The 144,179-nt window shown below is 31.6% G+C and overlaps 8 protein-coding genes and 1 long non-coding RNA gene across 12 annotated transcripts; all 9 read right to left on the bottom strand.

Moving 5' to 3' along the window:
* Positions 1-27,676: 27,676 nt before the first annotated feature.
* On the bottom strand, positions 27,677-37,114 carry LOC139492741 (uncharacterized). Its single transcript, XM_071280894.1, has 9 exons — positions 35,943-37,114; positions 35,303-35,384; positions 34,286-34,349; positions 31,489-31,649; positions 30,706-30,747; positions 30,283-30,324; positions 29,151-29,222; positions 28,181-28,252; positions 27,677-27,753 (listed from the first exon to the last, which is right to left on the bottom strand). The coding sequence occupies exons 1-9, from the start codon at positions 36,081-36,083 to the stop codon at positions 27,677-27,679; spliced, it is 753 nt and encodes a 250-aa protein (XP_071136995.1). The 5' UTR covers positions 36,084-37,114.
* A 25,587-nt stretch (positions 37,115-62,701) lies between these two features.
* Positions 62,702-77,752, bottom strand: LOC139491054 (proteoglycan 4-like). 4 transcript variants are annotated; one of them, XM_071278327.1, is made up of 7 exons: positions 76,009-77,752; positions 74,697-74,771; positions 72,345-72,500; positions 69,969-70,019; positions 66,258-67,058; positions 65,163-65,201; positions 62,702-63,861 (listed from the first exon to the last, which is right to left on the bottom strand). In XM_071278327.1, exons 1-7 carry the CDS (start codon positions 77,167-77,169, stop codon positions 63,652-63,654), a joined length of 2,493 nt encoding a protein of 830 aa, XP_071134428.1. In that variant the 5' UTR covers positions 77,170-77,752; the 3' UTR covers positions 62,702-63,651. The 4 variants fall into 4 exon arrangements, with proteins under 4 accessions (XP_071134428.1, XP_071134429.1, XP_071134430.1 ...); XM_071278328.1 differs by lacking the exon at positions 65,163-65,201; XM_071278329.1 differs by lacking the exon at positions 72,345-72,500 and having other exon boundaries at positions 76,009-77,725.
* Positions 77,753-89,314: 11,562 nt separating this feature from the next.
* On the bottom strand, positions 89,315-92,585 carry LOC139491048 (myb-like protein D). The gene is made up of 2 exons (XM_071278319.1): positions 90,135-92,585; positions 89,315-89,610 (listed from the first exon to the last, which is right to left on the bottom strand). The coding sequence occupies exons 1-2, from the start codon at positions 92,583-92,585 to the stop codon at positions 89,392-89,394; spliced, it is 2,670 nt and encodes an 889-aa protein (XP_071134420.1). The 3' UTR covers positions 89,315-89,391.
* A 2,968-nt stretch (positions 92,586-95,553) lies between these two features.
* On the bottom strand, positions 95,554-96,606 carry LOC139492740 (probable WRKY transcription factor protein 1). The gene has a single exon (XM_071280893.1). It carries the CDS (start codon positions 96,604-96,606, stop codon positions 95,554-95,556), a length of 1,053 nt encoding a protein of 350 aa, XP_071136994.1.
* Positions 96,607-98,253: 1,647 nt separating this feature from the next.
* On the bottom strand, positions 98,254-102,576 carry LOC139491047 (uncharacterized). Its single transcript, XM_071278317.1, has 2 exons — positions 100,591-102,576; positions 98,254-98,662 (listed from the first exon to the last, which is right to left on the bottom strand). Exons 1-2 carry the CDS (start codon positions 102,223-102,225, stop codon positions 98,456-98,458), a joined length of 1,842 nt encoding a protein of 613 aa, XP_071134418.1. The 5' UTR covers positions 102,226-102,576; the 3' UTR covers positions 98,254-98,455.
* Positions 102,577-104,852: 2,276 nt separating this feature from the next.
* On the bottom strand, positions 104,853-115,691 carry LOC139491046 (uncharacterized). Its single transcript, XR_011656453.1, has 3 exons — positions 115,588-115,691; positions 115,155-115,308; positions 104,853-106,180 (listed from the first exon to the last, which is right to left on the bottom strand). It is a non-coding gene; the product is annotated as an uncharacterized lncRNA (long non-coding RNA).
* Positions 115,692-123,677: 7,986 nt separating this feature from the next.
* LOC139492739 (peptidyl-prolyl cis-trans isomerase G-like) lies at positions 123,678-124,892 on the bottom strand. Its single transcript, XM_071280892.1, has one exon. The coding sequence runs from the start codon at positions 124,890-124,892 to the stop codon at positions 123,678-123,680; it is 1,215 nt and encodes a 404-aa protein (XP_071136993.1).
* A 4,781-nt stretch (positions 124,893-129,673) lies between these two features.
* On the bottom strand, positions 129,674-133,480 carry LOC139492738 (uncharacterized). Its single transcript, XM_071280891.1, has 3 exons — positions 133,369-133,480; positions 132,724-132,795; positions 129,674-130,146 (listed from the first exon to the last, which is right to left on the bottom strand). The coding sequence occupies exons 1-3, from the start codon at positions 133,478-133,480 to the stop codon at positions 129,674-129,676; spliced, it is 657 nt and encodes a 218-aa protein (XP_071136992.1).
* A 9,335-nt stretch (positions 133,481-142,815) lies between these two features.
* On the bottom strand, positions 142,816-143,832 carry LOC139492415 (uncharacterized). The gene is made up of 2 exons (XM_071280615.1): positions 143,766-143,832; positions 142,816-143,298 (listed from the first exon to the last, which is right to left on the bottom strand). Exons 1-2 carry the CDS (start codon positions 143,776-143,778, stop codon positions 142,829-142,831), a joined length of 483 nt encoding a protein of 160 aa, XP_071136716.1. The 5' UTR covers positions 143,779-143,832; the 3' UTR covers positions 142,816-142,828.
* Between the last annotated feature and the right edge of the window lie 347 nt (positions 143,833-144,179).

Below are 144,179 nucleotides of genomic sequence, written 5' to 3'. Positions count from 1 at the left end.
AGTGATTTTCGTTGGTTCAAGTCTGTCATATTTATTTGTCGTTAATTATTTCGTTGTAAAATAGGCCGTTAGTTTTTTCATATCTTTCTTGTCGGGGCCTTTTATAGCTGACTATACGGTATGGTTTCTCATTGTTGAAGGCCATACTGTTACCTTTAATTGCTTACATCCACATCATTTTAACTTGAGAGAATAGTTGTCTTATTTGAAATCATACTTCATCTTAATTTTATAAAGACAATCCATATAACGAAATAAAACAGTGAGTAACACATACAATTATCCGCACCGACAAAAAAGTGCATAATGCACAGCCGATTTGAATTTGCATATTTTCACTGACCGTCTTTTTATTATTACTGAATATTGATATTTTAGCTGTATATAAACCAGGACCGGAAGATGTGGTTTGATTTCCGCTGAGACTACTATACACCAGAATATGTGAATAAAAGCTAATAAAGGTAATCGTATGTGAAACAATTTAAACGAGAAACTAACGGACTAATTTATTACAATTAATTTCACACACGTATGAACCAGTGACAACCACTGAATTACAGGTTCTTGGGACAGGCACATACATAATGTGACGGAATTCAACATGTTTGTAATGGCTCACACCTCTCATAATCTGAAACAGTGGTCTAACAGCTCAACACAAGAAAAAAAAGAATACAATTAGTTTCAACGGCTTATTTCAACAGATCAGCATGAAGCACTAACAAAAAACCAATTAACATTAAAACAGTAGACACAAAACACCGATGTATGAGTAGTCGTAGTTACTAAAAGCTAGTTCAAAACCAATTACAACTAATAAATAAACTGTTCTCCTAACCAAAGTAATCCGGAAAATTATTAAAAATACATTCAAATTAACATGCGGATTAATAAGTCTTTATAGTTCGCAGCACAAGTCATGTGTTAATTCTCTCCCTAGCAACGATATGCGGGGCATAGACAATCGGGCTTTTGTTTGTTTGTTTGTTTAACCTTCCATACTTCCAGCCAGTTTTGAAAGTGCTTTTACGCGTATAACGTTCTAAGTAGATTTTTATGAAATTTGTATCATAACTGTAATATATCAACATATTTTCAGTTGAATTCGAAAGGCAGTGTCAAACAACTTTATTTAAAGCAGTTATGCCCTTAAAAATATTTGGAAATATCTTGTAGGATTGTAATAAAATTTTCCAGGAGTAACATATAATACAATGTATGTCAGATTGAAATGTAAATTCTATATAAAGTTGCACACTTAACACCATGAAGTGCACAATTCTTGCAAAGTTGTTTTGAAATGTAAGCAAAATGTTGAAGTCAGCAATGTCTCGGAAAAGTTCGAAAATCATCACGGATGAATCTATATATACAAACACATATATTGTGCGCACTCTTACATCTTCAATTATCGTCGGATTTAAATGAAATTTATAACTTAGGTTCAGTATGTACATAGGGTCAAACAAATCCTTTCTAAGAGTTGGGCACCTTTGAAATTTACATTGTTAGATAAATCAAAGAGTAGAATACCGCTGTTCGAAACTCATCAATCGATAGAAAATAACAAGTCCGGGCTTCAAACTAAAACTGAGGGAAACGCATTAGATATAAGAGGAGAGCAACGACACAACATTAAAATGTAACACACACAAAAACGAACTAAGCGTTAGACAAAATCCAATGAAAATAACAAATATAACATCAAAACTAAATACATGAATTTGGTATTGAAAAATACTGTTACACGTCTTATAGTAATGTGAATTCACACTCAAATATAAGAGGAAACAAAGGACACAACAGAAAAACAACGTTAAAATGTAACACACACATAAACGAACAATAATATAACAATGGCCATATTCCTGACTTGATACATGACATTTTCTAAAGAAAAAATAGTAGCACTATGCTAGTATAGATTAAAAAAAGAAATGAACACTACGTTATAAGCAGTCAACACAATACACTCCTTTTAATTGTTTAAAATTTCATAGAGGCCTAATTCGTCAACAATGATCTGTAACAGGGTTTGTAATACCAAGTACCGTTGTCCCGCATTATGAAGATTATATAGTGTTTCTGTTTCTACAAGAAATGTTTTGATTAACATTTCGAGAGGGAACTGCAATCTTATTTCAATTCTTATCTACTTAAAGTTTTAAGTATGCTACAATTGTTTTTAGCCATCATCAAGTGAGGATGGATTTCTATAATATTAATATTTTTTTGTACATAAACTTTAGATCATATTATAGTTAAAAGTGGCTTAAATAATGTGAGCAACTTTGTTTGTATGTTATGTACAACTATCAAGTTTGTCTGTTGGTTCGTTATCAACATTTGCAACTCATACAAATAAAAAAAAACATACCATTTGCGTTACTTAATTTCAAAACAAATTAACAAATCCTTTATTTATAACCAACAGAACGATTTGATATATATATATATAGATTGTACTACTGCATGGAGTGTAATACAATATTTATCCACTCGAGACAGTTAAATTTTCAAATTTAAAACACGAGGTTTGCCGAGCCTTTTGAATAATTAAAATTTAACTTTTTAGAGTGGATAAATATCGTATTGACCCAGATTTGTGTGTTTTGAATCAAAATGCAATATCGTCTTGAATTACTCACATAATATTTAATCCAGTCTGCAGAGTCTAAACCAGACCTATCATTGTACAACAGACAGTCAGCTTCTTCAAGATATTCATATGTACAGGCACTGATTACCTCTAGAATACATGATAATGCAATTTTTACAAACAACAATATATATCATGAAAAACAAAATTCATGAATGGAGTATAATCTATATCATGTTGAGGTGTCGGAAACAGTTTTTATCATTGACCTAAGTCGATAACTCTGAACTCAGAAAATCAAATTGGAAAGTCCCTAATCACATGGCAAATTCAAAGACAAAACACATCAAAAACAAATAGACAAGAACTATCATATTCCTAACTTGGTACAGGCTTTTGCAAATGTAGAAAATGGTGGATTAAACCTCGTTTTATAGCGCCAAACCTCTCACTTTGTACAACAGTCTCGTAAAATTCCATTATATTTACAATGATGCGTGAAAACAGAAATAATAAATGAAATAGTCTAAATATGGTAAATATGAATATGCGTTACGGAAAACTAGCAATTTGTTTAAATTTAAAAAGATTTCGAATGAAAGTTTTTGAGTTAAATGAATGATTATGTTGAAAATATTCAATTATGAGTTGTGATGAAAAGCCTTTATCATTTTATAACTGTGCAGACCAAGCAAATTAAAACGTAATAAGTCTTTCTTAAAATGCATGTCCCTCATTGTTGCGTTATACACTCAAGGATATTCATTTAATTCAAAAATCTAATAGTAAATGTGGCTTAAACATTGGCATAATTTTTTTTTTAATTTCCTGTTTTCAATGCTTTAAATCTTTGTTATTCATTTGGTCTTTCTTTTTATTCGTGGCAGCTAATGAATCATGCATTGAGGAAGTACCAAATTATAAGCTTTTATCTTTGAAGCATTTTCACAGGAAATTTTCAGAAATAGATCATTGATATTATTTTATTTTAGGATTGTTGTATTTAAGACTGATAATTAACTTGATTCTAGTTCTCGGATATTAACAGTGAATTATTTTTAACAAATAAGGTGTAAATATTTTCCATAGTTTTCACTTGTCGTTATAGTTGTTTAGACAAAAAGAATACTATAAACAAGGTATTCTATATTCTATTCAATATGTAACAGCTTACCTGTCGAATTAGTGGAATCCGTGGACTTGATACCAATCTCTGTTTCTGCCAAAACGCCTAAAACAATGTTTGTTTACAGGTAAAAAGTAAAATCACAATTATACTGAATTCCAAGGATGATTCAAAACGGAAATTCCCTAATTTAAAAATGGCAAAATCAAATGATAAACCACATGAAACGAATGTACAACAACTGTCATATTCCTGACTTGGAAAAATAAACAAACAATGTTTAAATATTTATAACGACGGTGTCTTCCAATTGATCCTTACAACAATCCATCAACAGATAAATATAAGTTGGAAATTATTTACTCATTTGGTACGAAACAAACAAAAATTAAATAAAAAAAAGACACAAAGTACTGATCTAAGAATACTTGCACCTACTAAAAATTAGTTGAAAGCTAATGACGACTAATTAATAAATGTTGTTCTCCAAAGTTAAAAAATGATGCAGTACTTCTTCAATGAATTTAGTGGAAAGACATAAGAACAGTCTGAGAAAAGCATATTAACTTCATGCAATGCTAAATATTTATACATTATATCAAATAGGTGAAGAACCATACGTTTTCATTAAATTAGAGCAGTTCATATTTATTTATGTGTCAATCTATCAAAAACAAAATCAATGCTACAGTAGTACTAACTAAAGAGTATTTGAATATAATTCTAATGTGTATAATCAGTAAAGGAATAATGAAATTACATGTATCGTATCAAAATGTACATAATATCATAATCAACATTAGCGTGAAAATTAGGCAATGGCATTCCGTTTTGATAGACGTTCTACGGAAAAATCCAAGCTTTAAAACCAAGTCTTTTTATTTATGAAAACAAAGTAAAAGGTTTACGTAAGTTGTAGTTGCTAAATTCCTGGCCTTATAATTTACCAGCTTTACATAGATTACAATCATTGAACTCTAAGACGCCACAGCCCCTCTCATATGGCATCATACGTGCAGTCAATGTGAATACAATTATAAATAAATATTGAAAAACTAGATATGATGTTGTTAACTTTGCTGCGCTTCATAAACTTTCTAATTATGACTATGTGAGTTAGATAGTTAAGAAGTCATGAAGACTTGACTTGAACAAAGACACGTGTCTTTTTATAACCGAATACAAAATGATAGCTTTACCAAAACTTGTCAGCCATATTTTCTGCACACTTGACATGTTAATAGATGAAACAGTTACAACTATTTATGTCATTTATTTCCAAATATATAATATATAACAGATATGCTCTTCTTGCAACAGACATGACATGCATGAAAATAATGCAGTTGAAATTTGATAGATAGTTTGAAAAGATATTCGATGACAGTTTTGCAATATTTTCCAAAGCAAACATAAAGTATAAAATTCTTTTATAAATTACAAAGGAAATAAAACAAAACAAGTTGATAATATCAGTTCAATATCATTTACAATAAGGTGTGTTTTCTTTCTTTTTAAAGTGATTTGATTGTAAAAAGTACTGGATTTTATTCTAAAACAGTCCAATTGAATACTTATTCCGTTTTGATTGACAGAGTAAGATTATTTGATCACTTTAAATGAATGATCGTTATTGTGTCAGACAGTCTATAACATTCACTGGAATGTAATCAGTGGATCTTAAAAATGTGCAAGGTTGTGGAATTTTCATACATATTTCATATATTACACGTCTTATAATTGGCAACGAATCTATGCACAGTAACTTTAAAAAAAAATAGGAGATCAGGACAATTGACCGTTTGAGGTATTGCGTCTTTAATGCCAATGTAAAAAATATGCACATGTACGTCAAAGGTATTTTGTTTCTTTTTATATACAGTATAACCTGCCTTATCTCACTCCTGAGTATTCCAACATCCTGCTTTAACCGACACATTTGCCTTGACCAAAAGTAAGCCTATCCTTGCAGAAAACTCCTGAGTATTCCGACAACCTGCTTAATCCGACCTTTTTTTTTCTGTTCCCCAGTGTTTGTAAATTAAAAGTTAAATTCAATTTGTTTAATTCGGACATGTTTTACAGCAGTACATATTTAAACGTTTTTGATTCGAGCTTCACTGATGACTGATGAGTCTAATGTGGACGAAACGCAAGAGCATCATACACAGCTATATAAAGTCTGGTATCTTTTTCTTAGTAAACGATTGATGCTTATTGATTTCACTTTGATTCTTTTCGATAGTTTAACGGACACTTTCATGACTTAATTACTTTCCCTAGAAAAAAAGGCCCACTTTGACTTTAGATAAGTTTCATGTCTTGTAGCCAACCTTCCATCCCCTATATCCGAAAACGGATGTTTGCTCATCATAATTAACAGGACGAATTCAACTTGTGAAGCAACAACTGTTTACTGGCCCAAGACGATAATTGATGACCCCTCCACGAATATAGTTTCTTTTGATAAGAGTGTACTTTTTTTGTATTTGTTTCTTTCCATTCCTCCTTCATTTGTTAGTTTTATTTGGGTGAAAATGAAAGAAGAGAGGGAAAATAAACTTTTGAATGCTGTATTTTAATTGATTTTGATATGGAAATAGTGATTAGTCAAAGTGCAAAAAAGGTGATATCTACAGTTTTCAGAACATCTCTTGACTTGTTAATAGGGATATAGGTGTGTATTGGCTAAATTTGTAAAAGTGAAAACTTCAATCTTTCTGATTTATATATTTTTGGACTAGTACTATACATTACACACAAAAAAGATTTGACAAAAGTGTATGTTGCAATTTTTTTAATGAGACAAAACGTTTAAAAGAACTAATAGAGGAATTTAATTGTGGTCTGTTTTGCAGAGTTCGTTATGTCCAATCTTTAGTTTCTTATGTAGTATTTAAACTTAAGATGAATGGGACAAATTATTGATAAATTCTTTAATGAGACAAAATTATTAAATATATTGATACTTCAAGAGGTTTTGGAGTTTGAATAACTGATCATATCTTGTATGGCCGTTGGTAAATGTTTATGTTTGTGATTGGCTTGAAAGGACATTTACTGTAACCTTTATCTCTATAAAGTATTTACAAGTTATTGTTTTACTGCATGTCGTTTTTCAATTATTATCCATTTCTTAAGATTTCTTTTTATACACTTTGAGATCATTCGGCAGAGACGTAATGAAAATGGACAAAATCATAGTTCTTAAGTTTAATAAATAAACAAACAGATTGCAAACAAATTTCCTTGTATCTAAAATTATGAAGAATTTACATTGAAATAGCTTCGATTATTATTTCTTTTAAATACATTTAAAAAAATATTGTAAGGGAATTCAACATTATAGATCTGACATTTTAACCTTGTCTAGATTCTATATTTATGCATATTTTGGCTGACCATGACCTTTTAGAAGTATACTTTATTTTTCTGTTAGTATGATTCGGTTACAACAGTGAAATCATACACAAAAATATTAAGTTACCCTGGGAATAGTACTTTATGTCCCAAGGTAGCAACAGAGTTGTATATCCTGGAACGGTTTTTAAAAGATAGAATCTAATTACCGCAATGTTTTACATATATATTTGTTATACAGAAAACTATAATCAAGTAGTAATTTATGTATATTTTCCATTTGTTGATTCTTCAAACGCATTTGTATTTATTATCATTTTAGCACTATATGCTCTTATTTACAAGTGAACATAATTGAAACAATTAATTATATTTTTACTGAATTGATTATATTTTTACACTACAGATATATGTAAGATATATGTAAAACATTTAGGTACCACCATTTTATCCTTTTCGAAACAATCCTAGTAGAATAGGGCTATGCAGTTACACTGGGGATTCCAAATGGATAAGCTGTATAGAAAATATTTTAATTATTGATTGATTAATTGATTGATTGGTATTAATGCATCACTATTGTGCTATTTCGTTGCGGTAATTTTTGTGTGTAAGGGAAGTCGGAGTGACCAGAGAGAACCACCGAACCTCAGTAAGAAAGCTGACAATCCTAGTCAATAAAAATTGGGGTCGAGCTCACTACTACGTGCGAAATTAAAACTCACAACTTCAGTGTTGACAGGCCAGTGATTCAGACGATCGACTACTTAGACCAATTAGCCTCTGAGTCTTCCCCTTGTAAAATGTTTAAACAATATTGGTTATTCTGAACATTGAATTATAGTTATTTTCTATCATAAAATGTACCTATTAAAATTGTGAATGGATTTTGGGATTGTGTCAAAGAGAAAACAACTCGACCAAAGAACAGAAAAAAGACAAAGGCCACCATTTAGTCTTCAACACAGCGAGAAAATCCCGCACCCGGAGATTTGCTTCTGCTGGCGCCTAAACAAACATGTGTGCTATGTCAGTGATAATGGAAGTCATACAAAACTCCTGACTAAGAACAGGCGCATAAATGTGCGGGGCTAAACATGTTTTGTGAGATTTCAACCCTTCTCATACCTCTAGCTAATGTAGAAATAACAAACACACAGTAATACGTACAGTAAAACTCAGTCTAAAAAGGCCGAATCCGATGTTAGAATACTAGGTTAGCAAAATGACAATGATACATAAATAAACAAAGGACTACTAGCAGTTTCTGCCATTCTAGCTCCAGACCTTAATTAAACTGATTGAAATATGTCTTCATCATATGAATATCAAGCACAACCCCTCCCTTTGGGGGTTTAGTATCAAACTAGTGTAAGCACTTTTATTCGTGGGTACCAAATTTCGTGGTTTGAGCAAATACAATATGTTCGTTTTTCCTTAAAGACATGGATTTAAGTATCTAAAGAAAAAATCGAGCGAAAATTTGAAGCCATCAGAGACGAAAACATAAATAATTACCTGTTGTTATCATATTGAGTTTTGAGACATTGCAAAATAGGATGTACATTTTTACTTATTCGTCTTTTCTTAATGGCAACATGCATTACATATTTAATAGAAAATTGATTTCTGATATAAGCTATGAATACACTTTGTCTTGATTGAATGATATTGCAAAGTAAACATTTTAAATGTTGCATACGCGAAATCATAAATTATGACACTTATTAACCTGAGATCAACCGATAAAAGAGGGGCGAAAGATACCAGAGGGACAGTCAAACTCAAAGATCATAACCTGAACACGCAATGGCTAAAAAGGAAAAAGACAAACAGACAAATAATAGTACACATGACACAACAAAGATAACTAAAGACACACGATCATCAAAGGTATTAACTGGGCCATTAACCTTTCATTTAAAGAAAATGTGTTCTTGAAAATAATTAACTGTTGTTTTATATTGATTTTTTGGGACATTGCAAAATAAGGAGTTCATTTTCACTTACTTGTTCGTCTATCATTAATGACAACATTCATTAAAAATTTAATAAAATAATCCCTTTCGGATAGTATTAGTTATCAAAGGTAAACTATGCTTACAAATTGTATCGATTGAATGATATTGAAAAGTAAACATTTTAAATGTTGCATACGTGAAATCAGAAGTGATGACACTAATTAACCTTAGATCAACAGATAAGCGATCATCAAATGTGTTTGTTGGACCATAAACATGTCACTTAAAGCAAACGGTTGCATAAAAAGTTCTACAAATTTATTTTGAATTCTTTTGAAATAGAAATGCAAGCACAACATGCATAGTTATCGCATGCGAGTTGTGAGCACTTAGATATATTATCTGGCATATCAAGACCTGAAATCTGACTCTCAACGATCAAAACTATAGTTTTGGTTAATACTTAATAGTTCAAAGTCTGATGTTTAGGTTTCCTTAAGGATTGAATGGGAAAAAGCCTCATAGTGTTTATGCTTAAATTCGATGTATTTTCTAGGTTAAATCAACAGTTTTTGTATCCATATAGTCGATCCTTCATTGGGATCTTTCCATTTATGTATTGATTTAGACAACATTTGTTATATTTCATTAGACCCTTAAGTTCGTGAATACAATAATCCACAAAAACTACGAATATTGGTATTCAACGAATAAAAGTACTATCACAGTAAATGTGTTTATTTCCGATGCAAAGACCCTGTAAGTGAATCAATATTAAAGCCAAAATATGTCGTCTTTATTGACCTGACAACAATATCGTAACTATATCCCTTCTTAATAAATCTGTTTGAAGGTTTCATTAGATTTAGAGGTGAATGTCGACATTTTTGTACTTTGTAAGAACATTACCATATTCAAGAATGATGTCCTTGTATTGAATATAAAATTTAGTAAATGTTTTGATAAGTTTGTGATAACGAAAACCCTGAGGTAATATTTTTTTCAGTAATACATAGATTTCTTTCGTCAAAAGCATAATACGTTGTTACATACATGAGCAAATCGAACAAGTTGAGATATATAAACACTATAAGATGATGACAAGGGATCGTCATCATCTAAAAATGGATAATAAACAATAGAAAATGAAAAATCATCTCTTTTATCATAAACTTTGGTACTAAGCATCCCATTGTCGAGAAGACCGCGGGAACGACAACGTCTCGGAAGAAACATTGTAACCAAGGTCGACGCCACAACGGTGACGTCACCTTATCTTTTTCTTGGTAACTAGTAAACGTAAAACAAAAGCTGTTGTTTATTTTGTTAGAGTAAGTTTATCAGAAATCGTCCCCACATTTTTTTTTTTTTTTTTTTTTTTTTTTTTTATCTTTTATTTGTTTTTCAATAGTCAGGATTTAACATACATGTACCCCTACACTACCACCTGACAAGGGTATCAAGGGGTTACATATTATAGAAAATAATTCAGTAAACAATTTTTATCACTGACAAATTGATTTTTACAATTATAATATTTAAGGTTACATATAAGTTTTATTTGGTAATATCTCGCTCTCTAACTTTCTCATACATTACAAATACTCTTCACTCATTTGTTATGCTACAATATGTATCTTGACTTACATTTAAAAAAATATATATATATTTTAAAGCCAAAAAAAAAAAAAAAATCAAAAAAAAAATCAAAAGCTCAAGGATAAATTTTTGCTCATAATATATATAAAAATAAAAATAGAATTTCTCATTTTATATGTAACAATAATTAGTTGAATATTACATGTAAAGGAGACCAAAATTTTTCACACACTTGGACTCTGTTATTTTTCTCTGCAATATAATGTTCAAGAAATTGGTATTTCTTTATTCTATTCTTTAACCCAACCATATTTGGTTTTGTTTCATTTAATTTACATTTGTATATATAATTCTTTGTAATTATGACTAACAGATTCAGTAATAAACTTTCATGTTTGCAACCAAGAAACACATTCTCTTTGTTAAGAACAAAGTTTACAAAAAAAAAGATTTACTGCATTTGAAAAAGATTGCCACAATTGAAAAGTTATTGGGCATTCAAAAAAAAGGTGTTCAATGGTTTCTTCACCAAGTTTACAAAAAGTACACATCTTGGTGTCTTAATTTAATTTTGTATAAAAAGGTATTAGTTGCTATGATTCTATGCAGAAATTTGTATTGAAAGGTTCTTAAATAAACATCTCTACAAGATTGTTTGGTTATCCTGAAATATTCTGACCATTCTGTTAAATCAATAATCAACAGTTCTTCCCATTTCAAAAATTTGACTGTTGGTAGTTCTATAACTTTATTTACTAAATTTTTATATACAAACTTTGCTTTCACATTACCTATAATTCTCTTTAAAAAAATATCACCATTATCAGGCTTATCCAAATCTTGCTTTAAACAGTTCTCTTTAAGGCATTTTTTCATAGTCTGAGGGATTCTTGAAATCAGACCATGATATTTGATAAAATTGTTGATTTTTACTCTTTCTTGAAATTGTTCAAATTTATAAAAAATCATATTTTCTTTATTATATAGGTCACTTACTGACTGCACACCTCCTTGTTTCCATTGAATATAATATGGGAAATCATCCAGAGAAGAAAAGTTCAAAATATCTAATGATAAAATGTCACTGACAGAATTCTCAGTAATAGGTTTTGCTATAGAAAAGCATAGTAAAACATCCTTCCAGAAGGGATTTTTACATCTTTTAGAAATCTCAATTAGCTTTTCTTTCTGTAGATGTAAAACCCTTTCACCCCCATACTTTGTGAGGTCTGCCAGTAACAACTGCTGCCAGCCACCAAGTGGGTTTGACATCAGTCTTTTTATCCAACTAATTTTTAAATAGATATTAAAGGAATGAAGATGTACCATATTAAGTCCACCTTGTGAAATATCACCAATAAGTGTGTTACGCTTAATTCTGTCTGGTTTTCCATTCCAAATAAAATGATAAAATAGTGAAGTGAGCTCTGTTAACATGGATTGTGATAGGTTTGGCAATGCAGTCATTAAGTGTACCAATTTTGAAAGAGCAAGAGATTTAACTACTGTAATTTTCCCCAATAATGTTACTTTACGATGTTGCCAGCTTTTCAGGATTGCAGAGACTTCTTTAATCTTCTTGGCAAAATTAATTTCTGTGATACAGTTTAAATCTAATGAAAATTCAATCCCCAAAAGTTTAAAATTTGAATGTGACCAATAAAGTTTTAAATCGGGACAAAGAATCATATCTGAATACTTTTTGTTTCCAACCCATAGTGCTTTTGTCTTTGAAGCATTTATTTTTAAACCTGAAATTTTATAAAAAGATTCAAAACATGAAAGTGTTTCCCTCAACGATATTTCCTTTCCATCTAACATAAGAAATGTGTCATCTGCATACTGGCTTAAAAGTGATTCATTATTATCTACAGTTATTCCCCTTATTTAAGGATTATCTTTTAATTTTAAAGATAGTAATTCAACACCAATAATAAATAAATAGGGTGATAGAGGATCCCCTTGTCTGCAGCCTCTTTCCAATTGAAAAAAATTAGAAGTATGTCCATTATTTATAACACAACTTGATGCCCCTGAATATAAAGTTTCAAGCCATTTACAAACTGAAGGCCCAAAATTAAAGCTTTTTAAAGAATTTTAAAAAAATAACCATTCTAAGGAATCAAAGGCCTTTTCAAAATCAACAAGTAATAAAAGACCTGTCTTATTATTTTCCTCAAGATAGTGCATTAAATCATATAAAAGGCGTGTGTTTTCACCCATAAATCTATCTTTGATGAAACCTTTTTGTGTATCACTTTTGACAAATGGTAAAACTGGTTTAAGTCTATTAGCTATAACAGCAGAAGCTATTTTCATATCAGTATTCAAAAGACTAATAGGGCGCCAGTTACTTATATACTGTCTGTCTTTCTCCTCCTTAGGAATGCATGTAATTACACTTTGATACTGAAAATCAGAAAATTTTCCAACCTCATATCCAAAATGTAGAGACCGAAAGATGAAAGGACCAATATCTTTCCAAAATTTTTTATAAAAGTCTACTGTGTACCCATCAGAACCTGGACTTTTACCATTTGTCATAAATTTTAACGAATCAGCACACTCTTTAAAAGTTAAATTTCCCTCTCTTTGTTCTTCTGTGAGCTTAATGTTATGATTAAAAAATGATGAATCATCACAATCTAATTTTTTGCTTGAGTATAAATTTCTATAAAAATTTTGTTGTTCCGTTAGAATTTTTGATTGCTCTGATATATGTTGACCTTTATCATCTATTAGTTCTGTTATTGTTTTCTTTATAAAATTTTTCTTTTCTAATTTACAAAAATAATTTGAACATTTTCCACCATTCTCATGCCAGTTAGAGCGGGATCTAAGCAGCAAACCTTCAACCTTCTTTTGTCGACAATTTTCTAGTTCAAGCTTTTTATCAAGTAAAGATTTTTGAACCTCATCATTTGGAGAATGGTTCATAATAGTTTCTAAATGTAAAATATTATTTTCAAGTTTCAGGGTGAAATTTTTTTCCTCCTTTGATTTATTTATGCTGTAATTTATAGACAAAGATCTAATCTTCATTTTCAATATTTCAAAAAATGTTTGATCATTACATGACAAATCAACAGAAAGAAGATCTTCCATATCACCTGACAGATAGTATTCCAAAATAGTATCCTTAATGCATGATTTAACCTTTTGTATATAATCTACATCTCTGAGTAACTGAGAGTTAAATTTCCAGTAACCTTTGCCCCGTTTCTCTAAACAAGCTGAGAAGGTGAAAATAATTGCTGAGTGGTCAGTTCTATAACCTGGTATAATTTTAGTATTTTTCATTAGTGAAAAAAGGTCTTCTGAAATTAAAAAATAATCTAAACGACTTTGTTTTATAGGCGAGGACTGACGCCAAGTATATTTCCTATCTTCTGGATAGCATGTACGCCAAGGGTCAAGTAGTTCAAATACATCAATGATTTCATCAATTTTTTTACGGGAGTTAGGATTTCTATTATGTTTGATATTATATGTATCCATAAATTTATCTAAAACAACATTCCAGTCACCACATAATAAAACACTTGTGTTTTTAAAGGATAAAATGTTCTGCATAAGTATATCAAAGAATGAAGGTTCATCAGTATTATAACCATACAAACAGGCAAAACTCAATCTTTGTGAAAAAATTGTTAAATCTAAAACAATGTAACGACCATTATCATCAGTAACAGAATTATGCACAACAAAATCCAGACCCTTTTTAAACATAACAGAGACACCTGCACTCTTACTGTCTTTATGACTGAAAAAACATGTGCTTCCCCATTCATCCTCCCAATTTTTTTCAATGTCTTTAATACTTGGAAACACACTATTGAAGTATTTTTACTCTTAGCCCAATCAAATACATCTGCCCTCTTTTTGGAATTTGAGAAAAGACCCCTCACATTCATTGATAATATCGTTACATTATTATCCATGATTATAGATGAAGTGATGTTTTAAAAACCATATAAGTAAGTTCATAAGTACAAATATACAATTGTAACAAATCTGACATACACAAACATACAAACATACAAACATAAGATGTTGCTTATTATTTTCTTCATTCAGCATTGAATGTATTAATTAATTTACAGTATGGCAAGTAATAATTATACATAATTCTATCAAAGGAATAGATGTTAAAAAGGGAGATAAAATTGAATATTTATATCATTATAAATGTTAGAGTTATTTCCCCTTTACTGTATAGTGACAGTATAATTTATTTGAAACAAATTTTTCAAGATGTATATCTCTTATATTCTTTACTACAAATGTATTTATATAGGAATATGTAATTCACGACTGATATAAAACCCTTTTTACTTCAGCAATTATCTTTTACATTTATATCTATCTATTGAAAATAATAAAAGGCTGGACATTATTCAAAAATTATATTAAATGATGTAACTGACTAAACAAGATTGATTAAGTTCCCTCTTTCAATTTCTTTTTCATTTTTTCATCTACATTGTCAAACAGGTCAAATCTTATTCTACTACTAGTTTCAGTTTTAGCATACACATTACAGTTGTAAAACCATACATTTTCAAATTTTTCAGTGTTTTTAAGTCTTGCCATAAGTCCAATATTGCGTTGTGTTATATCATCATGAAATTTAAGTTCATTTTTCAAGGATCTTTTTTGTCGCATTATCCGTATTTTAGTGTCAGTGTTTCTAACCTTCACGATAACAGGCTTCTGGTAACCTTCTTTTCCAGGTATTCTGTGGATGGCTATCACATCACTGGGCTCAATATTTACATTTAGGTCACTATTTACTAGTTCAACAAAGGCTTTTTTCAAGTTCTCACCCCTTTTTTCAGGAAAGTTGAGCATTCTTATGTTATGTTTCCGACTGTATTGCTCATTGTAATTGGCTAACTTCAATGCATCAATAGATCTGTTATTATTGTCACACATTTATGGTGCCGTGACTAATGGAGTTACCAAAGATGAAATCATTAAGAACGGGCAATCGAAGTGCCGCTACCAGACTTTTACGAACATTTGCCGACCTAAAAGAAAGTTCTGAATTCGACAGAGAGGAGCTGTTAGCTACATACGAAAATTTACAACCGAAGAAGGATTGAAATTGGAGACTTAGTACAAATTCACGATGAAAAACCTAGAATTGGATGGAAAACCGCAATTGTTGAGGATTTAGTTAAAGGAAATTACGGACACGTTCGTTTAGCAGTTGTGAAAACTAAGAAATGAATTACAAATAGACCCATTGTAAAGTTATATCCGCTCGAAATCCGTATAGAGAGTGAAAACACGGACACGGAACAAAAAACAACGCATCTGACGAAGAAAGACGATGTTACAGAACGACAGTTATCCACCAAAGAAGCGTCTAAGAGTGCAAAAGAGAAAATTAAAACATTTTATGGACTTTCGAAGTAAAGGGATCGAGCATATTTGTTTAAAAAATGAGTTGCGCCATGATTATGACTGTTAATATGCGATTTTGTTTCATGAACTACGTTAGTTCAACTGTGAAAAAACTGTGAATGTTTTATTTTGAGAGACTTAAATCTTAATTAAATGTAATTTATATATTGTATTCCAATTTTCCTATGTATGAAAAGTAATTGTTTTTTAGGCCCCGAAAATGTCGAGAACACCGCAGGACCGGCAACGTCTCGGAAAAACATTGTAATCAAGGTCGACGTTACAACGGCGACGTCACCTTATCTTTTTCTTGGTTACTAGTAAACGCAAAACAAAAGCTGTTGTTTATTTATTTAGAATGAGTTTATCAGAAACCGTCCCCACACCCATTAATGATAACAATATTAAGATTAAAAAAAGAGCAGTGTTCATTGATAGTATTAATGTTAAATGTTAAGGATAAATGTTGGCATGAATATCAATTATGTGGTCATTTTATATAAATTTCCTGTTTACCAAACTTTGAATTTTTCGAAAAACTAAGGATTTTCTTATCCCAAGAATAGATAACCTTAGCCGTATTTGGCACACCCTTTTGGAATTTTGGATCCTCGCTGCTCTTCAACTTTGTACTTGTTTGGTTTTATAACTATTTTGATATGAGCGTCACTGATGAGTCTTATGTAGACGAAACGCGCGTCTGGCGTACAAAATTATAATCCTGGTACCTTTGATAACTATTTACACCACTGAGTCGATGCCACTGCTGGTGGACGTTTCGTCCCCGAGGGTATCTACAGTAGTCAGCACTTCGGTGTGGGTATGAATATCAATTATGTGGTCATTTTTGTAAATTTCCTGTTTACAAAACTTTGAATTTTTCGAAAAACTAAGGATTTTCTTATCCAAGAAATAGATAACCTTAGCCGTATTTGGCACAACCTTTTTGAATTTTGGATCCTCAATGCTCTTCAACTTTGCACTTGTTTGGTTTTATAACTATTTTGATATGAGCGTCAGTGATGAGGCTAATGTAGACGAAACGCGCGTCTGGCGTACAAAATTATAATCCTGGTACCTTTGATAACTATTTCTTTAGTGTACATATTGAAGTCGTCATTTTTGAGAGCCAATAAATCATCTAAATATCTAAAAGTATTTTAAAATGTTTTGTATCTGATGTTGTTACGATGGATCTTTGCTGATTTAAGTCATAAACAGGTCCACAATAAGTGGTGCAAAGTTAGTTTCCATTGGAATTCCGATAAATTGATGACATATGGAATGTCCGAAGCGAACAAAAAATGTTATCTTGTACTACAATATTATCGAAAATAAAACAACAGCTAACACGTCTAACTCAAAAACACCGTTTAGATTCGATTTTATCCAAATTTGAATCGCAGAAGTAACGTAACAATTTTCAGTTTGCAAGTTCTCTTTATATGACGTAAATTTTACCTGTGATGTAAGTATGCCCAAAATCATTTCTGCTGTTTCTCAGTATCTATTTTTATTTGACGGTTGACAGTATCCGTTTTATTGTGTACTGTACGCATCTCGAACAAAACTGCATTTAACAACATTCAAAACGCAAATTAACAGTGGAAACGTTTCAGCTATATATAGTTATCAAAAGTACCAGGATTATAATTTTATACGCCAGACGCACGTTTCGTCTACATAAGACTCATCAGTGACGCTCAGATCAAAATAGTTAAAAAGCCAAACAAATACAAAGTTGAAGAGCATTGAGGACCCAAAATTCCCAAAAGTTGTGCCAAATACGGCTAAGGTAATCTACTCCTGGGGTAAGAAAATCCCTAGTTTTTCGAAAAATTCAAAAGTTTTGTAATCAGAAAATTTATAAAAATGACCATATAATTGATATTCATGTCAACACCGAAGTGCTGACTACTGGGCTGGTGATACCCTCGGGGACGAAACGTCCACCAGCAGTGACATCGACCCAGTGGTGTAAATAGTTATCAAAAGTACCAGGATTATAATTTTATACGCCAGACGCTCGTTTCGTCTACATAAGACTCATCAGTGACGCTCAGATCAAAATAGTTAAAAATCAAACAAATACAAAGTTGAAGAGCATTGAGGACCCACAATTCCCAAAAGTTGTGCAAAATACGGCTAAGGTAAAAAGTAAAATCACAAAAATACTGAACTTAGAGGAAGATCAATTGGGAAAGTCCATAATCACATGGCAAAATCAAATAACAAAACGCATCAAAAACGAATGGACAAGAACTGTCATATTCCTGACTTGGTACAGGCATTTTCAAATGTAGAAAATGGTGGATTAAACCTGGTTCTATAGCGCTAACCCTCTCACTTTTGTAATGACAGTCTCATCAATTTCCGATATTTTTACATTGATGCGTCAAATAAACAGACACAATAAATATAATAGTCAAAATATGGGTACATCAGTCATCATCGTTTAACAATTTTAAAAGGAACAATTTAACAGAACACAACAACATCTACTATCTACGAACACATTTATTGAGTGTCTGACGTCAGAAAATTTTATACGTCACATAATCTACTCCTTGGGTAAGAAAATCCTTAGTTTTTCGAAAAATTCAAATATATATATATACACAGTTCTGTTATTCCTTAAAATTTTAAGCTACACATTATAAATTTCATGCGTCTGAAGTGCTTTTTCTGGATGAAAGTCTCAATATCTAATGTCGGTTTTCCCCAAAAAGCCAACATTATACATTGCATTGCCCTTTTAATTCCCCGAGAGTATCACCAGCCCAGTAGTCAGCACTTCTGTGTTGACTTGAGTTATTATTGATATGTTCATAATTATAAATCAACTGTTAACAACACCTTGAATTTTTGAAATGCTAAGGCTTTTCTACCTCAGGAACAGATTACCTTAGCTTTATTTGGAAAAACTTTTAGGAATGTTTGGTCCTCAATTCTCTCCAACCTCGTACTTTATTTCGCCTTTTTAACATCTTTTAATTCGAGCGTCACTGATGAGTATTTTGCAGACAAAACGCGCGTCTGGCGTAAAAATAAAATTTTAATCCTGGTATCTATGATAAGTTTATTTAGCTTGTTTTTTTGAATACTAATTAAAGAAACTAGTGGCTAACTTTTGAAAGAAAGCAAGAATCACTTGGCACATTGTTAACAAAGCGCAGCTATATTTAATGGAACTCTTAAGAAAATAAACATTGCTTAAATTAAAGAAAGTATAATTTGAAAACTTACCGCACAAAGTCTTTGCAAATAGAACAGTTAAAACGGTAATTTTCATTTTGCTGTAAATTTTTGTTGTGCTAAAGACAAGCAAACACACTAAATGAATTTTTGCCATTGAACATAATACTTTATTGTTCTTGTTAAATGTCAGTCAAACAAAAATTACAATTGTCTCGATCTTAGAAGAGTCCATGTGTTCTTGTGAATTCAAAACATTCTTTAACTTTTTTTATGGTTGAAGGTTTGTATATCTTAAGTCTGAAGGTTTGTATATTTAAAGTCATATGATACTTCTAATTTAAAACAAAAGTTGGTATTATATGGGACGATACACAAAGATTTTAAATCGTGTAATGAAATATAGCAACATCCAATAGATAAACGTAATTGTATTTCCGAATACTTACGAATCAAAAGTTCCATATAACGAACATGCGTGCAGATTAAAAAAAATCAACAATGTTCAACGCACTTTAAAACGCCACAAAATTCAAATTTTCTGAAAATTTGGATTTTCGAAACCAGATAATAAAATCATTAGAATTAAAGATTTGACATCAAAATATCCACAATTAAACCCAAACTTAACTAAAACACTGCAGTGCAAAACAAAATGGGAAAATTTATATAGCGAGTATATAAATTGGGGAACAAAGGCTAAATCTCAGTAAAACAAATATTGATAGAAACGTAAAAGAACCTTTAATGGAAATGTATACACAAGATTATATATACTGAAAAAGTACCGTAAATAATGAAAATGTCTATGGAATATTTCACAAATGTGATGAAAATAATCATATTGAAACTCTTAAGCATATATTCTGGCAATGTAACAATATGTAACGATTAATATAAATATTTGTTAGACATTTACAATGTTGTAACTTAATAAATAACGAGGAACTCGTTGACAAAGATATTCGATTAGGAATCTGTACAGATAATTTGAATCATAAAATTGTCAACTCATTAATACTTAACTTTAAATGGGCTATTTTCAAAATACGTAATCAATGCAAATTCGATAATATTAAACTGAATATGCAGTCTATACGGGTTTTGTTCAAATTGCATATGAGAAACGAATTAAAACACCTCTTGCTTCGCTCGAATATAAAGTAAACATGCAGTTCTAAAGTTGAACTCGTTATCGAAAAAATATAGGAAGATATATAGACAATAATAGTGCATTGACTTGACATATCAACGATATAAGGATGAGGCTTAGAAACGGGGAAATGCGAGGCTGTGCCGAGCTATTTACCTGTTTAGGGCCGAATCCTTATATCGTTGATATGTCAAGTCAATGCACTATTATTGTCTTTATACTGCAATCTTAAACAACATTTTCAATGGTTGTTTAATGCGTTGACGTTATTTATTTGATTTGAATATTAGGGAAAATCCCCTTTAAAAAGGCCTCATATCATGCTCGCGGAGAAATATACAACACAATGAGATGTACATATTTACCTGTTGAAAAACTCACACTCGATTGTGAACGAAATCGTTTGAGTATGGACTTAAATATCAACCATAAGCATGAAACATAATGATTTATAGGTTGCAAACAAAAAAAAATTAACAGATGAAATACGTTTTTCCAATAATTGAAAAAGAAACAAGGTTGAGTCGATCCACGCATCGTGTATGCATTGGTAACAAGAACAGGTTGAAGAGGTCTTATGCATAACTAAATATTATTTCCACATTTTCTATTTAATTATTTATGAGGTAAAGCGATATCGGGTCAGTGACTGAATATGACATAGAAATATACAGTCAACGCATTGTGACTGCTCAAATAGAACGAGTGCAGTATAAACTTATTTCTACTGCTCTAAACTAAAGATAAACAATCTTTTAGTATCTCAGGAAGAACGTTTAATCATAGTTATTTTTACACAAATATAACTAATATTTGTATTGTATTCGATATTTGAATCTATGTCGGTGCATATTATGTATATATTAGTAAATTACATTATATATCATGCTTCTAACAACATTAGTACTTACCACATATGAATTATATTTTAATCCATACGTATATTACAGAATAATTTCAATTTATGTTCACTCAAATAAAAAAAATTAAATTCAAATTATAACACATTTTTCTCAATCTAATATAAAGTCATCAAGATTAAATCAACACATGTTTATCCGATAAAGATTCTGTACTACAGTGATTCGTATCAGGTAAAATCAATTATATTGGTTAAATAAAAATATGTATGTTAAGTATGGGAGTTTTAATTCATTTGAGATATGCCCTGGTGAAGTGAGGCTGCTTGGTAAAAGACATTGGTCACTAAGAATGCGTCCTGGGCTACTTCGGTCTTTATATATCGTGAAATGTTTGAAAAAAATATTTGTTTTTGTTAAAAAAAACAACCAAAAACGGTATGTCTTGCATACCTGACTGGCAAAGTTTGACCATACAAAAAGCGAAGATTTTACTTAAACAATCTTGACGGGAGTCGGGTACTCTCCCTTCGGTTTTGATAGGGTTCTAGGTTCTCAGTCTTTAGTTTTCGAGATTGCATCATTAAACGCATCATTTATTGCTGAATTATAGACTGTGGTGCAATAGCCCTTCATTTTTACCGTACCTTCACCTGAACCTTGGTGCAATAGAACCTCAGGTGTAACTATACCTCACCAGATATATATCAAGTAAACTATGAGATAGATAAATCTTTTACCTTTGTAAGAGCTTTATATCTTCTTTGGGCTCCTTTTGTGTATTATATAAGTAAGTAAGTATATTATTTATTATAGTGACTTGTGTAATTACAGTAATGTGTCAATTGACATAGTTTAACATTATATATACATATACACCCGACCCAATGGGTCTATAAGTCACCTAAATATTAATATTCATATCTGATTTGTGTCACGAATTTGATAATAAGTCTCAATATTCGATTTATCTAACCAAAAAATATAATAATTACAACATTTTTTGTACAATAGGATATAGTATTATCAATAAATTAAAGTTTTTGATAATAAATCAAACTTGTCCAAATTCAACTTGACGTCGTTTCTTAATTGCGTCCATCATATATTTAGCAGTTTTTTTGTGAAAAATTGATTTAGACATGGTAAATGTTTTCTTCATTGCTCATTTGCAAGTAGTTGATATCTAATATAATGTCTTTGAAGTGTTTAATTCTAAGTTCAGTGTAAAACGAACAGTGTAGAACAAAATGTGAATCGTCTTCAATGATGGTTTCGATACAAATGTAAGTCCTGTCGATCACCATATGTTTATTTCAATTAAATGCTACCAATGGTACAAACACATTTAAGAAATCAAACATATGTGTTTACTGTGGGAACGTGAAACATTCAAATTAGGGCATACTTTAACTTTCCCTAATTGTTTTAAATAACTGCAAACCATTTGTATTAAAAATTGGTTAAGTTCAATATTAACCTTTGATATTTCTTATACAACAACAAAGACTTGTATTTTTGTCCATCTGATGAGTTAAGCCTTTTTCAACTGATTTTTATAGTTCGTTCTTATGATGTACTGTTATACCACTGTGCCAGATTAGGGGGGTTTGGGATCCCACTAACATCTTTAACCCCGCCACATTATGTATGTATGTGCCTGTCCCAAGTCCGGAGCCTGTAATTCAGTGGTTGTCGTTTGTTTATGTGTTACATATTTGTTTTTCGTTCATTTGTTTTAATATAAATAAGGCCGTTTGTTTTCTCGTTTGAATTGTTTTACATTGTCATTTTGGGGCCTTGTATAGCTGACTATATGGTATGGGCTTTGTTCATTGTTGAAGGCCGTGCGGTGACCTATAGTTGTTAATGTCTGTGTCATTTTAGTCTCTTGTTAACGGTTGTCTCATTGGCAATCATACCACATCTTCTTTTTTTTTTATACCTTCACTTTTATCCTCATTTACAGCTTCTAAAATGAAATGGCAGACATACCTTAAAAAAGGTAATCCAGAAAAAACACTGTGTGCAATGTGAACCTGTGATTTTAGGTTTTATTTGTTTATACAACGACCACTTGATAAGTTTTGCGACGGTTTGATTTCTGGTGACTTTTGTTATCATTCATTAGTAGTCAGTTTTAATAAATTGGCTTCAATTAAATGATATATGACCTTACAACCACACCATTTTCATTTACCTGTGAATATTATTGTATATTTCGGCTTTTTGTTCAAAGATATTGTTTTTTTTTTAAATTATTTAACGTCTCACAGCGGTATATAAGTACTACTTGGCTTTAATTATTAACCCATTATTTTATGCATTTTGTATTTACATCGTACATGTATCATAGATCAAATTTTTCTTTTCAGTGTATGTTCTCTAGTTTCAAAATGTCTTTTGATTGAGTTAAGCCATTTCAATTGATATTTTATTGGGTGTCTTTCTAACAATACACTAAGGGTGAAGGTTGGTACATATTAAAAAAATTGAACCCGCTGCATGTGTTTGCACCTGTCCTAAATCATAAATCTGATGTTAAGTAGTTGTCGTTTGTTCATGTGGTTTATAAATGTTTCGCGTTTCTCATTTTTCATAAAAAATATATCGTAAGTTTCCAGTTTGAATGGTTTTACACATTTATAGCTTGCAGTTCGGTGTGAGACAAGGCTCCGTGTTGAAGACCGTAGTTTGACCTATAATGGTTTACTTTAACAAATTGTAACTTGGATCGAGAGTTGTCTCATTGGCACTCATACCACATTTTCTTATATCTATGCGGTTAAAGATTCTTTTCGTTGAGAGTGTCTTCATTGCTGTATTTAAAACCATAGTTGCTGTTATTTTCTATCATTTACATTTTAGATCACCATCAGATATTTTACAGTTTGTCCCAATTTCTTCTACCTTTTATAGGAATGGCTTCTTATCATCTACTGAGTCAACTTCATTTTTATACATGTAGTCTCTTGAGATTAATTTTTGATATTATAAATCATGTAATTCTTCTGCAATTCCCTCAATCAATATTGACTGGTATCTATGATGAGTTATTTTTTTTTTATAATTCATGCTATTTAGGTCTCTATGTAGATCAAGTACAATCCACGAGGTTTATGGGCTTGTTATCCAAAATTATTAAAACAATGCAACGTATCATAAACGTTGAGTCTTGCTATAGCTAGTTGAAAATATTCATGGAAATATTCATATTAAGTATTGGAGTAAAAGAAAAACTAAATTGTTATCCTGTGAGGAATAATGAAAGAAATGATCCAAATAAAAGTTTAAACGGACTGAATGTCCGAAATGATTGGGGCTACACAGAGAATGATACATGATAAAAATCCGTATCACATGATACATCAACCATAATAACCAGAATGTTCATTTTTTCTCCCTTTAACGCAGTCCTCTTACTGCGACTTAATTATACCGCAGTAATTAGGGGCACACAATACAATTTAGATCCAAGGCTGAATTTTCCACGACAATTTGTATACAAATTTATATCACCTCGACAGATCAATTACGTAAATAAATCAAACCTTCTAACGCTACTTTTAGAGATAAAGGTGTAGAAATGTAAGACGCATTCTCAAAATTTCGATATCCTGCTTCACGCCATAGATACCAAAGGAAAATTCAAACTAATAATACAAAAACTGATTAATAATCTCATGACAAAAAAATGAAAATTATGAAACAGTATTTCTTAACCTAAGAAATACGACGTGTTGCCCATGTAAGAATACACTGCGAGTCAAATGCTGTTTGTTACATGCGAAAAGAGCACAGTACTACATTGTAACGACAACCGGGGTATATCCGTCTTCATCTGTGAAAAAAGATATTCCATAACGGCCAACCAACTGGTGATGGTAAAATCCAAAATTTTTTATATCGAAAAATGTCTGTAAGAAAACGACAGAAACACATAACGCCAAGGTGTGGGAGAAATGCTAATGTCTATTGGAATCTTTTGCTGCTAATCATAGCTTCTGGGTAGGTTTTTTTCTTTCACAATATAAATATTCAAATCCACATCGATCTTGTTTTTGTGGTTTTTCTTTGTTTTTCTTTTCTGCTTTGGAACTACAAATAATAAATAAATACAAAAATGAAAAAAATAAAATGTTGATAAATCCGAAATTTAAACATTAATTATTATAACAAAAAGTCAGACATAAGTGAATTCAAAAGGGAATTATAATAATTATGAAAAAAATCTACAAAAAAAAAATTAAACAAGACTGGAGCGTTGTCGTGCTTAGAATAAACTCACTGTCTCGTAATCCAAAAGATAGGAAATGAGGACCTATGTCAGACAGATCCGAAAAAAGTTATCCTCACCACTGCAAAACATCTAAACTGTAGTTCTTTAAGCAAAAGATACTTTTGAAAATTCCTAGCTACAGATTATTAAGTATAGCCAAACCTGCTCAAGAGACCACATGTATTAAGCAAAAACATGTGTTATAAGACCATTAATTTTAGTATTCCATCTGTAGTTCATTTCATATAAATTGAACATGTATTAAAAGACCACCTGTTTTAAGAGACAACTTTTTCCTCTCCCTAAAGTGGTCTCTTAAAACAGGTTTCACTGCATTTAGGTTACTTATTTCACAAACTCCGAATTATATAATCTATCTAATGACTAGTTCAAGTTTTGTCCTGTTTGTGTGCATGCCATTGTCTATTCTGTTTAAAGTATAAAAGTATGAACAAAAATACATAACTGCAAGGCAACTTAAAATAAATCAGCAAATAGAACGAATAGGAAACAACTGTCATATTCGCCTGTTTTATTCAGATAACTAGCTCAACCCATTACTTGTTATATACTTGTTTATAGGTCCTTTATTTTGACAAAACTGTGTTTTGCATATTTTATAATGTACTTGATACAATTGTTAATTTATTTTAATGTTCGGCTAAAATCAAATTATGTTTTTGAGCTATGATCGCGGACTCTACGCTAGCGACGAGGAGAATTAATTAAAAAAGGACATTGTTTCTCAAAAACGTTAATGCAGTTTTAAGGCGAACTGATAGGATTGTCATTGATCTCTGATTCCTATGCAACTAAAATCTTACATCTTACATCTTAGTATTATTTGAAATTAACACCTGAGATCAGACAGGCCTTTATGGTGGGGTTCGTGTTGCTCAGTCTTTAGTTGTCTACGCTATGTCTTGTGTATTATTAATTGTCTGTTTCTTGTCTCTTTTTCTTTTATAGCCATGGCGTTGCCAGTTTGTTTTCGTTCTATGAGTTTGAATGTCCCTATGTTATATTTTGCACCACTTTTAAATTGATGATACATTGATAATAAATTCAATTTAGTATATTTCAGGCTATGTTCTTTCGGATAATGATTTGATGAATGTGACCTTGACAAACGGTAACTAAATGTGACGTTGTGCAAATCGAGGGTAGTTTTGCTCTGATTTATTTTCAGAAAAATTGGTTGCAACAATATGTTTTCGGAATTCCTAAAAATAAAACAAAACACACATCACATAATTAAATTAGCAGCAGAAAACTTCAAAACAGAATTGTTAAGATTAACTTAATAAAATTCATCTGCCATTGTTTTTATCTGCATTGAAAAGGATAATTTTTATACATTTGTGAAGTATGTATTATGAATTAAAAAACATTTTGAACAAATAATATAAATATTTGATTTTTTTTTGATAATCAGTGTACGGAATTCCATCTCTCGAAACCAGTAGTGCGGTTTTCCTGTTTTTTTTTATTTACAGTTGAATAAGATTATTCTCTGAACAATTGAATGTTTAATTTCAATTAACATTTGTTCTCTAATACAAATCTTCATTAAAGTATGTTACTTTTGTTAATATATGTTCTTATATGGTTATAAAGTATTGAACAATAGTATACTTATTTCCTAGTTATTGTCGGAAAAACTAGTGAATAAGTATTTTAAACAAAGGGGAGCTGGTATATAATTTGAGAAAATGTAAACTTATTCTTTTAAACTGCAACTCTTACTAATCTCAATTAAATATTTGAAGCAAACCCTCATAAATTTGAAACAAAGGACACACAAGTCCACGCACCCATAATCTTTATTGACGATTATTAATAAAGATTTACGTCATAACGAAGGCAAGGTACGGGTAGTGGGTGTGGGCAGCGAACTGGTTGCTCTGGATGTATAAATACGCAGCCACGACCAATCTTTATGTCGATGCTACAATCAAAATGTCTATCGTTCTCCAAAACGCTATCGCATTCAATTGGCAGTTCAAATTTTCAAACCTTTATCCCAGTCAACCTACTCTACATAACCTACATATGGTATCAAAGGTTTAGTTGTTCTCGTCCTGAATATTTGTCACTTGACTGTAAAGAAGCGACAATTATCCAATTTGTCGTTAAAGTATGATAAGAAGGTATTCATCTGTTAGTATGAATTCTGCACGTTTTAATGGGACCAAACCTTCACCCTTTTCTGAAACAATAGTGTAAAACAACAACATAAAAATACCAATTGAAATGGCTTAACTTAATCAAAAGACATATTAACATAAGTGAACATACACTGAACGAATAATTAGTTATCAAAGGTACCAAGATTATCATTTAGTACGCCAGACGCGCGTTCCGTCTACATAAGACTCATCAGTGACGCTCATATCAAAATGTGATCTATGATACAATGTAAATAAAAAATCTATAAAGTTAGGAGTGAATAATAAAAGTGACAGTATTATACCGCTGTGAAATATGAACAAAAATCCGCTATTTACAATAACATTATACACAGGTAAATGAAAATAATTTTGTTCTTATATATTACAGAGATACCAAAAGGCATTTCCCCCTAGGCAAATTATTCCCGATTTGTGAAGAATTATATGACAAATTTCAAATCATACCTGTTATTGTTGAACCTCCCTTTGGCTTCTTCCCACTAGGAACTACAATATTGGTTTGAATTTTAATATTATCTAAAATATGGAAAAATGGAAACTTGTTTTTAGTTTCCTTAAATATTATAGTATCAATAGATTTTGTTGAGTTTTTAGACAGTTATTCCGAATCTTTCAATGAATTTTCATAAAAACTATCTTTGATGAATCGATGACCGTTTTCTTGCATTTCCCCTCATGCGCTGGATGTATAAATACGCAGCGACGACCAATCTTTATTTCAATACTACCATCAAAATGTCTATCGTTCTCCAAAACGCTATCGCATTCAATTGGCAGTTCAAATTTTCAAACTTTTATCCCAGTCAAGCTACTCTACAGAACCTACATATATAAGTATCAAATGTTTAGTTGTTCTCGCCCTGAATATTTGTCACTTGACTGTAAAGAAGCGACAATTATCCAATTTGTCGTTAAAGTATGATAAGAAGGTATTCATCTGTTAGTATGAATTCTGCACGTTTTAATGGGACCAAACCTTCACCCTTTTCTGAAACAATAGTGTAAAACAACAACATAAAAATATCAATTGAAATGGCTTAACTTAATCAAAAGACATATTAACATAAGTGAACATACACTGAACGAATAATTAGTTATCAAAGGTACCAAGATTATCATTTAGTACGCCAGACGCGCGTTCCGTCTACATAAGACTCATCAGTGACGCTCATATCAAAATATGATCTATGATACAATGTAAATAAAAAATCTATAAAGTTAGGAGTGAATAATAAAAGTGACAGTATTATACCGCTGTGAAATATGAACAAAAATCCGCTATTTACAATAACATTATACACAGGTAAATGAAAATAATTTTGTTCTTATATATTACAGAGATACCAAAAGGCATTTCCCCATGGCAAATTATTCCCGATTTGTGAAGAATTATATGACAAATTTCAAATCATACCTGTTATTGTTGAACCTCCCTTTGGCTTCTTCCCACTAGGAACTACAATATTGGTTTGAATTTTAATATTATCTAAAATATGGAAAAATGGAAACTTGTTTTTAGTTTCCTTAAATATTATAGTATCAATAGATTTTGTTGAGTTTTTAGACAGTTATTCAGAATCTTTCAATGAATTTTCATAAAAACTATCTTTGATGAATCGATGACCGTTTTCTTGCATTTCCCCTCATGCGCTGGATGTATAAATACGCAGCGACGACCAATCTTTATTTCAATACTACCATCAAAATGACATCGTTCTCCAAAACGCTATCGCATTCAATTGGCAATTCAAATTTTCAAACCTTTATTCCAGTCAACCTACTCTACAGAACCTACATATATTAGTATCAAATGTTTAGTTGTTTTCCACCCGAATATGTGTTACTTGACTGTAAAGAAGCGACAATTATTCAATTGGTCGTTGAAGTATGATAAAAAGGTATTCATCAATAAGAATGAATTCTGCAGGTAAAATATTGTACAAGTACTTTTTATTAAGCCAAATAAGAATTATTGCAGCAAAACAAAACTCACAACAAACAACAACATTAGACACATACTTTAAATCAGATATAGAAGCGAGCAACACTCGTGAACCACATCAACAAGCAACAACTCCTGAAAATCAGATTCCTGACTTAGGACACGTGCAAACAATCGCAGCCGGTTTAAACGGTTAAATGGTCATAAAACATTCACCCTTTTCTGAACCAATGGTGTAAAACCACAACATAACATGACACACTATAAGAAATGAATTGAAATGGCTTAACTCAATCAAAAGACATATTAACATAAGTGAACACACACTGAACGAATAAATGTGATCTATGATACAATGTAAATACAAAATCTATAAAATAAGGGATTAGTAATTAAAGTGACAGTATTATACTCCTGTGAAATGTTAAACAATTTCAGAACAAAAATCCGCCATTTACAATAATTTTATACACAGATAAATGAAAATAATTTTGTTGTTAGGTATACATGCAGGAATTGTAAAAACGATCATTAATGAGCCAAAGGTTGGTGATATAACTCCAGATTTGTGACGAACTAATATAAAAAAAATATCAACTCATACCAAATTCGCCTGACTCTTTGTTTGGCTGTTGTATTTTGTCATCTACAAATATAATTCTGAATTTAGATAAGGCGATAATAACTAAAGATACCATGAAATATATACATAAATTATTTTCAAATGTTTTAAAAGGATCGTTGTCTTCTTAGTTTTATAAAATAAATTTTGATTTTACAAGTTAATAAATATAAGTACTTCGATATGTTACATATAAAATCATTTCTATAACAGCGTAGACAACCGACCTATTTATGTTGGTTACCTTTAACTTGTTTGTCATCAGCTATCGATAACATATATATCGTGTACATTCTTCACAAACCAACATTTACGTTAATGTATATATTTCATATATTACAGAGATACCAAAAGGTAACTTATTCCCTATTTGTGAAGAATTATAAGACAAATTTCAAATCATACCTGATATTGTTGAACCTCCCGTTTGCTTCTGCCAACAAGAAACTACAAAATTGGTTTGAATTTTAATATTATCTAATATATGGGGAAAATGGAAACTATTTATTAGTTGTCTTAAATATTATAGTATCAGTAGATTTAGTTTAGTTTTTAGACAGTTATTCAGAATCCTTCAATGAATTTTCATAAAAAAACTGTCTTTGATGAATATAAGACCGTTAACTTGCATTTCCCCTCATGTTAAAAGTATTATTCTAATCTTAAATAGTGCCAAGTTACAAATTAATAATTAAATTTTGAAAGAATCAGCGTGTTAAAAGTTTTCAATTTACCTACACAAAATTGAAAAACGTTGATTTACCATGTATTATAAACCATCTGTACTATCCATTTATGTATTCCACCTTCCCTTTTAAATGATTAAACTATCATTATGCTGGCAACTTTTGTCCCCCCTGCCCCACTGATATATGACTTTTCAAGTCTAAAGTCTCAATTTATAGTTATGCTGAAATACAAAACCGTTATTCTAATAGGATTAAAATTGGTCGTTCGAGTTTCTTTTGAACACTATGAGGCGCTGATTAAACAATCTTTTTTCACATTTTTATTGAAAATTTATCGATGTTTCAATGTTTGAAAAAAATAGAAAAATTTGTATTAAAAAAATCCATCACAATAGGGATAAACTTCAATGCAAGGATCGTTTTACATAAAGTTATATTCCACTTCTGACTGTGCTTCCTCCGAAAAAAAAGAACAGAAAACAAAATCTATAGTTCATACCTTTCTCTGGTTTTTTACATTTACAATGCCACATACAACAATAATCAGATTTCTTATTACCACGTTCACATCCCCAACATTCGCAAATCCCAACGACAGCAGATGTAACAACACCAGACCCAAGTATACCAGCTATAACACTAATTAACTGCGCAAGTGTTCTATAATAAAATTAAAAGAGTATGATGAATCGACATTTTTGAATGATTACATTTTTTTTAATCTCTCATAAATAAAAAGTGGAGGGGACAAGTTGAACTTAATTATCATTGATATGATGAGTTTATAACATATCAAAAATATGGACATTGTTTCTTGACTCTATGCGTTTTTGAGAAGAAAGGTCAATAGAAGTCGACCACTGGAATTGTGTGACTGAAACAAATATGCTATTATAAAAAACTCACATTTTTTAAATATAAAAACAGCACAACCTCAGTAAACTTTATAATCGTCTTAAAATAAAAAGTTGCTACATGTAATATAGCGACAATGTCGATACGACCTATTTGTACGATTCTTAAAACTGAAATAGAACGATGTGCTACATGTAACAATATGCATGTAGTTTATTAGATAACCATTTGCTGTATGTCCTTTACCTCATGGTTCATTGACTTAGTAGTCAACGTTACTATCTCTTGATTGCTAGAGTGGACAAATGTTTTATTAACTTCGAATATTATATTCCCATTATATCGTAGCATCGGAGAAACTGTTCTCGATTACGGCATTCGGACTATAGAATTACAATGTAATGTAAGATGTCCGTTTGTATAAAGTCACATTACTTCAACTATCCAGTAAACAAAGCTAGATGTTTTTCCTATTACTTTTAGTAAATGATGTACTTTTGTGAAATAAAAAAAACCCCATAGAATCTAAATTGATACATTAAGTCAAAAGATTTTTAATTAAAGGAAAATAGCTAAAAATATTGAAAGGTTAGAGAGCTCCTTTTCCAGAAAAAGGCAGGAAAAGGGTGACTTCGACTTTTGTTTGCATTTGTATTATTTGGGTCTTTAATTGCAAGAAAAGGATACTAGAATCTGGTTCAATTTTGGTAATTGACCTTTAATGAGCTGTAAAGGTCTTTGTGAAAAGAAAAAAATGGTTGTAATTGGACACTTTATTTTACCCTGTATCGTATGAAAAAAAAAAGGATTCTGACAAAAATATCCTTAACCGGACCTTAGTATATCATTAACACAAATATCGTTTAAATGTGTACATTAAACATTTTGCTGTTTATCATATTTTTTCATTTTCATTCGTCTATAGTAAACATTCACAAGAAGATTGGGTATGAGTGCAAATGAGACAATCTCCATCCAAGTCACAGTGTGTAAAAAGCAAACAATTGTACGTCCTTTAACACGACACAACAAAACAGCAAGTTTTAAAGGGCACTAAAATGACTAGTATTAAACAATTCAAGCAGGCAAACCAACGTTCTAATCCATATTAAAAAAAATAACCGACAAATATTTATGATTAAACTCGTCATAGATACCAGGACTAAATTTTATATACACGCCAGACGCGCGTTTCGTCTACAAAAGACTCATCAGTGACGCTCGAATCCAAAAAAGTTCTAGAAAAAGCCAAATAAAGTACGAAGTTGAAGAGCATTGAGATTCAAAATTCCTAAAAGTGTTGCCAAATACAGCTAAGGTAATCTATGGCTGAGGTAGAAAAGCCTTAGTATTTAAAAAAATCTAAATTTTGTAAACAGTTAATTTATAAATATAACAATATCAATGATAATTCATGTCAGCCCAAAACACCACACCAATACACGACAACAACTGCATAACAGCCTCTTGATCTCGGACAGGTACATACACATGCAGCGTGTTTAAACGTTTTAACAACAAGCCTTTACCCTATTTCGAAACAGAAGTTTAACTTGAAACATAAAAAAAAAATACTCTGTAAAATATCAATTGAAATGACTTATATTGATCGAAGAGACATATTAACAACAACAAGTAATCATACACTGAACGAATAAATCTCATCTATGACACAAAAAATCTGCAAGAAAGATGTAAAACAACTCTAATATAGAACAAAATGACGTTTAAAAAATTAACGGACACAAGTATAATTTAATAAAATACTTTTGTTGTTAGGAGTACATATTTGTTTTACAAAGTATATAATTTTTTTGTTCACAGTACGAGAAAGCATGTGAACACTTATCATAATAAAAAGGTGGTACATATTAAAAAAGTGAAATGGGATATAACACAAAATAACATTGAATACCTAAAAGGCATTACAAATTGTGTCAACAGGTCAAATTAACTTGTTAAAACGATTTAGATTCACTGTAACCGCAGTTACTATCATCCCAAACACATACATTTAGGTAAAAGGCCGATTTCTTCTCTTTAACAGCTTGTTTTATGTCAAGAAACAACTTTCTGAGCATTTTCATTGAATTTGTTTCCCTAAATGATGGAAAAGCAACTAGAATACCGAACATTGGGATATGCATAAAAATGCTTCGTTGGAATAGACAGCTACAATAATCTTAATGAAATTTACGATCATCTTTGATAATAATAATAAAAAGAAAAATACGATAATCTTCGTGGTTTTTTGTTTCTCGATTTTCGTTTTTATTTCGTTATGAAATTTTTAAAAAATAAACCCAAAGTCTTAGACATGTACGGACATCTAAATAAGCCATTCTATACGATTCAAACAAAAGCGATTCTGTGAATTTTTTTTAAAAAGTGAGCGTTGAAAAAGACTAAACTGTCCGTTTTATAAATAAATGGATACTCACAAAGCCTCTTCAACAGTAACTGCTCCAGCTACCGGGGGTTCATCTAAGCTAATGGTGTAATTGTCTGAACAAAATAAATGATAGGTTACTGAACAGAACAAATCTTCTTATATAAAAACCTGAATGGATATTTCGAAATATTTGTTTCTCTTATTTTGAAAATTAAGTTACATTTCTTGAAAACCCACAAAAATACCATGTTGTCAGGTACGACAAAGCGATAATTAAAAAAGGGTATTATTTCTTACGGTAAACATAGACAGTACAGATCAATGATAAGGATAATCTGCCATCTATTGATATGTTAAAGAAACATTTGGTCAATATTTTTTCGAAACGAGAATGCGAAATATGGGTTACATATGGGTTATGGAGAAATACGCGATTAAACAGAGTTAATGCAAAGCTTAAACGTTTGGAAATTTTTCAGAAATAGTAGTTTCACAATCTAAAATATTTTTGAAGTCCAAGGAAAACTAAAAAAGGAGGAGGTCCATAAAAACTAAGAAATTCGAACATTATCAACCAACGGAACTATTGAAAAACAACTAACATATGCCTGACCTGGCCTTGAAGGCATAAAACTTTGCTCAGTGCTCGGAGCATAAAAAACGTGCTCGAAACATGAAATCCAGCAATTTGATTGGTTGATTTTCGAGTCTGAGTACAAAAACCATGCTCGAAAGTTTTATGACCGTGAGGCCTGGTTCATGCAAAATCGAATTGTCTGTTGAGCCGTTTTACATTTAATAGAATTTATCTGTGTGTAACTCATAAATGATTACATCAGGCATTTCTTAGCCACTAATTACTTTAAAAAAACTTGCAGTAAATTTTATCAAAGAAACAAAAACTCGGATAAGAAGTTTGGCTGTTAACATCTTTGTGTATACAGTTTTTTTTTGTAGATTTCGAAGATATAGATCCGATCCATGTAGACTTCTATATGTCTCTATTGAGTAAAGTGTTATATATATCAACTTTCACTAAACATTATATAGCAATAACTCTACTTACTACAGTTACCAGAAAACAGTAAAATATGGTCCAAAGCAATATCTCCCTTGTAACCAATTCCATCAATACCATTAAAAATAATCTAAAATATTTTCTACCATATTAGTAATTTCAACCATCAAATGGACCTCAGTTTATTGTGTGTTTTTTTTAATTTGCATAGGTTGCTGTGAGTGTTCAGTTTTTACAAAGATATACAACCCCGCATATATTCATGCGTCTGTCTCAAGCAAGAAACCAATAATACATTGTTTATCATAATTGTTTTTCGTTAATCTTGTTGCAAAAAAATGGCCGCTAGATTTCAATGTAGAATAGTTTCTTATTATGTTATTTCAAGGCTTTCCATTAACGTTACCCGTAGGTATGTGGTTTGCTTATTGTGAGAGGATTTGTATTTTTTCTGCTTTATCGTCCTTTGGTCTAGTATGATTTTGAGTCTTAATGGCTAAAAGACCACATCTCCTTATCTTTTATGCTAAATGACCAGTTACTTTCCAGTTATTCTAGTGACGATTGCATTTTCGTAAAGAATCACATTATGACTGAGAATGTTACGTTTGTACAATTCAATACCAATATATTATTGTCAAAGAAAAGAAAAAAGTAGAGAAGAAACATTATACTGGCAAAAACAAACCTGAAAATTATTTGCTGGTAGAAAATACAGCTCCTTGTAATGCCAGTAGTTTCCCTGGCTATTTGACTTTTTAAAGATGATCTGATTTGATCCTACAATACTGATTATCACCTGTAATTCGCCGATGCTGTCCCCAAACATGTGGTAATAGAAAGACAAACATAGCTGTTTGTCTGTAAGTATAATTTGTATAATAAAACTACTTTATTCCTAAGCAATACAGTTAAATGGATACATAATTGTATAAGTATCATATGCATAACAGTAATTATATTATGAACAAAAAATGATACCAATATTGTAATCCAATGCTAACAGACTAGGACTGTGGGTTTTTCTGACAAAGGTCAATCTTTCTTCCTGCGAACTCCGGCTTCCTAAAGAGATCCACTGACAACAACAAAATAGCTAATTGGACCATAAGTGTCGTTAAACAAATCAATCAATCATCTTTGATATTGTATTGCTTGCAACAGTTAAGTTTTTTCTGATTTCTATAAAATAAAATTGGGAAAGGAAATGGGGAATGGTAATGTGTCAAAGCGACAACGACCCGACCATAGAGCAGACAACAGCCGAAGGCCACCAATGTAGCGAGAAACTCTCGCACCCGGAGGCGTCCTTCAGCTGGCCCCTTAAAAATATGTATACTAGTTTAGTGATAATGGCCTACATACTAAACTCCGATTTATACACAAAAAACTAAATTTAAAAAAAAAAAATCATACAAGACTCATACAGTGCCAGAGGTTCCTGACTTGGGACAGGCGCAAAATTGCAGCGGGGTTAAACATGTTTATGAGATCTCAACCCTCCCCCTTTACCTCTAGCCAATGTAGAAAAGTAAACGCATAACAATACGCACATTAAAATTCAGTGCAAGAGAAGTCCGAGTCTGATGTCAGATGATGTAACAATATAAAATCAACAAAATGACAATAAAACATAAATAGCAACAGACTACTAGGAGTTAACTAACATGCCAGCTCCAAACCCCAATTAAACTAATTGAAAGATTATATCTTCATCATATGAATATCAGGCACAATCCCTTCCGTTAGGGCTTTAGTATCATACTATCATAAAATATTCTGTATACTTTATTTAAAAAGAATTCAATAAAATACAATGAAAAACAGGAATAGTGGTTATCAGTAACACTAGTAGCATACGCTCAGAAGACAGTGATTTGGTACATGTATGACTTAAGTACAAACTACCTGTAGTTAACAAACTGGACATGAGACGTGCATTTCCCTCTGATTTCATAGTAGACGTCTCAATATACATATAGTATTTGCCACCTTTTGCTCTTTCAGGTCCTGTGTCTTCTGTTGGTGTTTTGTCCTGAAGTTGAAACAATTTTATAGACTCGGCTATAATAATAAATCTATTCATGACAACTTTTGATATAAAAAAGAACATGTTCGTGACAAAATTGTTGTTCCATTTTGACACTCAACCCTTTTCTATCTTGACGCTTTAGATTTTTTTGTGGATACTAAAACATATTCTTTGGGACTAAAACCCATTTTCTTTCGGACACAACAATTATTTTTCTTTTTTAACACTTACATGTACTTCCTTTTGGTTACTGAAATTAACTACCTTTTGAACACGTAACTCAATCATTTTTTTTATTTGGACAATTAAAGATTTTTAATTAGGATGTTTGAATATTTTTCATTAAGCTTTAAAATATTTTTTCCTCGAAATCTAATAAATTTGACTTGAGAACACTAAAATCATTTTCCCTTTTGACAAATATATAAATTATCTTTTGATCATATACATATTTTTACTTTCTGAAACAAACATATTTCCCCCTTTTGACACTTAAAGCAGTTGCTTGTTGGATGTATAAAGTGTTTTTTCTTATGACCAATACGTATTTTCACTTTTGAAAATTAGATAATATTCCCTAAACGCTAAGAGATTCGTTAACCTGTCTAATGCAATATCGAACTACGTTTGATCCGTGACAATGGGTATCACATAAAAACATCATACATTTTGAATAACACGTTCACCTTACATTTACAAATTTATCATGATTTTTTTCGCTATTAATTGGAATGTGATAAAGTATTATCTTTTGGTATGACCTATATTTGAATCAAACTAGTAAGTTAATTATATCAACATGTTACAGTAAATGATATAGTTATTAAAGTGTTGCTGAAGTTCTAATAGTCTCTATGATAATCGAAAGCGTCCCAACGGTGAACATTTGAAAGGTAAATTTAAAATAAAAAGATTTCCACCAGTTTTTCCATTGTATGCTTAACCATTAAAGTCATATGAAACAAGTTCCAAGTAATTATAATATTATCGAAATTATTGAACTACTACATTTACTGTACTATGTCCTACATGCAGTTTATTTACACTTAATACGAATTTATAACGTTTTATCGACAAATAATATATGTTTAAGTGACTGTTGATCGAATGTGTTACCGATGTAAACATTCAACACATAGCACATAGAGTACTGGAAAAACAAGTGAACTGATGGAACCATGACATTTTTGTATATATTTTGTTTGCGTTCCTATTTGATAATTTAACCTTTAAAACAAGCGTTTACCTGATACCCCCAGTTTTTGATGGGGTTCGTGTTGCTTCATGTCTTTAGTTTCTTCTATGTTATTATATTTTGTGTGCTGTTATATTATTTGTTGATATTGTTTTGTTTTAGCCATGGCGTTTTTGGTTTGTCTTCGACTAATGAGTTTGAATGTCACACTGGTATCTTTCGACCCCCTTTTAATTAGTTATTGTATTTAATTTTCTTTATAAATCAGTTGCTACTATTTTTTCTAGTGCATGTTTATTTAATTTTTTTAATTACAACTTTCCGCTCGCGCTTGCGCTGTGTGGTGATCGAAAAAGAAACGAGAATTCACGTAGTTTAGGTCACTGATAAACAGTTAGGAAAAAATATTAAAATTTGCATTTATAAATGTTACCATCCCCTTTTCATTGCAATATTAGGCTTACTGTTTTTGTAATATATGTGCATATGTATGTAATCAGAATCTTCGACTGAATTTATATCCAGTATTTTAAATGGTAAAATAAAATTTCTTTCGGGTGTATTCATGGCAACAAATTGCATCTATTTGTTATAAAATATTACAAAAATAGGAGGAAGACGCCATCACGAGTTGGTTGACCGTTACGGAATAACCGTTTCACAGATGATATCGGATATGTTCCTTACGTCTTAACTACAACGCCCTTCCTTTTTCGTGAATGTGACATACCGAATTAGACTATTTACCGGGTTTGTAATAACATGAGCAACACGACGGGTGCCACATGTGGAGCAGGATCTGCTTACCCTTCTGGAGCACCTGAGGCCACCCCCCAATTTTTGGCGGGTTCGTGTTGCTTAGTCTTTAGTTTTCTATGTTGTGTCATTTGAATTTTTATTTGTCTGTTTGTCTGTTTGTCTTTCTCGTTTTTAGCCATGGTGTTGTCAGCTTATTTTCGATCGATGAGTTTGACAGTCCCTCTGGTATCTTTTGCCCCTCTTTCAATAAATCCAATGAAAATCATATGTCTTTCATCTTATCTTTTTGTAAAATTGTGTCCAACTTCGTGTAGAAAGAAATGTTTGAAAACATTACATTAATTTCTGAACCGATGAACGGTATAGCTATGAAAATACGGAGAGTCAAACAGAAAATAGCCTATAAAACATGTAAAAGAAATATTGATGTTCTTATAAAATCTTTGAAGGCTGAATTTGTACTCAGCTGTCTAAAAATGAATTTTATTACATAATAACTTTCATATTTGAAAAATCAACCGGGCCCAAAATGCGAAACCAAACTCCTAACTGTATATTGCTACCTCAGTGTTTTTGTTGTTTCGTTATGGTTCTCTGGGTTTGAGTCAGTAATCCAGATTTGTTTTCTCTCCATCTATTTTTGAACAGCGGTTTACTACTGTTGCCCTTTTTTATGTTTATTGCCATCAATGAATTATATCATGCCAACATCGGTCGATTGTTAAGCCCCATTACTAAAATCATCAAGATGCGCGTATCAAGTTCCTTCAAGGCAAAGGAGTAGGTTCAGTAAGAGCCTTTTTTTGGCCCCAAAATATAGCAGTTTTAGAAAATTGTGAAAATGTAATCTTTCAGCTATATTTTGGAAAGTAAAATGCTTCTGCTACATAAATATGAGCTGTGTTTGACAATACAATGCACAAATATCGCGTTCTAGCATCATTAAGTCATGCTAAATTACTGAAATCTTCAAAATTTTAGCATTTTGGTTAATTTTTAGACGGTTTTCGTCTAAAATGAAACTGGCCACATTCGTGTTCATTCATAATATTGAAATGTAAGTTGTATTTAATAATAATACAAAACATATATAAAGGTTGAGGATGAACACGGATGCGACCACTTTCATTTTTGACAAAAACTATCTGAAAAGTGACTTTTTTTGGCCTTTTTTGTAGATTTTTCATATTTAAGCTTGAATCAGAGCGTTTTTAATGACTAAATCAGTTAAAATCTTTCGCATAAACAAATCGAATCAATTGAAATAGACACTTTAGTGTTTAAAAAGTGTCCAAAAAATTTCATTAGATGAACCTGAAATTTGAGGCCAAAATCGGCCCTTACCAGACCTACTCCTTTGAAAACAACATACATATTGTCATGAATTACTCACATAATATTTAATCCAGTCTGCAGAGTCTAACCCAGACCTATCATTGTAGAACTGACAGTTTTGTTGTTCAGGATACTCAAATGTACAGGCACTGATAATATCTACTAGTATTAGAACAGAAAAAGGCTACTTTACCATCATTGATATCATGATTATATTTTCTTCTAAAATTTATACATACATTCGTTGTGGAGGGAACAAATGGATCTATATACCATTCATTATTAAAAAAAACTTAATGTACGTTTTATGGACTTAAACAAAATTGAGTTTCGTATGTAAAAGATTTAATTGATGACTTTTGTGTTCTTGTAAATTTTTGTTTACTTTCAGCACTTCAATGTGCCAGCTCATCCTTTGTTTTCCTCCTACAGTTGAGTTGTTTCCCTCGGTCTTAGTTTGTTTTTCTCGGCATTTTAGACTTCCTGTTGTTCATTTGTTTTCCGCTTATAGTTGATTTGTTTCTCTTGGTTTGGGTTTGTAAACCGAATTTTTCTCTCTCAATGGAGTTTTGACCTTTGAACACCGGCATACTACTGTTGCCTTAAAAATATTTATTTATGGAGATATTTTATTTCTATTATAATTATATCTTTAAACTAACAGTTAGGGATAAGAGTAGAGAGCAAGGTTTGCAGATGTCCTTGGGTTTTCAAAATATTTTACAACTTACCTGTTGATCTTATGGCTTTTAACCAAACACCTAAAAAAAGAGTTTTACAAATAAAATGTATATACCGGAAACTTCCTAAATTATCTAGTTTGAATGGTATTGATTTTACGACTTTGCAATTATGTCAAAAGGACAGATATTAGGTTAACCACCACCACGTTTTCTTAAAACCTCCAGTACTAAGTCAAGAATATGGGAGTTGTTGCCAAATAGTATGTGTTATACAAAATCGACAAGATCCGATGGATTAGATATTAATCAATTTTGGTCGAAGGATGTGATAGATATTGTTTTTTTCAGAATTATATCTCAGGTATGCATGAAAATAGGCAATTTGGTTAAAATGAACTAAAGAGCAAAATGGTCTAGTTTATCTAACAATCAAATATCATATAATATAGTCTTATGCATTCGCGAATACAAAGAATATTGTAGTAGGGCAAACTTAAAACTCTATTACTATGAGGAAAAAAAATTGATCTTTGACTGTTCATCGCTTTAAATTGATGGATTGTAAAACCGTGTTTGAGATACTTCGAATGATACATTCCAAAATCTGCATAATTGTTTGTTTAGAATGATTTATCACACTCAGTGTACTTAAAATGTTTACAGAATGATCATTTGGGATCAGACTTGAGTGTGTATTGAATGATAAGTTATCAACCAATTAAATATGTTTACAAGGTAAAGACCTGAGTATGCATTGAATGAAAAGTTACCAACTAATTAAAAAAATGTTTGCAAGGTAAAGAAAAATGTGGAGGTTGTAATTACGTAACTATTATATGAACGATTTGTATACATAAATGCTAGTTTATCGTATATGAATCTCTGTTAAGATGTTATTTGATCGAAATTAAACATTAAGTATTATACTCGTGAAAGTAATATTGAATACGTTCAAGTTAAAACTTGTTTCACGATGAAGGCGTCTTCTGTAAATCTGTTTAACGTCATGTTTACTTAAAAACATATTATCGTATTACCCTTGTACTAATGTTCTCCTCCGTGTGTATGCTGTCTCCTAATCTTTAATATGAATTGAATTTTGACAGTTAACGATATGCTTGACGTATAGTTGTTAATATCTGTGTAATTTTGGTCATTTGTGGAGAGTTGTCCTATTGGCAATCATACCACATCTTCCTTTTTTTATATTGATACAATAATATGATTGTTTTTTTAGAAATGTTAACGCTTGTATGACAGTTGTTTGTTAAATAGGAAGTTGATTTATGAAATAAACATGACAAACGCTCTTCCAACAGATATGACCTTAATAAAAATTATTATTTTTTAAATCAAATTTAAAACAGATCTGAAAGTTATCCAAGAACTGATTTATATGGACAGTATACAAAATAAAAGTTATCAAGTTTTTTATTTTCTTAGAACTGATGATATACGACAACTAATTATTTTTTCCATTCTTTTCTGCAAGAATACAATGCTACTCAATCCAAGCATGAATGCACAACTGAAAGCTAGTTATAAAAATTGTAGGCAGTTGTCAATAAGAAAATCAATAACAAATGATGTTTTCTTTGTTACTGCACAAATACCTTGTTTATATAGATTTTAATCAATAAGACAAAGTTTTCTAATTTCCAATTGTTAATTGTTGTCACAGTACAATTAAACACACCAAATGGCACTAAACACGTTGAAAAATTGCTTTTGTTTAGGTTTACCTTTCCCGGTTCAAGCTATCTCTTTTTCGAAATTTCAAATTATATCAATAAAATGTATAGAATTAGTCGTACATTACAAACAGAACAAACCGTCGATACAAGAAGCTTTTTTTCGGCCTTTCAGTTTTGCAAAGTGATCTAAAAAACTTCTTATTTTATTCTTATAATACTTGAATTGAATAATAACTATAGGTATAGTATCATTTTCTGAAATTTTATCGGAAGATCTAAAATGAAATGTGCAAAGTTGTAAAAATGTATTCAGCAATAAAGTATCAATATGATGATTCCATTTGAAGTACATAAAGCCTGATTTGAATTCTAAGTGTTCAATTCTGACTTGTTAAACATAATATGTTGGTTAATTAATTTCATATTGAAAGTGCTATGGCCACTATTGTGACTCCGCAACTAAGTAATTGATTACAATAACCAATGACAAATTTCATTTCTTGAAGGTCAAATTCCTTAACCCAATTACCGAATTCGACGTATCAACGTATGTTAACTTGAAAAGATCAACACGATGAAGTATTATACAACCTGACAACCCTCAGGAGTAATTGAATACATTACCTGCTATGCAGGATTAGTGACGTTCAAATAAAATACAGATTTCTATTTTCTAATGCAAACAAGAACATTATTCAATTTCCATCATTATTTCAGTTTTTAATTTTCATTAAAGATTTTTCCGCGATAAGATTTTATCTTCTTTGGTCCCGTAACTAGGTGACTACATGTGTTTGCTCCCGATATCAAACGCAAAACCCGGGCGTTTTCTGACTTCCTGGTCGCTTCAAAAATAATAAAATTTGATAAAAAGAAGATTTCTAGTTTTAACATGTGAGTTTTTCTGCTTATTATTGTAGAAATCACATGTCAATACATTTCGCAATTCAAAATGTCAGCTTCCTTAGTTACAGACAAGGAGATAAAGAATTTTACGCTTATTGTCATACAATCAAAATCATTGATACAAAATAATTGCATTAGAATCTTTAATGTCTTGTGTAATATTTTGTGAACTTTTTTTTGGCTTTCTGGTAATGATATATATTTTTACCTCTTCAGCGTACATTATAGTAACTCTAATGTACGTAAACTACAATATAGGGGTTCTTTTTCATTACCCTATTGGATAATGTAGATTTTAGGAGATAGATTACTCGCGTATCAAGGCAAACGTAAACCATTGGTACATTTTGTTTGTAAACGCTATCTTTCGACCCTCTTTTAAGCCTAACTATTTATTCCTGATAAAAAGTTGTTAATACGTTGTAAGCAAAATTTATTTCTATCAGTTTAAAAACATTGCAAATTAGCATGGTACAGTGTAAAAATGGTCAAAGACCTGCAGCTTTACTTGTATTTAATTGAACACTCTTCCGGTATTTAATGTATTGCTGTACAAAAATAACTCTCTACAATTCTTTGAACGTTTCTCTACTTCATTGAAGATTATTGTTATATCCAACGTTCCTGATTGTACAATTGTACATTGTATATACAACTAGATATTTATTACTGATACCAGCTGTAAATACGTTGTAAGCAAATTTGTTTACTACCAGTTTTAAAGATTGCTTATTAGCATGATAATTTTTACCATGGTTAAAGACGCGTAGCTACATTTTTATTTAATTTAACTTTTATAAAAATAAGTGTTGCTTGAATAAGAATAAATCGAAGTCTTACCAGACAATCTCTTTGCAAATAAAATAGTTAAAATGGTAAGTTTAATTTCGCTGTAAATGCATAAAGTAATGTCATCATCAACACACTAAATGTCCTGTACCAAGTCAGGAATATAGCCATTGTTATATTATTGTTCGTTTCTGTTTGTGTTACATTTTAACGTTGCGTCGTTTGTTTTCTCTTATTTTTGAGTGTAATTTCACATTGCGATAAGACGTGTCACGGTACTTGTCTATCCCAAATTCATGTATTTGGTTTTGATGTTTTATTTGTTATTCTCGTGGGATTTTGTCTGATGCTTGGTCCGTTTCTGTGTGTGTTACATTTTAGTGTTGTGTCGTTGTTCTCCTCTTATATTTAATGCGTTTCCCTCGGTTTTAGTTTGTTACCCCGATTTTGTTTTTTGTCCATGGATTTATGAGTTTTGAACAGCGGTATACTACTGTTGCCTTTATTTATTGTGAAAGAAATAATACGTTTCCAGAAATCCACTTGAAGATAGATGTCTATTTATAGTGTTGCAAGTTATTTTGTCCTATTACCTAAGTACAATAACAACTGTTCTCTGTGCAACTTATTCAATTGGATCTTAAATTTCAACATTCACTGCAAAATCGTTGATTTCCTGGTGATTTAAATACATGTCCAAACCCAAATAAAAAGACAAAAATAAATGATTGTGATGTAGCATTTATTCAATTTCAAATAATTTCAGTAGACTGCTAGATTGTATCAGGGGAATGTTGACTGCATTGATACCATTTCTTTCGATTCAATTAAATGAATGAAGAGTTCCGTCTGCTAAACTTTTCTTTAATTTGATGACATGAGCGTTTTACTTTTACTTGGGGAGGAAGTACTAAATCAGATCTACTCTAACATTGTTAGGTTGATTCTAGAGACTTCATTTTTTATAAATACATGTCTTTTGATTTCACTGGTAGAAAAATGGCCAATACAATTTTGTTTAAGATATATATTCTATGACTGTATCATACCATCCTTCAAATCTGTTTAAATCTTTATTTTTTGTTAATGGATTTGTCTATATGCCGTTTTGTTTTTCTTTGATATATATGACGTGGTACTGTATGTTTAACATTGCTATAACAATGGGAGGTTTGGAATGCCACAAAATCAGGTTAATCCCAACATTTATGTTATTAAAATGTCATGTACCAAGTCAGGAAAATCGCCATTGTTATATTATAGTTCGTTTCTGTGTATGTTACATTTTAATGTTGTGTGTCTGTTGTGTCGTAATTTCTGTGTGTGTTAAATTCTAATGTTGTGCATCTGTGTGTGTTGCATTTTAGTGTTTCTGTTGTGTTTTTGTTCTCCTTTTATATTTGATGTGTTTCCCTCAGTTTTAGTTTGTAACCCGGATTTGTGTTTTTCTCAATCTATTTATGAATTTCGAACAGCGGTATCATTTTGTTTGTTTTTATAGTTATTAAGACTATAACACAATGCTGACGGATTTACCTCTATTATTTACATGTTTACCTATTATAAAGGCAACAGTAGTATACCGCTGCAACACACACAGAAACGAACCATAAGATAACAATAGACAGTTTCCTGATTTCGACAGGACATTTTAAGAACACAATGCTGGGTAGAATCTGATTTTGAACTTAGTTGTATGTCTGTTTGTTTTGTTCACACATCGTTGTCAAAATAATGGAATAAGAGAGAAATTTAATTAGTTATAAAGCCATTTGTGGTTGGTCTAGCACGTCGGGATTGTGCAAGGCGATTTGGTGCCCCGATATCGCAGTAGCATGAGTTCGAATCTCGGCCAAGAAAGAACAAATATTTGCTCCCACAAATTGATATTAAGACGAATTATACATACAGAATGTTTTTTCAGCCTTGTATCACCAACACTGGTGATCTGATGGATAAACTCTGTCGTAGAGTTGTCACTGGTTCAGACGTACTTATTTATGTCTTTATATAAACGCCGAAAAACATTAAATTTTATTATCTATAAATATTTTGAATAATAGATATCCCTCATCAGTATGATTTCGATGTTAAATGAACAATATCAATAAAGTATGTTATATAGATTGTTTTTAGTTAAATCAGAATAGATTGATATGATAAATTTAAAATCAAAATTTATATGTTTTAATATTGAATGTTTCCTTGTTTTGTTATATATATTTGTTTTGTTTGTGTTGTTTTGTATACTTTTTATGCGTTAATATAATTCATTTATTGTGTACATATATCATTACTTGGAAAGTTTATGCGCCCTCGTGGGAAAGATCGTTCAATTCAAATTAGACGTGATATATATGTCAATTTAGACTTAAATATACTGACTGACTTTAAAAATGCAACGCTCATTTTGTAGATTTTTTGCCAAATTATTTTTAATCCTCATAGAACTACTATTCATACTTATCCTACTCCTTTCTCTTTCGAAAAAAAAATCAACATCTGACTTACCTGTCGTTATTAAACATACCGTATTATTCAGATCGCACGAATTTCAGAAAGCGAAACTACGAACCAATAAAAGATTTTTTCATTTTTCTTTTTCTTTGTGAAACAGTTCTTTCAATCCTTGGCCACACTTAAATCAGTTAAAAAATGATGCATCTCAATATTGCCAAGACTAAGGGGTAAACAACTGAATCAACCCATGAAAATACTGTAAACAGGAAAACGTGAACGTGCTGCAACCAGACAATTTGACGTCTGAAATTCGTCTTACTGTCCTTCCAACAATGATACCGGAAGACGGGATTTCTTGATTACGCAACGTCATTTGCGAGACAGGTATACGGCTGCAACGTCAATTACTAATCAATTTGCTGAATGGCATTTTATACAGATTTATGCCATAAATGTTTCCCTTTAACTGAACTGCCAAAGAATCGACTGCAGAAAAACATTTAAATCCTTTGAAGTTTCAACCGCATAATTACCAAAACCCATTGTAATGGTTGGAACAAAGGCAAAATCAGAAGTGCAAAACAGAATCCAAAACGTGTCGAACAGAATTGGTTGACCTTTCTAACAATCCTTTTGGCGTTTGTTACAGGCATTCATTGCTTTTGACGATGACACGCTCATTAGTAAGGGAAAAACCAGGGTTTCAGTAAATACAAAAATATTTTAACATAGAAAATGACGTAATCAATTCAACTTTCGAACTGGCATTAACTGTTAAACATTAAAGTAATGAAAAAACTTTATGTTCATAAGTTTGTTAAAAAAATGCATATTTGAAAAAAGTATATTTTAACAAAGGCATTTGACTAGCAACTGATGTTCTTAAATGCTGTTGACTACCATTGTCGTTTAACAAATAAACGAATCACAAGATGTAACAAAATGGACGTATGTATTACGAATGTTAACTTATAAAGGATTTACACGATAAATGCCACTAGTATAATACGACCTGATTACCCCTAGAAGTCAGCCATTTCAAAATGAAAAAAAAACACATGACAATTAGCTGGTTTCTATTCATGAACCTGTTGTATAATGTGGCTTTTAGAAGATACATTGCTCGCGTATCGTAGCAAACAAAAACCACTTATACATTATGTTTGTAAACGCTATCATCATCACTGTATCACAGTAAATCATTGTTATATATAGAGTGTGCGACTCGGATGTGTGATAGGGACCCTCGTGTGCGATGTTCATGCTGAAGTGCGATTGTACGATTCTTTTGAATCAACATTTCTTTTTCGCTAATGTCCTGTGCTACATATCGCTTGTGATTGCTATGTTTATATCAGCAGATGTGCAATCATTTTGAGAAATAGTCTATTTTTAGTTGTAAGTATCTTAATTTCCCTTCATTATTGTTTATTTAACATTAATGCCATTTCGATATCGATGATATGTATATGTAAGATTGATTAAAAGAATCGTTAAAATGATTTTCGTTCTGCATTAGGTCTTTACATCATACAGATTAGAATCGTGAAATAATCGTATTACTTGAATAGCATTTGTTGAAATTACTATTGAATAAATGCAAAAGTTATTGTTCTCTCTGTAGATAAATTTATTCATTGTATCTCAAACGGTTATGTAATAATCGCATACTGTTTACATAGCATTTGTAGGGACGTGCTATTATTATAGTTGCATATATAGCTTAAATGTACGTTTTATTTTAACGGGGTCTATAACAGTTGAAATAGTTCATTAAGTTTTTCCTTATAATCTCCATAAATAAAAAAATCAACATGATAAATATAAAACATTCAAAAAAAAATCTATGCCTTCAATGTACATCTCTTTCAATGATGTGTGTGACGAGTTGAAATAATTCTTCAAGTTTCAATTTGATAAATAAACTAACTACCAAACTGGTACAAAAAAACACCAAAAAAAACCCTAAACTCCTAACTTTAATTCATCGAAATTTCACAGAAAACAAAAACAAGTACATATTATATAATAGTAGATTATATCATATTAAAGAGCGCATTTACTGAAAACAATCGCTCAGTATTTAATGTAACGATGTACAAAAATAACTCCCATCATTTCTAAGTACGTTTCTTACTTTAATCATTAAATCTTTGAATATCCATTGTTCATGTACGAAGTCTCCCAAACAAAGCTCCCATAACTCGCCATTCCTATGGTCCCATCCATTTACAAGTATTCAAACAGGAGGGGGTGGTGGTGACCACCAGGGACTTTGACTTGTTTTATTGTCCCATACAAGAATATATATGATTTAGGGGTGGAGATCTCAACCATTTAAAAGTTTTTCATACATGTGGGGTGGGGTGACTCCCATAGACTCTCCCTATATTTCATTTGTTGTGTTTTATTCTTTCGTACAAGAATATATATGGTTTAGGGGTGGGGATCTTGATCGTTAACAAGTTTTAAAACAAGAGGGGGTGGGGTGACCCCCAAAGACTTCCCTTTTATTTTATTTCATTTGTTTTATTGTCCCCTACAAGAATATATATGGTTTAGGGATGGGGATCTAGATCGTTTAAAAGATAATAGCACATTCTCAAATTGAACAGGGTGGGGTGACCCCAGGGACTTACCTTGAATTTCATTTCATTAGTTTTATTGTCCCCTACAAGAATAAATATGGTTTAGGGGTGGGGATCAGGACCGTTTACAAGTTTTCAAACAAGACGGGGTGGGGTGACCCCGAAGGGACTTCTCTTTTAAATCATTCAATTTGTTGTATTGACCCCTACAAGAAAATATATGGTTTAGGGGTGGGGATCTGGACCGTTTACAAGTTAATAGCACATTTTCAAATTGAACGGGGTGTGGTGACCCCCAGGGACTTCCCTTTTGTTTCATTTGATTTGTTTTATTGTCCCCTACAAGAATATATATGGTTTAGGGGTGGGGATCTGGACCGTTTACAAGATAATAGCATATTCTCAAATTGAAGGGGGTGGGGATGACCCCTAAAGGACTCACCCTATATTTCATGTGATTAGTTTTATTGTCCTATGATCATTTCTGAAGATTGTGTGTGTTTATCACTTACAGTTTTCAAGTTATATTCATTTGAAAATTTTGGAAAATAAAATCCCATAGGGTTCTATAGTAAACCTCTCCCTCCTTTCTGACCCCCAAAATACCCCTTAATAGACCCAAATGCACAAACGGAAGATTGATGGCTCACCTAGACATATTAGTCTAACATTCTATGAAACCCTAAGTAAATAAAGAAGAAAAATAATAAGAACTGAGCAAAAACAATAAGTCTCCAAACTTTGTTTGGGAGACTTAACTAGCTATTTATTTCTGATGCAAGCTGTAAATATATTGTCAATGCAGTCAACATTTCCCTTATACAATCTACTAGTATACTCAATTATTCAAAATTTAATAAATGCTGTATCACATGCAATTGTGTGTCTCTTTATTTGGTTATATACATGTATTTATGTCACCAGTTTTTAAAGATAGCAAATTAGCATGGTACAATGTACAATGATAACATGGTTAACGACGCACAGCTATACTTGCATTTAATTGAACTTTTATAAAAATAAGAGTTGCTTGAATAAAAACAAATCGTAGTCTTACCGGAAAATGTCTTTGTAAATAGAATAATTAAAATGGTAAGTTTCATTTCGCAGTAAATATCCCTGCAACAAACTTATTGCAGAATAATTGATACTTTTCCACGAATCAACTTGAAGATACCTGTCGATTTAAAGTAGTGGAAGTTCTTTTGTCCCATTGCACTTATACAAAATTAAAGCAATTGTTATCTGTGCAGTTTTTGCAATGGGATGTTAAATCTAAACACTTATTGATTAATTTACCGGCAAAATAATTGATCTCCTGATGACTAAAATACATTTCCAATATCAAATAAAGAGACACAAAACTTCATGTGATGGAGCATTTATTATAGTATATATCAGAGGGACAGTCAAACTCAGTTGAAATAATTCTTTAAGTTTCAATCTTGATAAAAAAAACCAACCCAAACTCCTAACTCTAATTAATCGAAATTTCACAGAAAACAAAAACAAGTACATATTAAACAATAATAAATTATATCATATTAAAGAGCGCATTTACTAAAAACAATCGCTCAGTATTTAATGCAACGATGTACAAAAATAGCTCCCATCATTTCTAACTACGTTTCTCACTTTAATTATTAAATTTATGTAATATCCATTGTTCATGTATGTACAGTTGTATATAAAACTAGCTATTTATTCCTGATGCAAGCTGTGAATATGTTGTCAATGCAATCAACATTTCCCTTATACAATCTTCTAGTATACTAAATTATTCAAAATTTAATAAATGCTGTATCACATGAAATTGTGTGTCTCTTTATTTGGTTATATACATGTATTTAAGTCACCAGTTTTTAAAGATTGCAAATTAGAATGGTATAATGTTAAAATTGAAAATGGAAATGGGGAATGTGCCAAAGAGACAACAACCCGACTATAGAGCAGACAACATAACATGGTTAACGACGCACAGCTATACTTGCATTTAATTGAACTTTTATGAAAATAAGATTTGCTTGAATAAAAACAAATCGTAGTCTTACCGGACAATGTCTTTGTAAATAGAATAATTAAAATGGTAAGTTTCATTTCGCAGTAAATATCCCTGCAACAAACTTATTGCAAAATAATTGATACTTTTCCACGAATCAACTTGAAGATACCTGTCGATTTAAAGTAGTGGAAGTTCTTTTGTCCCATTGCACTTATACAAAATTAAAGAAATTGTTATCTGTGCAGTTTTTGCAATGGGATGTTAAATTTAAACACTTATTGATTAATTTACCGGCAAAACAATTGATCTCCTGATGACTAAAATTCATTTCCAATATCAAATAAAGAGACACAAAACGTCATGTGATGGAGCATTTATTATATTATATATCAGAGGGACAGTCAAACTCATAGGTCGAAAAACAAGTGAAAACGCAATGGCTAAAAAAGAAGAAGACAAACAAACAAATATAAGTACAAAAGACACAGCATAGAAAACTTAAGACTTAGCAACACGAACCCCACCAAAAACTGGGGGTGATCTCAGATTATCCGGAAGGTTGGGCAGATCCTGGTCCACATGTGGTATCATGTTATTACAAACCCGGTAAATTGTTTAATTCGGTACTTCACATTCGTGATAAGGATCTACTTTATTTGCAAAATGAAGCATCTTTTCACTAAATTGCATATTCCAAGTATTATTTATATCGATTAAATGAACAAATTAAGATTTTCGTCTGCTAAACAAACGTTTAATTTTCTTTAATGTCATAGACATGAGCGTCTTACATTTACTTGAGGAAGAAGTAAATAATCAGATATTCCCTATCATTTTTAGGTTAATTTATTTTGAAAATAAAAGAAGGACGTGGGGTCGCAACCAAATGCCACTAGTTTAAAAGGGTAACCATAGACAAAAAGATTTGAAACCGATTAGAAAAATATGGTTAACTTGAGAGCACCGGAAGGATACTTATTCCGGGTCAAATAGTGGCACGCGTCGTGTTATTTGTTTGAAGTTAATTTAGTGATTGTGACATTAACAAATGTCGTAATCGGATAAAAGAGTACGACATCGCCGTTCCGACAGACGAAACATTTCTATCGTCGTCTTAGATACAAGTATTACAGAACGATCATGATGGCTTCCGTAAAACTCCCAAAAGGATTGCTTTAATTTTACGATGCTGAAATTTGGTATATACTTTGCTTGTAATTAGCAATTATACCGGTATATCAAGCACTAGAATCTCGTATTAATTGGGAGATATATTACTAATATAATGCATACAGGAACCGCTAGCATATTACTACACAGGAAAGAAAGTTTACAAGAGGAACATTGAATCCAAACGCACATTTGCAAGTCACAAACAGGGTTAATATCTCTGTCCGTACAGATCGGCTGGTAGAGTTTCGATAAGTTCTTACATTTAGTTATGTGCAAATTATCTCTACACTACGTCAAAAAGGTAAAAACTTAGTGAAATGGAATTACCAAAAAAATCCAAAATCATTTGCTGCGAGTTAAAATTGAAAATTAGGAATGTATCATTGAGACAACAACCCGACCAAAGAGAACAAATCAGCCGAAAGTCACCAATTGGTCTTCAATAAAGCGATAAAATCCCGCATTCGGAGGGGTACTTCAGCTGGTTCCTAAACAAAAATGTGTACAAGTTCAGTGATAATAGACGTCATACTAGACTCCGAAATATATAAATGAACTAAAATTTAAAAACATACAAGACTAATAAAGGACAGATGCTCCTGATTTGGGACAGGCGTAACACTGCGGCGGGGTTAAACATGTTTTTAAGATCCCAACCCTACTCCTATATTTCTAGCTAATTTAGAAAAAAAAACAAACACAAAGTAGCACTCAGTTCAAAAGAAGTCAAAGTCCGAAGTCAGAATAGGTAAAAAATAAACTAAACAAAAATGACAATGATACATAAATTAACAAAGGACTACAATCAGTCACTGATATGCCAGCTTTAGACCTCAATTGAACTGTTTGAAAGATTATGACTTCAACATATGAATTTCAACACAATCCCTTCCGTTAGGGGTTTAGTATCCAAAATATGTCATCTTTAATGACCTGACAACAGTATCATAACTGTATCCATTTTTAATAAGCCTGCTGAAAGGTTTTGCTAGCTGATATACCAGCTCCAGACCTCAATTAAAATGTTTGAAAGAAAATGTCTTCAATATTTTAATATCAAGCACAATCTCTTCCGTAAGGCTATTTTTTTTTTTTTTTATTTTTTTTTATTTTTTTTTTTTTTATTTTTTTTTTTTTTTTTTATCAAAAACCATTATTTAAACCATAACTTCTTTAAAACGTTAAAAAGCTGAAAACATAAATATTTATTTTTCTTCATTATGATTGTTTTATCTAGTGATGAGATATAATCTCATATTTGAGAGAATTTCCCAAGGCACGTTATGTCGTATATATCTTTAAAACTTTGCACACGGATTTTTATAACAAGTATTGGTAGTTTTGTTTGGCACACGTGTTCTGTGTACTACATGAATAATTGTGTATTGTAAACTTTACCTACCCGTCTGTAACTTGGCAAGCTCACTTTTTATCTAACTATTCTTAGAGACATACATACACATGTAGATATACATCTCTGTCTTTCTATATTAAACTACAAAGGACGTATTACAACAATATACATTAATGTTTGTTGTTGTCGTTTGTTGATGTGGTTCATAAGTGTTTCTCGTTTCTCGTTTTTACATAAATTACACTGTTGTGTTGAAGACCGTACTTTGACCTATAATGGTTTACTTTGATAAATTTTGACTTGGATGGAGAGTTTTCTCATTGGCATTGAAACCACATCTTCTTATATCTATTAAATAAATTTTGAAATTGGAAATAAGTTGTATACGCAGTGCACTCCTTTTGTATGTTCTTGTTCTTGACAATTTTCTAGATCACCAGTTCGATGACACTAAAAGGAGAACAGAGAGATGATACAAACTCTTCCTAGACCACTTTATACCTGTACCTTTGATAACTATTTACGCCACTTGGTCGATGCCACTGCTGGTTGACGTTTCGTCCCCGAGGATATCGCCAGCCTAACTTCGGTGTTGACATGAATATCAATTATATGGTCATTTTTTCTTATAAATTTCCTGTAACAAAACTTTGAATTGTCCGCCATTTTGTCGGAAAACTAAGAATTTCTTATCCCAGGAATAGATTACCTTAGCCGTAATGTCACAACTTTTTGAAAATTTTGGTCCTCAATGCTCTTCAACTTTGTACTTGTTTGGCTTTATAACCATTTTGATCTGAAAGTCACTGATGAGTCTTATCACGCATGTATGTCTGGCTTATAGGTAACGTATTGAATTTTCCTATAATTTTATTAAGTCTACTTGTAAATGATTGCTTATCCATTGTCTCTACAATGTTCCATATTTTTTTTTAAATAAATAAGTTTTTAAAGGCGATTCTATGTCATCTTTCAATTTTCTTGATTGTTTATCAGCTTCTGTATTTAGCTTCTCGGCTACATGTGCCACACTGTTCCACAATTTATGTTTTTTAAAAACATTCAAACCACATTTATTATTTATTTTGCTAAAATATGTATTTTTGAAATTTTACCCCCAAAATTTCAATACAAGGAAAAAGCTCTGTATTATCTAAATATATTTCAGGTCAAGGTTTTGTGAAGTTAGAAAAGCTGCCTCAAGGTCTAAAACATTAATGTGCATTTCTCTTTCATCTGGTGACCAAAAAACTTCTGTTTTTTCTCCAGTAGTTTAATTCATTCCTCCCCAACCAGTTATTCTTAAATCACTGAACAGTGTGATATCAAGATCATTTTGAATGATTGGTTTGTAACTAGTAGGAAGATTTTTAATTTATCACATGTCTATTGTTTTAATGTGAGATGGTAAACAACTAATCAAACCCATAAACCTTTCTTTAACACTTTCTCTTTATACGTTTCTAAATTTTTATAATACAATTAAGCAAATTGTATACCTGGTTCACTCGCAACCATTTTCCCTGTGATTGTAGCAAAATTCCTAATACTCATTTCCACAGAATGCAATGCTTTAAAACATATATAGATCATGTGGATTTGAAATTCTTTCTTGTGTTTATCTAACTATCATATTGTTGAAATTAATAATAAATCTTTTAAAAGTTAGCTCTTTTGGTGGTGTATACACAGATTCCTTTGGGTATAAAACATAAACTATCAACTAATTCTACAATATGTTTGACATTACTCTGACTGCCTTCATATGTGCGTGCTATAAGTGAGCTATCTTCTGTGTATATGACAATTGTATACCCATTTTTTGGCAACAACAAAAAAAAACTATTTTTTTTGTAAAAATTCTTGGACTTGTTGATAATGCCTGTGAAAATTCACAACATTGATAAGATATATCATTTCATACAAATTTTAAGAACTTGCGGTCTTGTTCATGAACTGGTACACTAAAATAACTGTCTTTTAAATCAACAGATGCAAAGTAATCATTTTGTTATATATTTGTTAAAGCTCGAACCAATTTGTTCATTTTAAAATGAGTTTTTGAAAAATTTTCATTGAAGTGTTACAATTCTAATATCATTCGAATTGTCTTGTCCTTCTAGTCCGAATAGAAATATTAGAATAATATCCATGTTTCTCTCTTCAGCACTTGATGAGTTTATTTACAACCGCTTGGCCGATGCCACTGCTGTTTGAGTTTTAATTCCCCGAGGGTATCACCGGCCCAGTAGTCCGCACTTCGATCTGTGCTGTCATGAATTATCATTGATATGGTCATATTTATAAATCAACTGTTCACACAACTTTTGATCTTTTTTAATTACGAAAATTTTCTACCTCAGGAATAGCTGTATTTGGCAAAACTTTTAGAAGTGTTGGTCTTCAATGCTCTTCAATTTCATAATTTATTTGGCCTTTTTAACCTTTTTGGATTCGAGCATCACTGATGAGTCTTTTGTAGACGAAACGCGCGTCTGGTGTAAATACAAAATTTAATCCTGGCATCTATGATGAGTTTATTGACTAATGATACCTTTTTCAAGAGTTCGTGATTATCTGTTTTTCTTGTTCATTAAATACAATTGGAGATGGTTTAAAATGTTGTTTTCGGATTTCATTCAGTTCATGAAAATCTCCCTTCACTGCATTCAATATAAAAGTATCCCCAGTTAACTTTCCCAATTTTTTATAAAATAAGTTCCATTTCCCATCTGTGAAATTTCCTGCTGTGTTTCTCACTGTTATATAATCACTTACACTTAATGTTTGTCTTCGTTGTGAAATCCGGCCTTCATCTTCTTGTTCTTGTTCCCCTTCTGTACACGTATTTGGCTTGAAAGTTTTGCGTGCTTTTGTTAGAAATGAATTGTGGTGGTTTTTGTCATGGAGGACCTAAACGTTTCTCCACGTACGACGTTTACATTTCTCTGGTACTAAATAATTGTCTTCTAATTTTGTCAGTGTCTCTGTTTTCAATGGCTTGTTGATTGCCTGATCAACTAATTTGTCCATCTGTTCATCTGTTTTTCCCTAATTTATTTTGTTCTTCGTACATTTTTCAAGTTCATCTCGAAAAGTTTTGTTTTCCTCATCATCACTTGCGTCGACTATATCATCATTAATCAATTCCTCATCCTCATAATCGGATATATCTTCAAGCCCATTATCAGAAACTTCACTTTCATTGTTATTGTCAAAAGTGCTAATATAATTGTCAAAATTATTATTCTGTGCATTTGTGTCGGATTTTGTTTATGGACATTTTTTCTATATTACAGCGTCCTGAACAATAAACATATTCGCTGCCAAATAAACGGTTATCTCTTTGTGAGACGCTATCTGCCGTTTGTTGACATCGGCCATGTTGGACATTTTCTCCCACAATGATTGATGATTGGATTGTAAGGACCTTTCGCCAATGTCATTACTAACACTTGACCCTGATTCGTCAACATCTTGTTGTATAGGCCTTTGTGGTGTTTCACTGGCTTTCCCAGTTTTTACTCGATAAATTTACCAACTTCTTCTATAGATTGCATCTATCATTTCCTCATTTCGAGGAGAGTTGTCCATCTGGAATAGGATCCCAGTTAGGGCAACCAGTTCGGTACCCACGAATGTAGTTCTTAAAAAATATATATAACTTTTGTTATAAATTGTGTAGTGTTATTATTTCACTAGTTCTGTAACTGAATGTAGATTTATTTGAAAGGGTAGGCTTTCTAGTTTGAATTTCTGTAAAAATTTTGATTGATTTCAATGTAATCTGGCGTCAGTACATAGAGTAAATTGCCTAAATTCTAGCCTTTATTCTTCCCCGGAAGTAGACAGACTGACCCTGTTGTCAATAAAAACAGAATTTTGCAACGGAATGCCGGTCATGAGGCACTGAGATTGTACTTAGACACTTCACAATATAATGCCTAACATGAACCAGAAGTCCCAAGGTCATTACTAACACTTGACCCTGCTTCGTCAACATCTGGTTGTATAGGCCTTTGTGGTGTTTCACTGGCTTTCCCAGTTTTTACTCGATAAATTTACCAACTTCTTCTATAGATTGCATCTATCATTTCCTCATTTCGAGGAGAGTTGTCCATCTCGAACGTGTGGCCTCGTTCGACCATCGCCATTATAGCGGAACAGTTTTTCAAAAACTAATCAAATAAAAGGATCTCCTGTAGTTGGTGATCGTAATACTGGTATACCAGTATTGTCCACAATACTGGTATAAAAATTTGTACCAGTATTGTAATTTTTTTTTTTAAAAACAACAGTACTGGTACATTACTGATATACCAGTATTGTAATGATTGTAGTTGTATTTTTGACTATACTGTAAGGTGTATAATGAAAAATGAATTTTTATTTGGAATTTGAAAGTCAATAGACTGAATACCTAAATATCAATATGGGAAGTGGGGGTGCAGGAATGCTATCCGAAGAAGAAATAAACAATACCAAAGCTGATGATACAGAAGCTATAACAGGAATTAGGTTGAGGACAACCCGCCAAATGGGGAACTATTCCCCAAATGAGTAACAATCCCTTATTTGAGCAATCATTTCATAGTTCTAAAAACTAAATTTTCTAAAAATGGGCCGTTTAGGTTTAAATGGCACAAATTCATAGAAAATGGAACAACATCTTCCAAAGAACTATATTTTTATTATGAGTTTTAAAAAAGTTAGTAGCCTTGAAAATACAATGTAGTCATTTTTCTAAGTTTTCTTAAAGCTTGTATCTTCTAAAAAAATCAAGATAGGGATAATCATCTTTTGAAAAATTTGCTGCATTTTTCATGAATATAATGCCATTTTAAGAAATATTTAGACTCAGTTAAGATTTTTTTTGTTTTTTAGCACTACCAAATGATTACTCAAATGAGGAAATGTTACTCATTTAGGGAACAGTTCCCCATTTGGTGGGTTGTACACATCCTGTTAATGTCAATATAAAATACTAAGTACTTCCGTTTAGAGATAAATCCACGTGAAAGTCACTTCAAAAGAAACACTGTTAGTTCCTGCACTAAGTTATACTATTGCTTTTATGAATTGACCAATGGCGTCACGTGACCGTTATGACTTTTTGCAGTTAGGGACTTCCGTTCAAAGCAACTATGTCATCTATAATATTATTGTTTAATTCCGAAACATTAAATAAGAGGGACAACTAGGGCTTCTTTCAAACAATATTTAAGATGGGAGACAACTCTGTATGTCTCAGTGTTGTCTCATACACATTTGTTATTCACTGCACTGTTTCTTAAGTTATCAATGCACTGTGTTAATACATGTATACTTATGCCATAGTTTTCGATAGCCCAATGATTATATATCATTTGATTGAAATAAAAGCACTTTGCAGTAAATTTATTTATGGTTATATAGTATTTTACTTTTGTAGTTTTGCGTACGTTGCATGTCTCTTGTATATAAAATTTGAGGTTTCAAAGATGTACGAAGATTTTGTTGTTAGATTTCTATGATGGTAACCTTTTTGAATAGGGTTTCTTTAACTGTCATTTGATATTATACATTAACTATTCTTTAATATTCAATATTTAAAGTAGTTCTAGCTGATTTATATGTATCTAGTCTGCAAATTTAAGAGTTAAAAATGCTATTTGACATTTTAGGTTTCTTCTTTGGAACTCAATAGCTTTTTTTTAACAGTGAAATTTCATAATTGTATTGGGATATCATCTAAAGATTTCATTCACGTTGAATGATGGAAAACAACGACTACTGTACCTTTTGATTTGTTTTTGATTTGTTTTACTTTCTGCATCCAATTTCTACAAATGATTAAACAACGGACAGATTTGTGTTAAAGTTTGAACACTGTGTGCTAATATATGTCTCCTAAATTGTAAGTTAAACCCCCAAATGACATGATTTCCGTACCCACAATAATACTTCACGATGCATGGAATGACTTTCATGGTAGTGAAACGCCAAAAGAGATACCGAAGGGCCATTCAATAAATTTGAGAATGGAAACAGGGAATGTGTCAAAGAGACAACAACCCTACCAAAGAGCATAAAATGACACAAAGCATTCAATATGTCTTGAACACAGCGAGACATTCCCGCATCCGGAGTCGGGCTTCAGCTGGCTCCTTTTCAAAAATATTAACTAGTCCATCAGACTCATGGGTAGAAAATAAATTGACAACGCCATGGCTTAAAATGAAACTGACAGATAGACAAATAACATTACACAAACCACATCATAGAAAGACTTATTAACGATAATATAATATAGATGACAAAAATAAAGAACATCTAAAAAATGCCGCCTAAAAACAACTTTCACAACAAAATTGCAATCTTCGTTTAATTCATAAAGTATTTAACTATTAAGAATTCATGACAGACCGTTTTATATTGTACCTGTTTATATAGTTTGAAAAACTAAGGAAGGGCATTTCTAAACAAACCTTAAGTAAATTGCATGTTTTAATGCAAGTTTTTTAATTTTCATTACAAATGTTTTTTTGGGTCATTGATGTGTAATGCACATACACAATAAAAAAATTAAGGCCAGTACCGTCACAATACATGTACAATAAGACCGTTCTTCTTGGTCACTATAGACATGGATATTGTTTGCACTTCCGATTTACAAAAAAATCGAACACTGGATCGAGTCGGTAATTAGAAAATTAAACTGTGTACTTGTTGAATTATCAGCTTCCTTAAATTGCAAACAATCTCAAATTAACAAAAAATCGTGATCTCCTGCGAAGTATAATTCTTTTTGCATTTAGTTATTGCGAAAGAGATGTTAAACTTCTTTCATTTTTTTTTGGAAAATATCAATCGATCCGAAAGCATTTATCTTTCCTCATTACTATGGCGACATTCAATAAAAAGATATAAACCATGACTAAGGTATTTTGAGTCTGTGATTATGTATATAAAAAATTTTGCGATTACTAAACGCATAAAGTGTTTTAAAACTTTCACATACTGATGATGTACATGTATGTAATAGATAAAATTTTGCTGTATAGCTGTTTAGCAGTGAAACAAAACTATGTTTATTTCTTTTTTTTAAATTTCCAATTATATTCAATAAAATGCAAATCTTATTTCATGAATGTGTTCTCTAGTTCTTTTTAGGTGAATATTTGTTTCTTCAAACTTTGATAATTACAAAAAAGAAAGGGATTCGTCTCATGTCTGTATTATATTACCAGTATAGAACAAACAATCTCGATGGCCCATATTGTATTATGATTTCCAAAAACAAGGATGACCAGAATTGACATTTGGCCACGAATGAAAAGACTATTTTGATGCATAATCACTTGATATAATTTGTACATATATTTTATAAAAGTAACAAGACGGTGTCACTAGTGGATCTGGATCTCCTAACCCTTCCGGAGCTGTTTAGATCACTCTTGGATTTTTGTTGGGTACGTATTGCTCAGTCTTTAATTTTCTGTCTTATATTTTGCGGAACTGATTTTTCAATTTTTTTGCCAGGTGTTGTCAGTTTCCCTTATATTTGCCTTATGAGTGTTCTTTGTATCTTCAATTTCAGTTTTTACTTAAACATACTAGACCAACGAATGGCCTCGGAAAACACCTGGTTAAGTACTGCAGACTACAGCTATGTAAAAAAAACCACCTGTAAACACAGAACAACCCGTAAAAGTTTGTTTTTGATGCGCACGTTGTTAATCAAAATCATAATATGGATATGATCCTAACATTTTCCTCGACATGTAGTTGATTTTTATTGTAGTTCATTTACGTTTTGGAGTTTAGTATGATCAGAGACATATAATGTATTATATGTCTCTGGTATGATGTTCATTTTCACTGAACTAGTACACAATTTTATTTAGGGGATAGTTGAAGTCCGCCTCCGAGTGCGGAATTTTTTCGCTCTGTTGAAGACCCATTGGTGGCCTTTGGCTCCTCTTTTACTGATATTTAAGTTATTTGTTAACAGCTACAAGACGTATAAAAATCCTGCTAAATGGCTTTTCTTTTTTGTTACGATATTTTTCTTTCTGTCCGTTGAAGTATACTGACGGTTTATTTTGGGGTTAGTGCACTATCTAATACGTTACATTACCGCCTGTAAATTATCCTAATGTTATCTTGTTATCGGTGTCCCTTCTCCACTAAGGTTTGAATATACCATCTACAATTAATCCTTGTTAACGTGCTCTACTGTTTAAAATTCACATGCAGGAAGTATTTTGATTTTCTGTTTTTTTTCCCGGTCTGTCCTATTTTTTCATTCATTATTTTGATTTTTGTTTCCTTGTATAATTTTTTTCACATTTTTTCATATCAGGGCCGTTTAAAGTTAACTATACACCTCGGAGTTTGCTTAGTATTTCTTGAAGGCTTTTTCAGTGACCAATATTTTATTAGCTTTACATATATAGTGTTGTCTCCAAACAAATATCATAAATACGAAACACAAATGAAGGTTAGAATCTTTTATTATCTGTCAAGAAAATATATTTAATAAATAGTACAAAATAATCCTCCAAGAACAAGAACTGTTGTCAGCACCAACACATGAACGGAATGTGGAAACGGATCAAAGATTCATCATTACAAATGAGAAAAAATAAAACGTATGTTTTGCCTCTACAAATGCTTTTCATACTTTTTACATTTTTTTTTATAATTTTCAACGCATATATCATAATATAGTCATATCATTTTGTGTATCCAATAATTGATGTCTATACAAAGTTTGATATATTTTCTGGCAGTTTTGTCCCGTATTGAAAAAGGGGTTGCCGGTTGGAAAAATGTTCTTCAAGTTCTTGACTATTTTACTTCTTACAAAAACCAAGAAAATATGGACGGAGTTAAACAACAAAATTAGACTAAAATGTATTAGATATAACAAAAACAACATAAAATAACAATTAAAGGCGAATAAATCGGAAGGGATATCACAAAATATTTTATCACATTTTTTTCAAAAGGTTTCAAACCTCTTGTAGGCATAAACTTACAATTCATGCTTTTTTGTCTAAACATTCTACGCACACACTTTCTTTCACTCTTTCTTAATTAAATATATATTTGTTTGTATTGAAGCATAAGAATATGATGCCTCTAAATAATTTTAGTTGAACGGGAAACTTTCTACCATTAGTCCTACAACTCTATAAAACAAGAACACCATAATCCATCAGTTTCCATAGTGATGCCTCGTTTTGATAATTGGACACCTGGTGCAGAATTCAAGTATGAGACATGAGCTTTCCAACAAAGCACAAAGATAAGTATCCATATAAATAAAGATCTACTGTTCACTATGTTCATATATCTAACCAGGAAAACTAGGCAGTTTTGCTAAACTTGCTTAAATTGTGTATAATTGAGCATTTACGTTCCTGAACTATTTTTGATAAATTCATCCACGCACTATTTCTTCTCTATATTTTTTGTATGCTATTGGAACTTCTTTTTTGTTGGTATTGAATCTCGACTTTATATAGAGAAACTTGTCATCATTTGCGTCACGGGGTATTTCGTAAATCTTCAATGGTGTATGATGATGCCTGTGGTGTTCAACTTTCATCCAACCCCCTCCAACACGTACCATATGTGCTTTTCCTTTAAGCTGAAACAGAAAAACAAAATAAATATATTGATTAGATACCTGACTTTAAATTGTATATGCCAAATGCGCGTTTCGTCTACACTCGCCTCATTAGTGACGCTCAAAAAAAAAGTCGTAAAAAAGGCCAAACGAAGTAAAAAGGTTAATAGCATTTAAGATCCAAAATGCAATTTGTTTTTGCCACTTCAACTAGGATAATCTTTTAAGGCGTGTAAAATTAATGACAAAAGTGATTGATAATAATTATGCAGTTATATTTTAAAAACACCTTTTCGCTCACTTATCAGATTCTGTATTTCTAAGTTGTTTTGTCTTGAGATAATATTTATTACATAGATTTCAAATGTTTCAATTCATTTGATTTGAATTTTAGTTAAATATACAATCAAACAGTAAGTTATAATTCAATGTTATAAACTATCAAACCTGTAATATAATTTGGTTTTGTACAAGCTTGAAATATTAGTAAATGTTCATTCGGTACAAACTTGTAACATAACAATGTAAAGTTTATTGCATGAATGTCCTACTACATTCCAGTCTAACAACAAGGGGTTTCTAGCTACAAATGAAATAAAATGAAACAATGCCTTTTGTTAAAGGTCATGCTAAAAGCTATATTTACATCAAACGCAACTGTGATACCAACGAAAACAGTGCCAGTGTATGAACAATTACATCATTTATTAGTATGTGCATATTTTCATTTGATATTTTCTACATACAACGTTAATATCATCTTTATATATATGTTGTTCATACCATTAATATTGCTTTTCTATTTCGTATCTTACAAACAAAAAACATACGTTCACAAGTCAATCTACAATGATTTTAGTTATATAAACAACACATTTGATTTTGCTAACTAGGACAATATAGTACTCGGTTAAGTGAGATCAACTAAAAGAAGTCAAATCGATGCAATTTACGCAAAAGTAATATTGTTTCCAAATGATTTTGTTATGTATAGAAAACATGAAATACAGTTCATTTTCTACCTAAATTGTTCCTTCATTTTACTTCTTTTGGTTACTCGTACTTTACCGACAACCAGAGTGTCATACCACAGAGTAGGTATTCTGTCGAAAACTATAAATTTAGGAGTCAAAAGTCGGTAATAAGAAAAAGTCTATAGCACTAAGAGTTCATCGGTATACCGTTTTTTAAATCAAAATTTGCAAGGATACATTTCATTCACATCAGATTCACACATGTTGAAATCAAATCGATTTTATACATGTATCATGATGGTACATTTGTTTTTTTGTGCAGTGAACCTTGCATGCAATTCGTATTACCTTTTGCTTTTTCGGTTTTTCCTCTGTTGTTTTCTTAACCTATTGTTGCAATAAAAGTGTTTGCTGTACATTTAATGTAATCGATATTTGTATAAAAATGTTAAACTTTTGAAGGGTATTTATTAATTGCTTGCAGCAATTTTTTTCTTCCTCGAAAATGAGAAATCGAGATATTTGTATAAAGTTTTGTTTTGATTCAAAATTTTCATTAAATAAGCTTCTGACAAACTGTAAATTGTCATCATATTGTTAAAAATGACGTAAATAATTACATACATATTCAGTTTTCTCTTTGATATAATCAGGTAAAATAAAATGAATAAATATAATGATTCTACTAATATTTAGATATAAAAAGAATTAGGATCTAACAGTGTATCATAGTATGTTTTTCGTCTTTTAATATCAAAGTACATGTAGTTACACAATTCTCATATCTATTGACAATACCATGAAATAGGACCATGCGAGCATACATATAAACATCAAAACATGCAACAATCAAGCATGGATAACACAGGTATACAACTTGACTATAAAGCCATGCACTGCGTACAACTGTATGGTAGGTGTTATAGCGCTATGATGCTGAATATGGACATTAGTGTGGTTTCAATTCGCGCTAAAGAAGGTTACATGAGATTTTGATTAATTTTCTATGTATCAGATGTAAATTCTAGCTATATACTGTAACATATGTAACTAACAGCAGCATACCATTATCACCAAGCAACTAATAACAACAACAAACATATTTTAAAATTTGTATTTTTTTGTACTAAATATCATTTTTATCATTATTTATGTAAAAAATAACTTTTAAAAGAATGAAAAAATCATATCTGTTATCACAAACTATAAACAAATAAATGAATTAATTAATTTTAAAGTCGTTGAGAATCATACATTATCTTAATTAGATATGACCAAGAATTTATATTTTAAAACAAAAGCATTTAATTTATTGTATAATTTTTTTACTGATATGATTTTTTCATGAAAAAAAATTGATACAAGTTTACAATACATTGATTTTTTTCTAAAGTGCATATATTTGCGTAAATAAACATGCAATAAGCTCGTGCGTTGTTTTACCCATTTGTCTGTTTGTTGTCCACGAGAAAGCGGAGTTAAGTAAGTGTCATCCATGTCAAACTGACTTTTTAAACTCAGTTTTCTTCTATTTGGGAACTTGGAATCTTCCACTATAACTAATGGGTCGTCGTCAAATTGTCTTTTAGTATTGTCGATCACTTCCTTTATTCTAGATTTAGAATGATCATCAAACCCTGGAATCACTACGTATCTAGGTTCTTCTTCTTGTTCGTTCCACTTCCATTTGTCTTTTAACTGGGCCTCTATTTCCCCGGAGTATTTCAAAGGTTCAACCTTTTCCGTCTCTGGATTTACATATAACAGGGTCGAATGATTACTATAATCGCCAGAAGATTTGAGTTTGCCATTTTTACTGTCATTCATATAAAATGAAGGCCCATGTGATAGTTTGGCGCCATATTCATCAATCTGTACATGACCACGTGTTTTCTTCATCGAATGGGTACCAGATTGTTTAAGTGATGACCGTGGAATATTGCCATAATCATGAATTAGAACAGGAACTTTTTTCAAGTAAGTTTCAACCTGAAGCGGTGGAACAGAATCCTCAGAATTTTTTCGAGTCGACTTTGAAACGTGTCTGTGCTTCTTTCTCTCTCGTTTTGCAGTTTCAACATATCGTGGACGTTCATATGTAGTCGGCGTTTGTTTTCGTTTCTTTCTATTCTTTGACGACCTACGTTTCGGAGGGTATGTATTTTCTTTTTTGAAAAACGGTCCATAAAATGTTGTGCTTCCTTTTAGAGGTACTGTGTAAAAGTTGTCAGCTGTGATAACTCTCTTAAAAATAACATTAACAATGTGAATAGACCTTCACAAAAACGGACAACGTAAATATACACCAACACCTGCACCTCAAGCAAGTTTTATGAAAATAGCAATCATAGCAAAACTTGTGAGTTTAGACTTGCAGTTATAACTATACGTATGTTTTCTGTTAAATTACTCAAAATGATAAAATTGAAAAATTTAAAACATGTTTTGAACTAAAGCAGCAGTTACAGTTGTATTTTTTACGTGAGAATCAGGATTTCTCTTAAAGCTCAAAATAACTCCTTTTGAAATATTAAAGCTGACAGGCTAGAATGACCTATTTAGACAATTCAAACTATGTAAAGTACTTATTAATCCCATATTAGCTCAAGGAGAATTAAACCGACAACAGTTTAGTCCACAGCAAATGTTCAAAGTAATCGACATTAAATTTCAACATGTATGAATATTCTGGATAAAAATCGATAGTCAATTACAAGTTAATATATGCAAAAATATTTCAACATCTCATTAAATAAATACAAATGGGTTCATAACATTTGTTCGGGTTAAAACACATCTAAAGCTGTTTCCATGCAAGTTATATCATATACAAGTTCCACACTTCATACTTAGTGAATAGTTTGCGTGGCCTACAATGATTATAAATTTATTTAACATGAACGATTTTAATTTTAATAAACATGCACTGTAACATATCATCTGAATATTTGAAGCTTTGAGAGTTTAAAATATGTTTGAATGAGGCCCCTCATGGGGGGGGGGGGGTCCTAGTAATCACATAATCACCATTTTTTTGCCAATATAATCACATAATCATTAAAAATTTGCTTATCTTTAGTAATCAAATAATCATAAACTAAAAATACAGTCCTAGGTAATCAAATAATCATGAAATATTTGGCTTAATAATCAAATAATCATTAAAAAAACGGCCAAGTAATCACATAATCAAAAACCCCATGAGGGCCCTCTTGAATGTAAGCCAAAATTTAGTGTGTATTAGCTTGAATTTAAAATTGCCTGTCGTAAGCAGAATTATATAACCTTTAGTAAAAATGTAAATGGATTATAATTTCAAATATATGTATTGAATAAACCTTTATGTATTGAATTTCAAGAACTTGTTTTGCCATTTATAGACTCCCACGTTCAATAAGCAGTTGACAAAAACTTATATCTATATTATAGGCAAACAGAACTTTGTTTAACGTCGTAATCTATAACGCAAACTAGACAATAAAAGCATAGAAAACATGCACAAAATGTTTTCTATTCTAGATATATTTTCAGGCTAAAACAAATGAAAAACAAGAATGTGTCCATAGTACACGGATGCCCCACTCGCACTATCATTTTCTATGTTCAGTGGACCATGACATTGGGGTCAAAACTATAATTTGGCATTAAAATTAGAAAGATCCTATCATGGGGAACATGTGTATCAAGTTTCAAGTTGATTGGACTTCAGCTTCATCAAAAACTACCTCGACCAAAAACTTTAACCTGAAGCGAACGGACGCACAGACGGACGAACGAACGAACGAACGAACGGAGGCACAGACCAGAACACATAATGCCCCTCTACTATCGTAGGTGGGGCATAAAAACCCACTGTAACTCCTAACTAGGTATTAGTCCGACAAGTACTGAAATTGGAAGAGTTATCTCACCCATAGGTTGCTATACATGATTATATAGTGGGCGCCAGGGATCAGTAGACAAAATTAAATTTGCTGTTGCTTGTTATAGCCAAATATTATATTAAAACTGTCCTACCAAAACATATGATTTTATCAATTTCAATTCTTTTTGTTGGTCTATACACCTAAAATCTGAAACCATTTTCATTTTTTAGTCCTGTAATTATAACCTTTCTTTTGAAACTTACGATACTTAATCAAAAATTGAATTGTAGACTTCGAGGGATATAAACAATAACATTCAGGGTTTGACTGTAAACAATTAAAGTTAAGATTGAACTGTCGACTAACAACATCATGAGTCATTGAATTCAGAGTTGATCTGCATCAGATCAGGTTAATAATACTTTAAAACCACGATCACATATCTTATCATTCTATGAGCACAGAAGCCAAAATAAAGAACCTTAATAATAACTATAAATATTTTCTGAATGCCTTGGTTGAACAACCATGAAAACCTTCATTAAAATGTAATCTACAAAGCAAACTGAGATTGGGCACCACTGTAGACTATGACGGAAACCCAGTTTTGAACTGCAGACAAGCCATATTTTAGCCATTCTTTTCTAAGTATTTCGAAGCCTTTCTTATAGTGCGGGATTTTCTCGCTCTGTTGAAGTCCAATTGGTGGTCTTGAGTCATTTTTTGTTTTACACGCTCCCCATTTGTATTCTTTATTCTATTACAACATACTTAAAAATGCCATTGAAATTCATTATCCGATTAAATATCTAGATATACATGTAGTATTTCAAAATCTAGATCTCTATATTTTTCTGTAAAACAGAATGAACGTGTTTTCATTTCCCTAGTGGCACGTGGTACAGCGGAAGACGCTTTCCCTGTCAACTCATCCGGTTCGCTCCATTTTGGAGTTCATGCTATACCTTCGGATTTGTTTCATTTGTATTTCCGAAATGGATTTACGAGACTTGTACAACTGTAATTTCTTGTCAAATGACAAAAGTTACTTCGGAGCTTGTGAAATAGAGCTGAATAAAAAAAATATCATCAAAGAAACGCTTTTAAAAAAAGTATAAAACCACAAACGCTAATCGGATAATGAACTTCGAATGGCATTGTTAGATTTGGTGTTTTACAATACATGCTAAATTGATAGCATACAATCGATACTAAACTATAATTGTACTTTCTATATTTGTTAAATATAAAGCAAATTTGGGTATATAATATGCATTGCAGGTTTTACCTCGTTGTCGCTCGAACTTCTACTACTGGAAGTAGATTCTGCAGTAATGTTCTTTAAACAATAATAATATAGTTTATATAAAATTATTCAAATCTTTGAACACAAGTTAATCAAAGTTAAAGCAAACGATTACTTATTTAAAATCATGTTCTTTAAAAGCAATATACGTGCATTAAGATGTCTTTAATATCATACATAGTAGTAATGAATTTTGTGGCTATTACTGTCATTAGAAAAATTACAATACCTTTTTTTTTTTTTTTAATATTGATGAAAAAATAATAATGTAACAATTCCATTAAGATATTGTCATAAATTGTTGTCAAAATACTAATACTATTATTATACTTTTTAAAAGTTTACAACAAAAAAGTAAAAAAAAATGTAAAAACAGCATGCAAACATGTACACAGTCGTAAAATTGGCCATGGTTAACTATGGGAATACTTGTTTGTAATTTTCGTATCAATTTCATATAACAAGTTGGGTAAATTATCATGCCATTCACTACATTGTAGCTGAAATTAAAATAAGCGATCCCGACATATTTAAATTCTACACTAGTATGTCTTTTATGACGTCAGTATCATAAAACATATCCATTTACTTGGGTATAGAGTAATAAGGAGTTCGTAATATATACTATCTAAAACAAGGAGATGTGGTATGCTTTCCAATAATAAAATGTAAAATAAAAATATCTATACATAAGATATAAAAAATTGAAATATATAAGTACAAAACTTCTTTACGGCAAGAAAACTACAAATCTGATAAACTTTTCTTATCAACATGCATATAGACGTTTTGAATATGGTTTATGCTAGATGTATCTGAAAGGTATGCAATTAAAATAAATCCATGCATTTTTCTGCTCTATATACGCACCAATTTAATATAGAATTTGTCTGGGTCTTTTGTTCTATAGTAATCTAAAACACGTAGTGTGACCTTGGACGGTACTATTCCCTTTATCGTAGACTGGTCCTTTAATTAGTTATAAAATATAATAACTACCCACTTCACTACACTTGTGTATTGTTTCTAAGTTGACAATAATAAATTTATACAAATGCATTTGCATGTACTGCACATGTGATACTACTTTACTCTACAAGATATGCCTTTACATATATTTACATTTATGTTACTAAAAAAGTGTTGGATCAAAGATGTATGTCGCCGATAAAATGGTTCATACTACAATGTTTGATCTTAGAATTCGAAGACACTCAAATAACGCAATATGTATTATTTTCTGTTTCAGATTTTCAAATACGCAAACATGTAAGTTTCGTATTTTGTTGCTACTATGACAAACAGTGAAACATGCCCATTTATAGCACTTAAACAGTCTGTTGTAGCCCGACCTTCATTTGATACCGTGAGCAAATAATACGCTGATTATAGTGTGTCTTAAGAAAAAGAAAAAAACTAAAATCAATATAAAACTATATCAGTTAAAGCAAATATATAAGAAAATCAAGTCAGCATTACAGACATTGATTTTAGACGTGAAATATGATTTTTAATCTGTCATTACAGCAAGCAATTGCTCATGAGACATTTCTTGCCACGAATTATATGAAAGGAAACGAAATAATTATTCCTTATTCCCAGAAAAGTTGAGAATAGGTTATATCAACGGAAAGAGGTTATTTTTATATATCTCTAGCCAATTTGGTTTGCAATAAATATGTTCACCGACGTCGAACCAAGTTTGGCAACAAATATCCCTATTTCGGACAGTGCTTTATTGTCCTCGTTTGGATACTCTCATTTAAGTGACATTGAGAAGCATATTCAGTCACTTTGGTTTCCTCAAAAGTTTAGATGGTAAATATTTCTAAAGATAGATATGTATAAATATATATATATAATTATAGGCAGCTAGACTGTATTCAGTTAATAGTTCGTTATCTACAGAAATAAGAAGTTCTACGTGAAATTCATTTGAATTTGATGCAGATCGTGACAGATATATATCTGCATGTTTCTATCATTAATGTAAGAACAGTAAAGAAATCAAACTAACTTGCTAGAAACAAGCAGAATGTTTAGTATATGCTCTGTGTGTGTTAATGAGTTAAGCAAGATTCTTTTGTATTTTAACCCTAAATTAACATTATTTTGATGTATGACTTATATTATTGAAAGAGAAATGTTGGTTAGCCTGTTAGACCAGTATTACACTAGGTAACAGTCTAGTTAAAGACATATCTCGCATCGCTCCCGTTTTCTCACGCGACATATCAGAAAAAGGGAAACTGTCCGGCTAATAAAGAAATCATCGTTCACCAAATAAACAAGCCATTTTAGTTCATATACTAAATACAAAGTTCAATAATGAAGTTTTAAAAATGTGTTTTTAATTACCTTTTCAGTGGGAACAATTTTCTTAGACGCCGTATACTCCGAGGGTTCGTAATAAGCATATGTTGGTGGATCGGGTTCGGGGTTCTTAATCAAATGTTCTTTCTTTTTAGGTGCTTCATAATAAATTTTTGATGAGTCAGCTACAACTTCTAAATCCTTAAACAAAAACATTAGTTAATTACTTTTCATCTGTAATTTTTGAGGATAAAAATGTGCAGAATTAAAACCAGGCATGCATAAGAAATTATAAAGGCATTGAAACGAATCATTTTAAAAGGGTCATTTATTCAATGAATTTAACAGATCATTCATTGTTCAACTATGCATACAAACGTATTTGTTTTAAATGTATTTTTCTACCCCACCCATTTATACGTTGTTTTGAAATTAAATGGGTCGCGAATTGTTGCTTACCACGATGATGAATTGGGATTGAAAATTTTACAAACGCCTATACGTATTTCAAAGAAACGATGTGTTGTCAAAACAAATTTCTGTCAACAAATGTATTAAATTTTTCTTGTGAAATGCCCCATCCCAGTTTTCAATTATTTTAGTTGATGATTAACTAGACAAAAAAGGGGGAGGGGGTCATTGTCGAATTGTAGTGCTCCAGAGGATAAGTCATAACATTATGAAATAACTAACGGTAGTCAGGTGAAGTCAAAATGATTTGAGAAAGTATCTTTAAAGGCTATACGACTATTTTCCCTTTATTATTCTTATGGATTTTACGAGGTCAAATTCTTTACAGGTAGGTGATGTATATTTGCTCTAGTTTTGGGAGAGTCAAACCTCAATGTTGAAGTACAGCCTTTAAACCTACATGTAAGCCAGTTTTCGAACAAATATTTATTGAAGATCGATTTAGCAACTCTCGGTGTTATTTGGAAAATATCCAGACATTTAACTCATTTTGGAAAAGGGTGGGTGATGGAAAAATAGAATATATATGTGAATGTGCATGGGGTTCAAAGGATAGAGAATAAGGGGCCTTCAAATAAAGAGTAAAGAAAAGGGGGGGGGACAAAGCTTACTGAACAAAAAAAAAGAAAGAAAAGAATAGAGAATCACGGGTTGGTAGAAATAAGGGAGATGGGTTCAAGAATTAGTTGGCAAACTTGATTAAAAAAATTCTTGCCTTTAAATAATGATAATATAGAAGTTTTTCCCATCGTAGGAAGATTTTTTCCCCTGCCTAATAAAATCGGTAGAAATCCCTTTGCTTCAATTGTTATGATAGAATCTTATATTATTTTACACACTTAAATTGAATGCCGAATTTATATTTTGAATTACATGTATTCGAAAGGAAAGCAAAGGACAAATCACATTTCCCATAAAGGTCAGAGAAAAATGTATCTGATCTTTTCACTATAGTTGACATTCTTCACTCACTTTTGTATTTTTAAAATGGTTAGAGAAAATACAAGATTAGTTAATTGAAGTTTTCCCCTTTCTCTTACTTATGGCAGAAATAGAGTTTGCTTCAAGTAGACCATATTATATACAAATACACAAAATGTATATGAAAAGCAAGATAGATATTATAGATATAAATCTCTCATACTTAATCAAAGTTTTTTTTTGGTGGGGAGGGGGGATACTATTACGTTTTTCACCTATACATATTGACATTTATGATTGAAACATAAAAAAAATGCCTAGAAATTTATTTAATGTTAAAATCGATGTTTTACAAGAAATCCATTCCTATTAACAACTTGGAAGTCGCTTCGACAAACTTGACAATCATAATTATCAAATAGGTTAATATTGATTTTGGTTGCCAACCGATGATATTATTATTGAGGAAAATATTTAGTAAATATTGAACTAATGGTGTGTTAAGGTGCAATTATCATATCTATTTACCATAAGAAAAATCATGGTTACAGGTGCATGAAATACATGTGGTTAAACAGTATGTGAAGGTTAGAATATAGAGTTATCCACAAATTATCGGTCCTTTCACTTTTCGTAAGAAATTTAGTCAACTTAGATTTTTTTTGTTTAAAAAAAATGAAGAAAATGATCTAGTCGCGCAGGGAAATGATTTGTTTGTCTCAATAACCCACGTATCCATAGATATTAGATGATAGACATTAAAATGAAGAAAATAGAGAGTTATTATAAGGTTAATAATATTTCTTTATGATGTATATTAAAAAAAGTCTAAAATAAACATGATTTCAAGATTATATGCATTCGAATTCTTTAAAACAATTATTCTTAAACAATCAATATTAGATAGCATTTTAATGTTTGAAAAATCACGCTGTGTGTGATAGCTTAAAAATCACAAAATAAAAAAAAACCTATTTGTTTTCTACAAGCGGAAACAAAATTTACCTCCACTCTGTCGTATACTGGTTCGGGAAGATTTGGTTGCTTAACAACCAACTGCATTTCTAAGTTTTCTTTCTCCTATGAAAAATAAGTTCTATGGCTATAGTGATAATATTACTAATTTAAGATAAGAAAAAAAAAATGTCTGGTTTGCTTTTGCATCACATGAGCGACAAAGCGTTGGTATGGCACTGTCGGTACCAGTAACTGTACCTGTAACTTTGGCACTGTTGGATACCGGTTCCTATCATAGATAAAATGGTCTCCTTCTCTAGAAGCATTCAAAGTTGTCCAACAGTCTCAACACACTCAGACTATGAATTTCTGTAATGCATCCTTTGCAAAGAACCAATAAACTCGTCCGCTGAAAGCTGTTAGGGACTGTGTCCCACAATACAGAGACTTAAACATTGTTTTACAATACATGTATGGATACATTATTCAATGTGCTTTAAATTTACAAAACCGTAACAATATTTTCGTCTCCACATATACACACATGAATTGGTTGCGATTTATTTTCTAGAATAAAGGGAAAAAAGTTGTACACTTTTCGTTGAAACGTGAACCTGATAGTACCACAATTCCAGCATAAAAAAGCAATTAATTTAAATATCATCAGAACTACGAAATGTAAACCACATGAAAATTAATCATTCTGGTTAAATACATCATCCATTGTAGCTGAAATATTATAGGATAATATACAAGAAGAATACTAAAACTATTTGTTTCTACAGTTTGATATCTTAGTTCCTATATTAATAGATCAGAAAATAAAGAAAGAACAGCTACTGACAAGACTAGTGTAATTTCCTCATCTATATATAACTTTTATAACACTTTCTGTACACCCTGAGGTATACAAAAATCTTAATTTTTCATTGACTCGTCAGTTTGAAATCAGTTTTAAAAATTGTAGAATCAATAGAATATACATGGTCCTACAACATTTGACTTATCGAGACGAATTACGTATTCAGTTTGCCTTTTTTTATATACAAGTTCTTGTTTGTTTTGTATGTATCTGTAATGTTTATATTTTAACTTGTCATAATTTTACTTTTTGCAATAATGTAATGTTTAATATCCTTTTATTAAGGTGTTTCAAAAGTAAAATTTCGGCTAGTACAAAAATTGCTTAGATACATGTACAAAATGCAATGTGAAGTGATATGCTATTGGATTAGGTTAGAAAAAGAAACTTGGTATATTTACAGCAGCATTAGTGTGCTATGTGCACTTTGTACAAAATATAATACTCTTCATACAAAATTGTTCGTTAATATTTAGCCACATAAAAAATGAAAATTACCTTCTTTTGTTTCTTCTTTTTAGGTGGTTTCGGTTGTCTTGGTGGTTCAGGCGTTAGCATTCGAGGTGGTGGCGGTGGTGGTGGAGACGGTGTTCTAGGAGTAGGCTCCCTTGGTGTTGGTGGATCCGGTTCCTGTACGACTTCCACTGTTTCCCTTTGATAATAATGTGTTGCAGTTTTGATTTTTCGTTGCTTTGGCTTCTTAAAAGTCTGCGTTTGAACATTACGTAACAGTTTTTTCTGTTTTGGCTGTGGTTGTATGACGTAATTTGTGGTCATCTGACAACCGACGTCGCGTGTTGGCGGACGTTGAACTATGTATTCCTGTGGGTACTCTATATATTCTTGTCTTTGCAAAGCCCTTTCGTTAGCTGATTGTTCTTTCGTAACATAGCCAACAGGTTGTCGGTCTCGATAGCTATTCCTAGTAACGTATTTTACATTTGTTTCTTCAGATACTGGCCTTTTAACATATGTTACACGTTCTTCGGATCTCGGTCTTCTGACAATCTCTACCTCTCTGTTATCAATGATTCGTTTTTCACTAGAAGGTCGACTCCTTACAACATAACGTTCACGTAAATTTGAATCATCTACAACTCTTCTTGTTACCACACGCTCACGTGAAGGCCGAACAAGAACTTCACTAGCTGGTCGTCCTGACCGTACAAACAATTCCTCGCGATTATCCAAAGTATTGTTGCGCCGTACGACATAATCACTCGCGGGTCTTGAACGTGAAATGCGAGTACTTCTAATCGTATCTCCTTCCCTGGTCCTGAGTACGGGTCGTTCCTCTTCTGCAATAGCTCTTCTTGTTAGAACACGTGGTCGTTCTTCGACTACTCTTCTAGTTGAAGTATTTGGTCCTTTAGGACGTACCGGGACCATATATTCTGAATCAGCTTCACTCATTGTTTCATATTCTGTTTCCTCCTGTTGGTATACAATTTTTTCCGGTCGTTCACCGCGTTTTAATTCCCCATCATCCATAACAACGTATCGCTTTGAATTTCCACTTTTCCCAGATGTTCTATAAATCCGCCTACCTTCTTCGTCGATATAAACATTGCCTCGTCTGCCCTCGGGAGCATATTGAACATGTGAAGCTTTCATTCTAGGTGACCTCACCTTATGCTTAGATCTCGAACGCTCAGCCATTTTCTTATTATCCCTATGTATATAAATTAATTAAAATCCAGAAAAATATCACTTGATTATTTCAACACATCCACATGTTATTGTTTCGTTCTGTTGTTTGTTCGTGTTTTGTTTTAACGGTTTGTTTATTTTTCCATCTCTCTCAATTCGCCATAATCTTGTGTTGCTGTGCTGTCTATACTTGCTCATCACAGTCCAGTGAACCGTGTCACATACGAATTACCTTATAAAAACACCCACCGGATTAAATAAAAATTTAAAGCATTTTTCTTTCTATACACATTCGTAGTTATAATTACTACATATATGTTAATCCGCCAGTCAAAGGCTTATTCCCTAGTAACCAGGTTTGTATGGCCAATAATAAGGTTGAAATATACTGTCACTTTCACTACGTCACACGCTGGTAATCATATGGATGAATACCTCATCAAACAAACCGTTATAAAAATACAAACAGTCAGAAATTTATATATTTACACATATTCTCAGGAAAAGCCTAGGTCACATATAAACGAATATGAATAACGCTTTAAATCTACACGTATGTATTCATGATATTGAACCAATGTAACGCCTGGTTAGTTTTTTGAAATTTAAAAATTGGATCTTTCTTTAAGATTGTTTAATTACATGGAGTGTGTTTTTCGAGACTAATTGTTTAGGTTCATCGCGGTTTGAATTGATTTTAAACTGATAGTTTTATCATACTTGTGTAACCATAAAACATAAAACAAAAAAACAATTGATAAATTGCATAAGGATTATTTTGAATAACACAATGTATATGTAGTTAAATACACATTCAAAATAACATAATTATTTGGGATTATTTTCTAAAAGTCGACTTCTATTTACTAAATACAAAAGGCCTTGACTATTAAAGCTTATTTTTTTTAATAAACAACGTTGCAACAGTAATTAATTGGTATTTAAAATACCAGCAGATAAAAAGAATTAGTGCATTTTCCGCCTCTAAAACGAAATAATTTTGTTATATAATTAGATAGAATTACAGTAACTAAAGGCTTAATTACTGGTAGTAAATTGCTTTAATGTACAATTGCACTTTGTTTTACCGATGCATACATTTAATTAAAATCCTTTGAGATCACCTGCCTGGCAGGTAGATAGATCAGAGCAATCGATTTCATTGTATGTAATACAATGTGTAGTGTCAGATATATCTCCGAGATTGATTTACAAAGCGAATCAAGACATAACACGTGACAAAACATCAAGAAACAGTATGACATCCAAATCGATTCATTATTTTGTAAAACACAATTTTTTACAAGTGGCTATAAATATTGGTAAAATACAGTAACGAGCAAGTTCTTTTCGTTTCGTTGTGTAAAATGAATTTAACGCGAGTCATAAAAACAAGAAACTTTTAGTAATCAATAATAATTTAATAATTATATCGGTTTGTCAAACAATAATTATAGATGATTGCCTACAGTATGTCTTGTTTGTAAATCTAAAATCGGAAAACAATTTGAAATATAAAAAAAAGACATGGTTTAAAATAGGAGCTAAATAGTTTCCATATAGTTTTTTGTTGTTGCAAGTATTTAATATGAATTAATATTAAGTCATGAAAAATATAAGTATGACTGATTATTTCGGGCAATTTGATTATTTATTAGTAACTATACCAACATTATAAAACACATTTGAGCAACAACCTGATGAGACATTACAGAAAACACTAATTTTTTGTTCAAAATGCACTAAAAAGAAAAAAAGTTTAAAGTCAAACAACGTTTGCATTGATGTTATTAAATTTGAAATCACCGACGCATGTCTTTTGATAAAATATATACGTTTAACTGTTTAACTCTTTAAGGTAGGCGTTAAGTATTTCACCCAAGAGTTATTATATACAGACCGATGAATAGAACACATTTAAAATAGATTGATACGGTCTTTTATTATTCAGTGAAAATAAATTTTATTTCTATAGATCAAACCGCAGTTAAGTATTTGATGATTCCATAGAGACATTTAAATATGACATGCCGATATATAAATACATTATCTATCTTTGAAATCAATTAATAAAATTGACATTTGCAAATTAAATCCATTTAGCTATATTGAAGATTCATCAAATTATCAAATTACAATGTTCAACTGTTTTACTGTTTATATCACCACTGAAATGTTATTATCACAAAGATCAAGGATTTGTATAGTAAGCCTATACAAATCCTTGCAAAGATGTATACAAAAATCATTTCTAAATATATAAAAGTAGGAAGATGTGGCATGAGTGCAAATAATAATAATTTAATTCTTTATTCATTGCCGAAGGATACGTTACTGATTTCCTAAACTATTTCGATGCACGCACTGTATTGACAAGTAAATACATATTTAGTCAATCGTGTATTGATTGTCGATTACTTAACCTCGTCTTGGCAAATATTTCACGTATATTCAGGATAAATACAGCATTTATAGATTATACAAGGGCAGCAATTCCGACTATCATTAAACAATGAGAGTACTGTGGAAAGGGACCGACATTTTGTCATAAAACAGACAACGTATTGCTATCTAAATGTATTACTGCAAGTATTGTTTGACATGCAAAGTTCTGGACACTCTCTACACGAGACATAGGAATTAACGTCCCAATACTGTTTGGTCATGGCTGCGTATTCATACACCCTATACAGTTAAACGGACGCACCTTAAACAATGTGTTTAACTGCTTAATAGGTATAGGAGTATATTTACCCCATTTCCAAGTTAACCCTTGTACTGCTAACAATGGGGCGAGATACGATTTTTATCGAAAACGAGTAGTACTTTGCTCAATATAAAATGTACGTCAAGATAAGATTATAGCTGTTATGGACTGAGACCAATAGATACATCGATGAACGTCAAAACGTCAGACTCGTCACTATGTAGATTTTGCTTAAATTACCCCGTGTCCAAACACTTTTGATAGAACGGAATATATCAAAATCTATCATATTTCCCGAAAAATAATACAACAAAACCTTCCCAAAAATCATCTCTTGACTACATAAGAGATATATAAAAAAACAACACTGAGGTGGTTCAAACTTGTGATAGGCAAACGGATTTACTGTCAGATTTATAATAAGAAGATGTGGTATGATTGCCCATGAGACAACTATCTGCCAAAGTTCAAATGAAGTGGATGTGAACATTTATAGGCACATGTACAGCCTTCAACTATGAGAAAAAACCAACCGTATAGTCGGCTATAACGCCCCGACATGAGCAATTTGAAGCAATTCAAATGAAAAACTAACAGCCTAAATTATAACAAATTAATTTTCGGTCGATATCACATAGTGATACTTCAATGTAAATGCAGACAAAAATGGTATGTAATTGCAATCGGCATAACAAGAATTCGATCCAACCAACACAAGGCGCGCCAAAAATCGTAGGCATTTCCTCCCATGCATGCATATCCGTTACAACATTCAACTACATATGTTAAGTTCTAATAACATTTAAATTGCAAGTATGGAAAACAGTTTTAAAGCAAAATAGCTATCTAAGGGAGTTTATTCATGAAACTACTATATTATAGTTTTGGAAGTCGAAATACATTTGATTCTTGAGTTGAATATGTACAACATTGTAGATAGAAGTAGGTCGTTATTTTTGATAATGGCTCTGGTTAACTCCCCATAACACCAGCAAATCTGTTAGACAACAAATAATAAACACAAGCAGATTGCAATTGCTACTATGCTAATATTGCGTCTTTTATAATGTATGCCCCTTACAATATTTTGCTTTCATGATAACAAGTTGTTGCAATTTGTTTAAGTTCTACACTTATATTATTTTACGATCTGTGCCACATTTTTGCTCGTCTCTTTTATGCTTTTGTTGTTTTTTGGTATCTCTGTACTCAAAAAGTTTTCAGTCAATATGGTGATAATTGCTAGAACTATTGTCCTCCGCACTTATCTATTTCTTTAATGGTACAAAAGTTGGCATATAATTATGTTCTGCATCCATAACACGACCTTCACAATGATCAAAACTCACTGTAAAGAACTAAACCGTAAGGTATAAAAACCATGGAATTATTGATTGATTGAATATAGTGGATAAACAAATTAAATATGACGTCCATCATCACTGAACTTGTTTGAATTATCTTTCATTTTTGCTGGTCTGTTTTATATATGCGACTTTTTGTGTTTCGTTGGTTCTTATACAGTGACTCTGTACTTTAAAAGATTCTGTCAGTATGTTATTGTTCTATAATATGTCATTATGTTATATTTCTTTTATAAATAAGAAAGTATGTGGAACCAAAAACGTCAAAATTATTTAATCACGTGAACCATTTGTGGATTCTTATAAATTCTATAGAACTTTTGGACTATTTTAAGTCTCGGTCTATTTCTGAAATTAATTCTTACATACTTTTGATTTTTTCAACACTGTATGCTAACATTGCCCATGTGAAATTTTAAAATTGTTTGTATAAACATTGAACGACAAAAATATGTGACGTATAAATTTGCCGACGTCAGACACGCGAAATTGTTTCTTTTAAAATTGTAACACGATGAGGACTGCTGTACCCACATTTTGACTATATTATTCATTATGTCTATTTAGTTCACGCATCATTGTAAATATTATATAACGGAATTTGATGAGACTGTCGTACAAAGTGAGAGGTTTAGCGCTATAAAACCATTAATCCACCATTTTCTACATTTGAAATGAGTGTACCAAGTAAGGAATATGACAGTTGTTGTCCATTCGTTTTTGATGTGTTTTGTCATTTGATTTTGCTATGTGATTATGAACTTTCCGATTTGATTTTCCTCTGAGTTCAGTATATTTGTGATTTTACTTTTTATCACTGAACTAGTACATATTTATTCTAAGGGCCATCTGATTTTCTCGCTGTATTGAAGATATTAAAAAAAAGACTATTGGTATGATTGACAATTAGACAACTCTCCACAAGAGACCAAATGACACAGAAATTAACAACTATATGTCACGTCAACAATGAACAAACTTAAGCCCAAACCGCAAAGTCAGCTATACGTAAAAGGCCCCGAAATGACAAATGTGAAATAATTCAAACGAGAAAACTGACGGTCTAATTTATGTACAAAACATGAACGAAAAACAAATACATAACACATCAACAAACGATAACCACTGAATTACAGGCTCCTGACTTGGGACATACATACAAAATGTAGCGGGGTTAAACATGTTATCGGGATGTTAGCGGGATCCCCTACCTCCCCTAACCTGGGACTGGTGTAACAGTAAAAATTGAGAACATACTATAAAAATCAGTTGAAAAAGGCTTAAATCTTTTTAAGCTTAAATCATCAGATGGATACAAATAGAAATACATCTAACAAAAATATACAGAGTGGACGTGGCCGGTTACTTGTATATCCCAGCAACAAAAATACACCATAAGTACTGATTTGAGAGTACTCCCAGTTTCTGACAGCTAGTTCAAAGCCACTAACTAATAATAAATTCATGCATCTAAGACTAAATTATCAATCAGTACACATCCAACATCCAATGAATTTAGCGTAAAGACGTCATAAACAGTCAGAGAAAATCAGAACCTTGTGGAATGCCAAGATACAGGTATTGAATGATTGAAATTGTATATGAATATACCACTAATAATTTTTAGTTTGCCTTTAATTTACTAATCACAAAATCAATATCAATACCAATAAAAACAATATTCAATGATCTAGTTACAGTGTTGAATTGGTAACCTTTTAGAATAAGTTTATTACGAGGGTAGATAAGTTTCCGGGCATAGTAAACAGCATTTCCGTAAAAATGAGGATGTGCTTTCCCGTTTGAAATAGTATGAAATTCAAAACAGTGTAGCTGTGGCCATTGATTGACACATTAAATTCATTCATTGACTGGGACAATTTAGGTGAACGTTTGTATGTAACGACCAATGCTCACTATGTACTTTTTAAAGACACTTAAACTATGGGGTCACCAAAGGTTCTCAACACCTAAATAAAGTAATTCGAAAAATTAATCAGAAATAACACGATATTTTGATTTATATCAATTATATAAATCAAAACACAAAGGTTATTCCTGATTAATTTTTCGAATTATTTTATAATTAAAGGCGTTAAGAAACCTTTGTTGACCCCACAGTTTAAATGTCTATCGTAGGTACGTCATGAACAGTGGTTGTTACAGACAAACATTCACGTAAATTGTCCCAGTCAATGGATGATTTTGATGGGTCAATCAATGGCCACAGCTACACTGTTTTGAATTTCATACTAAGTTTTCTTCAGGTGCAACCAAACTTTACAAACAAATATTTATATCTAAGGAAGAATTTAAGAAAAGGTTTTAAGTAATTTGTGGTAACGAAATCCCTTGTTTAATAATTTACCAGTTATACATTGATAAAACCAAAAACGTCACAACAAACACGTACATAGCGAACTAGTTGTGAAATATTGCCGTAGATGATGCCAAAGAAGCACCACCATCCAAAAAAGGAAAATTAAGAATAGGGAACGAAATATCGTCCCTTTTGTTTTACTTATTTGCTCAGGCATTTAAATTACATGCATTAAAAGTTAAAACACCCAATACAAAAAGCAGAATTTAACATCTATTCTGACAATATAAAGATAAGGAGATGTGGTATGACAACCAATGAAACAACATTCCACCAGAATTAAAACGAGGTGGATGTTTATTACATATTTAAGTAAAAGCAAAAGTCGTTCCACATTAGGTATTACATAATTGTTATGTTAATGTGAGTCTATTTATGTGTTGAGAGTAAGACAGTTACCAGTGGTTAACTTTACACACAACTACGCAACAAGATGACCCTTTTGTGTAAAAAGTGTCAATATTGACTCGTGGGTATTTATGACATCACATGTGCAGTATAACAAACAATAATATTTCTGAATCAAAGTTAGCAGACAATATCAACATATGTAATGCATGTTAACTATCGAATCTCTGTAAGGATAGCAACACTTTACTATATTTTAGTGATTGTAGTGGGTTCAAATAATAGCGCTTACCAATCCTCCTACTTTTGACTGTCCTCTAAAAATGTTAGTATAAAACGACCCTAAAAAAACATAAACACAAACAAAGCAGACAACACAAAGTAAATATCAAGAACATATTTGTGGTGAAAGATTATGATATTGGAACACACATTCCCCAACACACACTGCATTCGTTATATTCTCTACCTTTGGTTTTAATTTTCTTTTGTTGTACTTAGGCTGTGGTATTTCATCTTTTAATACTATCTTCTCGTCATCACTTACGTCAAAATACGTCCTCTTTGTACGACCTAGTGGCTCACGTGGGTATTCCCTAACTTGAAGACCTTGTACACGTCCTGTGACAACTACGACTGTATCCGGTTCATCTCTGTTTTCTTCGCCTAATATTGTAGCAGTTAGATAAAAATCAGATCCTAAATTATCATCCTGAGCATATGACGCCTTCACGCTTAGATTATCGTCATCCGACGCTGATTCTACAGTCACGTCCTCTTCCTTAACTGGATTGAGAGACTTTAATATATCGATATTAAGAGACCTCGTCTTTTCTTTCTCAGCAAACTGTTTTCGCTTCATGACCACGTAAAAATCTAAACCATTTTCAAATTGATCTGACCGAAGATGTTTGGTGTCAATGTGTGCATTGTTTTGTTCGTCTGTTTTCGAATCACAATTTTTTGTCGTTTTTTTCATTTCAATTGATTGAGCGAATCTTATTTGTGTCTTGGTTTCATAAGTTTTGTCCATTAAATCAGTGTCTAATTGAGACCTTTTGGTGTTGTCCATTAATTCAGTATCTAATTGAGACATATAAGTGTTTTTGTTTGGACTCCATAATTTCTTATTTACAGTCACGTTAGTTTTTTCCTGGAGACTGTCGTGAGAATACCGTTGTCTTATAACATTTTGCACAATACTATCAATCTCTTCACCATTGTCAGCAGTGACTGGAGCTATATAATTATCCCTTGGATAGAGTGGCGCTGGCGTCAGTTTTCTTAGATTTTCCTTTGGATAGTCATTTATTTGTCTGATTTGATGAAATTTTTCTGTCACCGAATTGTTTGAATTTTGAATGTTTTCATTTCCTTTTTTATTTGAATCACTTGATATATTTTTATCCCTTCTACGTTCAGCTTGAGTATGCTGTTTAGTGACACGTGTTGAACTTTCCCGTTTGCTTTTACGCGATCTGTGTTCCCCAGATGAATTTAGTTGAAATGACATTGAATGTGTATCAAAACTTACTTTGGATTTTGATTGACTTGCAGTCGATTTCAACTTATGTAATCTTCCGATTCTATCGAATTGTTTATTATTATATTCTGCACTATCATCCACACACGACATTACAGTTATAATAGGTGCATCACGTTCTTCTCCGGCTTCTAATGGCACGAAATTTTCATCATACATTTCATCGGCATAATGAATGACTTCATAATTTCGAACTCTATCCTTTGACCAATACTTAGGCATTTTGTTGCTTTTGGTAGTTCTAGGTGATATTCCAGTACAGCTGGTAACGCTTTCATTAACCACTTCCGGTTCTTTTTGTTTAACTGTTTGAAATGTTTTTTGATTCATTGCCTTTCGGTATTTTCGCTCATTTGCATCTTTAAACATAATGAAACGAAAAGCACAATATACCGATCATTTTAACAGCAACAATATTATTTCGCAGAGTTGGTTTATAACGTTTAAATGCATGTGTTACAGTCATACATAAAATTACCATAAATAATTATACACATATTGTTTATTGTAAACAAAAAAGACAATATCTCTTTCAATATAATGACAAAAGAAGGTACAAAAATATATAATTAAAAACCAAAGCCTATTCATATATTTAATGAACCACATAACTCACAAACAATGCGACAAAAATAATTTAAAGTTTTAGAATTAATAGTGTGTGAAACACGGTTATCTTTTATCTCGTGAATTCTTTATAATGTAAATATTTAAAACAAAGTTTTGTCAATATAGTTCTGCCTTGTCTACATTAAAAAAAAAAGTACAGACGGGAATATGTGTGATTAGTAAAAATAATTTTGACCTTGAAAATAATTTTGATACTTTAAGTACAGTTTTTAATCTTATGAATATAATATGAGCAGCGTCGGAGAGAAATCGTACTTATGCAATTTTCCCGTTTTTATGGTTTTACAGTAGTAATTTTTGGGGCCCTTTATAGTTTGCTGCTCGGTGTGAGCCAAGGCTTCGTGTCGAAGGCCAAACTTTGACCTTTGAATGGTTTACTTTTACAAATTGTGACTAGGAAGAAGAGTTGTTTCATTGGCACTCATACCACAACTCCGTATGATTATTCATTTATGAACTACATCAGCAAACGACAACCACTGAACATCAGGTTCATGACTGTGTCCCTGTTCTTTTCGGCTTACTTACTTTGAGCAACACGTTGGCGGCATTAGTTGAGTAAAAACAGCAAGTTTCAGTCCGTTCATTTATGTGTTTTTCGGTTGCTGTTTTGTTGATGCATACCTTGCGTCTTCGGTGATTTTATCTTACAAAGTATTGCGGTTTAATTTTTTAATTCTACCCATGGATATATCAATAGCAAAGCAACAGGAAATCCTGTCAGTCTACTCTTCAATATAAAAAGAAAAGAAAAAGATGAAACGAAGATCATTTTAAGATCGTTATGACGTAAATTCTACGGATCTATCACGTAGGCTATCATCTATCTTAAACGTTTTCTTATAAAACAACCGGCTCCGGCTCACGTGGTTAACATTGCATTGAAGATACATTTATGATATTGATTCTCAAGTATACAACGAATTTATGAAATATATTGGATACCTTTTACCTAATAAGTTGCTTTTGTAATTTTTGTGTCAAATATCTATATTTGAAAAATGAAACCAAACATTGCATGACTGACACTGACACATATTCGAACTGAAGGTTAAAGGCCACTTGACACAGTGTAAAACTATTGAACGCATACAAACTATATCTTCTTTTAAACAAAAGTGTTTTCCCAGGCGTTTGACAAACACAATTATGTTTCCACTAAATGAATATAACTGGCATTGTTATTTTGTGTCAACATATGAATAAATGTCAACTGATTATAACATTGGCACAAATACATGTATTTCCTTTAGAGTTATATACTGAAATATTGTACTTATATCGAAATAAACGCTTATTTTACAAACTATTTGCACTATTCTGCTGTCTTTGTACCATGTTGTATGCTGCGCTGATCTTGTCAAAATTTAGAGATCACATTTTGCATGAAGCATGACAATTACGTCATTTGCTTTCTACACATTTTTATTGTGAATATGAATGATGCGACGACCATTTTCTTTCCATTATTCTGTCATTTTGCCAATCAGACAACTCTCCACCACATACCAAATGACGAACAGGCTAAGGGTAACTGTACGACTTTCGATAACGAACATATCTCATACCACATTTCAAGCTTTAAAATGACCAAAAATGATGAATGTTAAACCAATTGAAACAAAAAAACTAACGGCATGATTTATATACAAAACAATAAACGTCAAGCAAATATGATGATATACAGTATTAAACGAACTATAGGCTCCGGATTTCGGACAAGCACATACAGAATGTGGTGAGCGCCTACCCTCCACAACCTAGGTCAATATCGATCATTCTGACAAACACGAATAATCAAATGATACTTACAAAATCAAATATGAAAAAGAGAAATTACTTTAATACATATGTATATTTTATCTATGATATAGACATTGTTCTTGCCATTTTACTTTTTATAAGAAATAAATATATATTTCTTTATGAAACATTTGACTGTTTTTGTTCTAATTGAGATTATGACACAGTGATGACTGATGTATCCCTGTTTTGACAATTTATCCTATTATGGCTGTATTGTTGACTCATCGTTGTAAATATAATGGAATTTGATGCGACTGTCATACAAGTGAGAGGTTTAGCGCTATACAACCAGGTTCAATCCACCATTTTTCATATTTGAAAATGAATGTACCAAGTCAGGAATATGACAGTTATGTCCATTCGTTTGATGTGTTTTATCATTTGATTTTGCCAATTGACTTTCCGTTTTGAATTTTCCTCGGAAATCAGTATTTTTGTGATTTTCTTTTTTTCATATCATTTATAAATTTTCGAATTCTGATAATGAATATATGACACCGAGTTTCGTGCCTATGATACACTTTTCTGGCAAAAGGAAAGAATTCTGTACGCTCTTGAACTTGTATCATCCATTTTAGTACTGTATGCGTTACTGACACATCAACTCTTTTATTTTTTTTCTACTCTTTTGTTTTTTATTTAAACACCGTAACGACATTAAGGGCAAGTTGTCCCTGAACGTCAATTTTGATGTGCGGGATGTATAATTATGCAACCTCGTCTTGTCAGAATGATGACTCCATATTCAATGTGTAGAGAGTGCCAAGCTATTTGCACACTAATGAACACCTTGTTATAAACATTGAAGAGTCTGTAGATGGCTTGTTGTGATGTAAAGGTTCTTTCCCTATCACGTCCTAATTTTATTTTCAAGCAGTTGCATTCTTAATTTTCTTGCCATATATTCTTGACTGCACAGGCTACATATTTTATTACTAGTACATTCAGTGTAAATTTGTTCTTTTCCTTAATATGCACGAAGTATTTGCCAAAAGGATATGAGCTAAGTATATATCCTTCAATCTTATTTGTGAGTTATAACCACTAAAATTTGTTTGTTTTATCTTCTAAGCAGTGACTTAAACTAGCAACTCTTTAGTGTGTGAGGGGAGATAAATCTTGTGCCTTTAAATTCCCAATAAGATACAGACTGGCTCACGTCTGTCGGTTGATAAACTCTACCCAATGTTAGATATTCTCCCGCTTCTACTGTCTTAACGTTTTGCGTTGAGCGTTTCTAAAAAGATTATTTGATATACTCATATTGAAAATGAGAGAGAGAAAAAAAAAAATAAACCTGGATTTCGCCTGTCACCAGGAATTACGTCTTATTGGCCTGCTTAGCTTGAAGACTTACTTAATATTCATAAATTAACAAAATTTCAAATACTTTATCATTTTAAATACTAGCACTGTTTTTCTATTTGTCTTCTGTTAACACGATCATGGAATTTTAATTCAATGTAGCTTTTTTAGTGGCAGAATTTTTAACTTTTGAATGATGCTTGAGTTTTGGAGGACATTTGTAATGTGACTGGAAACTAAGGTATGATCGTCCTTTATAGTTGCTAGACCTGTTATATTCTCTCCTTGTAACTGGCACATGTCTTTTGTAGTAGTCGTTAATATCACTCCATCCGCCACCTACCCTTACCACTTTGTTGCAATCTTTCTGCAAGTAGAAAATTTAAACAATGTGAAAGGTTATTAATAACATAACAGTTAGTAATATGTTAAGCTAGCTATGAAAAGCAGCCAGGTTTAATCTACTATTCTAAATGTTAAGGAAATGCCCGTGTTATGTCATAAATATAATAGTTGTTATCCATTCGTTTGATATGTATGAGATTTTTATTTTGCAAACTGATAAGGGACTTTCCGTTTTGACTTTCATTTCTTTTAAGGTCACGTGAATACTTAATACAAATATTTCACAGCGATATTTTAATAAACGAAATAGATTAGGATAGTGAAATTTAACGCAATTATCATTAATTTAATGAATTGCCATTTTCACCGAAATGTAATTATATTAGTGTCATAGTTTATCTATTTGTCTCTTCTTCATTGGAATGCGTAAAATCTCGTTTACTCGAATTCTAAGTTAAGATTTTTCAAAAAGAATGCCTAACTTTGTTTTTTAAATCAAGGAAAATATATCCCATCTAAAGTAAATGGTACTCGTATCTTAATTACCTTTGACGGTACTCTGAAATATTTTTCCACCTTTTGGTGTGCGTGATGTGGAGGCGCAACATTAACACCAATATCGTGTATATCAACGATGGACTGTAAAACATCTTTCTTTTCCTCAAATTTGTCTTGTTCTTTCTTGAATTCGTGTACCATTGAAGCAGACACATCTTTATTTTCATCATTCGAATCCTCTGTTGAATCTTCGGTCTTTTTACTTGGAACTCTATCTACTGTTTCGTTCATGAATTTGCTCTTCTTTGCAGTTTTTTCCCTTTTCGCAGTATCAACTTTTAACCTTTGCAATTCGTCACTTTCTTTGCTGATCAAATTAACACCTGTATCATCTTTATAGGCACTACAATTTTTGCTACGGTCCCGAAATGGGTCTTTGGATTCCTTTTTTACATTCTTTATATTTCTATTGTCGGATTCGTTTTGTTCTTGTTGCCTGTCTTTTTGGTTTAGCTCATTCTTCATACGAACTTCTTTTATTCTTTGGTACTGTTTTTGAAATTCATTTTGTACCATTATTAATACTAAGTCTTTATCGTCATCCTCTGAATAAAAGCAACGATTTTGAGGATGGCGTGCTGCTTTAATTACTTTCTCCCTGAATTTATTGTTCTTTGCATCTACCTTTGCTTCTTGTTCGTTTGACGATTCTATAGTCCAGGCATTGTATTTTGGCTTAGGCACTCGTGAAATATGTTCTCTTCTATTTTTTTCAGTGGGGTTGCTTACATTAGCGTTCGTTTTTGTCATATTGTCTTTACTAGTGTTATAAGTCATGCGATTTTTGTTAGAATTTACTTTTGGTTCATTTGGCACCCCTTCATTTTGGTCGACTCGATCAGAAACGTCAGAAAACTGGTGCTTCTTCCGCATACGCCAATGCAATTCATCTTTTGTGTGTGAGTGAAAGAGAATATTTTGATAAGAAGAATACAAATTTGCTGGAGACTCTTCAGTTACCTCTATTGAGCTTGAGAAAACAGATGCATTAGACACTGACCTGTACACATGTCGTTGTTCTGATGAAGAATGGAACGTTTTAGTAGAATTTGCTCGATGAAATTTTCCGTTTATCATTTCATTAACAGGAAACGGATTATATTGAGAGGATTTTCTTGGCCTACCTTCATTTTCGTCATGATCAGAATCGTATCTTAAATTAAAATATTTGTTCGATTTTATACGTGTTGGTTTCCTTGGTTGTTTATAGATATCTTTGACAGGTGTGTCTTCGGAATTGTTGTTGGCTTTACTGTTTGACTGCTTTTCATTTTCACTACGATGTGTGTTTCTATCTTTAACATGCATTTTGTTTGCGGATTCAGGCTCATTTTTACTACGATGTGTGTGTCTATCTTTAATATGCATTTTGTTTGCGGATTCCATCTCACCTTCACTAAGATGTGTGTTTTGATCTTTAACATGTATTTTGTTTGCGGATTTCGACTCATTTTCACTACGATGTGTGTTTCTATCTTTAACATGCATTTTGTTTGCGGATTTCGACTCATTTTCACTACGATGTGTGTTTCTATCTTTAACATGCATTTTGTTTGCGGATTTCGACTCATTTTCACTACGATGTGTGTTTCTATCTTTAACATGCATTTGATTTTCCGATTTAGGCGTCTGCTTACTCTCATTATCCTTATTTGTATAACGTTCGTTGCTATGGTCTGTTTTCATTGTGTTCGTTGTCGATACTGTATCAGTCTTTACGTCTTTTGATGTTTTGTGTTTAGATAAATCGTTTTTCATATCTATTTCCAATTTGCCTTTTTCCTTGATGCCTTCCTTTTTATCCTTACAAACAGTTGTGTAAATATCAACAACATGATTGTCATTTCGTCTAGCCAATTCACATTCAAGTCGCTTTCTGAGTATTTCAGCAAATTTCACATTTTGTTCCGAACTAATTAACTCTCTCCTTTCCTTTTTATGGTTTTTAGTTTTCTTTTTCTTTTTCTCAGCTGACATATCTTCTGTATCGTTTGATATATTTTGCAATTGTTTTTTTGTAGTTTCTAATAAAATATTTTTAGAAAGTTGGCGAGATTTATCTTTTGAAGTAGTCCCGGGTTTTTTTCTTTTTTCTCCCTTGTTTTCTGAATTATCCATTTGGTCTTTCTTGTTTTGTTCTCCTTTTGAACCTGAGTGATCAGCAGTTCCAACGCATGATAGTTCATGAACTTTGCCACTGCTGCAACGAATACTATCAAGAAATATTCCCTCGTTTCCCGACTTTTCACTATTCGTCATATTTTGGTTTACTGATTTTGATATTACACATGTTCCAATATTCGCGAACTCCCTATCTTTACAATTTTCACACCAAACTGAATCAATAATAGCTTTATGATTTGAATGTCGATTTGTTCCTTTTTCTACTGGCATTACTTGTAATCCTTTTACGTCAAGTGCAGAATTTCTTTGGTACATTGAATTTCAATGCACAATTTATCAAACGTATAATCAAATATTGAAATAATCTTGTGTTATTAAATGCATTTAAACAACTTAACAATCTAAATACGTTTTCTTTCAGATAACATTTCCATTTGATATTTGAAAAGAATCAATGTAAGAACAAAAGAATGCATACCTTTAAATGCATTTATACATAAAGTTTAAGACAAGCCAATAGATACGGATATTTAATTTGTATATTTTTCTAAAACACGTCTTGGTCCACAACCTTTTTAACACTTATTGATTTTATGCATTATTGCTGACTTGAAGAATACAAAGGTTGAAACATGTGATTATGGCTATCATTCTTGAATATCGGATATCAATCATGGTGAGAGTTCTAATTTTTCACAATTCTAGTGTTTTCCTTCTTTATTTATTCCATAAACATTGTAATGTAAAATGATAAAACAACCCTTTCATAAAGATATCATTTTCATATTGAAATTGTCAATAAATTGCCATTGATTAGATTTATGATAAGAATATAAAAATTATGAAAAATAATGTCACAACGATAATAAACAATTTTATCCTGATATAGAGTAATTTCTCGCAATTTGATTGGCTGATATTGACGTAATAAATTTCAGTACAATTTTTTATTACGTCAATGGCATTATCTCCCTTATAACGTTGACCTAAAATATATTTTTTTTAGTTGCTTTATAGTCCTAATATTTTTCATTTTTCACAGTTTTAGATTAAATATTTAATTATATTTGGTTGATATTGTCCTAAATATTTGAATATATAAATTTGTAAAATAACAAAATCAGGATAAATTCGATACAGTGTGAAATTGTCCTAATACGGAATTTATCAGGTCAATAAAATTCATATCGGGTTTGGCTTCGCCTCACCCGATATGAATTTTATTAACCCGATAAATTGTTGTATAAGGACAATTGTACACTGTGTAACTAATATTACCATACACGTTTGCAGAATAGAGGCGAACTATACCAGAGGGAGATTCAGACATATAAGTAAAACATTAACTGACAACGCCATGGCTTAATATAAACACACCTTAATATATTGGTAAGACTAATATATGCAAGGTCTTCTACAAATAATACACACTTGCAATTGATTCTAATTGGACATGGCTGGTGGAGAAATATTGGATTCTGAATGTTCAATTCAAAAACAAAACTCTCTTAAAAAATTACATAACAAAATGTTTTGATTGTCGGGTACTAATGTAAAGACCGCAATTCGAAGCTAAATTTGTCAAAAAACATTTCTTCTTTATAAAAAAAAGTTAGGAAACATGTACGATACGGACTTCTTGGAGGCCAAGTTAATAACGTTAGGACGACCAACCTAACAATACGTTGTCAATGTTTTAGCTTTAAAAAAATCTGTTTGTTTTTGAAGTAACCGAACAACACGGGACCCTACCATATCACGTGATACTATAATGTTTAGAAGTTTTTGGAAATTATGAACTTGCACAATACACAGAAACCATCTTCGTTACATCTATTACTTAAACAGTCGTTGTAATGTTGATTTTACCGCATACTCTTTAAAATTGAGAATGGAAATTAGGAATATGTCAAATAAACAACAACCCGACCAAAGAGCAGATAACAGCCGAAGGCCACTAATGTGTCTTCAATGCAGCGAGAAAATTTCACATCCGGGGTTGGGCCTCAGATGACCCGTAAATAAAACTGTGTACTAGTTCAGTGAAAACTGAAGTCATACTTAACACCAAAGTATAATAGAACTAGAATTAAAAAACATATAAGACGAACAAAGTTCAGAGGTTCTGACTAGGAATAGGCGCAAAAATGAGACGGGGTTAAACATGTTTTGTGAGATCTCAACTCTCCCTTTGTTCATTCCAGATTATTTTCTTGTCAATTGACTCAGTTACTAAGAGATGCATGTTTTATTTGTAATGCTAATTGACATACATATTTTTTGTTATTTAAAATATCATATTTATAAGTAAAAGTTAAAACTATAAATTAAGATTACAGCTTAACATACACGTATGCGATTAATCCAGTATTAAATTTGTATTAAGGTTCTAACCTTTAACTTCTTATAGTATTGCTATCATTAGATATAAGAAGATGTGGTATGAGTACCAATGAGACAACTCTCCATCCAAGTCTCAATATAAATAAGTATACCATTATAGGTCAAAGTAAAGTCTTCAACACAGAGCCTTGGCTTACACCGAACAGCAAGTTATAAATGGCCTAGTGTAAAACCATTCAAACGGGAAAAACTAACGGTCCAATCTATATAAAAACGAGAAACAAGAAACACTTATGGACCACAGTTACAAAACGACAAATACTGAACATCAGATTCCTGACTGATCGGGTTTAAAAAAAAGGCCTGTACCAAGTCAGAAGTATGAAAGTCGTTCGATGTGTTTGAGCTTTCAATTTTGCCATTTGATTTTTGGCATTTCCGTTTTGAATTTACCTTGGAGTTCAAATTTTACTTTTTAAACGTTTTAATAGTTTCCAACCTTTATCATTATCTGAAACAATAGTGTAACATCACACCAAAAGACACACTATAAATATCTATGGAAATAGATTACCTCAATCAAAAGACAAATCAACACTAGTGCACATACACTGAACGAATAAATGTGATAAATACAAAATGATATACAATAAAATAAGGGGTGAATAATTAAAGTAGCAGTACTATACCTTAAAGTTTATAGTCTCAGACTGCTGAAACTGTGCACCAATGAGAAAATTCAAAAAATAAGAATATTGTTATTATGTTTTGTTTATTTTGTGTGTTAATGGCGTATTGTCCTCTACATCCTTTTTATACATCTATCACAACAGATCAAGTTATTTTCGCCTAACATATGATATAATTGATACCGACAGACTTACTTCTTGTCATTATTTAAACATAAGTGACAACCAATACATTTACTTTATGAAATGTTTTAATTCGCAATCCTAAAAATCCTTCCAGTTCGTTTTGGGATAGCATGACATTGTTTAGTAGAATTTGCTCGATAAAATTTTCCATTTTTCATTTCATTTACGTTGTCAAGAAACGGATTATATCGAGAGAAATTTTTTGGCCGTTCTTCATTTTCTTCATGATCAGAATCGTATTTTATAATGAAATATTTGTTCGATTGAATATGAGATGGCTTTTGTAATTCTTCGCGCCCACCAAAAACAATACAATCTTCGTATGTAATTTTCGGTTTAATTTGCCGATGTATTTGAATTTGATTTTGAAATGATCGGTCTTTAACATGTAATACATTAGGCGATTTCTGCATTCTCCTTTTCTCATCCGCTTTTCTAGCATTCGATTCTTTGTAAGTATCTTTTCCTGTTGAATATGTTGTCTTTCCGTTATTAAACTGTACATGTGTATTTCGTTTGTTTGTATTGGAAGCGTTTCTAACTTCTTTCACCGAATTGTTGCGTTTTAATATTAAGCCTTCCTTACTGTCTTTAGTCACAGTCCTGTTAATATCAGCTGTTTGTTTCTCTTTAGACCCAGGGTCTTGATTGGTATTTTGTTTAGCTAATACATCTTCAAGCCTCTTGATAAGTATTTCTGCAAATTTTGCATGTTCGAAATTATTTTCCTCTTTGCTACGTATTTTAGTTTTTTTCTTTTTCTTTTTCTTTATGTTTCTAGACACATAATCTGTATCATTTAATACATTTTCTAAATTTTCAGGGTGCTCTTCAATAGTTTCTGATGTTTGAAAAATATCTTTTGTAGGTTGTACACGATTAATCAAACTTACATTACTATGACGACATTCGTCTTTTGAGCTAGACATTGACTTTCCACGTTCTTTATCCTTGTGATCTGCACTATTATTGTTGTTGTTTTGACCTACTTCCTTTATATCTGAGTGTTCAACAGTTCTTAAGCAAGATGGTTCCTGCACATTCCCACTGGTACAACACATAACACCAAGATATCCCTCGTTTTTCGATTGTTCATACTTTCCACTTTTCTTCTTCATTTCACCGTTGTCTGTTGATTCTAGTTTTTGATTAGTTCAAAAACTTATTACTTCCTTGTTTATGGTTAATACACAGACTAAAATCAACTATGTCTTTATTTTTTAACCGTTTTTGTTAACCGCTTCACGATAAGTGTATTATTTATTTTGGCAAATTGCATTGTTATGCACAATGAACAAAACGTATGTACCAAACTTAAAATAAACATATGCTATATTATGCATTTAAACCTAACCATCCGTATGCAGTTGTTATTCAGATAAAATTTCCATTTAAAATTTCAAATGAATCAATATACAAATTGAATAATACATGCCTTTAAATGTATATATACGTAAATTTAGAGCTACAAGCTATCCTTTCTGAAAATTTTACTGGTATGGTTTTCTCATACACGTGTTTGTCGTCTAACTATTTTGACCCTCATAAATATGTTTCATTTCCAATTTTGATTATTTCATGTTTTTCAGTAATAAAAATCTTGTAGAATGTGCTTCTAGTTATCTTTTGTTATCATTCTTGGGCATCTTATAGATATCTATCATAGTTTTTATTTCCAAAACCCATATAACACGACCTGGAAAATACGAACCAAACTTTCATCACTTATTTTTACCCACACTGACACGATAGTGATTATAAGTAGAAGAACATTATTAACCGAGAACAAAAAGTAGGAAAAGATGAAATCAATACTGAATAAATTTCATGCGTCCAAAGCACTTTCTTGATTTCATTAGGCGCAAAGCCGAATGCTTGAAAGTCAACAAGGTTATCAATCTGCTACAGAGCCGTCGACCAAAACGAAACTACAAATAATAGCATAATTCATCTATGTTAAAATTTGCTTGATTAAGTTGAAACCTTAGTTTTCGATGTTTCTAAATTGACCAACGGTAAATTTAAAGAAGGTTTGCTATAACAAATGATACAGAAATACTAAGTATTGAGGTAATGCAACCCTTATGACTGATACTTAGTAAATAACTGCTATATCATTTGGACTCTGATTTAGCTTAGTTTCATTGACAATCATATCACAAATTTTTATTTTCATACTTCTCAGCTTACCATTTCGTAATCTTTATTAATAATATTTCGTACCCATTTGAAGTGCTCTTTTGGTGTTTATTTATCCGCTCTTTTTGTTATATATTATTGCATATAGAAAAATTCGTATACAAAGTTATCAAAATAACATTATTTTAGACACTTGTTGTTTGAAGATCACCAGAAAGAACGACATAGGCTGCTTTTATAAATGTCAATGCCACATGAAGAGCTGGGTATATTTTCTCTTCTGGAGCACATGTGAACACCCGTGATCACCACCAGTTTTTGGTTGGGCTCGTTTTGCACAGGTTTTAGTTGTCTAGTTTGTGTTTTATGTATATCTGTTTGTATGTAAGTCATTTTCGTTTTTAGCCATGGCGTTGTTAGTCTATTTTTGCCTTATTAGTAAGAATTTCCTCTGGTATCTTTCGCCTCTTTTTTAAATATCGTTTGAAAATTGTTGGTGAAATTAATTAATTTCCTAAGATCTTCACATTTTTATTTCGGATATTGAAAAACCATCCACAAAGCTCGTATAGTACAAAAGAATTTAAATATCTTGGAGCACGAAAATCAAACTAAATAACACCAAATCAGCTTAAACTTTATATGGCCAACTTAGAGTTGAAACCTTAGTTTACAAAATTAAAATTTTGATATAAAAATATCATGTATAGATATACAGTTGAGACATTGCAAATGGTACCGTAGAAGACTAACAACATCGGTCCGGACCTGAAAACTTCAACAATAACAAAACATGTACTACTTAAAGTCCTGAAAAATAGATTTGATTCATATAGTACGATGAGGTTGATTATATCGTGGTGACTTATAATTTGATCTGAATCCATAGTACTTTTTCTTTGCCTCCGGTAAATCAGAGTTTTTTAAATGTTCTCTTTCATAAACGAATCTTTTCACTGGTTCATGTCTTTCCATATAGTCATTCATTGTATTCCATCCGCCACCAACCTTGACTGCGTAATCGGGATGCTTTTTCTGAAATAATTACATTGGAAATATTAGTGATCGTACTGTAGTTAATGATAAAAGTAGTAGTTAAAGTTTTTCCAATACTGGGTGAATTTACTTTTTGACACTTTGCATCGCATTTTTGTGTTTATTTCACCAACCTTGACTGCGTAATCGGGATGTTTTTTCTGAAATAATTACATTGGAAATATTAGTGATCGTACTGTAGTCAATGATAAAAGTAGTAGTTAAAGTTTTTCCAATACTGGTTGAATTTACTTTTTGACACTTTGCATTGCATTTTTGTGTTTATTTAAAATTCGTTTATGTGAAATATAGGTAAATTGGCATTGCTCAAGGTCATATTTTTCTCTGACTGTTTTTGACATCTTTTCTCTAAATCAGTAGGATGTCGTATGTGTACTGATTGATACTTAATCTCAGGAGAATGCTATTTTATTAGTCGTTATTTGCTTTGAACTAACTGTCAGTAACTGCGAGTAATCTCAGATTTGTACTTAGTGTCTTTTTGTTATTCGGATGTATAAGAACCCGTTCTTGTCGATTCTGTGTGTTTGTTGAAGTTGGTTTTTTTTTGTATCCAAGAGTGGAACCCTGCCACATTATTCGTGTGCCTGTCGTGTCAGCCTGTTATTAAGTGGTTGTCGTTGGTTTTCGTGATTAAAGTATATGACACAGATAAGAGTACAGAGGGATGGTTAAAAAAACCAAACGATACCCCATCCAGAAATAAGATTAACGAACATATATTAACAGTAAATGCATCCTTTTGGTCATTGCATCAACTTATTTATTAGGTGCTCTGAGTATAAGACAAGTGTTTAGACTTATCTACTGTGTTTTTTTCAGTACTGTTCAGAACATTTGCCAGGAGACAATTCAATACGTATTGTTCAGTAGGTTTTCGGACAATTCAGTATATAATTGATGTGTACAGAAAATACATACTACTGAACAGTTTGAACATAGAATACACATATTTCACTTTTCACGAATGTGACCTACCGAATTAGACTATGCACCGGATTTGTTATAACATAAACAACACGACGGGTGCCACATGTGGAGCAGAATCTGCTTACCTTTCTTGAACACTTGATATCACCCCCAGTTTTGGTGGGGTTCGCTTTACTTAGTCTTTAGTTTTCTATGTTGTGTCTTCTGTACTATTATTTGTTCTATTATTTGTCTGTTTGTCTTTTTATTTTTTTCCAGGCCGTTGTCAATTTATTTTCAATCTATGAGTTCGACTGTCACTTTGTTATCTTTCGTCCCTCTTTTATATTTTGAAGACTGCAACACTATGCCAAATATCCGAACATTACTAATTTTCCCGCAGTATATAAGTCTGAAAATGTCTCACTTACATATTGTTTTTTTTAGATCAAAATGATGGTTTTATATCAAATTGATTTTCAATTGAAAACGGTCTGGCCATGGTCTACAAATGGTGCATTGCAGACAGTGACTGAGCTATACAAACCCAATCAGAAACCAGGGGGATCTCAGGTACTCCAAAGGGGCAAGCAGTTCGTGATGCATCTGCACTGTACATTACAAGCACAAATCATGTGATATAAGTGCATTCGCTAATGCCACAATCGATAAAAACACAATGGAATTATAGTTTCATGTACGATTGTTGAAACATAGCCGTAGTCATCTGTGACACATACATTCAATCATAGTCAACCGATACAAATCAACATAACATCCAAAAATCTTCCAAACAACAGCTTCAACTCTACTATTATGTATAATTTGATTGGGCTTCCTTTAAAGTAGCAACTCTAAAATATATGAAGTTTAAGGATAATAATACCTTATTTGTCACTATTTTTCTAGAAATTGTTTAGTCGTTATTTCATGATTCAATTAAAAAGATTTCTATAAAATTTTATTCTTATCTGTATTATTTCTTTTCAATTTCTTACCTTACGTTTCGGTTGAGGCACGATACGCCGTTCGAATACGTCAAATGGTTTCGGATCTACTATTTTTGTAGGTGGTCTCAAATCTATATAATAAACTAACTGGCAACCTTTTTTACGTGGCTGCGGGTACATCGATTCAAAATTTTCATCGTAATATATTTTTACGTCAATATTGTCAGGTGCTTCGTCTCGCTTGTCAGTTAATGTATTGGAGTTGTTTCTGCATTGATCAAAATTATACACAACATTGTCCTGTTTATTATTATTTAAAATTGTTTGCCGATTGTCAGAATTGAACTTAGGATTTGTCCATACTTCTAATTGATTGCGTCTCTCATCTCTTTCCTTCTTTTCCAAATCAATCGGAACATTCTCCTTAATGTCGTTTGTTTTCTCTGGATCATCCAACGTGCTTGTCCCCTTCGTATTACTAGGAAGTGGTTTTGTCGGGTTTTCGATAGTTGCAGTTATACATGAATCGCCGGTAATGTTCGACTTTAAACGTGGTTTGTTTACTTCCTTTTGAACTAAACTTACAATATGCCTTTCCTGTGCATGTTGTCGTCGTTCTTGCTCGTATTTCCTTTGCTCTTCTCTAGATTTTACCATTTTCGAATAGTCAACGAGAAGACATTCTGTCTGTGTTGATCTCGTAGACAGAGCATTATATCTGTCATTTTGTTGAGTTTCAGAACTGTCAGTTGTATATCCATCGCTACTATCTGATTCGGAACTTTCATCTGAACTTGTATACGCGTAACTTTCTATAGACCCTTCCGGTTTTCTTGTGTTAGGAAAGGATTGCTGTATATCTTTGACAATCATCTTGTTTTCACTTATCTCATTCTTTCTACGAACTTCTCTATAGGGTCGGAGAAAAGTAACATCATCATTAAGTTTGGTTTGATATGGCAAGTTGTGTCCTCGTGTTTCACCACCATAAGGTCGAGTTCGAGGAAGAGTTTCCATCCTACGTTTAACAATATTATCGGATTTATTAGAAGATACAAATTTACTCGATTTATTTCGATCTATTTTTCTGTCAGAAGGATCTTCAATGATGTGATAAGTTACGACACGTCTAGGGGATGAATTTGAAAACCTCGCAGTTTTCATTTTTGACCTTTGAATCGGTTGTTTAGTTTGAGTGCTGTAATCAGTAGAAGATTCGGTTTCACTTTCACTTTCCGAATTTTCTCGGCGGATAAATCGGAAGGATGGAGATGAATACGAATATGTTTCAAGTTCTTCCTTTTTATGCAAATTGGGTGTTTTATTATTCCGTTTTTCAGTTGGCTTTGATGGAATTACATGTACTTTATAAACTGTGTTATCTCTGTAATAATCTGAAGAAGATTGAGTTTCACTTTCGGTTTTACAATTTGTTTTCCTGACGATATGTGATGATGGATACATAATGCGATCTCTTTCTGGTTCTTTCTGTCGAACACTATACCTTTTAATAATTCTGTTATCATGGTGTTCGGAGACTGTCCTTGTTGGTACACATCTAATCAAGCGTCTTTGAGGATAGCTGTAGTAAACTCGTTCCTCTTCTTCTGAATTATAGTTATCATCACTATATGGATCTCCGGTATCTGGTGAATATTTATGCATCCTTTTAGCTCTGTACATATTACTGACTGATAATAGCTTATAGCTTTATATTTGTTTGCTAGCCATACTATATCGAAGAAGGTGAATATCGCTTCATAAGGTACATACTCTCGGTATGTCTCTGCTGTTATCGAACAATTAAGACTCAATAATGGCACTCGTCTACGAAGATGTACAGACAGACCTCAAAACTGATCGTTATTTCGAAAATCCAATATTCAATATTTGTTTTGTCTATTGTCAATTTAAATTGTAATATTGACGTTTTATTTGTCTTTCAACATTACATAAAAGACATGCTTACAACTAATATATTGTATTGGTAAATATACCGTCCCCGTGTGTATTGAAGAATGTTGGCATGAAATCAAATTATGATCAAACTGAAACACTATATATATATCAGATTACGATGTGGTTTGTTTCAAATATCAACTATAGTTTTAAATCGGCTTTGTTATAAATGGATGTGTAGTAAACTTTATATGTCTTTAGGTCATTATCTTTTATGTCAAATACAGGATTTAAGATGAATTTAATATAGATTAAAATTTACTTAATCTCTTTGTTGGAAGAAATATAATGGTTTGTTTAAATGAACCAAGTATTAAACTGCAAGCTTTTATATTATTTACATTTACTAAAGTAATGTTTGATCGTTAAATTATTTTAATTATATATATGTTTATATACATACTGTTAATCGGTTATTACCGTTCACCTAATTTTTAATGATTTATACTTTTACAAACTGTTGGAGTATGTTTTTATTATCAGCGTGGGGGTTGTTTGATCTGAAACTACTATAAAACGTGGCATAGTAGTCTCAGGTTTGATCTACACTTTGTATTCGTCAATACTCAATGTTAACATCAATTTTCCTCGCTTGTCGCTGAACATTCCTGTGTGACGTCACGACAAATACGACCATGCAAATGGCGTCACATAAAAAAAGAACACATCTTCTGTAAAGAATTGAACAAATGGATACAGAGTGTCTAAATATCGTCTAAAAATTATAAGAGAAACAAATTCCACCACCAAATTTCGTGCAATACAATATTTCTCCAGTCTCAGAAGTTTAATTTTATTCATTTGAAAAATTTGGTAAGCTTTGCGTCAAACATAAGAAAATACACTTGTATCGAGTAAAAGAATATCGTATTAACCTCAATACAGTGGTAGAATTATATTTTTATGAGCTCTTGACTGGCTGTTATTTATTAGGACGAACATACATTGTATGTGTAAAACTGATGTTACATAACATAACTATAATGGCAAACACATTGTGCAGAAAATTTGCAAAATCTTATACTTATGTTTTCTTTTGAAGATCATGAATTGACGTATGACGATCATAATATACATAGAAGGACGAGAACAAAGATCATTTGATATGGGTATGAATACTATTTTGTACCAGACCGAAACACTCAGCGGGTTGTCTTACTCCTTACTTCGCTCCTTACTTCTAAGAACACGCTACTCAGTCCTTTTATTTTAACCAAACTTTTCATTAATGTCGTCATTATGTAAAGCAATGTTGTCATTTTAATGTTATATTCTACATTGCCAAACAATCGGGGGGTTTTAGCATGCCACAAAAAACAGGTTCAACCAACCATCTTTTTTTTTTATTAAAATATCCTGTACCAAGTCAAGAAAATGGCCATTGTTATATTATAGTTCTTTACTGTGTGTGTTACATTTTAATGTTGTGTTTTTGTTGTGACGTAGTTCTCCTCTTATATTTGATGTGTTTCCGTCAGTTTTAGTTTGCAACCCGGATTTTTTTTCTTCTCAATCGATGTATGAATTTCGAACAGCGGTATACTACTATTGTTTTTTATACGTTATATATCTAATAGCGAAAAACCGTAAAGGCTAGCCTGTGTACATTAGATGCTTCACCAATCAAACGGTCTATTGAACTGTTAACAGCAATTCCCTCTACGCGTCAGATTCAACTTTGCAGAAAAATGATGTTTACAATTTAAATACTGACACCGACAGAATACATTTATTTCACTACAAACCAATCCTAAGAAATACACTTTTTATTTGTGCAAGAATAACAAAAGACACAAAAGTGAGATTCAATTCAAAGTTTTGAAAAAAATATAACAACGCCATGGTTAAAAAAGAAATAAACCAACAGATATTCAAAAGCTCTCAACACACAAGTTGGAAATCTGAAGACTGAACAATACAAACCTACTAAAACGGAGGTTGATCTCAGATGCTTCGGAAGGATTGGCAGATGCTGCTTCACATGAAGCTCCCGGCGTGATGGATTGTAAGTACAAACCAGAATGTTAAATCTAATTCGGTAGGACACATCCGGGCAAACGGGAACGAGATTGTAGCTACGACAATTTAATCATATCAATCAATATTCGTGGAACAGATATTCCATAACGGTCAAGTAATACGTAATGGTGTCCGTTAAATATACGAAAGGATGATTTAAACTTCAAAACTTGGAATTCTTGATTAAGTAGTTTCCTTTTGAGCAGCAATTATCTATCAATGAAAATACATGCCCTGTAATAAAGTATCATTTGGGAGGTATGCAGGCGCTGCTGGAATTTTTGTACATAGAAATGGAAAGGTCACAATCGGGATGCTGAAATAAAGTAAAGTTTTGTTTGCAACTGATCTTTATTTTCAAATCTATATATAAGTAATGATATGAAGCAGATTCAACTGTATCTGATGTATAATCTTTATATCAAGTTCACCAAATTACGAGAGAACATCATCAATATAGTGGAAAGTGAAGTTAAAGGATACTGTTCACTTCTTTAACTACTTTTTAAGATCGTCAAAAGTTTTTTGTATATAGTCAGCCCAACATTAATAAAAAAAGAAGACGTGCATAGTTGGCTCCAATGTGTATATCGTATACTTGTTAAAATACACGTCCTCCAAATTAAACAAATATGTTGTCAATTAAGAAATCAATCTTGATAATGTCACTTTCATCAGATTTTTTTTAATTTGTAAACTGAATAACACATTGCAAAATTAAGAGGTAAAATCGTTTTAAACTTGTGTTCACATAAACATATTAAAATAAAATTCACTTATGTATTCAAAATAATCGTTATAAAAAGTTAAGAACAGCTGCACATTATCTATATCAAAATAGAATTTATATTATTTATAGTTAAGTGCCCAGTTCTATTATTATTAAAGTATTTAAAAGTATGGTGGTGTTTGATAAACTTTTGTCTCAAGAAATATTGTCAATGTACTCCTCTAAAACATAATTTAAATAGCAAGATACCCTTTCTCAGATTGTTTCTTCTGTTGTTTACGAAATATGCATGTAGCACATTTGTGAAACCACGAAATCAGTGATTGCAGTGTTCATTTGATCCATTTCTCATTTTATTCAGTTTAAAAAAAAAAAGTGTTCTTGTTTACTGTCGTATTTTACTTACAGAATGTTGTTTTGTTGTTATTCAATATTAGATACCTATTAGTTACAAAAAAACATTCAGCGAATCAATTGTTTCTACAAAAAGTATTTATTTTAAAATACTGTAAATTCAGTAATAAGTGCGTGCATTTATTATTGCCATTTTGTCATTTTGGACTAAAATGCGATTTTAATATTTGAGATATTGTGTAAAATCCTGTTTAATTCATATAAAATATTTAAAAACGCGAGTTTAAATTATTTCGATGATAGCCTGTCGCATTTTTCGCAATAATAAAAACATTGCCATTATATTTGAATTTATAGTAGTGAATAATAAAACTGTTTTGACTGGTTCCAGGACTTATAATGTGACTTAATTCCAAGATATATGTCTTTAACTTCACACGTGTTATTATATAATGGCCGTTTATACTCTGTTATCTTAAACTTGTATGGAACATGACGGGCCATGTAGTCTTCCAGTGTCTCCCAACCACCACCAACTTTAACCATCACGTGATGTTTCTCTGACGTTTCATTGACCTGCAAGATAAATGAACTGTGAATATTTATGAAAGTTCAGATGACGTAAGGGGCCGAAGGTATTCCACGGAAATTTTTTCGCTCCTACAAATCCAAGTAAAATCAATAGTTTAAAGACGTAATCCAGAGTATAAGTATACTGAATAGGTGCATACTAGGTAGACACTTGTATTATAACTATCTGTTGCAATATCTTTCACAAATATACGGACAAATAACCATTTTGATGATGGCAAGTTCGGACATCAATAGTGCTGATGTCAGCCATATTAAAAACCTACCAGAGTCATACAAAAACGCAGTGAAAAACGGTCTGATGGCCAACAATCAGGTTGAAAATCCCATGAACCCACACGAGATACTTGGTTCGGTTAAGCCAGTTTTCCTGCTAGAGAAAGACCTGTTTGGTGATGTCAAACCAAGCATAGGTCAGTTTCTCAACCATGTTGAACTTTACAAATCCATTGATCATATTGTTAATTCTAGGAACCTCAGAGGTTTGCAAAGGGTAAAAGGGATGTGGCGAATTTATCCCGACTCTGAAACTGACAGAGACACCTTAATAACAAAGGGACTGGTTTTAAGGAAAAAACTTTTGAAAATCTATACCCGCAATCCTAATTCAAAGGTATACGATCATGACAATCCTCATCACTGGCGTGTTAGGGTCAAGAACATCCCATGCTCTGCTGAGGATGGACAGATTATGAGGGCAGTAGAAAATCTTGGAGGGACAGTCCACTCATTAGACAGAGAGCGACTCAGAGTGGACGGTTTACTCACCAACTGCCAAACAGGAGACAGGATATTATACTGTGAACCCATGGAAAAGGTCTTGCCTAGAACTCTTAAAATTGGTAAATATATGGCCGTTTTGTTACACAAAGAACAGAAAACTGATTCATCTCAGCTCACATGTAACAAATGTCTACAAACTGGGCACGTGCTCAGAGAATGCCCAAATGAGTGGGTATGTACAACATGCAACAACCCAGGACATAAGAAAGCTGAATGTCCAAATTTCGAGACCGTTATTGCCCACGCTCAAGAACATCCAGTCAACGTCAATAATGCTAGCATGCATGAATCTGAAGATTCAACAAGTGAAAATGAAAATACATCTGAACTTAAAACAAATACTGAAAAGATGGGAACCACCAACCAGTCTCCGTCTTTTATGCAAAATTTCAATGTGACAAGCGCAAGTTTCAGCTATAATGCTTCAAATAAAAAGGATGCAGCTCTCATTATGAACGAACCTGAACACCAAGGCATTTCAGCATCCAAACATAACAATGAAATTAAAAAGGCAAAAGCTAAAAAAAAGTCTGGCAAAAAAACCGGTACACAACAACTTAATAAAGACAACGAGGACAATCCTAATCAATCAACATTGTTCTTTCACTTCCAAGGAAACAACAATGTTGGAACCCCTGATGGACGCAAAGACAAACGCGCAGCAACAACACCAACTGACCAAATTCACGAACGAACATCAAATATTCAGAAACCAAAGGGACCCTAACTATCATCCGGCTCAACTAAATGTATATAAATTTTATAAGCATTAAATAGTAAAATTATATACCTATTTCCATGAACATTTGTATATATTTACTTTTTTTCTGTGTTTTTATTTATAGTGTAAAATACAAACAAAAAAAAGAACTCTTTGTAATAATAGATTGTATGTGTCCAACTGATGTTATGGTAAACATAAACAATGTTCTCATTTTATGTTTTTTCATGACTTTTATTTATTATGTTAAAAAAAAAAAAAAAAAAAAAAATACGATATAATTTAGATTATATGTGTTTGAATAATGATATCGAAAATGAAAACTACTTATCCTCTATACATATTGTATATTGTATTTGTGTTGATAAGAGTAGTACATGTATATTAACCAATCAAAAAGAGAAATATGACACAAAACTAGATCATATGTTCTCAATTGATGATCATGATGATGTAGAAATAGAAAACAGTGTAATATGTAATTTATCTTATATGTATGTTTATTCACAAAATACCAACAAAAACATATGTCTGAAAGAAACAGATAATTTTAAAACAAGCATTAAACCAACAAAAAGAAAAAACTTTTATTCACTAGTTAACAAAATGAAACGATCACTAGTTCTACTATCCACGTCATTAGGCTGCATTTGTTTAATTCGGTTCATCACCAAAATGCTTTTATTACACGTAAGCACTGATTGTACAAACAAATCTTCTATTTTCTGCAATTCAAACAAGAATAATCGGAAAATATACCAACCACTTCATATTCCTACGAAATTGCAAATATGGTACGCAACTATATGTAGTATATCACCATATACCGCATCACACACAGGAAGTACGAAACGAATTGCACTCATATATTTTTGCACCATACTATCAAGACACACATATTTCACAACCAGCTATGCTAATCATTTTGACGCAGTATATTCACTTGAAGTACAGATCCATATCTTATTAAAACACATGATACACACATTTACAGCAGCGTTAAGTGAACATTTAAAAATCTCCAAAGAATTCTACACAAAAAGATATCATTTCCAGGTTCAAATGTATGGAAAATTTAAGACGTCATCAAAAACTGTTGAGAATATATTTCATTTGATCACAGTTATAATGTTGTTGAGCACTCGAACACTCCTTATTGAACAATTCAAATATCTGAAAATAGAAAAAGTAATTTCTGAAAATCAAGCTCCTATATACATTTACATACAGGCACAAGTACAAAACTGTATTATTGTAAAAAACACATATTATAATGATACATATATATTATATATACTCATGCATTACTACTATTATACGTTTAGTCATAGCTGTATTGTATACAACAAATTAAAACAGTTTGTTATGATGTATATCTCTGTAGTAATCTTTGCTAATACATGTATAGTTCATTATTTAGATGAGTAATAATTTAAATATTTGCTCCTTGAACTGCCAAGGGCTAGGAAAAAAAGAAAAGCGAGACAGACTATATATTTGGTGTGAAAATCAAAAATGTGACATCTTGTTTATTCAAGAGTCCCATTTCACCGATAAAAACATAAATGTAATAAATAGTGAAACTAAATGTAAGATATACCATAGCTTTGGCAATTCCCTATCCAGAGGTGTTTCAATTTTAATTAAAGAAAACATAAATCACAAAATAATAAATGAAATAAAAGATGAGGAGGGCAGGTTTATTCTAATTAATGTAGAACTTGATAATAACATCTTCACTTTAGTTAATGTTTATGCACCAAATATACAAAGAAATAGAAATTCTTTCTTCAAAAAAATAAACAACTTAATTGAAAATAATAGATTAGGCATTTTAATACTTGGAGGGGATATAAATGAAAGTCTGACTGAAAACGACAGAAAAAGTACAAGTACACAAAAATTTAATAAACCTGTAAATAGTTTGAAACAATTAATAAAAAAACATAAGTTAGTTGATATATGGAGAGAAATTAACCCAAACAAAAGACAGTTCACCTGGAGAAGGAAAAATAACTTTAACATAGCAAGCAGAATAGATTATTTTCTTATTAGCTCTGATATAAGACCACATATTACAGCAGCAGATATTAGACCCGCTGCTATTTCTTACACTGATCATCAGGCAATTTCATTAAAGCTAAGACACAAAGCACACAGTAGAGGCCGAGGTTTCTTTAAAATTAATAACAGTATATTGAATGACACAAAATATCAAAATCTCATTAATAACTTAATTCAAACTTATAAACAAAAAATACTTACTACGGCTGTAGATCCTCGAGTTAAGTGGGACGTTTTTAAAGCTGAAGTAAGAGACATAACCATTAAATACTGTAGGCAAAAACAAGCTGAAAATAAAAATGAAATAATTAAATTAGAACTGTCATTAAAAAAATTGAACGAAAATGCAGAAAACTTACAGGATAATAATGTTCAAAATAGAATAAACAATGCTGAGAAAAAACTAGAGAACCTTTACATAAATGAAGCAAAGGGAGCTCAGGTTAGATCACGTGTAAAATGGACAGAAGAAGGAGAAAAAAACACAAAATTTTTTATAGGCCTTGAAAAATCCAGACAAACTCATAAAAATATTTCTGCACTTACGAATGAAAAAGGAGAAATTATAACAGATTCATCTGAAATTTTAAAGTTAGAAAAAAACTTCTATGAAAATTTATATAAAAGTACAAATCCTAATGAAAATGAAATAAAAAAATATATAACAGAAACAAAAGTAGATAAAACTCTTTCTCATGAGGAAACTCAAAATCTAGAAGGGGAGCTTACCATAAAAGAATGTACAGAAGCTATTAAATCTATGAAATTAAATAAATCACCGGGCATCGACGGGATCAGTGTAGAATTTTATCAAACCTTCTGGACAAATTTAAAAGAAATTGTTGTTAAAGTTTTTAACACATGCTATCAAAAGGAAGAAATGAGCACACTACAAAAAATAGGAGTAGTCTCTTTATTATATAAAAAGGGAAACCCACTTCTTTTAGACAACTATAGACCAATTACTTTACTCAATGTTGATACAAAGCTTATGGCATATTCTTTAGCACAACGTCTTAAACCAATACTAACTAAAATCATCCATAGTGACCAAAATGGTTACATAAAAAATAGATATATAGGTTTCAACATTCGTCAAATTCAAGACATAATAGACCATGCAGAATACTTTAATATTGAAGGAGCATTGCTCTTCATAGATTTTTCCAAGGCCTTTGACTCATTGGAATGGCCATTTATGTATGAAGCACTCAAGAAATTCGGCCTTCCAAATCCTTTTATCAAATGGGTTAAAACTCTGTACAAAGACATAACGGGTTGTATGTTAAACAATGGGTGGATCTCATCACCATATAACATTAAACGCGGTATTAGACAAGGCTGCCCGTTAAGTTCCCTGATTTTTGTTATTGCTGTAGAAATTTTGTCCTGCAGAATAAGACAAGACAACAACATCAAAGGTTTTCAAATTAAGCTAGATACTAAAACACACAGTTTAAAGATTTCTCAATTAGCTGACGACACAACACTTTTTCTAAAATCAAAAGATGAAGTACGTCACACTCTTAATATTATTGAAATCTTTGGAACGCTATCAGGTTTAAAATTAAATAGATCAAAAACTGAGGGCATTTGGTTAGGAAAATTAAAACATTGTAAAGATAAGTTTGAAAATATAACATGGAATAAAGGACCAATAAAAAGTCTAGGAGTTTATTTTGGAACAGATCGAGCTGAATGTGATAAGCTGAATACTGAAAAAATAATACAGAAATGTGACAAATTAATAAGTAATTGGAAAAAAAGAAATCTTACAATGATAGGTAAAATAACAGTTGTAAAATCTCTTCTTATACCTAACCTTACATATTTAGCTTCAGTCACAAACCTACCACATGAATTTATTCAACAGTTTAAAACTATTATCTACAATTTTATATGGGATGGTAAACGAGAAAAGGTCAAACGAACCACCCTTAGCAAAAATACTACTGAGGGAGGGCTTAAAATGACAGATATAGACAATTATATAACTGCACTACAAATAGCATGGATAAAAAGACTTACTGCAGATGATTTTGCTAACTGGAAAGTAATTCCGACATTTTACTTTAATAAATTTGGTGCTAATTTCATGCTACTTTACATGAATCTAGACAACATTTACTCAATACAAAACCTACATAAAACTTTACCAAAATTCTACTTAGAAATTGTAAAGTCTTGGTTCAAAGTACAAAATTTAAATAATACCAAACTCAATATGAATTTTAAAAACATTAGACAACAAATCTTATGGGGAAACAAACTGATAAAATTTCAAGGAAAGTGTTTAGTTTTTATAAATTGGATAAAAGAAGGTATTATATACGTTAACGATATAATAGACCAAAATGGTAATATCTCTCAAGAAATAATATCTAATAAAATATCCTCAAAATCCAATTTAATGTTTGAAATTTCAAAACTTAATTATGCCTTACCAAATGAATGGCTCAAGGTACTTAAATCAGAAAAATCAATAAAATCAAAAGTAAAAAATATACTTAACCTTTGCATCAATACAAAAGAAAAAAATAAGATAATAATTTTACAAGTAATGGAAACAAAACAGATATACACACACATTAATAGTGGAAATGAAGACACGCCTCCAGGTTTCTTTAAATGGAAACGTGTCCTAAATTTAGATTCCTTAATTCCAATTAAATCAATGCTTAACTTTATATTTACTTATTTAAAAGATAACAGATTAAAAATATTTAAATGGAAATTGCTGCATCATATCCTTCCTTGCAAACAATTGCTTTTTCAATGGAAGATAAAAGAAGACAGTAAATGCGACTTATGTAATGTAACAGAAGATTATAAACATTTTTTCCTAGAATGTCGTTACTTTAAAACTTTTTGGGAAAAGATCAAAATACTATTAAATAAAGTTAAAATAGGTCATCATATCCTAAACTACAGAAACCTCATTATAGGATATAAAATCGGTGATATCAATTATTATGATATAAATCTGTTGGTGACACTCATTACATTTTCTATCCACAAGTGCACTCACAGTTCAAATTATAAAACTACAAATTTTGATGTGTATGCCCTGTTCAAAAAAGATTTTTTGAACTACTTAAATATTTCGACACTTTCAGGTGGTAAACATGGTAAAATTTTGAAAGAAATAAGCTTATACATATAATTATTATTCTCGCATATATGCTATATGCTAATTTATTCAGCAATACATGTGTCTCTATATTAGTTAATCTTAAAACCACGTGTTGTAGACTTCGTCATGATCATGATCAGTGATAAAGATTAAACCCCTACTATTCTGACGCATCCTTCATTTAATATATCGCATACTCATAAATAAATATAATTATATAATGTACTTCAATTCGTAACCAAGTATGTTCACCTACATAATTAATATACAACAAACTGCTTCGACTGTTAATTTGCCTCCATCGTGTAATCCTTGATCAATAGGTCATGACCAGGTCAACTAGCATATATACAGAGTCAAAGCGGTTCACGAATGTATTTTTTTTCCGGAAAATAATTTCTGTAGTAATCTGTATAATCTGTATACACAATATTGTAACATGTAAATCTAACCATTTATTATTATTATTAATAATTTACTGAACAATCTCCCTGTTTGTTCAGTAAAACTAACGCTTCAGGGATGCCCTGTCAAATGCTGTAGACATGGTATTAATTATAACAGCAATAGTGCAATAAATCAGATTTTAGATAAAAAAAAAAAAAAAAAAAAAAAGAAAGTTCTTTGTTCCGTGTTTAAGGCCTTGCGGTTACTTTGAGATATAGAATAGCAATACAACGCTGTTCTTTTGCTTTTTGCTTGTGTTTTTCGTAGTGTATGTACTGATTTTGTGACATGGATATATACCCCATATCCTTTGTTTTTCTATTATAATAGATTGCCACTTTATAATCTAAGATACAATTGCTTACTGCATTGCTTGTACTAAAATATGCAAATATTATCATTCAATTTGCCGAGTTTATATTGGTTTACCATTTTTAGCCAATTAGAACGTTTTAAACCGAATATTAATAGGGGTACGATTTTGAATTTAATATCCATTAATAATCCTATTCTCCAATAAATATATGAAGAAAGTATGAGAACAGTATTGGCTATTTGAAAATATCTTTTAATTGTACCATGCGGACAAAGTGAAACAATTCATAAATATAAATTCTATTTTTGAAACTTACAATCGAAGTCTAAATGACCTACAGGAGACCACGGGACCTTGCAGAAAACCGAAACAATCATTTTTCCGATGAGCTTAAGTTTAAAGATTTTGTTCCAAAAGAGACCTCAAACCAAGGTTTGTGAAACTTTAAAATTCACAATAACAGTAGAACAAAATATATACAAACAGATCTTTAATAACACAATACAAAGAATTAAAAACAAACTATTATATGAATGTAAATGAAGATGTTAAGGAAAATTAATTAATTAATTTCGACTGCCACTGGAAAATAGTGCTATATTGGATAGGGATAGAAATTTGGCCTTGCTACTGGCCACATACGGATCCGTCAAAGAGTTGTTGCAAGGGTTCTTAATGTGTAGAAAGCATGGCACTATACTCATACAAGGCATCAGATTCGACATCCCGATTCTAACTGGACTGTTTAAGAAGAATAATAAAGCTACGAGTGTGAAACATATTATAAATGTAATATCTAGGGTCAGTTACATGTAACAACTGATAATATAACTTTATAATATGTTGTAAAGTAAAGTTTTGGCAATAGTTTTAGGGATTTTGGTCCTCAATGCTCTTCAACTTCGTATTTTATTTGGATTTTTCTTAACTTCATTGGATTCGAGCGTCACTGATGAGTCTGTTTTTAGACGAAAAGCGCGTCTGGCTTAAATACAAAATTTAATTCTGGTATCTATGATAAGTTTATTTACTACATATAAATAACGTTAGTCTTATGTCTTTCAGAATGAAATTAAGTGTGAAACTGTACAATATTTAGTTAGCTAGTTATGTTACAAGGTAGAAAAATCAAACTTTCTCATTATTTATTCGTATACTATAATTGATACATATTATTACAATGGTTGTTAAACGCCTGTTTTCTTTATCTATTATGTAACTTAAGCAATATTTAGAGTGCATTGTAAACTTTTTCGAGGATTTGTATGTCGTTGTGTGATAATTTGTTTCTTGATATTGATGTGCTTAAAGTTTAAAATATATGTAAAGTAAGTTGTCAAGATTATTACACGTAGTACGACTAATAAATCATGGCTAAAATTAAGATTGACTTTACATATATTTTAAATTTTATCTGAAATACATGACCAACGTTTCGATCATCTATCTTAAAGTGATATAACAAAACATTCATCTTGTTATGTAATTTACATACCTTAATATGTAATAATTTTCCCATTAAAAAATACTGGCCGCTTCTTTTCTTGCTCAAATACTGGTAACATTTGCATGGGGGGAATGCGTTATCTGTAACCTTAGAAAAGCTGTGTCTCAGAGCAGCCATCGTGACTTCACAGCGTTGTATATTCCTAACATAAAATAAAATATTAATTATATTCTCCCAACATAATACACATACAATTCTCACTTATACATGTTATAAGACCATTATTATTTAAACGTGGATAATTACTTTGTTTCTGCTGTTCGCTTTAATAATTTTTTGCATGTAAACTGTTAATTATTGATTATATGTCCCTAGTTAGAAGCATTGCTTTCGCTTTCATGTAAAAAAATATTCAAAATTTAACACTTAAACGTCAAGCCTTAACCATATGCAAAATGTATATAAAGTCTCGGTAACTCACCACTGCTAGAAATTGTAATGTGCAAATCTGTAGTACTATAAAACTGCCAGTTACAACATAAATAATTTATAAATACGTTTCTGATAAAAAGTAAGGGAAGTAAATCAATACACTTGAAATGTTATGTTGTTTATGTCTGGTGTTTAAAATTAGTTTGTATACATATATTAATATTAAAATTCAAATTCAAATTCAAATTATTTTATTCAAGAAAACTCACTAAGAGCATAAAATGAACAATATAAATGCATATGTACATAAATATTGAGAAAGAGTTATAGCTGACAAAGAGATCTAATACACACATAAAAAAGGAAATATTATATTATATGGTATGATAAATATCAAGGGAGACAACCCTGTTCTTATGTAAATACTCTATTAAGTTACCATATCCATACAACAAATAAATATATATATATATATATGACAGAACACTAAGATGATAATTTTTCTGTTGCTTTGCTATCAGTTTTGTAAAATATACTCAAACTTAGAAATCTAGATATATTTCTACATACATTGGCATGTTCATTACTCATAAGCCAAATAAATTTGTTATCTGTGTTCAGTTTTGAACTATTCTTATTATAGCAAATGTCTATATAGGTTTGCCTAATAGTAAAATATTTTTGGCAATCTAATAAAATGTGTTTTTCATCTTCTACTTCACAAGAGGAACAGTTCTTACATGTTTTGTCATTAACAGGTGTTTTTGGTATTGTATATCTACCCAATTCAATTTGCAGTCTATGATTGCTGGTTCTATATCTACTCATGTTAATATTATCATTTTCGTTACAAATATTAACAAGATAATTTTCAAATTTGAAAATGTTTTTGAAAGTTCTATATGTTCTCAGTTTCTCACTGGTTTGAAGTTGTTGAAACCATCTAGATTCAAACTTACTTTTAGTAGATTTTATTATCCTTTGGATATCACCATTTTTCATAGAAACATGTAATTGAGTTAATTCTGACTCATTAGAGTTGAACATATTAAATTTCTTGAGAATATTTTTTATTGAGCTTAACCAGCAATTTTGATTATTTTCAATCATGAGTAGATTCTCTGCAAGTGCATGAGATAAAAGTTTATCACCTGTTTTATCATTTTCAAGTCTAGTCCAATATTTTAACATAGACGAAACAATATCAATATAAATTGGATATCGACCTAATTCACCATACAAGGCCAATTTGCTTGTCTTTTTATTAACTGATAAAATATATCTACATAAAGACAAATTAAGTTTCTCCAATGGGAGATATTTATAAACTTTTTCAAATAAGTTATCATCTAAAGAGGGTTTAAACATCCCCACTATCTCGGATGCATATAAAAGTACAGGTTTGACAGTATGGTCAAATACATACAAAAAATGTTCTGCATCACAAGACATATTTTTAAATACATTAGTTATTTTGAAAAAAACTTTTTGGCCTCGGGTGTATAGGTCCTTTAGCGCATTATTAAAACTACCATTTGCAGTAAATATAACACCAAGATACTTGTATTGTTTTACAATTTCTATTTCTGATTCACCAATGTAGAAATTAACTTTAGGAATTCTACTTCCCTTATTGAATATAAGTACTTTTGATTTTCGATAGTTGATGCCAAGTCCCCACTCATTACAATATTCAAACACTTTATTCATGCTATTTTGAAGACCCTCTTTAGTTTCTGACATCAACAATAAATCATCGGCATATAGCAAACAGTTAATAGATTTAGTTCCCATAGAAACTGGTGAACAGGAGCAATCAAATATCTTGGTGATATCATTGATAAATACATTGAACAGGTTAGGACTAAGGTTGTCTCCCTGAAAAACACCAATATTTGAAGGAAAGGCTTCGGTTATACTTTCATTGTTAAGTTTTACATTTAATCCAATATTTGTATACATGGATTGTAGAATAGATAGATATTTCCCACCAATACCAGCTTTTGCAAGCTTTAATAAAAGGGCAGGGTGGATCACAGAGTCAAATGCCTTTTTAAGGTCTATAAAACAAGTATAAAGTTTTTTTGACTTATTTAAATATTTATCTATAATAGTTTTAAGCTTAAAGATGTGGTCTGAAGTTCTACATCCCCTCTTAAACCCAATTTGCTCATCAGCGATTATGTTATTAACTTTAAGAAATTCTTCGAGTCGTGTATTTAAAATGGAGTTGAAAACTTTGCCCATACAACTAGTTATAGTTATTCCTCTATAGTTGCCAGGATCATGATTATCACCCTGTTTAAAAATAGGGATTATTATACCATTTGACCAACTTTCTGGATAAATACCAGATGACAAAATACTATTAAATAATTTAATCAAAGATGGCATCAGTGCGAACTGGCCATACTTAATCATTTCATTTAAAATACCATCATGACCACTGCTTTTATTATTTTTAAGCTTTAGGCAAGCTTTACTAATTTCTTTTATAGTGATTGGGTTGTCTAATATATCTGTTCCATTAGGAATTATAGTTGTATTTAGACAGTTCTTAAAATAGTCATTAATTAAAGATTTTTCACCTGAGACCTTATCTAACTCCTTAAAGTGATCCAGTAATACACTGGGGGTAATTGGTATTTCCTCTTTTTCACTGTCACAAAATTTGAGTGTATTAACAATTTCCCAAAACTGTTTGGGGTTTTTTGTAGAGAGGTTTTTCATTTTATTAACTATATCTTTAAAATGGTTCCGTCGCCTTTCCTTCCTTAGTTTATTATACTGCTTACTTAGACAAAAACATTTATGTCTAAGTTGGTTATCAAAAGGTCTAAAGGTAAGTTGTTTACTTAGATAATCTAACGAAGTTTTCATTTCATGTAGATCAGGGGTAAACCATGGTTTTTTCTTTTTCTTATTATTTTTTCTCATGACCCCTTTCCTTGCCTTTAGAGAAATATTTGCAGCTTCTAAAATACAATTGGTCATATCAACAACAGCTTTCTCAATACCATTTTTATCTAAACTTATATTACAATTATTAAATTCTTCAAGTTTAGATGCAACAGAGGGACAAGCCAACGCTTCCTGGAATTTGCTAATAGACCCATCAGTCCATTTATATCTTAGGGGAAGTGGAAATAGTTTTGTTGTCTCAGAATTTAATTGTTCGTCAAAATCTACAGATAGAATACATGACAACAAACAATGATTTGAAATAGATTTTTGAAAATCATGGACTTTCATACATAAAAATCTATGTGAAATACTTTCACTTCCAATTATATAATCAATTACACTACTGCCCAAGGAACAGTGGGCTGTAAATTTCCCAGACAAGTCACCTAATGTCCTTCCGTTAAGGATTCTTAGTCTACTTTGGATACATAAGTCAATCAAGCTTTTCCCTCTGTTGCATCTTACCTGATCTTGACTTTCTCTAGTAGTACATGGTACATCCTCAATGTAATGTTCATCAGGCATAAATTTTGAACAATTATCATTAGGTATGAAGTCAACATCTACAGCAACACGGGCATTGAAATCTCCAAACAGTGCAATGTCCCCTTTATCATACATATTTGTGATATCATTTATAAATTGGTCCCCTTCTTTAATAGAATAAGTAGAGTTTTCAGGGGGTATATGTAGAAAACATATATATAAGTCTCTATTAAGGGAAAAGTAGTTTTTGTCTAATCTAAACCACATAAAATTTGAATTTGTGATAGGGAGGGGGGCTACTCCTGCAGATATTGACCTCCGTACCATAACGCTTATACCTCCAAAAAGTCTTCTAGACTTTTCATTTTGATTTCTAAAATTATGATAAATTTTATAGTTACATAGAGGTGAGCTAAATGATTTATTATTGTGAGTTTCTACTAGACCTACAATATCATATAAACTTATTTGTTTCAATAGACTAGAATCATTAAATTTGTCAAAATCTTTTGTCTTTATACCATCAACGTTCCACACGCATAGATTTAACTGCCTCTTTTTGGTTTTTGCCATGGCTTACGGTTAACAGGCCCTCTGCGTTTGATGAATGGGATACCTAGAATCTGATCCACACACTTCCTGATATTAGCGGCAAGAACTTTTACACCTACATCACTTAAATGATAGCCATCATTATTTATAAACTTTTTATTTATTTCACCAGAAACTGACAGATTATGGTTGTCGCAAATAACGAAATCACTAGATTCCTCGTGCATTTCTTTTACTAGGGAATTCACGGTATTTACCTTTAAGTTATATTTGCGCTCATCACTTCGGTTTGTTGCCAAGGAGACTACTATTTTTGAGTCTGGCCTTTTTTCTTTAGTCTTTTGTATAAGTTTCTCAAGTTGTAAGACACATTCTGATGAGGATTTTTTCGTAAGTTCGTTGCTCAATATATGATAGGCGATAACATCCGGGTTATAAGATTCTTCTAGTTCATCAATAACCTTTTCTGCTTGATCAATATGGTATGCTATTTTCTTCATTGTATCAAATTGTGCACTTAATCTTTCTGTTTTAATTTGTTCAGTGTTAGATGTTCCAACTAGCAATACTTTTGGTTTCTCTTTCTTTTCTTTCCTTTCAACTTGACTCCAGGATCCATGTTCATTATTCTGGTCTAATACTTGTGTTATAACTATATTTAAAGATTATTATTGATCATCTTAACGAGATCAATTTTCTCGCTAGTGCCGGTACGGCAAAAGCGAGAAAAGCAATCGAGTTGAGATGATATGAAGTTTATGAATATGTTTAGCTTTTGAAGATTTAACTATATACCACTATAAATAAATAGTAAGTAAGGAGTATGGTTACAATCCGTATCTCACCAAACACAGTTTAAAAAATAACAATAGGCGTGTACCTCATGTTTATAATATCTTGATTTGTTTGAATAATATTCTATGTTCTCACTTTCCTTTAATAGTGTTTATTTTAACTACGAAGGACTTTTGTGTTTCATGTTTTATGTCAATTTCTTCATTAAGACTACCTTTGTAGGGAAAACGGTACTATTTATTCTGCCATAGGTGACAATGTTAACATTTTCTAAATTTACCACTTTTTAAGATAAAAACCTGGATAAAACAGTTATATGTTGTGTTAGTACTTTATTACTCTGTTTTAAAAATTAAAGCCAAATAGTATCATGACCAACTTTCAACGGAGCTTGTTTATGTTATCTATGCCCACCGTCATTTTGCACCAAATTTATGAAATTTTGCAAGTCTTTTCGAATAATTCTCTAGAAAATATTTCAATAGGTTTTAAAATTTATATTGTAAATATACACACTGCAGTTATTCATAGATAAATAAAAAATATATTGTACCCTTACATCCAATCACAGCGCTCCTAATTTGACTTCCTTCACCTGCCTTGGGTACACAAAAGGCCAACTTAATGCTGGGAAAATTAAATACTACCGTTTTCCCTGTAGCACATAGCCTTTATAATAAAGATAAACATTGCGACATGTACAGATGGTATCGTTATAGAATACGGTTTCCTACGTTCAGGTATTGCTATTCAATGATATCGGGAACAAAACTGAACTGGTACATATGGTAGTTGAGAAACTGGTAAATTACGAAAAGTTACTTTAAATGAATGTTACATGTACTTGACAACGAAAGGGTAATTAAGCAGCATAGGAAACGCATTTTTATTTCTATTTTTTGTGGAGATTCTGTCTCATAAACGTTTTAAAGACATCATAGTTTATCTATTTGTAACCAATAAGATTGTGCTAGTAACTTAACATAAAAAGTGGGTGCAGGAAAAAGCAGTGAGGAACTCTAGAATGGTGCAGGGAAAAAAGTAACACAAACTGACTTGTATTGTGAATAATTAACCTTTGCCCAAAGTTGACCCAAATTGAAAATAACCGTGTGTTTACTGACGTTGTCCAATCGTTGGGCCAAATATTATATAGTATAGTGATTTTGAATAGTGCATTTGTTTTTTCAACATATTGCTTACGTTGGACTAACGGTAGACGTTTCCAGATGATTTGTTGACTTTACGTGTGGCAAACATTGCCTTTAAGTTTTATGTCGGTTGATAATTATTTGTTGATATTATGTTTGTTTATCGTTGGATCTAGAAAACAAATAGTTGATACGTTGTTCCACAGTGCTTATTTTGATAAACTGGTTAATGTTTATAACATCTGAATGCAAAATGAGTTATTGATGGAGTCATGTTGACAAGTCATGAATTAAAAAAAGAAACAGTGATTACTATTTGATTCGAAGTTTACGTTGACATATAACTAAGCTGGACGGAGGACATATTTTGACATGATATTTTTAAGTGTGTGCAAAAGAGGTTTTTATTTTATTAACATATGATGGTTACAATTTAATTTTCGGCATCATTATACGTTGGTTTATAATTGGGTTTCAGTTTTTTTTTATCAATGAAAAAAAAATATAAACAAGAATAAAATATTAGTAAAGTTTTAACGATTAAAATTTATCGTTTAGTGCAATCTTCACATATCTTGTGTTCGAATAAAAATTAATGTACGGCAATTTCTTAGTTAAGCGTTGATAGTTTCACAATCATATTGAGATCCGAATTTGAACAGTGACATTCAATCTTTTGCACCAGGCTAACAATCTAAATGCATCAACTTACAAGAAGACGGTTATTTGAAATCACTTTATGTGATTGGTCATAATTTTTACATGTGCTTTCAATGATAGTTCCTTGTTGATAAGTTTGTTGGTAAATGGCATTACAGTTTATTTTGGTTTATTGTTAGCTGTTACTACTATGTTGGTTTATCGTTGACCATTAATACTTTTTATCGGGCTAGTTGATATAATCGTTTGCTAAAATCTCCTAAAGCGGTAGTAACTGTATATTATGTGTACCTTTTGGTCATTTCATTACGATTTGGATCCTTTTTTATCTTGTTTTTGATTGTTGAGATTTCATTTCATTTCATTCCTTTGTATTCATTTTCATTTATGAAAAGTTTAACGTTTAATTTGTCGCAAAAGCTACAAACTTTTGCATAGATGTGTCAATCAATTTTGTTTGAATAAACTGATGTTAATATGGTAAATATTATATTTAAAAAATTTACATTGTACGCATACCATTGATCAAATGTTATCTAACAAACATATTTAACGTTTTTTCATAATTTGCATAAGGTTTTGTAAAAGAAAGGTTATATTTCCCCAGAATTACACCATGTTGTGCCATGAGCCAACGTTAATCATTTTTGCACAAATAACGATAGGCAAATAAAGTTGTGTTTGTTCGACGAACGATGTCGAAATGTTAGTTTTCTACCTACTTTGGTCGTAATTTTGCTTTACGTGCACGTGATATAAGTTGCATTGGATGATACCATAATCGAGGATAACAAGATTGGATCGTGTCTTCATATTCGACAATTGGAATACATCCGTGACACATCTAAACCATATCGGTAAGTCAAATTGTAAAGCGTCCGTTAATTTGTTGGAAAGAAAGACATAAACTGTACATCTATGAACTCTTGTTTTAATAGTTTGTTGTGAGAATCAAATTTCCAAGATAAAAAAAAAACCATGTTAGAATATGCAACCTCTGGAATATTGTATAAACTGAGAGATATGTACTCCATATACATTTGAGGGTGAAATTTTACACAATTTGAATAAATAACCCAAAACAAGAAGGTTGTTGTGAATTCATTACTGTTTAAACAATTGATTGCAGTCAATTCAATACTTCTAAGTAGCTCTACAGACAATTCAATGTTTTGTTGAATTGTTCAGGTAAGTACCAACCGCTAAAACTGGCTTGTAATGAACTGAACATGTCTGAATGGACTACAACCGAATTGTCTGAACAGTACTATGTTTACGCATCGAAAATTGGAAATTGACTTAAAACTAAAAAAAAATAATATCTTGGTGAGCTTTTTGTAAATGACTTTCGGACATTAATTTGTTTACTAATGAAAATTACTATCGTAATAAATATTCAATATAATCAGGGTCTTCGTCTCGTTTTTATTTATTAAATTGCATTTGTTTCTGAGTTAACCAAGCATATAAAACTGAGTTTTATATATTATTCTGAAAAAAATGTTTCGTCATTGTCAACCCTGTTCTAATATTATGTCCATACTTCTAACTGACTACGTCTTTCAGCTATTTTCCTCATTTCCGAATCGATTCTTAGTGTTTCTTTGATGTTGTATGTTTCCTCTAACGTGTTTTTCATCTTTGTGTTTCTAGGAAGTGGTTTTACTATGCCATCCCTATATTTGAGAAGCTTCGAATAATCAACAAGAACACAATGTGTCTGATTTGACCTTGAAAACTTGATTTTATTTTTGTCATGCTGCTGACTTTTAGAGCTGTCAGTTGTATTCCCTTCGCTTTTGTCTGATTCCGAACTGTCACTAAAGCTGGTATACGAATCACTTTCTAAAGACTCTTTCCTTTTAATTAAGTTCGAGTAAGATTGATGATTATCTGATGAAGTTTCCTTTGTCTCGATTACTCCGTTGTTTCCACAAACTTCATTATAGGGTCGGATGAAAGTTAAACCAGTATTTTTACTTATTGTCAGTTTGGTTTGATGGGTCACGTTGTTTCTTTGTTGATGGCCCCCATGAACTCCAATTCGTGAAAACCTGTCTTTCCTTTTTTTAATATGATGATTGTGTCTATTGCTGACCATATAAACAGTATGTTCTTTTGAAGAAATCACCTTTTCACTCACTTCATTTCGTTTTGCTTTGCTATCAGAAGATTCCCCAATGATTTGATGCGTGCTGTCATCTCTTGGAGATGAATTTTGAAACCTTTCCTTTCTTCGCGTGAACCGTTTTTCCCGCACTTTAGTGTGTTTACTATCACTGTCATCGTTTGAAGATTTAGTTTCACATCCACTTCTCGATTTTACTCTGGTGATCAAGGATGGAGACACATATGATTTTATTTCAAATTCCTTTCTCCGATACAAATTAAGACTTTTATCAATCCGTTCATCTCTTATCTTTGGTCGAAAGGCATGGACTTTAAAATGTGGATTATCTCTGTCATAATCAGAAGAAGAAGATCCAGTTTCCACATTTACTCTTCTGACTAATCTTGTTGAAGGATACATAATACGTTCTCTTTCGGGTTCTTCCCTTGCAGAAGTATTATATCGTTTGTAAATTATATCACCATTCTCGGGGAATTTCCTAATTGGCACTATCCTTATTATGCGCTTCTGTGGAGGATAGCTGTACACAACTCGTTCATCTTCATTGTAATAATCATCGCTATCAGAATCATCCGTATATGTTGGGTAGTTATTTGTCCTTATGACTTTGCACATATTGCTTGCGACTGGTAGCTTGTATGTAGTTTTATATTGATTCATTATAAATCCATTTCGTTTCACATTTGTATCTGGAAGAAAGTGAAACGGATGTCTTGATGTAAGTCTTCTTGGTAATTCTTTGTTGTTAAGGACAATTCCAGTCTTAAATATGGCAATCGTCTACCAAGATGTACAAGCACACTTCTAGACTGATAGTTTGTTCTCTTTCAATAACTACGGAAATTAAAAAGAACATATGTTTTTCTTATTGTAAGTTTAAATTGACATATTGAAATGATATTCATCTCTCAATATTACACAATAGACACGCTTATAACTAATAATATTGGTAAATTAGACCGTCATCTTTTGTTTTTAAGAATTTTGGCAATATATCAAATTCTTATTTCGTCTACAACAATATAGATATCAGATTACGCAGTGTTTTGTTTCAAACCTAAATGATGGTTTTTAAAAGCGTAATGATGTAATTGTATATGTGTTGTAAACTGTATATGTATTGAGGTCATTATTATTTATTTATAAAACAAAAGATGGTGATCTGATCTTTTGGTCAGAATAAATACACATATTGCGTTTAAATGTACCAACTAATAAAATGAATTTGTTGAAGAAAAAAAAAATTAATATATGTTACATTTCAACATATATTGATTCATTTATTTATCTTTTTATATTTACTGTTACTCGGTCATTTCCGCTTATCGCTGTAACGAATGACACTGCATGTAATCAAAATTTGTGAAATTGTTGTAGTTATTTGAAGGTAAATAATTGCTTGATAGCTTTGGTGAATATCATTGTCGTGATGTCTGTTGATGATCATGGATTGATATTTACCGACTTGTGGGAAATATTACATTTTTGTATATAAAGATGAGCCAATGTCCATGTGAAATCAATATGAACACTGCTTTTTGTGCGCAATATTATGAATTGTCTACCCAAACAACAGATTTCCTTAGCAGTTTTCGAGGCAAAACCTTTACGGATTTTGGGACCTCAATCCTCGTAAAGTTCGTACTTTTTTGGCCATTCAAATATTTTGGATCAGGCGGCACTGGTGAGTCTTTTAAGACGAGACGCTCATCTAGTGTATACAAAAAAATAAGCCTGGTATAGTTGATGACGTTTTCATTTAATCGCGATTTCTAATTTCCATCTCTGAACCAACATCCTTCGCTCTTCTTAACCCAGTCCGCGTGATAAGCGAGCAAAAAGCAGAATAATACATATAGATACGTGCATATCTTGATATATCTTTGCCAAAAATTCTTTTGATTATAACAAATCAGACAATTACTATACTATAATTCCGTCAATACTCTACTACATTTATATTTAATTTAAAGATTTGTCTGGTCTGTGCATAAATTGGGTCTTATATCGGCCGAAAGTAACCAAAGTTTACAATAAATGTCTACTAGTATGTTGTAAGCTAGGTTACGATGTAATTGTTCCACATAACTTTTTATTCATATGCTATAATGAACGTCTGTCATTGTACTGCTTGGAAAACGTTTACTTTTAGAAATAATTTTATATGTAATCATTTTCCCATAAAAAAAATACCGGCCGCTTCTTGACTTTTTTTGCTGTTATTTAAGAAAGGGGGTGTATTTGTGTCAAAGGTCAATCATTGTGAATTTACAGTAGCCAATATTCTTCAATATGCAAACATGCAATAGAATATCGAATATATTTTTCAATTAAGGTAGATTCATGGTATACCGCCATCTTGGATTGAACAATCACAGTAAAAAATCGGTCTAGTTATTTGCCTAAATCTGCAAATTTGAAGACAGATTTGCAATTTAATGGTTATAGACTGTTCAAAAATATAAAGAAAACTTGGCAATTTATTGTATAATCCAAAATATTTAAACAAATATCATTTTTCTTGCTTTTAGAATCATTTTTTTCAAACGAGCCATTTAAGGGAAGATAACTCTTTTAGAAAAAATTATACTGGACAGATAGGGAATTTTTTTCTTTTTACTTGTAGCAAGAAAACAAGTTCGTTGACACCTTTTTTTTATTTTATTTTCTTAAAACATATTACAAAACCTATCTTTTCACAATTTATTTCAAAATTCTATCTCATAGATTTTTTTTATGCACACAAATGTGTTTTTCCATGAACACTCTAACCAAATTTAGGCAATTTTCAACGACTCATAGCTTGAAAAATAGGACGGTGACCCATCCTTTTTATTATATTTTTGAAAAGAGCATATTAAAATCTTCATTCTGGCTAAGTATAAGAAAATTCTGTCTCAAAAAATATTTACTTATGATCTACCTTAAATATCCATATTATTTACACTTAGACAGTTCCAAGACAATTATATAGTGTGTTAGTAGTAGTGCAGTACTACTAAACTGCAATTTCAATACTAATAATGTATACGTTTGTTTATCAGAGAAAGGGAAGTAAATCAATATACTTTAATTTTTTTTATTGTTAATCGATGATCATAATATCCTATTTATAGTTATACGTTTGTACATTTATTTTTTTTAATCATGTTTAAGGTAATACGGGTGTCTTTCGTTGTCTTAACATATAAAATAGCACAGCACAATAGGTTCTGTATTATAATCAAGTCAACAAAATTTGATGCAGGAATGCAATTATCAATGTGAATTTTGAATTAAATAAAATATATAATATCTAAACATATCATTACTATTATTTCTACAATCGAAAGTTAACTTTACTTGATTTTCAATGTTTTAAAATTAGCGTATTATTTGGTGTGTGTGTGTGTGTGTGTGTGTGTGTGGTGGGGAGGATCTATAAAACAGAAATTTTCATAATCTAGAGCTTGACTGTGAAGAAGCTTGTTGACTATCATTTTTATCATATTTTTGAACATATCGCAAATTATACTATACTACTTGTTGGCAAAGTATGAACACACTTTATCATATCTAATTTATACTCCCATACCAGAAGTCATTATTACAAAAAAGAAACATAGTTAAAAACCCATAGTCGAAATATACACATACAAGTAACTTTGTTTTTCATACCAAACATATATACATCTATATAGTTGATCTGTTACTTCAAATTACTATCTTTCTTTCCCTTATAGCACCGTCGATACAATTCTTTAAATTCGAAATTTGATCATGAGTGACACGGCTACATGGAAGATCGGCAATACCTTTCACTAATCATGAAAAAAGACTGACCATCGATTACAGAAATTATGATGAATCTACAGAAATAAATAGGATTTCATCTGTTGTAATGGAAAATACTCCTCGGCAAGTCTGCGCTTTTTTTTTTATTAATCAGAAACAACAAGTAAACTTACAATGTTAAGCTCCAGGCCAAAATCTGAAGTCTTATATAAATTGTATTGAAATTTGTGAAACAATTAGGTATTTGAAGTGATATCAATAGCCACCGACAAATAAAGGCAACATCAGTATACCGCTGTTCAAAAGTTATAAATCGTCATAAATCGATTGAGAGAAAACAAATCCGGGTTACAAACTAAAGCGGAGGGATACACATCAATTATAAGAAAAATACCAGAACATAGAAGTGCAACAAACAACAACACGTCAATCCAAACAGGAAAAATTGATAATTTTAAATTCCTTTCTTAAAGCATAAATTTGAACTTCTATAAATTCAAAAAATTGTTGGGTGCATTTTTGTATGAATTATTAAACAGAGAACAAAATGCAAGATAAGTCATTGCGATTTCAGAAAATGCTACAAAGAAAAAATACTATTATGGTGGGTTATATTTTTTCCAAACTAATTTATTCTATCCTTTTTTTCAGAATAATAAAAACTTCGTAATTATATCTGAATTAACAGTATGCCAATCAGTAAATAAAATAAGATGCACAAAGCGGTGCTACATGTTCCACTTGTATGTACAAGGCCTCATTTGATTTTTTCATTGATCAGAAGAAATGAAACCACTGGAACCGAAATTTCTACTTTTATGTATATGTTGTATCCCCGTTCATATGGAGTATATTTCTTCAATTCATACAATATAATGTGGCTTATGTTCCCGATTAAGATGTCCTTATGGTGGTGATTAAAAGGAAGCTATTAAAACAATAGTTCTCAGCTGTAAAGTTGGAATATTTTCTTCAGCAATTTTTAAGGTTCGGTTAAGAGCTATAGAATATCTATATCTAAGATGACTGAGCAAAATGTTCTTTTTGTGTCGTAGACACCACCCAGCTGATTTACATATTAAAGTTCAATACAGCGTGTGTCACTTCTTTCACGCCATTTTTAATTTCAAACAGCTTTTTCAGCATAAACAATAACCTAGGCTTTTAAGCTCTATTATTGATACATGAGTGCAACCATGAATTGAAAAAAAAAAATGAAAACGTCTATTTGAGTGGAACATTGGATAGTACAATTTTAGATATGAAAATTACGTACATACATCATGGCATTATAATATGTGTACCTTTTGGAATTATGTGAAGTAAATACAACATGTTTTCGATGCCAATTGGGTAGTGTTAGTTAAAGTAATTTTTAACGTCATTGGCACCACATTTGTCATTCACGACAAATATTTTAATGAGGTATTAAGGTAATTGTAACTTGTTAACTTAGCCTCTTTTTCAATATTCGACAAGTCCAATGTATATATTAAAACCAATCGAACAACAAGTTTCTACCGTTGTTTTAATGCATTTTTTATGGTCTTTAGTAGAATAATATTTCTTATTTATATGTTTTTAGTTTGAAAACAGAATGAAAACAAACACAGTTATTATTTTTATTTCGAGCAAACAACACAGTTTACTGCTAGGTTGTCTCCATATGGCGGGCATGGCAATGATCCACACTTAGTCGATGTTGGATAGAGGAGGAAGCCATTTTTATTATCTTGTCCGCCTTGTATAAATTCTGGCAGACTATCGATGCAGATGAACGATGACGGTCTATGGCCGTAGTATCCAGATGCCAAAACTCCATAATATTCCATGTTCCATCCATCATAACACGTTATCCTACCAGGAATCATCACAGCGGATGAAGTGTTTCTGCTTCTACACAGAGCACATGGAGCATCTTCATCCTGGGCACCTCTAATAAAATAATTTCCCTCTTCATATTCTGATCCCGCCAAAATACTGTTTCCAGGAGCTGTTCGGTTACTAAGTTCAGGATTATTTGGAAGACACAATATATTAGAAGGCCCTCCGGCAGATGTTGAAGATGTTAAGTATTCCTGTCCGGCTGTAAAACCTACAATTACGATTTAAATATATCACACATCATCATAGTGACTTTGGTAATAGTACAATTGTCTTAATGTAAGATACATTTGATTTTAGGTGCTCGATTGTCTAGTCTGTTACAACCGTATTTACATGTAATAAGTTAAATGCATGTATGCTGCTCTGCTATATGTATTTACAACTATTTGTTTTTGTTAAAACGTTTATAAATTTGAACGTCCTTATTGAAGAAAGCAGAAAGCGGTTCGTATTATTTTCAATTCATACGCGTCATCTTAGATAGAAAAGCAACATCCGTATTATCATAAGTCACAAAAACCACCGAAACATCTACAATCAATATGACAAGTACAGATTCTTATTCAATTAATTTCGAGCAGAAACAATATGCATTTTTAAGTTCACAGACAGAAAAGACTTGACACGACCATTTACACTGTGTTGTTGAAATGTCGTCTCATGAACCTTTATACAATACATTCTATATCTGTTTTATTAATTACTGTAATTATCTTATACATCTTATACCACATTTTTGTTAATGATATTCCAGATATATTTGATGAAGATTGCTTTCCAGTTAAACTAAATAATACAAAACGTAATTGTCTGATGTATGCAGATGATCTAATTTTGCTTTCTGAAACTCCTAGGGGTCTACAAGAATGTCTTGATAAACTACAGATCTATTGCAATAATTGGGGACTGGAAGTTAATATTACTTAATCCAAAGTCATGATTTTTAGTAATTCTGGTAGACTTCTTTCTACTCAATTTCATTTAAATAATACCCCCCCCCCCCCTAACGAACACAAAAAATTATACCTACTTTGGTGTCAAGTTTAGTATTAATGGCAAATTTACAGATGCCCAACATGAAATGTATAATAAAGGGCTAAAGGCCTTATTTAAATTAAAAAAATAAAGGGCTAAAGGCCTTATTTAAACTAAAAAAAATGTTTCTCAGGTCATAAACCAAAAATAAAAACACTACTTCATGTTTTTGACCATACAGTTAAATCAGTATTAATGTATGGCAGTGAAATATGGGGTGACATTAACTTTCACAAACTAAACACTCAAGGGGATAACTATTTCAAAAAACTATGTGGAGACCTGGCAGTAGAGAAGGCTCATTTAAGCTTATGTAAATTTATACTTGGAGTAAGTGAAAAAGCAACAAATATTGCAGTTATGGATGAACTGGGCAGATATCCTTTATTTTTGGAGGTTTTATGTTTAAATACTATATACGTTTAAAAAAATCTGATGATTTATTATTAAAAGAGGCTTTCAACCTCTCAAAATCTCTACATGATGAGCAGAAAAAGAGCTGGTATACCAGTATTCAAACTTTATTTAAATACTTTAGCATCAATGAAAATTATGCACTTAATTTAAAGACGAAGTTAAAAAACTATTTATGCAAAATGATGCAATCAAAATATGATTTAATATGGAAAACTGAGCTTAATAATGATTTCAGAGGCAATAAACTATATGGTAACAAGCTTAGAACTTATAGACTTTTTAAAAGCAGATTTTGCTTAGAAAATTACCTTTTGCAGGATTTTAGATATAGACATTATTTAACGAAATTCCGTATCAGGGCTCACGATTTAGAGGTTGAGAGGGGAAGGTACAAAAATCTGACAGTGTCAGAACGTATCTGTAAATTGTGTGGTACTGAGGTTGAGGATGAAATTCATTTTCTTCTTCAGTGCCACAAACTTTCAAATATTCGTTTCAACTTTTTAAATGAAATAAAACAACGGTTTGAAAATTTTAGTGGTTTAGATATTAAATCACAATTTATTTGGCTAATGTCCTCTGAAGATATTTTCATACTCTAGAAACTCGGAGAATTATTGGAAAATTTATCCTCATATAGGAAAGTTTCCTTAAATGATATATAGATATAGTAATGCCCAGTGACTTTTTTTTAACCTAGTTATATTATTAAACACTGTGCTTGTTGTATTCTTCTACTTGTCTTAATAAATATATATATATATATTGTTGGGTTGATGTTTAGACGAGTTGTATATATATATATATATATACAACTCGTCTAAACATCAACCCAACAATGTTAGATCTGTAAATTTGCTTTCGCAAATTTTTGGTTCTTCCCTCGCCGGGATTCGAACCCATGCTACTGTGATATCGTGACACCAAATCGCCTGCACTGCAGCCGTCCCGCTAGACCACACGACCACCTGGGCTCTCAAAAAAAGAGCTTTCGGTGGGCATGTGTTACCTTTCCACTTCAGTTTTAATCTAGCGGCGTACTATATATATTTATAACATTGTATCTTAATCATATTGAATCACTTGTAATCATTTGTATGTAATTAATGTTGATTGTTCTGCTCCTTGCGGGCGCTTTGATTAGCAATAAAATATATTTGAATTTGAATTTGTAACACCCTTTACCTAACAGCGTTACAGTACGTCAAATGGAAGCAGAATAAAAACAATGATAGCGGCACACATCCAACGGTCAAATTGTTGAACGTCTACGAGTCATTAAAAAAAATCCCTTTTGATAAATGTAAGTAATAAACAAGTTCATATACATTACCTGTGTAAACTAAGTCTGTGTTTACTCCAGCACATTGTTTACGTCCCCAACGAACATATGTAGATCCTGGATCTGTTAATGGTTTAATAACAAAAGAAAACAAAATAGATCAAAAGTTAATTTTGTACAAGAAACAGGAAAAAATTTAAACACTTATCATGTGAATTAGAATTTAAGATATTAAGTCTTCATACCAGTTACTTTTGTCTCAGCTAAAAAGTCGAATTGAAACATTTGAAATAAAATTCCTTTTCGCTTACCTCCGGAACATATCTTGTACCAATTACTTGAGAGACTTATTGTCTATTTATTTATCTTCTTAGTCCGAAATTTTATTTTACCTTCAAAATGATTTTTTCGTGGTGAAATGCACATTTTCCGCACAATTGTGACCTAACTATACAGCTATTTAAAAGTTGAATGGGTTCTTGGTTAAACAATTTTTTTTATCTACAGCGTGTATGAATTTTGTTTATTCGTAGAATCAAGGACCAAAGATCAGTTTATCTTTATACAGTTTATAATCAATCTAACAAATATATCCAAACGTTTGGAAATTCCGCTAAAAACCCCAAAGAAAGACTTACAAATCAAATACGGATGGATGCAGCTAATTACCATGCAACAATGATTGAGAAACTTTACCTTTCTCCTGAGCAAGTTTGGTTTGTAGTTGAGACAGGTTCTTCTGAAAATCCAAACGTTTAGACGTCTCCTTCACGAGGGTTGCCTCAAGATGTGCTATGGTTGTCTGCATGTTTGAATTTTGTTTCTGCAGTGTTGTGTTAGTCCAATCATATCTTGCAATGATTTCTCAACACTTGACAACCTCGAAGCCGTAACATCAGGGTCATTTAATAAAAGTCGCTTATTTTCTAAACTAGTTTTGTTGTTTGCACGAACAACGTCAGAATGAATGACGTGTAATGCCAGCACTATACTACATAATATGTGCATGATTAAGAATGAACGATTTAACAAATAGTGATAAGATATGTATTCTCTAGTTTCTCAACTGATCCAGTTATATTCAGAGCATGAGATAAGTAAAATGAAAAGAAAAGCAATCGTGAAATATAGACAGCTGACTATTTGAACAGTCAGTGTGCTTTAGAATTTTGAAACTAAATACTTTGATTATTTCCCTTGCTACATATCTGCAACGGTTAGTGATATGTAATTAAGTAACTGGAAATAAATGATAATGGAACTCAGCCTAAAGGCTTATCCCTTATTTCAAAATTGTAATCATAAACGTGCATGTAGAATTTTGCCAGAGTGAAGATTTCAAGAAGAAATGAAGATTTCTTTAAAAAAAAAAACAAGATTTGAGACCAGTTTTTCTTTTTTTTCTTCTATAAAGAATATTACCAATAGTGTTTTTGGAGACAGAGTAAATTCAATAATGTATTTTTCTTTTTCAATTTGGATGGTGTATCAAACTCTTCAAAAGGGGTGAACATAACTTTCTTTTAATTTTTGATACTCCTTCAAATATATTGTAAGGGTATAGCTAACTATACTGTCTTGGTTTTGCACATTGACGTTGGTGACTGTACGATGGCAAAGTATTGCTTATAACGACGTCGCTCAGTCTCTAGTAGATATTTGTCTGATTTGGAGTCTAACCACAGCACCGTATTTGTTTTCACATTATCGATATAAGTGTATATAAATGTCAACTGTAGACTGTTAAACGATTGTCTTTTTAACTTTGAAAATGGTTTGATTGCTGATCATGCCAAGTTAGAAAGACTATTTAACTGCCGTGTTAGTGAACAACAGAGACAAAAGAAGTATGGAAAAAGTAAAATACCAAACACACCAGAATCCGAGGAAATTAAATGGAAAGTCCTTAATCAGATATTAGAATCAAAACTTAAACACATCAAACGAATGGTTAACAACTGTTATAGTCCTTACATGCCACTGCTGGTGGACGTTTCTTATCCCAGGCACAGATAACCTTAGCCGTATTTGGCACAACTTTTTGGAATTTTGGATCCTCAATGCTCTTCAACTTTGTACTAGTTTGGCTTTATAAATATTTTGATATGAGCGTCACTGATGAGTCTTCTGAAGACGAAACGCGCGTCTGGCGTACTAAATTATAATCCTGGTACCTTTGATAACCATTTACACCACTGGGTCGATGCCACTGCTAGTGGACGTTTCGTCCCCGATGTTATCACCATTCCAGTAGTCAACACTTCGGTGTTGACATGAATATCAATAATGTGATCATTTTTATAAATTTCCTGTCTAAAAAACTTTGAATTTTTCGAAAAACTTAGGATTTTCTTATCCCAGGCATAGATTACCTTAGCCGTATTTGGCACAACTTTTTGGAATTTTGGATCCTCAATGCTCTTCAACTTTGTACTAGTTTGGCTTTATAAATATTTTGATATAAAGCCACTGATGAGTCTTATGAAGACGAAACGCGCGTCTGGCGTACTAAATTATAATCCTGGTACCTTTGATAACCATTTACACCACTGGGTCGATGCCACTGCTGATGGACGTTTCGTCCCCGAGAGTATCACCAGCCCAGTAGTCAACACTTCGGTGTTGACATGAATATCAATAATGTGGTCATTTTTATAAATTTCCTGTCTAAAAAACTTTGAATTTTTCGAAAAACTTAGGATTTTCTTATCCCAGGCATAGACTACCTTAGCCGTATTTAGCACAACTTTTTGGAATTTTGGATCCTCAATGCTCTTCAACTTTGTACTAGTTTGGCTTTATAAATATTTTGATATGAGCGTCACTGATGAGTCTTATGAAGACGAAACGCGCGTCTGGCGTACTAAATTATAATCCTGGTAATTTTGATAACCATTTACACCACTGGGTCGATGCCACTGCTGATGGACGTTTCGTCCCCGAGGGTATCACCAGCCCAGTAGTCAACACTTCGGTGTTGACATGAATATCAATAATGTGGTCATTTTTATAAATTTCCTGTCTAAAAAACTTTGAATTTTTCGAAAAACTTAGGATTTTCTTATCCCAGGCATAGATTACCGTAGCCGTATTTGGCACAACGTTTAGGAATCCTCAATGCTCTTCAACTTTGTACTAGTTTGGCTTTATAAATATTTTGATATGAGCGTCACTGATGAGTCTTATAAAGACGAAACTCGCGTCTGGCGTACTAAATTATAATCCTGGTACCTTTGATAACTATTGGTACAGGCATTTTCTTATGTTGACAATTTTGGATTAAACCTTGATTGATAGCTATCTAAACAACTCACTTGTTGAATTCGCATTATATAAATTACAATGTGCGAACAAAACATACAAGCATAATAGATATCATGTAAAAATTAGTGGTACAGCACTCCACATTGTGTAACATTCATTCTTACTCAAGCAGAAACACACAAACCAAGATATCAAGAAATTGATACAAACAATAACAATGACATTGCAAAAAAAATTTGTGAAAAAGCCTACTAAAGTACTGTTCACTATACAGTAAAACTTTAGACCAAGGAACACAAACCTCATCAAAAACTATAATTGAACTCATGTGCTCCGGACTAGTTATCAACTTTTGTTGCTTATGCAACTACAATGAAAGTTATGCGTTACATTTAAAGATGACAGAGTTGAGAAAAACACAGATTTTATTGTCGCTACTGGCACAACAATTTGAATTTATACATGGACGTTGTCATCTTTGACACACACATTTCATGACGGTGATCAAGCAAATTATTAAAGCGTCCATTAAACATTTAAACTTTTGTTGTAAACTCTTTGTTCCATAGCATAACATAATTAAACCATGTCATGAAATGTAAGCTCTGGTATATATTCTATTTCAGGCGCGTCTGAACTTTTACTGCATCTAAATCAAAAGGTCCCAAAAAGAAAACTGATATCATATCTGTCATTGTTAGGTTAAGTGCTCAACCGATAATCATGGTTAAATTATAGACTAAAAGCAATATACAAAGATATAACTATGCATATTTAGTAAGGAAACATCGTTAATATATCAAATAGTTATCAAAGGTACCAGAGTTAGGATTTAATTCGCCAAACGCTCATTTCGTCTACATAAGACTCATCAGTGACGTTCAGATCAAAACAGCTTAAATCAAACGTGAAGCAAAGGGATAATGATGGTACTTATATAGAAGTCAACCCAAAAGTAGTAATCATTTTGTATTTTAACTTACAACATTGGGATGTGTATCACATCTTTTTTTTACTATTTAACTTTAGTTGTGGTACAATATGACGTTCAAATAAGTCAAATGTTTCAGTTCTAGTATTTCTGTGGGTGGTCTGAAATCTGTATCAACAACTTACTTTGGACTTTTTTTATGTAGCTTCGGATATATTGATTCAAAATCCTCATCGTAATATATCTTAACTTCAATGTTGTCGGGTTCTTCTTTCTCTCTGGATTCTAACACTTTCGAGTAGTCCACGTGAAGACATATTGTCGGATTTGACCTCGCAGACGTGGTTTTGTGCATGACACTATGTTGATTTGCAGAGCTGTCTGTTGTATTTCCATCACTTTCAACTGATTCGGAACTTTCACTCAATCTTGAAAAAGAGTAATTTTCAAAAGACTTTTTCTGATTTATTCTGTTGCAAGATTTCGGTTTATCCGCTGAATCACTCTTGTTCTCAACTTGATCCTTTAGTTCATAAAGTTCACTATAGGGTCGGATAAAATTTACACCAGAATTGTTTTTGATTACCTGTTGGGTTTGATGGGTCAGATTGCTTCCTTGTTTTTGACAGTCAGAAACTTCCTTTGGAGGAATACATTCTATCTTATGTTGAAGAATATCATCAGGTCTACCGACCACCTTGGTAACTGTTTCATCTTTTAAAGATGATACAACTTCAGTCATCATCATCCGTTTTGCGAAGCTGTCAGCGGATTTTCCAATTATGTGATAAGGTATGATGGGTCTTTTCGATGAACTTGAAAAACTTTCAATTCTTCTTTCAAACCGTTTGGTTTTCACTTTGGTATGAGTACTGTCACTGTAAGCAGTTGAAGAGCCAGTTAAACTTCCACTTCCCGAATTTACCCTGGTATTAAATCGCAATGGCGGAGAAAAATATGAAAGTTTTTCGGGTTTCTTTTTTCGGGACGAATAACATGCTTCATTAATCCGTTTATTTATAGGTTCTGATCGAATGACCTTGACTTTACTGTGTTCGTTATCTCTGTAATAAACAGAAGAAAGAATAGCTTCACTTTCCTTTTTTAAATTAAGACTTCTAATGCATCGATTTGATGGATACATAATGCGGTCTCCTCCTAATTCTCTCTTTCGAGGAGCAACATACCTTTTGACAATTCTCTTAGGACGCTGTTCAGGGGCTGACCTAGTTGTCACTATTGTCATTGCGCGTCTTGGTTGAGGATAGCTTTTCAAGCTTTGTTTATCTTCAATGTAATCATCATCACTATCTGAATCTACCGTATATTTTGAGTATTCGTTTGTCCTTTTGATTCTGTACATTGCTGTAAGCTGGAAAAAATTTATATTAGTTCTGAATCCTTTTTTTCCGCTCTACAATGTATTTGGAAGAGGGTAAACATAAATAATTTGGCCAAATCTCTTCGATATCTCTATGTTGTTACGGACATGGAATACAATAAAAACCTAAAGAGTTATCGTTACATTCACTTTATCAACTAAGGAAATCACAACTTATATTTGTTTTTATTGTTGTCTTTTAGTTTAAATTGAACTTTTGACTTTATTCTATTCATTTTTCAATATAACACAATAGACATGCTTACAACCAAATCAAGAATGTTGGCAGTGAAACAAATTGTGTATAAAAATAGAATACTATATATATATATATCAGATTGCGAAGTGTTATGTTTCAAACCTCAAATATAGTTTTCAATCGCCTTGATGATTATCAAAAGGTGTTGTAACATAATATACTATGGTGTCATTCTTGTTTACTAGTATGAAAAGAGACATTTTCAATACGTGTTCGCTTGATTTGAAAAATATCTATTGTTGTTAAACTTGAAATATTTTCATTTAAGGACTATTGTATGATTAAATGCAAACAATAAAATAGACAATTGTAATACTATATGGATTAAAATTGGTTTTCACATGAGAACTAAATAGGAAACACGTTTCAAGGAAATCATGATAGGAAATACAAGCCATGGAAAATATTATCAATTGGGAGATATATAATCTAAGATTCCCTGTTGATATATATATATATATATATATATATATATATATATATATATATATATATATATACAACTCGTCTAAACATCAACCCAACAATGTTAGATCTGTAAATTTGCTTTCGCAAATTTTAGGTTCTTCCCTCGCCGGGATTCGAACCCATGCTACTGTGATATCGTGACACCAAATCGCCTGCACTGCAGCCGTCCCGCTAGACATATATATATATAAACTAATGTGAATTGTCCATCTCCCTTCAGCAATGATAATATTAGATAACAGTGGCTATTCTTTTAAGGCCTCATGTGGGATAGTGTTCCTACCATTTTCATGTTTTTCAACATTTTAGCTTCAAAAGGTTAGCTTTCCTGATGAAAGTGAATCTATACGTACAAAATTAATAAAGTTTTATCTTTTTAGCTCACCTGGCCCGAAGGGCCAAGTGAGCTTTTCCCATCACTTTGCGTCCGTCGTCCGTCGTCCGTCGTCGTCGTCGTCCGTCGTCGTTAATTTTTACAAAAATCTTCTCCTCTGAAACTACTGGGCCAAATTAAACCAAACTTGGCCACAATCATCATTGGGGTAATTAGTTTAAAAAATGTGTGGCGTGACCCATCCAACCAACCAAGATGGCTGCCATGACTAAAAATAGAACATAGGGGTAGAATTCAGTTTTTGGCTTATAACTCAAAAACCAAAGCATTTAGAGCAAATCTGACATGAAGTAAAATTGATTATCAGGTCAAGATCTATATGCCCTGAAATTTTCAGATGAATCGGACAACCTGTTGTTGGGTTGCTGCCCCTTAATTGGTAATTTCAAGGAAATTTTGCTGTTTTGGTTATTATCTTGAATATTATTACAGATAGAGATAAACTGTAAACAGCAATAATGTTCAGCAAAGTAAGATTTACAAATAAGTCAACATGACTGAAATGGTCAGTTGACCCCTTTAGGAGTTATTGCCCTTTATAGTCAATTTTGAACCATTTTTCGTAAATCTTAGTTATTTTTTACAAAAAATCTTCTCCTTTGGAACTACTGGGCCAAGTTCATTATAGATAGAGATAATTGTAAGCAGAAAGAATGTTCAGTAAAGTAAGATTTACAAACACATCACCATCACCAAAACACAATTTTGTCATGAATCCATCTGCGTCCTTTGTTTAATATTCACATAGACCAAGGTGAGCGACACAGGCTCTTTAGAGCCTCTAGTTTCAATACCAATGGGTCATATATTTATGATTAAGTCTTGATGAATAAACAAAATATTGGAAGACTAAGTGTCCACTTCTAAGTTGATGAATTGGCAATTCTTTTAATGTTTCTTTTGCTCATTTTGCTCCTAACGTTTTTACGTATTTATACGCCCTTAAATTTTATGTTAGGTTTGATCTTTCCCGAAGAAGTTAAATCCAGAAAAGAAAATGAAACAACACATAGAACTCATGACATTTTTAAACTGTTATCTTTCCATTAATATATTATACGCAAATTTCTGTATTCTTTTTGTTCTACCTTTCTGTTCGATATTGAAAGGGAAATTGTACGTACATCTTGAATCGTATCTGTCAAAATGATTAATTGTACCAGCTTTTCAAAGGATATACATATACTAGTCGACAAAAGTAACGATATACAAGTTTAACCTCTAATTTGCCCTGAAAAAAATAATAAAAAGCAAAAACTGTTAAATTATTCAATAAAAGACATTAATTTTTAAAGCATATGATTAAAAATCTAACCAAATTGGAAAGATAAAAAATACAGTCTTATTGAACATATGGGTCATATATATTTTGCGGAAAACGAGGACAAAAGTCGTTACTTAATTTCGATTAAGCATATAATATCTGCAAAGGCATTTACAATTTTAAGCCGACCATGTTTAAGTTTAAAGTTTTAAGTTTTAATATATATTTGAAAATATTTGGTGAAAAAACGATTTTTGAAATAACAAAACTTGTTCAAAAACAGTTCTGGTATTTCCCTCAAATCAAGGGTTTTGATAAATAAATAACATTCTGTCAACATAAGACTACTTGGGCAATCATTAACCTTGGTACAATGTATCCAATTGCATTACACATGGAATATACATTGCCTTGTATCGTTTATTTGTTCTTGACTAATATATAAAATAACCTTTTCTATCAGTTCAAATGTGTGTTCATATGTGTTTTCAACCATGTGTTTCATTACCTTGCAGCAGATGCAAGTCAGAAAAAAATATCCAAAATAAACATTACACAGCGTGAGAAGAAACTTAACACATATGAAGGCCTTCGAGAAAAAGGGAAAATATTTGTCTTCTTGTGTGAAGAATTTGTAGTTATTCAACGTTACTGAAGTTCTTTTTATTCTAATTCCCGACAAAAGTAGATCAAGAAATGAATTAAAAGATTTGGTGTATAACATTTCAATGAGTATTAAACTGGATATGCAAATTTCACTCAGTCATAGTAGCAGATGAAAAACAATAATGATGAATGCAATATATTTATGTACATATGTCTCAACTTGTACGATTTGCTCGTGTATGTAGCAACGTATTAGATTTTAGCGAAGAAATTTATGTATCCCTGTAAAATTATAACAAAAGGTTTTCGATATCAAAAACTAGTCAAGACATTTACTTAATTTTATCATCGGTACAAGGTAATCATTCGTAAGTTTAAGTCAACATGCAGACATCCTTACATGTTTAACCCCGCCACATTATTTATGTATGTGCCCGTCCCAAGTCAGAAGCCTGTAATTCAGTGGTTGTGGTTTGTTTATGTGTTACATATTTGTTCTTCGTTCAATTTTTTTACATAAATAAGGCCGTTAGTTTTCTCGTTTGAATTGTTTTACATTGTCTTATCGGAGCCTTTTAAAGCTCACTATGCGGTATGGGCTTTGCTAATTGTTGAAGGCCGTAAGGTGACCTATAGTTGTTAATGTTTGCGTCATTTTGGTCTTTTTTGGATAGTTGTCTCATTGGCAATCATACCACATCTTCTTTTTTATATCCTATACGTACAGGTATTTCACATCCAATCTTTTATGGTAATATTCTTTACAAAGCACAAACATGTCGACATTCACCTCCAAAGCTAACAAAACATTTAAACAGACTTAATTTATAAGGGATAACGGTCTGATTATGTTGTCTGGTCATTAAAGATGTCATATTTTGGCTTTAACGTTGAATCACTTCTTGGGTCTTTGCATCGAAAATAAACATACTTATTTCAAAACCAGTTGTTGGCATCATACAGGTTATGTTCTTCTCATATATTTTATGATGGTATGCTACTAAACTCCTAATAGGAGGGATTGTGCTTGATAGTCATATGATGAGGACATAATCTTTCAATTAGGTCAATTGAGGTCTGGAGGTGGCAAGTCAGTAACTGCTAGTAGTCCGTTGTTAATTTATGTATCATTGTCATTTTGTTTCTTTTCTTTTGTTACCTATTCGGAAATCGAATCGGAGTTCTTTCAACTGAGTTTTACTGTGCGTATTGCTGTGTGTTTGTTCTTTCTATATTGGCGAGAGGTATAGGGAGAGGGTTGAGATCTAAAAAAAATGTTTAACCCCGGCTCATTGTGAGCCTGTCCTAAGTCAGGAGCCTCTGTCCTTAGTTAGTCTTGTTTGATTATTAATTCTAGTTTCTTTTAAACATTTCGGAGTTTAGCATGACGTCTATTATTACTGAAACAGTATATGTTTTTGTTTGCAGGTCAGCAGAACCACGTCTCCAGGTTTGGGATCTTTCACGCTGCATTGGAGACCCATTGATGACCTTCGGTTGTTTTCTGCGTTTTAGAAGGGGTTGTTGTCTCTTTGACACATTCCCCTATCACATTCTCAATTTTATTTTCATAAAAAAAGTTTGATACTTTATCTAGAGCAAACGACACAGTTTATAGCCATGTTGTTAACATAAGGAGGACAGGCTAAAGATCCACAATTAGTTGTGGTAGCGTACAGTAAATGACCATCTTTGTCATCTTGTCCAGCTTGTAGAAATTCTGGGTGACTATCAAGGCAAATGTATGACGATGGTTTATGGCTGTAAGCACCTGATGCTAATATACCATGATATTCCAATTTCCAGTCGCTATCACACGATATCCTTCCAGGAATCATTATAGTTGCTGAAGTATTTGCGCTTCTGCATAGTGCACAGGGAACATCTTCATTTAATGCACCATTAACAAAAAAATGTCCATCTTGGTACTCTGATCCAGACAAGAAGCTGTTACCAGGTGCTGTTCTATTACTTAGTTCAGGATTGTTTGGAAGACAAAGCATATTAGCTGGACCGCCATAATAATGAGAACGTACATGGTCTTGGCCTGCTGCAAAGCCTAAAACAATAGAATACTCAAAATATGCAGCAAACCAGTCAATGAAGACAATTACCGGTATCATGATTATACTGACTTCATAATACAACAACAAAGAGATGTGGTTCATATATATGATTGCCAATGAGACACAAGCACGGAGGAATAGTTTTGATTAATAGTAGATTGATGTACGAAAATTCATTTATGATTCAACACAATGCAACATCTAAATATTAACATAGATATCACTATAGAATATAATTTGTGGTATTGCTCTTTTGTGAAATTTTGGAATTAAAACCGTTTTCATAACAAGATGGACAAGACCGTTTCTACAGTGAGAGTTTTGGATTGTTTGAAATAACTAGGATGGTCATATTCAAATTATATGTAATTCTTTGCGCCCAAATATCCATATTACTTTTAAAACAAAATCTTTTGAATATATAAAACATATATCCTAAAAAAGAATTTAAAGTATATACCTGTGTACAACATATCTGTGCGTAATCCGCTACATTGTTTACATCCCCAGCGAATATACGTTGATCCCCTATCTGGTAAAGAAATTGAAAAGATATTTTATTATAACACTCTAACTATATATATATTGTAAATACTTTAACATATAATTCGATAAATAACATATAACTGAAGAAAAAACCTTTAGGCATCAAAACATGAATAATATGACCTAAATGGTATATTAAGATGGCAATCAAATTCATAGTATATGTTTAACTCTTGACGTTACGGACATCTTTCGAGGGTACACATTCCTTTTTTTATATATAATTTGAATGTGCGATCTCACTGTCGAGAGTACACAAAAGATGAACTTTAAATGTTTTCTCGCTTCTCGAACGCCATAAACTTAAAACTTGGTCATATATCGACAA

The sequence above is a fragment of the Mytilus edulis genome, chromosome 10 (genome assembly GCF_963676685.1).
Source record: "Mytilus edulis chromosome 10, xbMytEdul2.2, whole genome shotgun sequence".
NCBI lineage: Eukaryota > Metazoa > Mollusca > Bivalvia > Mytilida > Mytilidae > Mytilus > Mytilus edulis.
This window is presented reverse-complemented; position numbering and strand designations above follow the sequence as displayed.

Bases quoted from the DNA above. Each gene is read 5' to 3' on its own strand.
- LOC139492741 (XM_071280894.1), bottom strand. From the start codon at position 36,083: ATGTTTGGGGACAGCATCGGCGAATTACAGGTGATAATCAGTATTGTA. The intron at 31,650-34,285 runs GTGAGTATCCAT...ATTTTATTATAG, and splicing joins GTTACTGTTGAAGAGGCTTT to AACACTTGCGCAGTTAATTA. The intron at 30,325-30,705 runs GTATGATTTGAA...TTATATTTGTAG, and splicing joins GGGAGGTTCAACAATATCAG to ATGACAAAATACAACAGCCA.
- LOC139491054 (XM_071278327.1), bottom strand. From the start codon at position 77,169: ATGGCTGAGCGTTCGAGATCTAAGCATAAGGTGAGGTCACCTAGAATG. The intron at 74,772-76,008 runs GTAATTTTCATT...TATTTTTCATAG, and splicing joins AAAAGAAGAAACAAAAGAAG to GAGAAAGAAAACTTAGAAAT. The intron at 63,862-65,162 runs GTAATACGAATT...TTTCTGTTTCAG, and splicing joins AAAAACCGAAAAAGCAAAAG to CTTAAAGGAAAAGCACATAT.
- LOC139491048 (XM_071278319.1), bottom strand. From the start codon at position 92,585: ATGTACCAAAGAAATTCTGCACTTGACGTAAAAGGATTACAAGTAATG. The intron at 89,611-90,134 runs GTAATTAAGATA...TTCTACTTGCAG, and splicing joins ATTTCAGAGTACCGTCAAAG to AAAGATTGCAACAAAGTGGT.
- LOC139492740 (XM_071280893.1), bottom strand. From the start codon at position 96,606: ATGAAGAAGAAAAGTGGAAAGTATGAACAATCGAAAAACGAGGGATAT.
- LOC139491047 (XM_071278317.1), bottom strand. From the start codon at position 102,225: ATGTACAGAGCTAAAAGGATGCATAAATATTCACCAGATACCGGAGAT. The intron at 98,663-100,590 runs GTAAGAAATTGA...TAATTATTTCAG, and splicing joins TGCCTCAACCGAAACGTAAG to AAAAAGCATCCCGATTACGC.
- LOC139492739 (XM_071280892.1), bottom strand. From the start codon at position 124,892: ATGTGCAAAGTCATAAGGACAAATAACTACCCAACATATACGGATGAT.
- LOC139492738 (XM_071280891.1), bottom strand. From the start codon at position 133,480: ATGCAGACAACCATAGCACATCTTGAGGCAACCCTCGTGAAGGAGACG. The intron at 132,796-133,368 runs GTAAAGTTTCTC...AACCATTAACAG, and splicing joins CAAACTTGCTCAGGAGAAAG to ATCCAGGATCTACATATGTT. The intron at 130,147-132,723 runs GTAATGTATATG...TCGTAATTGTAG, and splicing joins CACAGACTTAGTTTACACAG to GTTTTACAGCCGGACAGGAA.